This window comes from Pinus tabuliformis, chromosome 6 (genome assembly GCF_031772625.1).
Source record: "Pinus tabuliformis cultivar Carrire ecotype Pingquan chromosome 6, CPIR1, whole genome shotgun sequence".
NCBI lineage: Eukaryota > Viridiplantae > Streptophyta > Pinopsida > Pinales > Pinaceae > Pinus > Pinus tabuliformis.
The window spans coordinates 960,907,855-961,052,033 of NC_142292.1; the positions used below are offsets into that span (position 1 = coordinate 960,907,855).

General features: G+C 37.6%; 7 protein-coding genes across 8 annotated transcripts; 3 read left to right on the forward strand and 4 right to left on the reverse strand.

The window, feature by feature from the left end:
* Positions 1 to 8,797: 8,797 nt before the first annotated feature.
* On the reverse strand, positions 8,798 to 12,340 carry LOC149262137 (uncharacterized). Its single transcript, XM_089375040.1, has 2 exons — positions 9,872 to 12,340; positions 8,798 to 9,739 (listed from the first exon to the last, which is right to left on the reverse strand). The coding sequence occupies exons 1-2, from the start codon at positions 12,338 to 12,340 to the stop codon at positions 8,798 to 8,800; spliced, it is 3,411 nt and encodes a 1,136-aa protein (XP_089231166.1).
* Positions 12,341 to 12,502: 162 nt separating this feature from the next.
* Positions 12,503 to 13,123, reverse strand: LOC149262138 (uncharacterized). Its single transcript, XM_089375041.1, has one exon. The coding sequence runs from the start codon at positions 13,121 to 13,123 to the stop codon at positions 12,503 to 12,505; it is 621 nt and encodes a 206-aa protein (XP_089231167.1).
* A 777-nt stretch (positions 13,124 to 13,900) lies between these two features.
* On the reverse strand, positions 13,901 to 14,647 carry LOC149262139 (uncharacterized). The gene has a single exon (XM_089375046.1). It carries the CDS (start codon positions 14,645 to 14,647, stop codon positions 13,901 to 13,903), a length of 747 nt encoding a protein of 248 aa, XP_089231172.1.
* A 10,368-nt stretch (positions 14,648 to 25,015) lies between these two features.
* On the forward strand, positions 25,016 to 26,733 carry LOC149262140 (uncharacterized). The gene is made up of 4 exons (XM_089375052.1): positions 25,016 to 25,275; positions 25,426 to 25,912; positions 26,173 to 26,372; positions 26,454 to 26,733. The coding sequence occupies exons 1-4, from the start codon at positions 25,016 to 25,018 to the stop codon at positions 26,731 to 26,733; spliced, it is 1,227 nt and encodes a 408-aa protein (XP_089231178.1).
* An 18,526-nt stretch (positions 26,734 to 45,259) lies between these two features.
* On the reverse strand, positions 45,260 to 54,505 carry LOC149262141 (probably inactive leucine-rich repeat receptor-like protein kinase At5g48380). Of its 2 annotated transcripts, XM_089423496.1 has the most exons (3): positions 54,049 to 54,505; positions 52,966 to 53,904; positions 45,260 to 46,425 (listed from the first exon to the last, which is right to left on the reverse strand). In XM_089423496.1, exons 2-3 carry the CDS (start codon positions 53,781 to 53,783, stop codon positions 45,498 to 45,500), a joined length of 1,746 nt encoding a protein of 581 aa, XP_089279622.1. In that variant the 5' UTR covers positions 53,784 to 53,904; positions 54,049 to 54,505; the 3' UTR covers positions 45,260 to 45,497. The 2 variants fall into 2 exon arrangements, with proteins under 2 accessions (XP_089279622.1, XP_089279616.1); XM_089423490.1 differs by having other exon boundaries at positions 45,261 to 46,425; positions 52,966 to 54,494.
* Positions 54,506 to 55,257: 752 nt separating this feature from the next.
* Positions 55,258 to 117,160, forward strand: LOC149262142 (uncharacterized). Its single transcript, XM_089375068.1, has 2 exons — positions 55,258 to 55,479; positions 116,732 to 117,160. The coding sequence occupies exons 1-2, from the start codon at positions 55,258 to 55,260 to the stop codon at positions 117,158 to 117,160; spliced, it is 651 nt and encodes a 216-aa protein (XP_089231194.1).
* An 8,596-nt stretch (positions 117,161 to 125,756) lies between these two features.
* On the forward strand, positions 125,757 to 126,565 carry LOC149262143 (glutathione S-transferase L2, chloroplastic-like). Its single transcript, XM_089383441.1, has 4 exons — positions 125,757 to 125,906; positions 126,011 to 126,076; positions 126,198 to 126,258; positions 126,338 to 126,565. Exons 1-4 carry the CDS (start codon positions 125,896 to 125,898, stop codon positions 126,548 to 126,550), a joined length of 351 nt encoding a protein of 116 aa, XP_089239567.1. The 5' UTR covers positions 125,757 to 125,895; the 3' UTR covers positions 126,551 to 126,565.
* The last annotated feature ends 17,614 nt before the right edge of the window (positions 126,566 to 144,179 follow it).

A 144,179-nucleotide genomic window follows, 5' to 3' on the forward strand; every position in this document is an offset into this window, starting at 1 on the left:
CACATACGTAGCTCGAACTGAAGTGCTCCAAGAGGATAAGATAATGTTTATAGTCCAAATATTGTTAAGAGCTAATAATATTCCACTGTTCTATTTTTAGCCTGGCAGTCTAAAAATAGATTCCGCCCATATGTCTAAAAATAGAAGTCCATCTATTTTTACCAACATGACCAATCATCCACAAATAGCATCCTACAACTCATAGACCATGATCCATATGTCTAAAAATAGACATAGTCTAAAAATAGACTTTGCGCCAAAAATAGCCTGCGGGCCCACTTAGTGAAGGCGACTTCTTTTCACTAAGCTCCATCATCTTGTTGCATTTTCAACACTCCCTCTCAACAAGATATGGATTATCTGCAACCCCTATCCTGCCTCGGTGGTATTCGAATTTTCTCCTGGTGAGCGCCTTCGTCAAGATATCAGCATCCTGATCCTCCGTGGGAATGTATGAAAGTAACATGATTCTCCGCTGCACACAATCTCTGATATGATGGTACCTAATGTCAATGTGATTGTATCTATCATGAAATACTGGATTAGCCGAGAGTTTAATGCAAATCTGGCTATTACAATAAATCACAGTAGGCTCCAAGTGTGACCCGAACAACCCGACCAGGATCTTCCTCATCCATATAGCCTCGCATGCAGCCAAACTTGCTGCCATATACTCGGCCTCTGCTGAACTGAGTGCCACAGATCTCTGCTTCCTACTGTACCAAGAAACTGCTGTCGAGACGATACTGAAAATCCCTCCAGATGTGCTCTTTCTGTCCGTTGGGCTCCCTGCCCAATCTGCATTCGTGAAGCCACATAGCTTCACCTCATCCTCCTGTCTGTACCACAATCCATATCCCGATGTGCCTCTGAGATAACGCAATACATGCTTGCCTGCCTTCCAGAAGAGCTTGGTTGGCTTAACCATAGCTTGTGAAAGCTGGTTAACAGCATAGCATATATCGGGTCGTGTATTGACCAGATACATAAGCGACCCCACCAACTGTCGATAAACAGTGGCATCCACTACCTCTGCTGAAGTAGCATCCTCCTTCCTCCAACCTCCAGGAAGAGGAGTATCAACAGGCTTGCAGCCATGCATATTGAACTTCTCCAATATCTCCCGAGCATACTTACCCTGAGAAACAAATAGTCCATCATTGCGCTGCCAAATTTCCAATCCCAGGAAATAATGAAGGAGGCCCAAGTCCTTCATCTCAAACTCTCTAGCAAGATCATCCTTGCATGAAAGTATCAACAGCTCATCTCCCATCAAAATCAAATCATCTACATAAAGTACAATGATAAGCAACTTACCCTCCACCACAATCTGGTATAGGTTAGGATCCGCCTCACTCTTGGAGAATCCAAGTCCAGTGAAATAACTGTCTATCCGTGTGTACCAAGCACAAGGTGCTTGTTTCAACCCATACAGCGCTCTCTTGAGCCTACACACATGCAACTCGCTGCTGAAGATCTCGAAACCTTCGGGCTGCTCTATGTACACCTCCTCCTCAATGACTCCGTTGAGGAACGCAGTCTTCACATCCATCTGATGAATGTGCCACCCCATCTGCGCTGAGAGAGCAAGAATCGTCCATATGGAAGAATACCTTGCGACAGGTGCAAAGGTCTCCTCATAATCGATCCCCTCTATCTGCGAGAAGCCTCGAGCAACAAATCTTGCCTTGTACTTCTCCACACTCCCGTCAGCTGCTTGCTTCACTTTGTAGATCCATCTCGAACCCACCACTGATTTCCCCTTCAGTCTTGGGACAATCTCCCATGCACTGTTTTTGACAATCAGATCATACTCTTCCACCATGGCATCTACCCATGCGGGATCCTCCACAGCTTCCTCGAAAGAGGATGACTCCGTCACGACACATTTGCTCACAAGAGCCATGTATCCAGTGTACCGATCAGGTGATTGTCTCTATCTGCGTTGTCCTGTAGGTGGTCCTACAACCTTCTCTGCATCTTGAGCCAGTCGCTTAGCTTCTGTAGTGCGCTTTCACCCTCTGATGGTTGGCGCTGCATGAGTGGTCTCTTCCACTCCATGAACTTCATCTTGTGGCTGATCCACATCCTGAAGCTCATCCTTAGGAACTAATAGCTCCTCATCTGCATGCAAGTGTGGCTCCCTCTCAAGCGAACACTTCATGGCTTTCTCCTCCTGAAATTTTATATCTCGTCGCACAACAGTCTTGCGACTGTCTAGCAAATACACATGATAATTGTGGGGCGTATCAGTGTACCCCACAAATATCCCAACCTCTGCGGTCGGCTCCAGCTTCTTCCTGGCATCCTTCGTCACATGCATGTAAACGTTAGAACCAAAAATCCTCAAATGGGAAATATCAGGCCTCTTACCAGAATAAGCCTCCTCGGGTGTACTCATGCCAAGTATCCTGTGAGGACAACGGTTCTGCACATATACTGCAGTATTGCATGCCTCTGCCCACAAGTGAAGGGGTAGGCCCTGATCATGCAACATCGCTCGTGCAGCACCCACAATCATTCTATTCTTCTGCTCAACAACCCCATTCTGGTGTGGGTTATGGGGAGCTATGAGCTCTCTTCGAATCCCTTCTGTGCTACAGAATTCCTTGAACTTTCCAGAGATGAATTCACCACCATTGTCGCTCCTAAGAGCCTTCACCTTCTTCCCCGATTCCTTCTCGACCAGTGCTTTGAACTCACAGAACTTTGAGTATGTCTCGCTCTTCTTCTGCATGAAGAAGATCCAACACTTCCGAGAGAAATCATCAACAAAGATCACATAGTACCTGTGCTTTGCTGTCGAAGCTACTGAGAAAGGTCCACACACGTCTGTGTGAATTCTCTCAAGGATCGTCGTGGCGCGACTATCCTTCTCGTGAAAGGTGGCTTTCACAAATTTTCCCAAAGTAAACCCCTTGCACTGATCTGACTGCGCAAGAGTGCCTTTAGGAAGCCCAGTAGAAATCTGCTGCAGTATCTTCAAGGCTCCATGGTGAAGGTGACCCAATCTCCTGTGCCACAGCTTGCCATCATCCCGGCTCACCAATCCTTCTGCCTTGCATGCCATTTCTACGCAGCCATCTACATGCAATTGATAAAGGTTCCTGACTCGAACCCCTATCTTCCGAGTTTCTCTAGTTGTCTTACTGCGCAGGAAAGCCTTTCCCTCGTTGAAAACAACATCATATCCCTTGTCTTCTAACATCGCCACAGAGATAAGATTCTTCTTCAATCTTGGAACATGCATCACTTCCTTCAATACGAAGGGTTTACCAGACTCCCTCTCAAAGGAAATGGTACCGATACCAATCGCACTGTATCTACCATCATCGTCCATCTCGATGTGCACTCCAAGATCTTTCTCATCCAGATCAGAAAACAAATCTCAATCTCCTGTCATGTGAAAAGACGCACCACTGTCCAAGAACCATACCGATCCCATCACACTTGATACCAAGCATGCGATCAATGAAAAATCCAGCTCAAACTGCGAGGCTAAGGCCTCTCCCGCTGCAGATCCAGCAACTTGCTTATTTTTCTTCTTCTACGGACAATTTGTGGCATAATGTCCGTGCTGGTGACAGTGAAAGCACTTCACCTTGGACATGTCCTGCTTCTTGCCTTTCGCACCGGAATGAGAAGCTTTCTTGTTCTTCCCCTTCTTTGCTTTGGCAGCCAAAGCGCAATTTTCTTCATCAGATGCCTTTGATGAAGATCCGTCCCTGGTATTCCGCCTGATCTCCTCCTGCACAAGATCTGACCAAAGTCTCTCCCATCCTGGCAATTTCTCCCGACCATTGACAGAGTCCTGATAGGAATGCCAACTCTTCGGAAGACCAAGGAGAGCCAAGCTCACCAAGTCCTCATCATCGACAGTCACCCCCACACTTCCCAGCTCATCCCGGCATTGAGTGAACTTCGTGAGATACTTGGGCATACTGTCTCCTTTCTCACACTTAATGTTTCTGAGTTTATCCTTGAGCGCCAACTTCCTCTGGTCGCTCTTGCTTTGGAATAAATCTGTCAACGCTTTCCACATCAAGTATGGAGAAGCCTTTCCATGCAGGCTGGATACAATGTGATCCTTCACGCCCTCCAAGAAAATCCTTCGACACTTTGCTGTCTTCTTTTGCCAAACCTCAACGTGAGCAACATCAGTAGGCTTTGGGACCTCAGCTCCTATGAACTCCTTCAGCCCATTTTCATCTAACATCGCCTCCATCCTGTCTTTCCATGCAATATAATTCAAGCTTCCCTCAAGAGCATACTCCAATCGCAATCCGTTGAAAGACATTTCAACTTTGACACCAAGAAAACACTGCTGCAAATTCAAATTCCACCAGCTCAAAACTCAACTGCTTCTGATCTAAAATTCGTGAGAACAAAGTATTTCTCGTACAGAGATTGACTGTATGGGCTTTTACCGGATATCTCACCTTCCATCTATTTTTACCAACATGACCAATCATCCACAAATAGCATCCTGCAACTTATAGACCATGATCCATATGTGACTATGTCTAAAAATAGACTTTGCGCCAAAAATAGCCTGCGGGCCCAATTAGTGAAGGCGACTTCTTTTCACTAAGCTCCATCATCTTGTTGCATTTTCAACACATACTTGGCTGGCACAATAAATTTAATTTTTATATTGATAATTACAATTATAATGTATAAATGAAAGATGTGCGTGTGTAGGTGTGTGTGAGAAATAATGTAACAAGGGAACAAAAAGGAGAAATATAATAAATATGAAAGTTAAAATGAAATTGAAGAATGATTAACAATAAAAATTAAAGAGAAAGTTAACTAAGTGAAAACGAAGGGGGCAGACAAAAATGAGACAAACCAAAGAGAGTATTGTTGGGATAAGTGATGGATAACAAGCTTCCAAGACCGACTTAACATGTAACCATCTCCCCTATTGATTTTGTTAGGGTGTTTTTCGATTTCGAGAGCTTCGTAAATGATTCAAGGTTTATGGCATATGTCAAGATCTTAACTTGATCAAATAGGATGTTGAGTTTTGAATGAGTGCTCGAAAATAGATGAGTTAGAGATGTTATTATGGGTGGTACCAACTATGTGCTCTTTGAGGTGGGCCCAGAAGGAAAGATCAATTTGATTGATGTAGGATTTACTACAAGAGTAGGGAACCACATAAATGCAAAAAGATTGAAAGGGGTTTGATTTATCCTTGGGTGACCAGAATAAGATACCCTAGTCAACAAATCACTAACACAAATAAAAGGAAAATAAAGTCCTAACTTTGGGTTAAATACAATTTAAAGTATCAGGTACTACATACACCCATCCCTTAGAAAAATCTAATTCCAAAGTTATAGTTAAGGTGATGATGAGGCAACCTTGATGCACAAAATTTTTGTGTTTTCTCTAGTAGCACATTTCGTCCTACATTTTTGACATAAATTACTTGGAATGCATTAATAATACTAGTAGAGATGACATCCTACATCATGGGTAGATTAGGTCATAATGAGATTCAATAAGAAATTATCTTAACCTTGTCAAGTATCTCAATGACTCATAGAAACCTAGAAAGGGTTATGCATCGTCTCTAAATGGTATATGGTATCACATTCCTTTGCAGTCTCACCCATAAGAAGATCATCTCTCCTAACAAATAAATTTACTAACCCTAAGGGAATCAACATGACTTCGATGTCAATCCCTTTTCTCTTTTATACATGATCTTATTGCTAACTTAATTTCCTAACTTATAACTAATTTCAAGAATGTCTTCCCAACAACCTTATTAGTTCTTAACAAACATGTCTAATGTGCATTATGTTTTCTAGTTCAACTTTCTTTTATATCTATTAATATTGGGTGAACGACCACAATGAAATTTCAATTCATAACCCAATTTTCTTATAAGTGTAGTGCATGGATTTTGCATCCTTACACTGAAAGCCTTTCTGATACCTCCCAACATCTAAATACAAATTATTACGATTGATGTTTCTCCCTTATTTATTCTAAATTTACCTAAATATAACCCTATAAATGTCTTTTCCCATTTGATGTTTAAGAAAAGCGACCCTTTTTATTGTATTCCTAAAACATTATTTACTTTCATTCACTCCTTGGTTTGTTTTTAGCTAATACTTATCTTTTAACATTAGTGCTTAATTAGATCCCCTCGGATCAATTAAAAATATCTTTTTTGAAATTCTTAATACCTACAAAGTCATTTTAGACTTACACAGATGTCAAAAAGGATTTAATCAACACAACATATCCAAGTCTTACGAATAAACATTTATATGTCACGAGTGAATAAAAAATCTTTTTCCAATAAAAAATTCACTAATTATTTAAAGCTACAACAAAAATTTAACCTATAAATATGAAAATTGATATTAAATTCTACATGATCCTAATAAATCTCTACCAAATACCCAGGATTAAAATATAATCCCGTTCACGCAAGCACCTAAATTACATGGATGTATAGGTTATCCGTCAACTTCCTCGAAGAAAGGACTTACATTCACAATCGTGTTGCTTCCTTTGCTCAAATGCTTTCCTCCCATTCACCAAATTAAGTTTAAATCTTAGCTTTTACCATGCGAATATTCGTAGGATTCTCTCGTTCCCTACGCATCCTTTATTATCCCTGCTGCTGGTTAGTATAACGTATTCAAAAATATATTCACTTTTCAATTAATTTTTGTTTGACTAAAATTTTATAAAGAATATGTAAAGTGGACATTAGAATATATAAATATTTCTTTTTTAATTATTAAATTAAATTTATTTAATTTTTTATGAAAAGATATAAAGTATTCAAAAATATTTTTATTTTTCAATTGATTTTTGTTTAACTAAAAGTTTATAAAAAATATGTAAAATGAACATTAAAATATATAAATAATTTATTTTTTTCAATTATAAAATTAAATTTATTTAATTTTTTATGGGTGCAGAGAAGAGAGGTTCTTATTTAGTAATTACTTGAGAGTTGGCTTTATTTGGTACACCATTCTGTGAGTAGATTGCATAATTTAAAATGTGACAAATATACCTTGCAATATGCGCCAGATTTAAACGTTCTTTGTATGTTATTATCAATATGAGCGTCCTTAGCTTGCCACGCCAAATGTCCAAATAATGTCCATTTAATTATGGAACCCATCACATAGATAAGCTACTTCAGAGCGAACATGTGAGAGGATGTGCATATATGGCACTAAGATTTTAAGATTTTTTTTTTTTTTTTGTAAGCTGAGGCATGATTCTATTACTATAAAAAGAAAAAACTATGTATATAAACATGGCGTCACCCGCCCAGAAGGGAAACCGGGTGGCCTTCGAAAGTATATGACACCCATCCAAAAGAAGTAGAGTTCCAGTTTATCAAACCTGATTGAAAAACCCCCTATTCTACCTAGAAACATACTATGCATAGCTGTAAAGAGAATCGATATCAAAAATACAAAAAAGTCATATAATAACCTCCATAATCTACGGCCTCATGACAACATCAATCTTGGTATCAGGTTCTGTCTTAACTATTCCATTGTCTTTGAGCAACTGGATCAGCTGGTCCATCTTCCTATCCTGCATCATGAGAGTCATTTGAAGATTCTTCATTTCTTTTTTCAAGTTCGCTTGGGCAAGCTCCACCATTTCACCTGCGATTTGCTCCAGTGCCCTGGCAAGTAAACGTTTCATGCCCCAATACACATGTAGGGACTGCTTGTAGAGGGACATCCTCCCTCGGGTATGGCCCAGATCAGGAAGAAAAGTCTCCCAATCTGCCATTTCAGGGTCCGATTGGTCCTGCAGCGCCTCTTCTTCCAGGTGGTCTATAATCCGGCGAATATGGTGATGAGTTTCATTGACGTAAGCATCCTCAGCTTCCTGCAATTTCCGCCGCATGTCCTTCTTACCGCGCTTCCTGCCTGAAACCCCAGCACTGGAGCCTTCCTCATACTGTTCTTGGTGAGCTCGGGACTTACCATGACCCCGTGCACTACCGCGACCCCTTCTACCTCGACCGCGACCACGGCTTCCAGGAAACTCCTCATCGTCGTCATCCTCCGAACGTCCAGCATCCTCCCCAACATCATCATCTCTGGCGCCCACTGAACCAGAGCGCTTCAACCATTTTCCTACTTTTCCCCCCGAGGTCGGCCGTGGTGCCTGCTCCGCAGAATACTCCCTGCTATCTCCTTCCTGGTCTTCTGACTCATCAGAGCTGTCCAGGTAAATGGACCGCAAAGTTTCCTCAACCGTCCGTTTCCCTTTCTCCTCCAGAGCTACCCCCTGACTGCGCGTTTTCCTACCCTCATTTCGAACTGCATCCATACTCGTAGGCGGCGTAGACAGCAATTGCCGAATTCGTTTCTCAGACGGACCCAATTCCACCCTACACTGCGCCAACGTGAGCACCGAACCTCCCACTCATTGGTAGTCTTTATACAGACAGAGCCCTATTCCTCTACAAACATGCAGCATAACCCGTCCATGCAACAATATACCTCTGATCGACCACCTTCCCTTGTTATTGTTAGTTAGCTCCCAGCCCTGTTCATTATTACACGTCGCAGGACTAGGGCCCTGATGTGATAGGCTTCTTGGCGTCGTGATGCCACCGCACTCCCACCTCTGTACCCTCCCTGCATTCGGCCTTGGGATTGTCATTTCGTCCCATAACTGCATAAATGCGTTCTGCCAAATGGGAATTTTGACAGTTTCATCCATGATCCCACCGCATTGTTCATAATTGTTCCATTCTGCGCGCCTCCGAATCATTATGTAAAGGTTCCTAAGCCGTCCTGTCATGCCCGATCGCCTCATCATTATCCTGTCGTAGGATGGTGGCCAACTCAGCCCACCATGGATCCGCCTGTAACACACCCCAGCATCCATCCATCACCCGGTTGGATTCGCCACATGCCCAATTGGCTAAATAATCGGCCGCCCTATTTCCTCGCCGCAATACATGATTGAGTATAATGTAATCGATCTGCCTCATCTGGCCTTCAATATCCTGTATAATGGCAGCTATCCGCCAGCTCTTGGCAACGTGGTCCCATGTTTTACCCTGCTGTAATTTCCTGAGCATTTCAATGACCATTTGGGAATCGCCTTCTATGACGATGTTTCGGTATCCATTCCTTATAGCAATGCGGATGCCATGATAGACCCCCCAGAGCTCCGCCTCATTATTGGACATTTCCCCGCCCCATTCTGCATATACCCAACGCGAATCCCCTCGACTATCGTGAAAAATCCCGCCCCATCCTGCCTCCCCAGGATTGCCCTTTGAGGCACCGTCGAAGGACAATTTAATTTGATTATCACCTGGGAAGCGAAAATAATTAGGGCTCTGCATACTATATCTAGGACACCTATCAGTGTTGGGGTATAACATCGTAAAATCAATGTTTAGTTTGGTTATGATTCGCTGCTCTTCCACATTCAATTTCCAATCTTCCTCTCCCCAAGACTCGGAGAGGACCGTTTCTTTAATCGACCGGCAAACTACCTCCCATATTCCGGCCTCACAGCAGCTTCGATCCTTGAAAATTCGACGATTTCGTTCTTTCCACACCTCCCAAATTACAAAACCCAGCGACAGACTCCAGAGCCTCCTTACAAGTTTGCTATGAAAATGCCCCGCTCCCCATTGTATAATGGTACCCCTAAGACTGTCAGGATCCCTATTCAAGTAACCGAAGAGAGCCCGAATTTCTTCCCACAGACTCTGAATATACAGACATCGATTCAACAAATGTTCCTGTGTCTCAAATTCCTTGTTACACAAAGAACACCGGGATGGTCCAATCATGCCACGTTTCTATAGGTTATCCCACGTCAAGATCCTACCTCTACACACCAGCCATGCGAAAATTGTAACTTTAGGCCACCATTTAGCATCCCAGATCTTTTTCCAAGGCGTTGGGTCAGCGATTCTATCCTCCTTTGTTAACCAATAATAGGCTTCTTTGACCGTGAACATACCTTGCATCGCTTTACCCCAGCGTAGGATATCACTGCCTGGACGTATCTTAATTTTCCTCGAATCTAATTCTCTGATATACAATTGTTGCGTCTCCGGAGCTATTCGCGCATGCCATTCATGTGGTCGCTTCCAGACTCTCCACACTTCATTCAACTCTGCCTGGCGCCAATAATCCTTAACATACTGCATTCCTTCCTGCTGCACCTCAGCTTGAAGGTCATGTAAAATTGGATGTCTCTCCAACTTTTCCTGCTGTTGCCATCCATCCGTCCAGAACCTCGCTAAATTGCCTTCACGGATTTCCCAGAAAGCGAAGTCCCGAACCAGATCTTTGTTATTTCTTGCGAGTTCCCAGATGTGTGACCCTCTTGGAGTTTCGGCTACCCGAAGGCGTCCTGCCACTGAGCGCGGCATATTGTATTTGTGAGTCCATATTCGTTTCCAGATATCCATACCCCCCTGCACCCATCTCCACCACAACTTCACCCCTAAAACCTTATTGACAAGCTCCAGATCCCTGATACCAAGGCCACCGTCCTCTTTCCTCCTGATGACATGTTGCCATGAAACCAAGGTCCATTTTCGTTGCTGAGTTGGTCCTCCCCAGAGAAATTTACCGAAGATTTCCCTTAATTTACAGAAAACTCCCTTAGGAGCCGGCATTATTGACAGCGGGTATATAGGAATGGAGAGTAAAACGGATTTTAAAAGTACTACCCGACTTGCTAAATTCAGCACGCGAAACGACCAATTTTGCAATCTTTTTTGAATCCTATCAACTAGATTTTGCCAATTCTTTATCCGCTTTGAATTAATATCTAACTGAATGCCCAAATACCTGGTGGGAAGTTCACCCTGTCGGAAGCCTAGCACACGAGTTAAATGGGCCTTAACAGCTTCAGGTGAGTTAAAAATAAAAGTACAAGATTTATCGTTATTCACCGCCATACCTGAAGCACTCATAAAACCTTCTAAGACATGTTTGAAACCCCTTACCTCTCTGAGTGATGCTTCTCCAAACAACATCAAGTCATCAACAAACTGCTGATGTGTGATGATTAGGTTCTCTCCCCATAATCGAATTCCTTTAATCCTTCGGGCCCTGACCTCCTGCTTAATTTTTCTGCTTAATCCTTCCATAGCCAAGATGAACAGAAACGGCGAGATTGGGTCCCCCTGTCTGATACCCCTTGTGGCATTAAACGTATCTGAAGGTATCCCATTAATCAATATTGAGAAATTCGGAGTGGAGACCAGGTTAATGATCCAAGCTATCCATCTGTTATCAAAACCAAAAGCTTCAAGAACCGCTCTTAGATAATCCCAATTCAAACGATCATATGCTTTAGATAAATCCAGTTTCATGAGCATCCCTTTTTTCTTCCTCTGTTTTAAAGAATGTATCACCTCCTGGGATACCACAATGCCATCCAAAATTTGCCTACCCTCCACAAACCCAGTCTGCTCAGGCGCAATCAAAGTGGGTAGGAGTGGTTTCAACCGTTTCACAATCACTGTAGATATAATCTTATAAATGACGTTACACAGGGCTATGGGCCTGAAACCCTGTGGTTCATCAGAGGCTGCACTCTTAGGGATCAAAGTGAAGAAAGTTGAGTTAATACCTGGCCATACTTGCTGTCTGATCCTTGATTCCTCCACCGCTTCCAGGATATCTTTACCTATAAATTTCCAACTTGCCTGGAAGAATTCAATGGTATAGCCATCCGGACCCGGAGCCTTATTTTTAGGCATGGCCATCACAACTTCTTCTACCTCTTCCATAGTGACTGCTCGCATTAATGCCTTGTTTTGGTCTGCTGTAACGATTCTTGGTATGTCTCTACATATATTACTAATAGCCTCCCTTCTATCCCTTTGAGTTTCTGTGAGCACCTCCCGAAAATAATCCACTAAAGTCTTCTCAATACCAGCCTGCTCCACCTCTCGTTCTCCCGCAGCATTCTTGAGAGAAAAAATCCGATTCCGCTGCCGATGTTGAACCATAGCTTGGTGAAAAAATTTGGTATTCCGTTCACCGTCTCTTAGCCATCTTACCCTTGATTTTTGGCGCCATAAAATCTCCTCCTGTTTACGACGTTCCTCTAACTGACTGATTAGACATCCTTCCTCTCTACTTGTAGCTTCATCTCTACCGTCCAATATTATTTTTTGTTGTAGAGTCTCCATTGCTCCTTCCAACCGCTGCTTAGCCTCCAGAATATGCCCAAATTCTGTTCGATTCCAGTCTTTGATGCGCTGCTTGAGTGCCTCAAGCTTCAGTTGGACTGTATGCATGCTTCCTTTTCCTCGACTAGTACACTGACTCCACCAGGTTTCCATTTTCTGAACAAATTGGGGATCCCTCAACCAAAAAGATTCAAAGCGAAAAGGCTTTCTCCCGTTTATCTTCTTAATATCTACCTCCAACCGAATTGGCCAGTGATCTGAGCCAATGCTAGGGAGAATTGTAGCTTCTATGTAGACATCCCTATTTAAAATTTTCTATGATAACAAAAATCGATCCAGTCGAGAGGCAATTTGGCTCTGTCCTCCACGTCGGTTATTCCAGGTATGTACACCATTGGTTGTATGTATGTCTACTAATCTTAGATCCCTAATCAAATCATTAAACTCCTCCATAAGTGAATCTTCTCTCCTAACCCCTCCTCGCTTCTCTCCTAAATGCCTAATTAGATTAAAATCCCCCCCAATCATCCATGGAATGTGCGGAAGAAGATTCCTCATAGTATGGAGGTGCCTCAAGAAAGCCTGCTTGTCTCGATGATTATGAGGCCCATAAACCCCCGTGAACAAAATCCTTTCCCCCATCCCAACTAAACGAAACAGACCTGAAAGAATTCTAGGAAGAGAATACCAATGCTCAAAAATTACCTCCTCTGGATTCCACAAAACAGCCAATCCCCCTGCTGTCGCTATTGCATCTAGAGCCATAACCTCATATCCGAGTTTCATTTTCTTAACAATTTCTTCCAGCTGTTGACTTTCCATTTTCGTTTCCTGGATTACCAGAATACTTGGCTTGTCTTTCTTTACGCGTTCCTTCAAATATCGCTGCTTCCCTTGACTATTAAGTCCCCGTATATTCCAGCTTAAAACAATCATTTAAAACTTGCGAGGATTTGGTAGGAATACCTCGGAGAGAGGTATCACCTTTCCAGAGTTTACCAAATTCTCGCCCGCTACTTGAATGGATTCGTTCAGCGTTTGTCTCCCTTTTTTCCTACCAGGCTTACCTTGACTATCCCCTTCCTGAGTGTCATATACCAATCTCGATTCTAAACAGCCAGCCATCTTCTCCTTATACCGTTGAAAGGTTTCTTTAAATAATTGTTTCTCATTCTCTGGAATAAACCGTTCATCCAATTTTTTCCAATCAGTAAGTAACTTCTTCAGGATGAGTTCTTCCTCAGTACCCACTGCTTTTATAGCTTCCTGCCCCTTCTGAGTTGGAGCTATAGGTTTATCATCTCGGGCTTCGGCCTCGCCTTCCGGTTCTCGACTTGGGCTTCGACTTTTCCTCTTGCCATCCTTGATAATTTCCATCGGCGCAGTCACGGTGATCTCCTGGTCCTGTACAATTAGGTTGGTTTCCATACCCTGAGTTCCTTCATCAACCTGTGTTTGAAGAATAGTATACTGATTTTGACTTGCAGGGATTGTGTTTCGTTCCTGGGTGTGGATTTTAAGATGCCCAGGAGGAGGTCTCCTTTTCCTCTGCACCTCTTGAAACTCAGATACTTCCCCAACTATCCCCGCACGTGATCGAGTGCCATCAGGCGTATCCTTTGTCACCGGCTGTTCATTGCGTTGTGGGCAATCCCTCATCGGCTGTTCGTTACTTTGTGGGCAATCCCTTGCAAGGTGACCATAAACATGGCATCATCGACAGCGAAATGGTATATGCTCATAATCAATAGGTTGCTGCCAAATTTCATCCTGATACTCAAGCTCAATAAAGTCTGGTAAAGGGGCTGAGATATCCATATACACACAAATCCTCGCATACGATGTATATTTACCCCTCTTCGTGGTCTCAGCCACCTTGACAAAGGAGCCAATTAAATTCTCTATTCCTTCCAATATCTCTAGATCCCAAAATTCATCTGGTAACCCAAAGAGACGCACCCAGAGCGGGGCAGCCTTGATCTGTTCTGCATCCGGATTATATCTATCCTCCCAATACCGCATAAATAATCCCGCATTATTCATAAAATAGGGTCCCTCTTCAAAAACCCTGGCCTTGTCCTGTAAATTGGCAAAGATGATGGTAAAGAACCCCTTAGCACCCAATTTGAGATCAATATGGCCGCGCGGTTTCCATCTCTGTTGGATCCATGTCAATAAATCCCTTTCAGAAGGCCAAAAACCTATGAATTTACAAATCATCGCATGGTCTCGCATATAGCAACAATAATCCTCCAGTTTGTTATTCGGGATTATGTACCTTGGCTTTTTCTGTGCCCTTGGAAGGCATTTATTAATCAGCCTCGCTTGCCACTGATGCCCCATGACGGGCGTATCATCAACTTCTTCTGCCAGCCGTCCTTTCCCTCGAATGGTGCTCGGTTGACCCGCCATAACATCCCGAAAGGAGGGGATTTCACCCCTCCCCTGCCGTGCGTCCATTGCTACGCTCAAGCAGCACAGAGATCTCAACTGCGAATGACTGACCAAAAGTTGTCCGGAAAAATAGCACAAGTGTCCCCTTGTGCTGAATTGCCTCGTGCGCCTTGTGCTATTAAGATGCAGAGCAAAACTAGTTCGAAGTAATTTTTTTGATTCATGTGTATTAGATCAAAATAAATATGGCAAATTATTCCTATATATATGTCATAAGAAATATTAAAAAAAAAAAAATTCTGGTTAAAGTCGAAGTGTTTTATTTTAAATAAAAATAGTATTTTCAAAAATTGATTTTTTTACTAATAATAACAGTATACTAATTTTAACAAATAAATTAAGAAAAATAATATAATAAGTTAAAGTATTGCTAAAATGGTTTTTCTTTATTTTGTGGGTTGGTGTTGTTATTATTTCAAGTTGACTTGTTATAATAAAAAGAAGTTTAAAAAAAATCATGTTTAATATAATTATTTTTGTTTAGTTTAAAAAGTTTGGAAAATATTGGTTTTTTTCATTTTGTTTGCTAGACTTGTTTCCAAAATTGGTTTTAATGTCCAAATAATTATTGTGTTATCAATTTTTAGAAATAATATAATGTCGTAGTTGAAGTAGTTTTGGTCTTTCTTGGGATATTGGCGAAAACAATTTTGAAATTGCTGGATTTATTATTATAGGTTGCTAAATGTCTCTATTGTACAAATTATTGGTTAACTTCACTTCTGATAATAATGTATTGTTAAGTGAAAAAAACATAACCTTGAATCTTTTTATTGGTTTACTTCACCTATGGTAATAATGTATTGTGAAGTGAAAAAACATAATATGAAATCTTTTTAAAATATAAAAGATGGCTTCTTTTTTTATATTTTATTTTATTTTATTTTATTTTATTTTAAAGCGATATTCTGTATTCTTAGTGATATCATTCTTGTACATTGTTATGCGAATCGTGAATGAGTTTCTCTGGTTGTCCAATCAAAATAATTTGGTGCACTTTGTTTAGTCGTTGTAACTTGCGAAAATGTATTGGTCATTTTTTCCAATAACCAATGCTATCAAAGTGTATGTATGTAGTTAGTACAATATATCACAAAGAAAATTTCACTAGTCAAAATTCATTAATTAAACTAAGCGGCAAAAATGTATTAGTCATTTTTTCCAATAACCAATTCTATCAAAGTGTATGCATGTAGTATAATATATCACAAACAAAATTTCACTAATCAAAATTCATTAATTAAACTAAGTAGTGTATGTATGTAGTACAATATATCACAAAATTTCACTAATCAAAATTCATTAATTAAACTAAGTCGCAGGGAAGGCTAGCTATATGGCCTTTTTATTCATGCCGCAGTAGGATATTACACATTTGGAAATGCATTGACGCCAATTTATTTATTTTGTTGGATTATTTTAAATCTATTTTTCTACGGTGTAATTGGTTGTCTCAACGTTCCTTTTATTAAATCATAATGGCATGCTTGTACTCAGGTGGGTGTACTGTTGAGTCCAACATTCATAACGATGACCATGTATGTGGGACTTGACTTGATATTTAATGAAGTTGGAATTAATTCTTGGTTAGAAAATGTTATGGATTCTCAGTCCTAAGGTCCATGCTCATTTTTTTTCCTTTTGGGTCTCTTTTTTTATTTAATACAAATTCTTTGGAATGTATCCGGTAGTAGATTTTTTTTTCTTTGTTTTAAACCCGAGGTGGCACTATTATCAATGTGGAATCACTTACGATCTCACCCTAGACCTGTCCTGTCAATGAATCAATGGTTGCAATTTTCTCTGGTTGAGCGATAGGGTAACTTCCTTAGGGGTCCGTTCATGCCTTGGCTCATTTTTGCAACTCCTCATGGCGATGCTAGTTTTTGCTGGCTAGGGTTTTAGTGTTTGTTGCAACAGGAGTCTTATTTAGGTTCTGCAATGTTATATTCTTCCATACTAGAGTTTTTCCATCTCCAACCCAGCTCAAATATTCAAGGAAGCTTCCTCCCCTTTTTCTAACTAATTATCTTTTTTTTTGTTGCCCTACGACAAACAATTTTGTTTCCATTCCACTGAATTTCCTAGAAACACTTCCGGCTTTTGATTCAAGTTCCCTAAGCCCTAGTAACAGTCTCTTACCCCATCTCTTTGGTGACGGAAGAGTTTCTTCTAAAAATATCAACTACAAGGTATCGTTAGGCTCAATAGTTTTTATTATTTTCTCGTATTTGTAGCCCTAGGTGAGCGTACCTCTGTTGACTTTATGAAATTGTCTATTCCAAGGTCTATTGTAAATTTTGCAGCAGGGCACCGTCAAGAAGACTAGTTGATGACGGCTACACACAAGTTTCATAGAAATGTAATTAAATTATCTATTATTGGGGTCGATTCGCCTTGTTTGCATTTTATTTGCATTCTCTTTGAAAAATGATAGCTTAGCGAGGGAATAAACATATGGGTATTTTTCTTCTGAGTAAAAACTATTTCGTTATAGGTTGTCTATTTGTCTTGTCCACTGCAAGTTCTTTTTCCACCTCGAAAGTTATATGTGTGAGTACATGAATACCCATTGCTCCTAGTTCTTTTTTTTGCCTGCAACGCCACTCTGGTTAATAATTAGTTTTTTTCAAAATTGTTTTCCAGATTTCTAAACCTTGTCGGCTCTAATTCAATAGGAAGAAAAGCAAGATTATGGGTTGTAGTGAAAAAAAAATTGTTCCCATTTAAGAGAGCTCGGGTTCGAACTATGTAGAAAAATTTGTTAAGACAGTAAAGACCTTGTAATTTCTACTTACATGTTTCAAAGTTCCTTTGAGATAGGAAACATAACGTTAAAGGATATATGACGAGTGTAGATCATTGAACATGTTTATGGATTAAACAAGGTGGTAGTAATAAAAATAAAAATAAAATTTATCTTCGTTAACCATTATTAATTTAGAGTTCACCAATATAAATTATAAAGTTTTATGCAAAAAAAATTTAACATATTTTTAACTTTACGGAGGGAACATTCACTCCACATTTGTTATTAAAATAAATTATCTTTCTCTTTTTTATGTAAATTGTTTTGAGAGTTTAAAAATACATGGTTATTAAATATAAATTATCTTTCTCATGTAAATTACTTTGAGAGTGAAGAGCTCTATAGTGTTTAATTTGTAAAGGGGGTTTGTTGATGGATAAAAGTGAATACTAAGTTTGCCATATCCAACCTAGAAAGGCTCTCTAGTTCGTCGGCAACCCCACTCCATTGGCTTATATTGTTATATTCTAAGAGAAAAATTTAATATCATATTGTAAGATTTGAGTGGTTGAAGTAAGAGAAAAATTTAATATCAAATTGTAAAATATGAGTTGTTGAAATTATAAATGAAAGAGAGGCAAAAGACCAAAATGACAAGGAACTTTTATAGTTGGAAAGTTACCCAAGGAACTTTATAGTTTACCACCATTATCATCTAGAGCTACCTAGCTATAAAGATATTAAAATAGTTGTAGTACATGGACTTTGCACATTATCCAGAAGCGTTTTATAACTTATAACCTGAAAATTAAAAGTAATACACCCTATCCCATTCTCCTTATAGAAGCAGGTCTTTCCCCTATTGAGAGCCTAGCTATGCTTAGGTTTCTATTGTACAAGCACAAAATCAATAACATAGACGATCATAGACTTCCTAAGCTAGCTTTAAATTCTAGCCAAAACCACCTAAGGCTCAATCGAGGGTGGCATAAAGACACAAGGGCCTGGTTAAACTATTGGGAGATCAACGAAAATGATGCATTGCAAAACATAAATAACATTAAAGATATTGTTACTTCTAAGTTCAAAGAAAAAATGTGGTGTGAGAAAGATTTAGCAGCTAAAAGAAAATTAAGTTATTATAAGAAGGTCATCAACCCCACCCTAGAAGATCAAAAGTATCTCTCTATTTTAACTAGCTCAAAGAAGAAAATTAATATAGCAAAGATTAGAACGAATTCTCATGAGCTCCATAGTGAAATAGGTCGTTGGGCAGTTCCTAAAACGCCATGGATGGAAAGGATCTGCCATATATGTGAGAACAGGAACATCGAGGATGAAAACCACTTCCTCTTAGAGTGCCCCGCGTACAACCACATTAGATCTCAGTTTCACAATCTTTGTTACAATACTAACCTTCCTAGCCTTTTACAATGTCAAAATTATAGTGAGCTCGAGAGGCTTCTCTCCAAGCTTTTTGAGCATAGGAATGAAATCTTAAATCAAAATAAATAATTTGTTTCTTTAGGTCCGATAGACCATTGTTTGGTCTCAGCGGACGTTAACCATAATCATCATCATTATATCTTAATATATTTAATGTTGGGAGATCATAAGTGACTTTTGATCTTTTGTAATGATGGATGGTATGTGTTAGCCATTCTCTTAGTATTAAACTTAGGTGTAGGCGCATTTTATCTCAATTTAAGGATGTTGTTAGATATTATTTATGATTTATTAATTTATTTAATAAAAAAAAAGTTAAATTAAAATAATTTTTACAAAACGTAAATCAATATGGAATTGTGGATAAATTTGATTTTATTATTTGGGTTATGCATTTGGATAAAAAGATAAATGATCAATAGTGTGAAATCTTATGAATCATTTACTTTTAACAGCTCTTATTACATCCAATTAATCATTATCAATTCTAAGCTAAGATAATACTTGTGCACAATCATATCTTACTGGTTTGAAACCGAACCAAGAGGAAACATTTCTAGCCATATGAACTTTTGGGGTTAGAAAAAACAACTCCAATTCATAAAAAATTCACAAAAAAACACCTATAAAACTTTACAAAACCAATTAGTTTGATTGAGTAAAAATGTTGCAAAATTAACTTAGATATTTTACATGCAAAAAATAAAAAGACTGAAAAGTCATTATTTATTTCCATTAAAATATAAAAGCCAAAACACTATTACAAGTAAATGGGATATTTAAATATCATGAAATCCAACTCATTACAATAAATTTCCCATGGCTAAAAATGTCTCTATTCTATTGAGGGTTGCATCCTCATGCTACCAAATCTGCAAATGCATGAGTATACTCAAGTATGTAAATGCATGTCTTATAGATAACGTCAATACATGTCTTATAGATAATGTCTAACCCTGATCTCTCACCACTCCAATAATTTTGCTCTTATGCCATGCTAATGATAAATAAGCCAATATGTCACCACTTCAATGATTTTGCTCTTATGACTTGCTAGTGATAAATAAACCAATATGTTAAGAAAATATTGTATATATAAGTTAGCTTTGAAGCAGATAATTAGAATATGCATGTTACTTTTCGAAGATTAATAAGTGATTCCAGCACTTCCAAGGAGATGGACCTTTGGAGTGTAATTTACGTTTAAATAATCTCACAAGTCATTTATTTGAATGGAGTTGTCAACCTTCTCATTATTTATTTGTGAAAAGTATACCACATTAAAAGAAAAAGACATGAAAAATGTTCCATGCGTACTTTTCTTTATTTTTATTTTTGTTGTTTTATCCGCACGCATACTAACTTTTATTGTTTTATCCACACGCGTATCAATGATGTTTAAGCTAAGAAAATGGAAAAGTATAAGCTAAGAAAATGGAAAAGTATACCACATTAAAAGGAAAAGACCTGGAAAATGTTCCACGCATACTTTTTTTTATTCTTATTTTTATTGTTTTATCTAGGCAAGAGGTAACCAGCCTGCCATAGGGCATTAAATGCCCGTATGGAGGCCGACTCTACCATGGATGTTCATACTCGAATCCATCTCCTCATGCCCGCATCCATCGTCATGCCATCGTTTATCCGGCCGGCCGTCCGCATCGCGTCATTCCTTTTCCGGGAACGCGGGACCCACCACCCCCGAGCTGGCACCGGATCATTTTTCAAACCTGCCCTCGCGCCAAAAGAGCCATTTTCATCATTCGCGCTCCCGTTCGAAGCTGCTCTGCTCTGCCTCTGCAACCCGACGGGAGGAAACATCGCCCGCGCTCACAGTTGCACCCACCTCGCAGGCAATCCCGGGCGCTCACAGTTGCACCCACCTCGCAGGCAATCCCGGGCGTGAGGTAAATTAAAATTACAGTAACAATGGATGCGCTAGTTCATCAGCTTTAATTTACAATGTAGAGGGCACTAGCGCAGATCAAGAATGCAGATCAACTTAATTACCTGAAAGAGAACCCCTCTGCTTACAGAAAGTAACCGAATGTGCTAAAAAAATAAATTGTTTTGTGACTTGTAGTTATATATACTGCGCAAAGTTGTCATTCAAATGTCTAATAAGTATTAAAATCAGGAATCAGCTCAATATATAGCAAATGGATTTTCAATCGGATAATAATTTGCAGCTGAATTAGGTGAATTTTTCAAGCATAATGAAAGTTTTACTATAAGCAAGTCTCATATCTTATTGTACAATTTTCCTATTCTGAACAGAGTTTGAGACCATTACCTATTATAAACAGAGTTTCACATTCATTAATTTGAAATTTTGAGCCATTTCTAATGTCTTATTGTACCATTTTCCTCTTCTAAACAGGGTTTGAAACATTGATTGATCAGAAACCTTGAACTTTTGTTTAAAAGTAAAAGCATTTTCTTTATATAGGGAAAAGAGGACACTTTATTTTCCAAGATAATGTTTTTCTTAGTTTTTAATAGAAAGCTTCTTACTCATTTCAATGCTTTTTAATATTCAGCTATTTAATCATTGCAATCTAAAGGAAAATGTTAAGGCAAGTTAACCAAGTGTATGGTTGATGAATCTTACCCATGTTTTGAATTGTGTCAATGCAGCGAGGAAACTGGAGCCAAAAATTGGTTTGCAAAACAGGGGTTAGAGTTAGCAATCCCTATCAACAATATTTCAGGGGAAGTGAAAGCACAAAGCAGGTTATGATTTTGTTTCAGGACCAATATAAAATTTTATGGCTGCATATTATTTATTTTGTTCTATCTTATGAAATGCCTTTTTTCTTTGTACCAAAATTCTGGTAGAACCTGTCACATATCTGCTATTTCCCACCTGAGTAGCTTGTCCAACTTGGTTCTTTATATATTCATTCTTTCTGTCAAACTGTGGAAATAAAATAACTAAAGACTACCTTTCTTATAAATGATGTGTTTGAAAATCACCTAGATGCATAAGAGTTTACCAAAACCAGATAAAGAGCCTACTTTACATGCAGTAATGCCATGGTACACGTTTATTTTAACCGGCTCTCTGAGGCCCTCTTATAATAACAAAAAATATGTAGTGTGACCTTTGATGAACAAAGTCAAATAGATATTATATCTTATGGAGATTTAAACTGGGGAATCTATACTTACAAAGTGGAATTTCTTGATTTTGCTAAATTTGAATTATTACAAGAATCTCATGCTTCTATTTTTTCCTGCAATTCATTCATTTTAGTCCCGCTCTTATGCATTGACAATATCTATCCATTGCTTCAACCAGATGACATAACTCAATATCAACCAGCGACAGTTTGGTTGAATGTACATGTTTATATTTCTAATGTCATTATCTATTGTTTCATTTCACAATTGTGGAGTTTTGTTTTCATCATCTTGGATACTTACATTTTTCTTGATATGTATGAGTACTCTGTTTTTTTTAAAAACCAAAACTTAATCATGTCCTCTTCTGTGATATATGTATCTAAATCATTGACTTTGAACAACATTTCTTCCACTGAGATTTGGTTTTTACAAGCCATTGTACAAAAATTTAGAAAAACAAAGACAAAGCTAATATTATTGCTTCTTGGCAAAGATGATGTAGATCCATCAACAAATCCAACATATGGTTCCCTCGTAAAAAGCTTAGCATTTGTGAGGAAATTTGTTGTTGGAATCATGGTTCCAAAGGACTACATTTGCTCGGTCGATACAAACTTGTATTTAGAAGCACCTACAAGTATTCTACAAGATGCACACTCTACAGGGCTGGAAATATTTGCTGCTAATTTTTCCAAATTATAGCTATGACCCAGTAAGGGAATATCTTCAGTTTGTGGACAACAAGAATTTCACATTTAATGGCATCCTAACCGATTCCTCTGTAACAACATCAGAGGCTATAGGTATGAATTTCTTTCTACTTAACCTCCACCAATTTTTGAAATTCGTTATCCATGCCCACTTGGCCAAAGAGGTATTAGTTTATTTCTTTAAACTTGCAGACAATGCAAACATCAATCATCATAATAGTTATATCAGTGCAATATTTAGCAGCCTATGTCCAAGCCTTTTTTTATGGTGCCAATCCATTTCCGCCATCAAAACAACGATTTAAACACTCCCACAGATTTCCCCAAAATTTTCTCACAAGATTTTGTCCAGAAATTCATGGTGTGGACAAAATTTTGGGGTCATGAGACAACACCCAAAAGTTTTGAATTGCAAATTTTGGGAACATCTAGGGTGGACAGTAGCAAAGTCAAACAATTTATGTTTTGTACTGCAGATTCTGCGAACATCCAAGATGGATAGCAACCAAGCTAAACAATTTATGTTTTGGATTGCAAATTCTGCTAACATCTAGGATGGACAGCAGCAAAGTCAAACAATTTACATTTTGAATTGCAGATTCTTGAAATATCCCAGAGAAGTCAAACAATTTACATTTTGAATTGCAGATTCTGAAAACATCTAGGATGAACAACCCGGAAAGCAAAACAGTTTGTCTCTCAACATCAAAGTGCAAAGATTTACCTAGTTGCTTTCCAGATTCCCAGATATTTTAAAAATCTGCAATCCAAATATAAAATGTCCCAAAGACATCATTGGAAATTCCGAAAATATCCAAGAATTTGATAATCAGGAATGAATTGCAAATTCTGGAAATTTCCAAAAACATCCTTGGAAATTCCAAAAATATCCAAAAACTGGAAAGTCAAAAGTGAATTGCAGATTCTGGAAATGTCCTAGAATCTAATAGTGAGGAAAGAGATCAATTGTTTGACATTAACCTTTCTGCTCCACATAAATTCAGGCACACCCCAACGCTCAAATAGCTGACGAAACTCTGTTCAAAAACATTTCACTCGGGTATTTCTAAATTTAACAAAACTCTGAGTTCGAAAACATTTCACTTGGGTATTTCTAAATTTACCTGCAACGTTGATGTTCTCAACGATGTACAAAACATTATCCTCATTGATCTCTAACTAATTTGCCTATCTATGTAACTGACTTGCCTATCTTTCGGAATACACATGCATCCTAGTGGTTCACTCTCTATTGCCAGTTTAAAATTTCTGCTGTTGTGGACTCAATTTTCTGATGTGTGCATGAAATGATTTCAAGACAGAAAGTTTGTTTCTACCACCCACCAACACCTAAACAAATCCCATCATCTCTACTAACACAACATATAATAAAAGATGCATCATTACAGTAATATTTCAGTCTTGAAAACCTTGTCATGTCTGCCTAGAAGTATATTTTAAAATGGCATTTTCGAACAATAATTTCTGAACACAAGCTAGGGATACCTTTCAGTATAGCCACAACTGGAGATGTTGCAGGAGCCAATTGTTTTTCCCTCTGGTATGGAACTGCAGGATAAATGGAAATCAGTCAAAGCCATTGTGAAATCAAACATTATAACATCATCTTATAGCAGCACTAACTTTTCATACTAATATTGTGGAGTTAGGACAATTTTGACACCTTCATAAACAATACACTTCAAAAGGTAGCATATATGGGTTTGGGAACAAAAACATTTCCCATTTTCATAGGACTTTAGCGAATGCAGCCAGCTACTCCTTGGGTTCAAACAGTTATGTTGGTAAAACTCAAAACTCAGAAAAGTGCTTATGCAACATCTACTAAGTAGCTTCTGTGCAAGAAGTTCTTGTTTCAGGGATTTGGATAAAGAACAATGAGGTGGGGAATCTTTGCAGACGACTTGGAGCTAAGAGATTGAGGGTTCTGTTTTAAATTGAGATACATAGACAGAGGTTTCAGTAATAGGGTTGGGTCTTCAGAATATAAACCCATGTCATGATCCATATTTATCAAGGAGTTGTTGGATTTTCTTTGCAACAGATTTTGCATGTTATTATGTTTCTTTCAGCAATGTATTGATTATACCAAGATGAAGCATTTGAAAGTCTATAATATTGTTTTGTGCATGGGTAGGAAATATTGAACGGGGGATAGGGAATTATTCTCTAAATGTGTTTATATCTGGTGGGGTCTTGAGTGTAAATTGTACACACTACAAAAAATTGCATTTCAAGTGGTGTTCAATATTTATAGCATGAACTGTTGCTCATATGTTTAGTCAATATTCGTGTTCCCTCATTTGTATAGGGATTTGAAGAATGAAGAAGTGGGACTTGATCAATGAGTTGGAGGTTGAGGACCCAGAAGGAATGATAGAGTTTTCAGCGGAAGATTTGGCATGGACAGAAGTAGATGGAGACCAAGTCGTGATTATTCCATATTGTCGACTTGAGGATTTTATAAGTGGAGAGCAAATGAGGGAAAGTGCACCTACTCAATTTGTTGCTAAAACTCGACGAATTAAAGATGTGAAGGATATCAAGAGGACAAATTCTTCAACATATCTAGAATATGTTGTGTGAGTCTCTCTCTCTCTCTCTCTCTCTCTCTCTATATATATATATATATATATATATATATATATATCTATGTAATTTTGATTTTAAGTTCACTATGTCAAACATGCATAAATATTTTATTTAATTTTTGGTAAATTCTTGATCACCAGATATTGGTGTGCCTATGGTCCAAATCATGTACAATCCAGCAATGTAGCTGAACCTGGATCTACAACCAAAAAACATCTTCCACGTCACAGCATCAAAGTTGGTTGTCAGTGTCACTTTATTATGCGACGACTTGCTCTTAGACCAAATGATGTTGTTCTAATATATACAGCATGCAGACATATTGATGACAAAAATGTGGTTTGTCATGGTATTGAGGCAAATGACATGCCCAAGAAATTCAATTTTGCGCCGCATTTAACAGAGAATATACGAACTACTATTGAAGATTTGGTTCGTGATGGTTTTAATGCTACGATGATCTGGGAAAAATTTATCTTTGATTTAAGGTATGGATCTAGTGAGTTCTTCATAGGGGCACCTCGAGATTCTTTCATGACAAGAAAGGATGTGTCAAACATGTACAATAATATCAAGAGGCTGGAGTATGTGAAGCATGAAAATGATCTAATGAGTGTGGATTGTTGGGTTAGTGAGTGCCCAGAGAGCTTTTTCTTCTACCAACAACAAGATGTTGTTAAAAACATCCCTTTGATTATAGGCATACAAACTAAGTGGATGCTTTCAATGATGGTGAAATACTCACACAACAACATGTTATCAATGGACTCCACTTTTAGCACTAACAAATATGGGGTAAACATATTTACCAAAACTTCATTTATTCAACTTTATTTCAATGTCGTCCTCTTATATGCTTATAATCTTGTTTTCTTATTGTAATGCAGTATCAACTGTACACCATAATGGCTTTTGATGATCATCACAATGGGATTCCAGTGGCATGGGTAATATCATCACGGAATGGTACTCCTGATATTTGTAAATGGATGTCACAATTATTTGCAAATGGGAAAAAGGAAAACCCAGATTGGCATGTCCGAGCTGTCATCATAGATGATGCAGCAGCGGAAATCAAAGGATTAAGGTGAACTAGCTTTTTCTTTTTAGAAGAGATAAAAAGCAATAATGTTCAAGGATATTCTCTTATAATGTTATATTATTTCAGGACTTGCACAAACTGTACACTATTATTGTGTGTATGGCATGTCCGTAGAGCGTGGTTGAAAAATGTTGGAACTAAAGTCAGGGGAAAGGAAAATAAAGTCCGTATCTTCCATGCTCTAGGATTAATCATGCATTCGTGTGAAGATGATGCATCTGTGCAACATGAAATTCAAAGTTTCTTTGATGAATTCAAAGAAGAAACTGTGTTTTTGGATTATTTTGCAACCAACTGGTTAAACAACAACAAATTATGTAAGTTTCTTAAAGTTGCATTTTATTAGTTTATTTTGTAATTGACCATTTTCTATTGTTTCTTCGCATCTAATATATGTTTTTTTTCCAGATATGTGGGCAAAATCATATAGGGACTTCCCACATTCTAACCAGGATACTAATAATGCTATCAAATCTTATCACCGGTATCTAAAGCAAAGGTACCTTTGTGAGAAGAACAATGCGTCCCATAGAAGGGTGGATTGGTTGTTGCACCTATTATTAAAAAATGTTGAGTTGTATTAAATTTACATGCAACATCTAAAAAAAGCTGGTTTTGTCCGAGCTTCAAAAATTGAGCAACAAATAAATTTAAGTAAGTGCAAAGCAAAGAATATCCTAGATGAAGATTGTATGGCTGATGTTAAAACAAGGAAAGTGAGTATTTGGTTCGTAGCCAAACTATGGCAACTCATGATACATGGTATCATGTCATCTATAAAGGGCTATACCTAAACTTTTGTAATTGCAAATGGGCCCTAAATGGCAATATTTGTAAGCATATATTAAAAGTTGAGATGGTAGTGACTAGCAATGTTCCGGGGGGGAATGAATTGCCTAATGTCTCCAGGTCTATTACAGAAAGACCTGGATATTTACTAGATTTAAATGAATCGTTTGTATTCACCCTAGAAATTGAAATGAACCTTCCAGCTTCTCCTTCCACTGATTCAACCATTGTAAGGCCAGATAGTGCCCTAACAATCGATGAGGAAATTAAACTTGTGATGTCATCAACTCATAAGAGATTGAGGGGTTTATTAAATAACACCCACAACTTTGGAGCAGGCATATGCACTAAATCAATTGGTAAAAAATGTAAGCCAAGAGTACAATAATAAGAAATTTGATGTTGTAACTCCATCCAAGGTCACTACCAAGAGGCGACATAGTTTCTTGAGCCCAACAAAAAAAAGGGGGCAAAGTGTTCCTACGTTGAAATCAAGAAAATATGGACCACAATTTCTAAAGGTTGGACAGTGTCGTGGAAGGAAAAGAAGCATGAATGAACAATTGGAGATTTCTTCTACAAAAGAAATCAATCTGGACCACACATCTAGAAGGGTATAAGGTTCTATTTTACAAAATACTGGTATGGAAATATCAATTGATGTATCATTTTATGTGAAATTCAAAATATCATTATCTCCATTGCCTTCAATGCAATTGCATAACAATGTGTTTTTTTTTTGTTACAGCTGAAGATTCCACATCTCATAATACTTCAAGTTGTCAAGTTCGTTTATTTCATGAGAATAATGTGGATCCAAATATGGGGGGTTCATTGATTCCTTTTCCATTTGATTCACCACGTCCACCTCTCCCGTTTGATCATCGAACCCCCTGGTTGTTTCCACCAATTGCACCAAATTCATTCATTGGGCAGCCTACCTCAACCCATAACATTTCGGTTCCACACCCTAGGGTGATGCCCCTTATTGTACAACCAGTCGGATTGTATCGCTGCTTGCACTCTATACAGGAAATAGCGGGTGAAGAGAACAATCAAAGTGCCAACAATCAATGGCGAGATGACAAATATTTGAGCTGATGTTTATTCATGGATATAATATGGGCATAACCCTATAAAGGGCTCTCCTAATCCAAGAACATGTTGTTTGCATGATGGGTTGAAAATGTTTCTGGATATGTACAACATTATCTAATTTCAATTTTGTACGATTATCGTATTGAGCTATTGAAATCTTTTTGTTGAACTCAAAGCATATAAAATCTCAGTGTAAATGTTGGCTGAACTCTAACAAACTCCAGGAAAAGGTTATTTTCCTTTCCTTTTTGGATAATAGTATAGTGTATTATACATAAAGGCAAAATTGGAACTCTTATATATCAGGCTGTCTCATTATTGTAGATGTTATTTTGGCATGTTGCTTCAATACAAAATGAATTTCAGTGAAAATTGGTGAAAATTATTGACATGCTCAAAGTCAGTCCTTTGGTGTCTGGAAATGATTGAAAATTGTGGAGTTGGAACCCATCTATGCATACTCAATGCTATGTCTTTCAAGTCCAATGTGTCATGACTCATGAAGGAAGGATGGACCTAGCAGGATAAAAACATTAATTGTAGAGCTATGTTGCAGGAAATGTACCCCCTGCATACCAGCCACATTTCGGTACAAAAACTCCAAAACACGGCTGAAACATGCCTAAAATACATTTCAGTGGGGCTGAAAAAAGTATCTTATTGCTTCTTACTTTTGGAGTAAAAACTGCGTGACCAGAATTTTGGATCTGAAATAAAAAGGTATCTTTTAAATCATGAATCTATATTCTAAACCATAATGTTAAAACTGAAAATTTCACTGTTTACTAATTTGAGGGGTCACATTGCCATCACATTTCTGTTTCAAATTCAGGTTTCCATTTCCCCATATCATGTAGCTTAGTTATAGAGGTATTCCTGCTTCACCAAATTTCGTCATCCAACATTTTCCTTGGTCGTCCATGGCCACATAGTAGGTGTATTGTCTCTTCCATCTTATTTAGAGAGATCCAGTTCTGCCATTAGGAGACAGTTCACATATGGTGAAGAAGGAATCTAAACCCCTTTAGCCATTACTTCCCTTCTAAACTTATTGGCATCCTCTAATTTAAAATGACCATACTCAAAAAATTCTCTCTCTTCTTGCAAAATAGTATACCATCTAATACTTTGTTTGGAGACAGAGTTTAGTCCAATTCCTAGCCTGTCCATTTTTTGGTTGGCAATGGCTAGGAGGCCAAAAATTTTGGCTCAAACAAAGGGTGTTAGAGCTAGCAATCTACACGTTGGGATTTTATCATCTGGTAAAGAATTCATTGGTTGAGTTAATGCCTTTCTTGAAAAACCTTAAAGTTAAGACCTAGGGAGACTCGAACAGCAGCTTGCCCTCAAACTTCACAAGAGGGGACCACCACAGCTGGTGATCATTAAATGACATGCCATATCTGAGAAACTAATCCTTCTAGGAAAGAAAAATCTTAACAGCCTCACAAGCCTTCCAAATGCTCTTCAAACCACAGTTCATCTCGTTATCAGTTACCACAAGGTGAGTTTCCCCATATTTCTTTTGAATTCTTTTTCAGTTTGACCATTTTTCATCACTTCCCAGGCCTCCATAATGATATTGCTTGCTTAAACATTGGGAGTTACAGATAACAGGCCCAAGGATCCATGCTTGCTGACTTACTATTTACATTTCCATTTCTACCCATTTGCAGTTGCCCTTTTTGCTCGGTTTCCCTGCATTTTTGATGGCCTTGGAACTGTAAACTGTTAGTGTATGTGGAGATTTTGGATTAGATCAAATAGGGAATGGTGGTTCTAACTTCTAAGTTAGCTTAGAACACCATGTTCTCTGACTGCAATTTAATTCTGTTGAAGAGCATTGCCATCATCATGGGGAGGGGTTGGTGGTTCAGTTATGCCAAGTAAGTTTTCTAATCAGTTGGGTTTTTGTGCCAAAATATTTATTGGAATGAAAAGAACCTAGATGATCCTAATGGTGTTATGGCCAATAACCCAACTGCCCAAAATTCAGTGACAGTTGAAACTGATCTCGCCTTGCAAATTGTTTGAGCCATGCTAGGATTGGATAGTGCTGCTTTGAAAGATGATTTATGATTTCATGTTTGTTATTGCAACTAAAATCCTTCGTAGCCTTCCTTTCAGGGGAGGAATCAAACAATTGCCATTACCTGTTTCTTGCTATGGTTTTGTCATTTCTTTTGGTCAGTGTATTCAAAGTGTTTCATTTTGGGGTTTTATTGCTTTGCTTCCTCATGATATGACTTTTGGGTTATTCTTCAGTAGGTCTGGTTGGTTTTATAGTTGCAACAAAACACCTCTGAGGATTGCTTGCATAGTGATGTTGGCATGAAATGATCAGCTGCTCTATTAAATAGACAGGGTCTCATTGTATAGTATTAGAGACCGCAGGGATTTAATTTCAAGAGCTATGCTGGAAAGATATTGAATTTTGTGAGAGAAGAAGAGACTAGCTTACTGTGGGAAAAAATTGTGAAGTCAACCTATACACAACCTGGACACCTGCGTTTTTCAGAGGTATGCTAATCAAGCTCATTCCAAATTGTGACATTTGACCTTGATATTTTTCTGCTTTGGGATTTTTTTGTTCTTGAATTTTTGAGTTAAAGAATGCACTCAAAATTTTGAAAGTTTGCAGCTGCCCCCTAGAATTCTCAAACAACACTTAAACTCAAGCAAAGAGTACATGCTACAATATCAGTTCTCTAAATTATTTTGTGCTTCATGTTTCCAGGAACTTAATCGCCAGGCATCACCTAGCAGTTTGCATGGCAATCGACCTCAATCTTGAGCTGATTATTAATTTTTTATGGCAGAATCATCATCTCCTTGCAGTTATAGTTGTCTTTTGATGTCCATGAAAGTGAATAAAATCAGCCTTTCCAAGTTTGTTTGGAAAGCCATCTCACAGATTCTCTGATCAGGGAGTCAGCTGGTTCGTATAGCATGGTGACAAGGTGCAACAGGTGGAAGTCATAACTAATAAAGTCATGTTCACACTAAGAATATATTAGATTTGTTTTCAGATGTTTAGTCTAACCTTAGATCACTTTCCTGTAGAACGATCTGGTTATTGTTATACCTTTTCGGCTATATTATGTATCAAGAGTTATCTATTCTTCGGAACAGAGCTATAATAGCAGTTCCATGGCTATTTGTGTTGTGAGCCTCCTCCAAGTGAGACACCCATTGCTTTGGAAAGCAGAGTTAGTGATGGAGTTTTTCAAATGTCATTGTAATTTGTAGCATATTTCACTATATTTATACAAAATTGTATTCTTTTAGTATATGCTTGGGAAGATAAGGCCTGTAAAGCACCATGGTTTTTCAACGAGTTTTTTTTGTAAAGTTTGATCTGTGTAACTAGCCATACGGCTAAGCGGTTATCTTGTCTATGGAGGATATTGGCAGCTTAATGGATCCTTGTTCTTCAATCAGTGAGGAGGAGGAAAGACAATATTATTGTAAAAGTTGCAATTATTATGGACAATACATAGATAACAACCCATATACCAAAGAGGGTGCAGAAGGCATTACACTGGATTTAAATCTAATGAACAAAAGCTCTAATATCATACTAATCTGGTCTCTGGGTGCACCATAATTTAATTCATTTAGTAAATGAACTGATTTAATCTGTTATGATTGTGAAAATAGGTCCAGAAGGCATTACACTGAAACATTTTGGATTTAAAATCTAATGAATAAAATTTCTAATATCACACTAATCTGGTTTCTGGATGCACCATAATTTAGTTCATTTAGTAAATGAACTGATATAATCTGTTATGATTGTGAAAACATAGTGATGTCATATGTAAACTAGCCTTGGCTCCAAAAAACCATGAGCACAGGCCATCTCTAGGCCATTCACACAACCAATTTTACATCTCTATAGAAACATAGCTATACAATTATTCATAAGGCTTCAGGATATATGAATTAATCAAGCTGCTCACTGCTACACTCTAATTAACATATAATATAGAAATAACCTTGACACCTTGATATAAATGAAAGTGATGCTTGTGATAATAGTACATGGGCTCCATAACATAGCATTCCACCTCTTTATGCATTACACAGGATCCAAAGATGAATTATATGGTACAACGAGTAATCCTCCTTTTAGATATATTATTTGACTTGGTCGGTGAGTTATTAATCCCCATTTTAGATATATTATTTGACTTGGTCAAATGTAAAGTGATATTCATTTTAAACTTGGAAGTTTTAAGAGAGCTTCGAACTCATTGTAACGTTTCTTTGAAAACAACTCTGCTTTACTTACTAGTTTGATATGTGTAACTAGCTATACAGCTAAGCGGTTATCTTGTCTATGGAGGATATTGGCAGCTTAATGGATCCTTGTTCTTCAATCAGTGAGGAGGAGGAAAGACAGTATTATTGTAAAAGTTGCAATTATTATGGACATTACATAGATAACAACCCATATACCAAAGAGGGTGCAGAAGGCATTACACTGGATTTAAATCTAATGAACAAAAGCTCTAATATCATACTAATCTGGTCTCTGGGTGCACCATAATTTAATTCATTTAGTAAATGAACTGATTTAATCTGTTATGATTGTGAAAATAGGTCCAGAAGGCATTACACTGAAACATTCTGGATTTAAAATCTAATGAATAAAATTTCTAATATCACACTAATCTGGTTTCTGGATGCACCATAATTTAGTTCATTTAGTAAATGAACTGATATAATCTGTTATGATTGTGAAAACATAGTGATGTCATATGTAAACTAGCCTTGGCTCCAAAAAACCATGAGCACAGGCCATCTCTAGGCCATTCACACAACCAATTTTACATCTCTATAAAAACATAGCTATACAATTATTCATAAGGCTTCAGGATATATGAATTAATCAAGCTGCTCACTGCTAGACTCTAATTAACATATAATATAGAAATAACCTTGACACCTTGATATAAGTGAAAGTGATGCTTGTGATAATAGTACATGGGCTCCATAACATAGTATTCCACCTCTTTATGCATTACATAGGATCTAAAGATGAATTATATGGTACAACGAGTAATCCTCCTTTTAGATATATTATTTGACTTGGTTGGTGAGTTATTAATCCCCATTTTAGATATATTATTTGACTTGGTCAAATGTAAAGTGATATTCATTTTAAACTTGGAAGTTTTAAGAGAGCTTCGAACTCATTGTAACGTTTCTTTGGAAACGACTCTGCTTTACTTACTAGTTTGGATGTGAAAGATGCATGTACATCAGGGTAACGGAATGCTGTAAAGGTTACCTAAATTGCCATTGAGCAGGTAGTGGTGTACAAGTACTTGAGCTCTGAACAGTTTAGGGTTGTTGCTAGTTTTGGGTTGTTACAAGTGGTAACATTGATTAGTTTTGGCATGCTATTGAAGGGTTCTTGCCATATTGTGTGGATACTGAATGGAGCATTGTTCTAAATGTTTGATAACCTACTCTGTTCCATCAGGATTCTTGTAGTTGTTGTGTATATGTTAATAAGCATGGTATTTTGTTACATCTTTCTTCGTTACACTTTGATGAATATGGATGGTGATGATGTACTTCCCTGTTATGGTTTATGGCATACTTTTTATGGTCGCACATCACCGTTGATTCTGGTGTAAAGTCAATAGTGAGTGTTCTTGATTAGATGATGAGCTATGGCCATTAGCTGAGTTAGACCTGTGGTAACGAGATGGCCAATATTATGGGGCATTACGCTTTAACTTTCTAGTTGTTATTGTTGGTGTCATTCTTGCAAATTCCAAAGCCTTAGTTTTTGGTTCCGGTGCTGGAAACATGGGACACTAGACTCTAGAGCATTTCTTGTGCTTGTAAGAAAGGTGTCCTAGTTGGAAGATTAGTGTGGGTGTGATGAACAAGGGACATGTCAAGAAAAACAAATGTCAAGAAAATGCGGGATTAAGATTTTTGAAGCAGAATTTATCATTATGATTTTGACAAAGTTTAGGGACTCCATATTTTTAATCTTTTGGGTAATTTTGAAAGATGAGCGTTTCTTCACTTGTGTTCTTTATTTATTAAGATTATGGCATCTTCAAAGGCATCATGGGCATGTAGGGCTTCATTGATATATGCGTACATTGCATCATTCTAGGGCAAACCATGTACCTAAGAAAATTCACTTCATACTAGGTTAGAGTTTGTCATTATTATGCATCAATGTTCCTAGGAGGGTTTCATGGTATGAAATTCTTCATCTCAAATTAGATCACGCATCAACTATTTTCGGCTTGTCATCATATAGATATGGATATAGCTAGGGTTTGCATCAGAAATGACTTATACTTCTTAAATGTTGTGAAAACCAACAAACCAAATGTAAATAACCCTATTTTGTTACTTTCATTTATTCCCATGGCATCCATCCAGGTGGAAATCAACACTGTATTAAAGAGGTAGCATCTGAAACTTGAAAGTAAAATTAAATTCAAACGGAGCTACAATAATCTTCGCTGAACCACTAGTAGGTTAAGAATAATTAGTTCACCTCAAATATAATGTACATAATTGGACACATGAATTCAATTATAACATGATTGGACATCTAAGGTGAATGATATTACAAAACGAAAAAAAAGTACATTAACGAGTTCTTTACTGAAAGAACCACGGTATTAGAATCCCTAGAAAAATGACAACCATGGTGTATACACATAGTCGAGACCTATACTGATGATGATCAATGTCTTCCAGTGGAATGAACGATGATCCTGAATCATCTCTGGCACCTGCATCTACACTTGAGATTGCTCCAACCATTAGATCAGTAGACATTTTATGGATCTCCGCAAGGTGCTTTATTGTAAAAGAATTAAATCGAGCACTCCAGATTTTTGCCTCTCTGTAGAGGGGCTTAAAATTGTCTGCTTGAACATTGTAGATGCCTTCCATGTGATTACAGATTAAATCTGAGTTTGTCAGCACTGTTATGTTATTCACCCCATTGTGTTTTGCCTCTTTTAACCCCGCAACAAGTGTAATGTAGTATGCTTCGTTATTGGTTGTCTTTCCCTGCACTTCCCATATTCTATAAATCACATGATTTTTTGCCCCATTATGAAGGACAAATTTTAAAGATGCTCGACCCGGATTTGGGCGGCATGATACTTCAATGCACAGTGTCCACTTTTCCACCATTCCGTGAGCTTAGAAGCACTGCATAGTGACAACAACAAAATAGATTCATGTTAGAATACTTTAATATGACAAAATATCGTGATTGAAATTGATTATTTTTATGCTACCTCAAGTTTGAATGCACATCCTTGAAAAATAACAGAAAATCAAATATCAGTGATAAGACTTTGGGCATAAAGAGTTAATAATGCATGCATGCTCATGAAAATGAGGATGTAGCATGACAAGAAGAAATGAATCATTTAAGACAAACCTTGTCATGCTATCAAGGATTCTAAGGACTTCAAAATATCATCTTTTACTAAGATTGACTAAAGAAACCCTAGAAAATGGTTTTTCCTATTACATTTTCAAAAACATTGCTATATCCAGCGATTCCAATTGCAGTTCACTGTTAGTGTTTTCCAGAGCTATGGCTCACATCTTGAAAGAGGGATTGCATTGGGTGGAGGGTTCCAAATAGAGAGAACGCTCCTATGCTTATCCAGATCACCATCAACAAGATGCAATATCCAGGAAGTCAAATCATGTGTGCTAAATGTTTCCAATCTATGAAGTCAAATCATGTGTGCTAGCAGGATCTGCAATCCAAAACATAAATTGTTTAGCTTGGTTGCTGCCCATCTTGGATGTTCGCAGAATCTGCAGTACAAAACATAAAATGTTTGACTTTGCTGCTGTCCACCCTAGATGTTCCCAAAATTTGCAATTCAAAACTTTTGGGTGTTGTCTCATGACCCCAAAATTTGGTCCACACCATGAATTTCTGGACAAAATCTTGTGAGAAAATTTTGGGGAAATCCGTGGGAGTGTTTAAATCGTTGTTTTGATGGCGGAAATGGATTGGCACCATAAAAAAAAGGCTTGGACACAAGTTGCTAAATATTGCACTGATATAACTATTATGATGATTGATGTTTGCATTGTCTGCAAGTTTAAAGAAATAAACTAATACCTCTTTGGCCAAGTGGGCATGGATAAGGAATTTCAAAAATTGGTGGAGATTAAGTAGAAAGAAATTCATACCTATAGCCTCTGATGTTGTTACAGAGGAATCGGTTAGGATGCCATTAAATGTGAAATTCTTGTTGTCCGCAAACTGAAGATATTCCCTTACTGGGTCATAGCTGTAATTTGGCAAAATTAGCAGCAAATATTTCCAGCCCTGCAGAGTGTGCATCTTGTAGAATACTTGTAAGTGCTTCTAAATACAAGTTTGTATCGACCGAGCAAATGTAGTCCTTTGGAACCATGATTCCAACAACAAATTTCCTCACAAATGCTAAGCTTTTTACGAGGGAACCATATGTTGCATTTGTTGATGGATCTACATCATCTTTACCAAGAAGCAACAATATTAGCTTTGTCTTTGTTTTTCTAAATTTTTGTACAATGGCTTGTAAAAACCAAATCTCAGTGGAAGAAATGTTGTTCAAAGTCAATGATTTAGATACATATATCACAGAAGAGGACATGATTAAGTTCTGGTTTTTAAAAAAAACAGAGTACTGATACGTATCAAGAAAAATGTAAGTATCCAAGATGATGAAAACAAAACTCCACAATTGTGAAATGAAAAAATAGATATTGACATTAGAAATATAAACATGTACATTCAACCAAACTGTCGCTGGTTGATATTGAGTTATGTCATCTGGTTGAAGCAATGGATAGATATTGTCAATGCATAAGAGCGGGACTAAAATGAATGAATTGCAGGAAAAAATGGAAGCATGAGATTCTTGTAATAATTCAAATTTAGCAAAATCAAGAAATTCCACTTTGTAAGTATAGATTCCCCAGTTTAAATCTCCATAAGATATAATATCTATTTGACTTTGGTCATCAAAGGTCACACTACATATTTTTTGTTATTATAAGAGGGCCTCAGAGAGCCGGTTAAAATAAACGTGTACCATGGCATTACTGCATGTAAAGTAGGCTCTTTATCTAGTTTTGGTAAACTCTTATGCATCTAGGTGATTTTCAAACACATCATTTATAAGAAAGGTAGTCTTTAGTTATTTTATTTCCACAGCTTGACAGAAAGAATGAATATATAAAGAACCAAGTTGGACAAGCTATTCAGGTGGGAAATAACAGATATGTGACAGGTTCTACCAGAATTTTGGTACAAAGAAAAAAGGCATTTCATAAGATAGAACAAAATAGATCTGAATAGATTCAGACTAGAAATCTAAGAAGATGGAGGCGTTCCAGAGTGCTAGGGTTTCAGGAGCGAGTTTCTGCGCCGACGCGGCTCCAAGGATCTTGACTTGCAATGGATCGAATAATCGTATGGCCGCTGCATACCCTGGAACCGTTGGTTCTGTCTGGTATTGGATTGGATCTACAAAGGAGAAGGGTACCAATGGTGTGCAGCGACCGGTGTGTATTCCCTCTCGCAGGATGCAGGGAGAGCTCCTCAGGACGGCACCAGAAACCGCAGGCACGCAGATGGTTACCCCAAAACATCAGATTTTCTTATTGGTTCTACTTGATACGCCCTCTTGCGCGAATGGTTTTTACGCCTATGGGAGGAAAAATCGGTTGGCAGTCTCCATGCTCCATCTTGGAGAGATGCGGATTCGATCTGATGACATAGGGCGGTTCTTTAAGGGAAGAGCCGGAGATCAGTTATGGGACGGAACCAGTGAACGCCTCTCGTGGCGTATGGAGGCCGTTATGCACTTGGGTGCGCAGGGATGGGCTCCAACCCTCTCGCCGCTGCATGGTTCATTTCCAGGCAGCAGGGTATGGACAAATATAGTAGATCCGGGGTGGGCTTACCAGAACTGGCCAGATCAAGGCAGAAGCACAATGAAAACTTGTCAGATCCAGAAAAAATGGGATCTGATCAAGTCAAACACAGCAGAGATGAAACAAATCTTCATCAGATCTGCAGAAGGCAAGCACATTTGTGTACAGATCTGGGAACAAATGAGTGTGCTGGAGCTGAAAAGAGAGATCCAGGAAAAACTAGGAATCCCAGCTGTTCTTCAAATCCTAATTTTTGCTGGGAGATGCATGCAGGAGCAACACTCTCTACAGTACTACAAGGTTGAAAAGGATTCAACTATTATTCTCAGTCACCGATTGAGAGGTGGATCCAAGGGAGCTCCTTCAAAACCTACAGGAAACTACCGAGATGCAGCCAAAGGGAAAGAATCTTCAAAGGGGAAAGAAACCACAGATGCCAACATGCCCCCAGGACAGCATATTGTGGATCAAATGCCAGAGAGTCCCTCCATCTTGCTGGAAACTCCAGAGGTAAAGTATATTTTTACAGATCTCCAAAGAAACGCTGTTATTTGTAGATTTAATGGTTTCTGGCCCAAAACGGATGCATTGTATCAATGGATCCACACAGTATGGACCAAAGACTATCATATCCACCTCTGCTCGAAGGGTTTTTTCATAGTAACCTTCCTTGTAGCAGAAGAAAGGGAAAAAATATTCAATGAAGGACCATGGTTCTGGGGCAGTGCGGGATTGTTTGTTACCCCATGGTTCTCGGAGTTTGATGCAAATACTATGGTGGTGTCAAGGATGCCAGTATGGGTGAGGTTGCATAATCTCCCGCTACATTTTTGGCATTTCAAGACCTTAGCAGCTATAGGGAATACCCTTGGAAGAATGCTAAAGATTAACACAGAGAGGCACATAAAAGGAATTTTTACGTTCGCTAGGATATGTGTAGAGGTAGACCTTAGCCAAGGATTACCTGAAATCATTTTTCTGAACTTCAACAATATATAGTGGAAACAGCCTTTGGACTATGAGAATACAGCATTCAGATGCAGGGGATGTCAACAAACAGGCCACCTGTTCAATGCATGCAAAAATCTCAACAGGGGCAAGCCACAGCAAAGAAAACCCAAAGGATGGCAGAATATAGATGATGTAAAAAAGAAGAAAGCTGCGGAAAAGAAAGCTCCTTCGGTAACAGAAGACGAAGAAACAGAAGCAGAGGAGGATGATATCACCATAGAGGAAGATGAAATAGAAAACCAGAAGGAAAAAACAGCAGACAACAAGGCTTCACAATCTCACTCAGAACAGACAGAAACACAGCAAAATCAGGCAGAGAAGATAAACATGGATCAAAGCATGGGAGGCATCAAAAGGCAGCATCATTCGGATACTTCAGACTCAGACAAAGAAGCAAGGTCTCCGAATGAAACAACACAGATAGTCATTGCTTCGATCGAGCCTTCTCTGGGAGAATGGCGCAAGGTCGAAAAGAAAAAGGGGAGAAAAACTTGAAACATCTGCCGGTTTTCAGGTTTTTCAACCCTTTTTCTTTTTCTCTTTTCTTTTCTTCATTTTGTGCACGTTAGGTTTCTAACGTGGCGTGGGGTGCGTCTGCACTCGAGCCCTTGTGGCAATCTCATGAATGCTTCATTGCATCTGCTAGTGTAACTTTTTCATTAATTCTTTTAATAAAAGGTTACCGTTTTTTTCTTTGGAAAAAAAAAGATAGAACAAAATAAATAATATGCATCCATAAAATTTTATATTGGTCCTAAAACAAAATCATAACCTGCTCTATGCTTTCACTTCCCCTGAAATATTGTTGATAGGGATTGCTAACTCTAACCCCTATTTTGCAAACCAATTTTTGGCTCCAGTTTCCTCGCTGCATTGACACAGTTCAAAACATGGGTAAGATTCATCAACCATACACTTGGTTAACTTTCCTTAACATTTTCCTTTAGATTGAAATGATTAAATAACTGAATATTAAAAAGCATTGAAATGAGTAAGCAACTTTCTATTAAAAACTAAGAAAAACATTATCTTGGAAAATAAAGTGTCCTCTTTTCCCTGTATAAAGAAAATGCTTTTACTTTTAAACAAAAGTTCAAGGTTTCTGATCAATCAGTGTTTCAAACCCTGTTTAGAAGAGGAAAATGGTACAATAAGACATTAAAAATGGCTCAAAATTTCAAATTAATGAATGTGAAACTCTGTTTATAATAGGTAATGGTCTCAAACTCTGTTCAGAATAGGAAAATTGTACAATAAGATATGAGACTTGCTTATAGTAAAACTTTCATTATGCTTGAAAAATTCACCTAATTCAGCTGCAAATTATTATCCGATTGAAACTCCATTTGCTATATATTGAGCTGATTCCTGATTTTAATACTTATTAGACATTTGAATGACAACTTTGCGCAGTATATATAACTGCAAGTCACAAAACAATTGATTTTTTTTAGCACATTCGGTTACTTTCTGTAAGCAAAGGGGTTCTCTTTTAGGTAAATTTTCAGGTAATTAAGTTGATCTGCATTCTTGATCTGCGCTAGTGGCTCTGCATTGTAAATTAAAGCTGATGAACTAGCGCATCCATTATTACTGTAATTTTAATTTACCTCATGCCCGGGATTGCCTGCGAGGTGGGTGCAACTGTGAGCGCCAGGGATTGCCTGCGAGGTGGGTGCAACTGTGAGCGCGGGCGGTGTTTCCTTCCGTCGGGTTGCAGAGGCATATCAGAGCAGCTTCGAACGGGAGCGCGAATGATGAAAATGGCTCTTTTGGTGCGAGGGCAGGTTTGAAAAATGATCCGGTGCCAGCTTGGGGGTGGTGGGTTCGGCGTTCCCGGGAAAGGAATGACGCGATGCGGACGGCCGGCCGGATAAATGATGGCATGACGATGGATGCGGGCATGAGGCGATGGATTCGGGTATGAACATCCATGGTAGAGTCAGCCTCCATACGGGCATTTAATGCCCTATGGCAGGCTGGTTAGTTCTTGCCTTTTATCCACACGCGTGTCAATGATGTTTAAGCTCAGAAAATGGAAGGAAACTAGACGGAAAATGATCTACTATTCTCAGGTAGCTTCGACCCATCTTCGCAGCAGCTCCAAATGGGCACGATTTCTGCAAAGGACCTCCCAAGGGGCTGAGAATTGTGCTAGAATACTAGACTGTCGAATAAATAGGGATGGAAATAAAACTAGAAACTAAATTCTTTGGTATACGGTAATTATATTGAAAATAAAACCAGAGCAATAAATTCTTGGAGAATGAACAGAGATGAAAATAAAACTAGAAAATAAATTCTTTGGTATACTGTAATTATATTGAAAATAAAACCAGAACAATAAATTTGTTGGTACACTAATTCCCAGGAACCAAATTCTTATACACTTACACCGAATTCGAGATATATTTGCTTGTTGACACCTTGAAGTTAATTTAATTGTATTTATTTGTCATTGTTTTAATTAAATTATTTTAGTTTATTAATAATTATTTTTTTTCAAATTTAATTAAAAAAATTAACAATTTAAAATTCATTGAATTAATATTTCATTTGGTATGTTTTTATGGAGATGTTAGAATTAATTATTACTCACATTATTATGTGTAACAATATCTATTTTCATTAAAGTTAAAATTTTGTTCATTTTGGTAAAAAACAAAAAAATAATCTAAACAAAAAAATAATTATACAAAACATTTAAATAATCTCAACTCATAAAAAAAATTGCAGATGTAAAACTGGATCCCTCTCGCTCGTATTAGATCTATATTTAAGATGGCCTTGTAAGCTCTCTCGCATATGTATTCTATTAAGATTTAGTACTATATTTATTTAATAGGTTTTTTATTGAAAATGGGGAAGTGAAATTTAATTGCACTCACTATGACATTATTTGCAAAAGTACCACAAACCCACTAATATTTTGCATAGAATAAATTTATGTGAAAAGTCATCCAACTTTTAATAAATACCACCAATTTGGGAAGACGGGAAATAATGTTAAAATGTTTTGTAACACGTCATAGCCAACTAATTGCACCTTTCGGGACAATGCTTCATAATTTGGCCATTTAAATCTAAGCCCAAAACACACTAAAATTTGTGAAAGTCCGCATGTGAATTGATGATGCCACAAATAGTTTCAAAAGTTTTTCAAGCAAGAAATACAAGTCTCTTTAAACAATTAACTTTTTTCCATTGTCAACAAGAAGGAAAAGTAAGAAGGTGCAACGTGCTTAATGTCCTGTCAAGTTTATGATGAATGTTTTGGAAATTAATTTTTTCTAATTCAAAAATTTAAAATATTATATATTTTGTTTTATTTAGTTATTTTGTGCTTTTGATTTTTGATTTAATTATTTTGCATTTTTTAATTTATATTCAATTTGTCCACGGCGCCTTGAATGGACGGTGATTGAGTGCTCTTTTAAGGCCTTGAATGGACGGTGATTGAGTGCTCTTTTAAGGCTCTCCTTGATGTGAAGTCATCCGTTCCCGTTGGATGGGAGCAATATATTTAACATGTTGAAAATGTAATCTTGCTAAGCTTATACAAAAAAATTATATTCAATTTTAATTTTTAAAGTAATGTAATTATAAAATTACCATATAAACTATCAAATAGCATATTAAGTCATTATAAAATAATAAACTACATCATATAAAAAATAATGTCAATTAATATATATTAACTACATTTATTAATCACATTTCCTAATATATTTATACTAATTTATTATTAATCACATTTTAATTTTGATTCTAAAATCTCACTTTCAATTATACTCATTTATATTTTTCATCCGAGAATCTTTATTGCTAAATGCTTGAGATCATAGACTAACTTCAACGCTATCTTTAATTAAAGCAATTATAAATTTAGTCAACATACTTGTGGACTAGACTCAAAATCCATTGATGGAAATCCCACTAACTTGATAGAATTCCCACCAAATTGTCACAAAATGAAATATTGTGATTCAAAAGTTACAGATAGAGAAAAGAATCTTTTAAATATACCTAATTGTGGACAAAATTGCTATTATACATTATTTAAATTACATTTAAAAAAAATTCCCCAAATTCTTCTATTGAATGCAATGTTTCACTTGGAAATATATGGCAGTATGATTTAAATTATATTTTAAAGAATTTCACCAAATTGTCTTAGTGAATGAAACGTTCCACTTTGATAAATATGGAGGTAATTAAGTAATGTAATGGTTAGCTAAATTATTATTTTACATTGCTTAGCTAACATAATTTTTAATCTAGATTTTAACAATACTTTTTTCAAAGTCAAAGAGATAATGGTTAGTTAAATTATTATTTTATATTGTTTAAATGATATTTTTAATTTTTGTCAAATACTCTAGTCATTTTGAAAGGTTATAAGGTAATTAATGCAAATTTAAATTTTTTTATATCTTTTTTAGAAAACATTAGAATCTGGTGAAATTGTACTAGTCAATTATGCCTAAAATGAAATAAAAGTTAATATCTTAACATAAAAAATAATCACAATTTTATTAAAAATTATATCACCTAAAATTAATATTGTAATTGTGTCTTTATTACATAAAGCATTATAGCTTCAACATTTTCTTAATTTATTAGTTCGTTTATTGTGCTTGATAAAAATCTCTTCTTGAGTGTTCATTTCACTTGTGTAGAACATATATTTGTCGTTCATGTTTAATATATTCACTTATATTTGTGATGTTTGGATATTTGAACGTATTCTAACAAATGTAATATTGTATAAAAGTAGAATTTGATTTTATATATATATATATATATATAAAAGTTAGCCTATTTCCAATGCAACGTAACTTGGAAGTATGGCTCTAGTAATTTAGTTCCAACTTTAAGAGACTATAAGTAGGAGGTCATTAGCAGTGTTGTATGGCTATTGAAAAACACTTTGTTTATCTATTCATTCTATTCATGTATGTCTTCATTGTTTTTCACTCTCATTTAACTATACTAGCTAAGCAAGAGTATCTACAATGTAGCCCTTGCTCAAAGGTAGTCAAAATTCAATAATTAAGCTAAGTGGCTAGCTATGCGGCTTCGACCTTGTTCAATAAAATTTCAGATTGAAATTTGAAAATTTTCCTCACATGGTGAATCCATCAACCACCTTTCGAAGGAAAACTCTTCACTCAGATTCAAACTTATGTATCATTCTGGGTAAGACTATTTAATTTAACAAGTAACATCAAGTTTTGATAGAAGAAATTGGCGAAGGAAAAGTAACATCAAGTTTTGATAGAAGAAATTGGTGGGGAGGAATTGTCTGGACCATCAAAAGTGGTTGGAATTTGGGCCAAAAAGATTCAAAAAATCTTGCAATAGTAGTGTTTGAAACATGTTTTTGATGGTGGAAATATATTCATCACCATCAAAAACCTCTTGGATACCTAAAATCTTAAAATGTAATAGCTATAACTTAGATTTACAAAAATCCCTATCATATTTTATTAAAATTTTACCAAAATTTCCATAATTTCCTAAACACACGACACATTAATAATATTACCATGTGGATTTTTAGGTGATCCATTACGTTTTGTCAATACATTAAATCTAATTTAAATAATAAAATCATTCGACAACAAAAATTAATTATGTAATTTTATATTTTCAAAATCATAGTCAAAAACATTTATTAAACATTATGTCTATTTAAGACTTGTGTGTAAAACGGCCTGGAGTATGCCGTAAAACTGCTTCTACTTGGCTAAGAGCTCGTCTTCTCGGACGTAAGGAAACAGGTTAACGGCCCAAGACCCAGAGGCATCTGGCAGGAGTGAAAGCCTGCTCCCTTACGGACCACCAGCGGGTTATTACAGGTGGCGTGGTTTTCCTTGATAACGGTGATGAGTCAAACCGACATTCGCGGATAGCAGCCAGAGATGGTTGTCCTCACTGTTGGTTTGACACCTGAGTTTGATAGGTTTTGCCATCTTCGGAAAAAAAAAATAAAAAAAAAAACTTGTGTGTAAACGACAACGCCATTAACCGGATGATGCCGGATTGTATTGAAGAAGGGAGACTTCCTCGTCGTCGTCGTCTGAAATGCTACTATACCTCTCTCCAATCTTCATCAAATGCTTGTACACTTCATACATCGATGGCCTCTCTCCCGGATTAATATTAACACATTCAAATGCCACGCGGGTCACCTCTGCAACGGCTGAAATATCTTCGTCGGATAATTCCGCCATCTGATTAGCACGATACCTGTCTTTTACCCGCTCAACACAATCTTTCTCTGCAAAAAAGACGGTGTATCCAATCCTCTGATGATACATTCATCTGATTCGCGCGATAGCGTTGTATTGCCTGCTCTATACAGTCGACGCCCTCACGTACAAAAGGACCATGTATCCATTCAAGGAAAGTCATTTCATTCCTACTTTCTTCATCCATGATGGTGTCACGCGGCCTTAACCCCGTGATTATCTCTAACACAAGTATTCCGAAACTGTATACATCGCCTTTCAATGTCGCAACAGACGACTTCCTCCACGTTTCCGGAGCATCGTACCCAAATTCCTCCACAACCTCATCAGTAGTCTTCTCTCCAGAGCAAGAAATGGTAACGCAGTGACTGTCCTCGGGATTCTGAAGTCTGGCCAATCCGAATCCACTAATGCGCGGTTCGTACTCTTCATCTAGAAAGATGATTCCACTGCTTATATTGCGATGCACGACGTGGGGATCGCAGCTGTGGTGAAGCCAAGCGAGTCCTCTGGCAGTGCCTATACAGATCTTCAGCCTTGTCGCCCAGTCGAGCGTATTATGGTCACCATAAACGCCATGGAGGCAGCTGAGGAGCGTTCCCCTTGCCATATTTTTGTACACCAACAGCCTCTCTTCTTCTAGAATGCAGTAGCCCAGAAGAGGGACAAGATTTCGGTGCCTCAGATGGGCTAATGTCTTCATCTCGCACTTGAAATCTTCTGCACCCTGTGAACATGAGCGGAGCCTTTTTACTGCCAACAAAGACCCATCGGGCAGCTTGCCTTTGTAGAGGATACCTGTTCTTCCGCACAATATGATATTGTCTTCGCTAAAGTCTTGAGTGGTAGCCAGAAGATCGTCCAATCTCATTTTTCTCATTGGCTTCTCGAACAAGCGAACTTTAACAGATCTCCGAACTCGTACATATTTCTGCCAATCGCTGGGCTGTTGAAAATATAATTTCAACTGTGCAGCGATATGAACATAGCCGACAAGCGATCTCCGATATCGCATCGGCAAAATGAAGTGAAGAAATATAAAGGAGCCTTTGTGTTTGCGATAAGCGATAGCCGATATCGCATCGGCAAAGTTGAAGTGAAGGAGTTATAAGGAAGCTCTTGTATTTGCGATAAGCGATCGCCGATATCGCATCGGCACATCGCTATCGGCAATGTCATAGGGTTGAAGTCTTTGACATGAGTAAAGTTGCGATGCGATGGTGTGGACCCGATGGCTTCCCAAAACCAAATCGCATAATGTTTGAAATTCACCCGACGGCAAATATTAAATGTTGCGTGGAGTAAATCTAAGTTTTGATTGACCATACGTCTTGATGAAATGTCATAGTGGTAGGTAGAATATTAAAGTTTTACATAGAGTTGGTAAGTTTTTTTTATGAGAAGGTATGGGCGAATGTACTTATTACATAAATTCTGTATGGGATAGGTGATGTAATTTATTACTGTGTTGACTTGTGTTTTCTTGTATGGGACACGGGAGGTTTTATTGTGAGTACACAGCAGAGTAAAATTAGAGTGGTGAAGCAAAAAAACCATGTGTTGTATTGCATACACAGCAGTGTGAAAAATCTGAAGAACCAGAGGGTGAATGCACAGCAGTGCACAAATGTATTTGGAAATGTTTTGTAAGGAATTGAAAAACAGAGGAATAGCAAAAACCATGTGTGGTTTTGCATAAAGGAAATGGTGGAGCGTGAAATTTTGTAAGCCTGTGTGAATTTTGTTTTACAGCAGTAAGCTCATGTAAACGTTTGTTACAGCAGTAAGTTGTTTTTCACAGCAGTGAATATGAAAACAATTTTACAGTGGTAAATCCCTCTCAGTAAAAGAGGATGAAGTTTGTATTGATTTTAATGAATAGAATGTTTTTATAATGGTGGTGAAATACTCTGTTTCTTCATGAAATTTTTTAAAATTGTCTGAGCATAAAAATCCTGTGGAGGTAAGAAGAGCATTGCCTCTGTGTTTGAATATTTGGTTTTTGGTATTTTCCCCATTTAAAGAAAAATTACCCAACAGTGGTATCAGAGCAGGCTTAGGCTCTTGAAGGTGTTCAAGAAGCTGAAGGGAGAAGGTTGTTGCTGCAGCAAAACTTCTCAGGCAGACAGAAGACTCAGACAGCAAAGGATTCAGGTATTTCAAAAGTTTTTTTTGTGTTGCTGAAGAAGCAGTGATCTGTTTTAAATACACAGTCAAGGAATGGCCAGCACAAGCACTGGTAAGGGTTTGTTTAACACCCAGCTCCCACAGTTTAATGGGAAGAACTATGATTATTGGTCAATAACTATGACAGCCCTACTTGCCTCTCAAGATTTATGGGAAATAGTTGAAGATGGCTTTGAAGAACCAGCAGATGAAACTGAGTTCAATGCATTAACTCAGGGAGAGAAGGATCTGCTGAAGAACAATAGGAAGAAGGATTCAAAAGCCCGAGTGTTGTTGTATCTAGCAGTAGACCAGAGTATGTTTCCAAGGTTAGCAGCAGCTAAGACAGCCAATGAAGCATGGCAAACCCTTAAGACAGCCTATCAAGGCATGGAGAGAGTGAAGACAGCAAAGCTACAATTGCTGAGAAAGGATTTTGAGAACTTGAACATGAAGGAGTCAGATAACATTGACTCATTCTTCACTCATGTGATTGGTGTAATCACACAAATGAGAACTCATGGAGAAACCATTGAAGACAGAAGGATTGTGGAGAAAATATTGAGGGTCTTACCCTCAAAGTTTGATGCCATAGTCACCACCATCGAAGAGACAAAGGATCTCTCAAGCTATTCAGTTGATGAGCTACATGCATCACTGATAACACATGAGCAGAGGTTGAGTAGGAATGAAAACTCATCTCTTGAGCAAGCCTTCAAGACCCAGATGTCCTTTGGAAGAGGAAGAGGTCAAGGCAGAGGAAACAAGAGAGGAAGAGGCAGAAGCCAGAACAGAGGTGGAAGGAACAGCCCAGCAAATGCACAAGGAAGAGGCAGCAATCCAAATCAGAACCAAGGCCAAGGCAGCAGCCAACAAGGAGGACAACATCATGCTCAAGGACAAAGGTATGAAAAATCCAATGTCCAATGTTATTACTGTAAAAAGTATGGGCATTATGCTAGTGATTGTAGAAAGAAACAACATGATATGAACAGCAGACAAAATGCAAATGTTACAAGAGAAAACAGCAGTCAAGACAATGTCCTGTTAGCTTGTAACATGGCTGAAACACATAGTGAGGACATATGGTTTTTAGACTCAGGTTGCAGCAATCATATGACCGGAAATATAGCCTTCTTTTCTGCCCTAGATAAAAATGTGAAATCAGAAGTCACACTAGGAACTGATAGTAAAGTGTCTGTTATGGGAAAAGGAGAAATAAAAATACTTTCAAAGCAAGGAGAAAGGAAAACCATAGCAGATGTATACTATGTTCCCGGAATGAGATGTAATTTCTTGAGTATTGGACAGCTTGTCCATAAGGGGTACAATGTTTTCTTCAAAAATGATGTGTGCACCATCATGGATATACCACCCAGCAAAAGATGCATTGCTGAAGTGAAGATGACAAGGAACAGGATGTTCCCTCTCCGGATCAGGACTGACATGAAGAACAAAAGGGAAATGGCAGCAGTCACCCAAGAGGCCTTCCAGAGCGTGCCAAAGGATGAGAACTGGTTATGGCACCTGAGATTTGGACATCTCAATTTTGGAGGCCTAAACTTATTGAGCAGAAAAGGAATGGTAAGAGGATTACCATTGATAGAGAAACCGGACAGCCTATGTGAAGGCTGCATATTGGGAAAACAACACAGAGAAAGTTTTCCATCAGGGAAAAGCATAAGGGCAAAGACACCCTTAGAGATTATCCACTCAGATTTGTGTGGACCAATGCAAGCCCCATCATTAGCTGGCAGCCAATATTTCTTAACATTCATTGATGATTGTACAAGAAAAACTTGGATATATTTCCTTAAAAACAAAAGTGAAGTGTTTGAGAAATTCCAAAATTTCAAAGCACTTATGGAGAACCAAAGCGGGCTGCACATAAAAGTATTGAGAACTGATAGAGGAGGTGAGTATATCTCCAAGGAATTCCTAAGATTCTGTAGAGAAAATGGAATTCATAAACAGTTTACAACTCGGTACACCCCACAGCAAAATGGAGTTGCTGAAAGGAAGAACAGGACCATCATGGATATGGCAAGAAGCATGTTGAAGGCAAAGCATTTGCCAAATGAGTATTGGGCTGAAGCTGTACATTGTGCAGTTTATATATTGAACAGGTGTCCTACAAAAGCAGTGATGAACAAGGTGCCAGAAGAGGCATGGAGTGGGAGAAAGCAAGGAGTCACCCACATGAGAGTTTTTGGGTGTGTGGCCTATGCACACATACCAGATCAGCTAAGGAGGAAGTTGGACAGCAAAGGGGAGAAATGCATCTTCATTGGATACAGCGATGAATCCAAAGCCTACAGGCTGTACATTCCATCTACCAAGAAGTTCTTTGTCAGCAGGGATGTTCAATTCATTGAGGAAGAAGCTTGGGATGGAAGCATAGAGAAAACAGTGAATGTCAAGAACTGTTTGTCTCATGATGAAGATGAAGAGGAGGTGTCTGAAATGAATCCCCAAACAGCAGCGCCAACACAAGGACAACAAGGTACACCATTGAGGATAAATGAGAGTGCTTCTCCAAGCACACCACAAGGAGGAAATTCAAGTGCATCTTCAAGCACTTGCACACCAAGTGAAAGAGGTAAGAAATTTAGAAATCTAAGTGACATTTATAATGAAGGAATGAATTCCTTATTTGCCTTGTATTGTCATGTTGATGATCCTATTCATTTCGAGGATGCAATCAAAGATAGGAAATGGATAGAAGCTATGGATGAGGAGATGAATGCCATAGAGAGAAACAAAACATGGGATTTGGTTGAGTTACCAAAAGGCAAAGAAGTCATTGGTGTGAAATGGGTTTATAAGACCAAGAGCAATGCTGAAGGCAAGATAGAAAGGCATAAAGCAAGGCTGGTTGTTAAAGGCTACAAGCAGCAGTATGGAAGAGATTATGAGGAGACTTTTGCACCGGTTGCAAGAATGGAAACCGTGAGAGCAGTGCTGTCCATAGCAGCACAAAACAAATGGAAAGTCTACCAAATGGACGTGAAGTCAGCATTCCTAAATGGAGTGTTAAAGGAAGAGGTTTATGTTGAACAGCCTCTCGGATATGAGAAGAAAGGTGAAGAGCACAAAGTGTGCAAATTGAAGAAAGCTCTTTATGGGCTGAAGCAAGCGCCAAGAGCATGGTACAGCAGGATAGATTCATATCTATTGGAGAATGAATTTGACAAATGTGAAGGAGAACCCACAGTCTACATCAAGGAAAAGGATGGTAAAATTTTAATTGTTGTCTTGTATGTAGATGATGTTATTTTCACTGGAAATGATATTTATCTTATTGAGAATTTTAAATCAGTCATGAAGGATGAATTTGAAATGACTGACATGGGTTTGTTGAGATACTTCTTAGGCATAGAAGTAGAGCAAAATGAAAAAGGAATTTTTATATCTCAAGCAAGATATGTAAATCAAGTTTTGAGCAGATTTAAGATGGAAGAATGCAAGGCAGCCATCACTCCCACAGTGATGGGATTAAAGCTCAGCAGAGAGGACAGCAGCAAGGATTTTGATCCTAGCTTGTATAAAAGCATTGTTGGCAGCCTTATGTATTTAACAGCAACTAGGCCTGATTTAATGTATGCTGTTAGTTTGATTTCCAGATTCATGGAGAGGCCAAAGGAGGCACATTGGCAGGCAGCAAAGAGAATTTTGAGGTATGTCAAGGGTACCAAAATGTTTGGCATATTATATAGTGTCTCAGAAAGTTCAGATTTACTTGGTTACACAGATAGCGATTGGGCTGGAAGTGTAGATGATCGAAAGAGCACTTCCGGTTATGTTTTTCATATGGGTTCAGGAGCCATTTCATGGGCTTCTAAGAAGCAGTCCATTGTAGCATTGTCTACAGCAGAGGCTGAATATGTGGCAGCTACAGCAGCAGCTTGTCAGGCAGTGTGGATGAGAAGAATGTTGAGAAGCTTAGGCCAAGAGCAGGCAAAAGCGACAGTGATATTTTGTGACAATAACTCAGCTATTGCATTGTCAAAGAATTCAGTGTTTCATAAGAGAACGAAACACATTGATACAAGGTTTCACTACATCAGAGAATTGGTAAACAATGGAGAAATTGTCTTGGAACATTGCAGGACTCAAGAACAGGTTGCGGACATCCTGACAAAGCCACTTGATCAGAAGAGCTTTGAATTTTTGAGGAAGTGTTTGGGTATGATTGAATGCCCGACAGTTGAAATTAAAGGGGAGTGTTGAAAATATAATTTCAACTGTGCAGCGATATGAACATAGCCGACAAGCGATCTCCGATATCGCATCGGCAAAATGAAGTGAAGAAATATAAAGGAGCCTTTGTGTTTGCGATAAGCGATAGCCGATATCGCATCGGCAAAGTTGAAGTGAAGGAGTTATAAGGAAGCTCTTGTATTTGCGATAAGCGATCGCCGATATCGCATCGGCACATCGCTATCGGCAATGTCATAGGGTTGAAGTCTTTGACATGAGTAAAGTTGCGATGCGATGGTGTGGACCCGATGGCTTCCCAAAACCAAATCGCATAATGTTTGAAATTCACCCGACGGCAAATATTAAATGTTGCGTGGAGTAAATCTAAGTTTTGATTGACCATACGTCTTGATGAAATGTCATAGTGGTAGGTAGAATATTAAAGTTTTACATAGAGTTGGTAAGTTTTTTTTATGAGAAGGTATGGGCGAATGTACTTATTACATAAATTCTGTATGGGATAGGTGATGTAATTTATTACTGTGTTGACTTGTGTTTTCTTGTATGGGACACGGGAGGTTTTATTGTGAGTACACAGCAGAGTAAAATTAGAGTGGTGAAGCAAAAAAACCATGTGTTGTATTGCATACACAGCAGTGTGAAAAATCTGAAGAACCAGAGGGTGAATGCACAGCAGTGCACAAATGTATTTGGAAATGTTTTGTAAGGAATTGAAAAACAGAGGAATAGCAAAAACCATGTGTGGTTTTGCATAAAGGAAATGGTGGAGCGTGAAATTTTGTAAGCCTGTGTGAATTTTGTTTTACAGCAGTAAGCTCATGTAAACGTTTGTTACAGCAGTAAGTTGTTTTTCACAGCAGTGAATATGAAAACAATTTTACAGTGGTAAATCCCTCTCAGTAAAAGAGGATGAAGTTTGTATTGATTTTAATGAATAGAATGTTTTTATAATGGTGGTGAAATACTCTGTTTCTTCATGAAATTTTTTAAAATTGTCTGAGCATAAAAATCCTGTGGAGGTAAGAAGAGCATTGCCTCTGTGTTTGAATATTTGGTTTTTGGTATTTTCCCCATTTAAAGAAAAATTACCCAACATGGGCTCTCTGGATGTTGGGAATGGGATTTTAGCAGATCTTCTTCTTTTTGCTTCAGAAATCATCCAATGAAGACCAAGTAAAATCCAGACAATTAACACTATGCCAAACAGAAGAAAGGCCGCGACAGCCATGGGATTTACTGACCCGTTGGTCGATTCACATGCTTTCAGGGGAGGCCCACATAGCCCAGGGTTACCCTGAAAACTAGAGGCAGAAAAATTGTGAGTGAATGAAGAAGGTATATTTCCAGTTAGCTTGTTGATTGCTACATTGAACTCCTTGAGACGGTCGAGCCGTGTCAATTCCCAGGGAATTTCCCCTGTAAGTTGATTTCCATTCAGGCGGAGGACATTGAGGTATGTGCAATTATGAAGCTCATGAGGAATAGGTCCCGTAAACTTGTTGTTGGAGAGATCAATTGTTACCAGAAAAGGAAGCCATTGGCAGAGCTCCTTGGGAATGGTACCCGTAAGACTGTTTTGAGAGAGAAACAAGCCCGTCATACTCTTGCAGTACTGTACTCCAGGTGGAAACGCACCTTGAAGCTCCATACCTTGAAGCGAAATTGACAGCACTTTGTTATCATCATTATGCCAACAAGTAATTCCCAGAAAATTGCAAATAAACCCCTTGGTAGTGTTCCCGAAGTTCCAGGTGTAGAGATTCCCCTGAGGGTCCTTCAATTCGTTGAAAGTATTCTGAAGACACTGTATATCATTTCCTTGAGCAATGGGCGGCTGGGACGAAATGAGGCATATCAGTTGGAAAATCACTAGCATGACCCCCAGAAGGCCCAAGAACCCGAATTTTCTCATGGTTTCACTGATCGCCTATCCTAACAACCCAGCGTCCACTCAACAGGAATCCCGGCCCGAATCAATCAGTATTGCTACTACCCCAACAAGCATGGATTACGTCTTGATAAAATGAAAAAGCCTGAGCATGAACATAAGCATTGTTATCCCCATGTCAACCCCTTACCAAAACGTTTTTCCAGAATCAGGACCGATAATATCCACAACCCGAAAGGAAAAATCAGAAACCCATAAAATACGACGATATGGATGTTGCAGTCAGTACCTTATTATCACACACAACTTATTATCACCACCTCAGCTGGGCTTTTGGTGGGCAGCTTCCGATGGCGAATCCATGGCTGCTGCTGCAGCTCCTGTTACTTTCCTCGGTCGTGGTTGCTTTGTTTGTTTTCAGTGCGTGACAATGATTTAGTATTCGATTCTCTTCTCTGCATTGCAGTCAAACACGGCATACTCTCCTTACCCTACCCCACCCCACCTAACTCCAGCTAAATCCCAATCTCTTGCGCTTAACCTTAAGTGCCGCTAATCTGTTGCCGAATACAGCGGACTTTTATACAAACCTTCTACATGTGCGGACGCCGGAGTTGTGTTTGAATTATTGTTCCGACATGTAGTTGATCTCGCAGGGAGTAAGTGCGCTATGGATCGAAGATAGACCGTCAGATTTAGTTGACCTGTCAGGACTCGGAAGCCCAATTACTTTGGCCCATCTAGTGGGCACAGTGCCTTTTATTGCGATTGGCCGGTGCATACGGAATACGATACTTTCGTGTGTCTTTCGTCTGAAGTATAATGGAAATTTCCAAGTTTGAGTATAAAATTTCGTCTTAAATATAATGGAAATTTTCAGGTTGCGGATAAAATTGTTGAAATGGCTATCTAGAGGTTTTTCCAGTCAAACTGAAAATTAAAAAGTCTATTTGCAATTCATATTCGAGAAAAAAAAGATTGAAAAGTCTATTTGTTACATGGAGCTTGAAGATTGAAAAGTCCATTTGCAATTTTAGAACTGTGAAATATTTAATTTTTTTCATTCATTATTAAATTCCGTTAAATTATTTAATTGAAAGGACAAAATGCTATGCAATTGAAAAATCTTCAAAGTCCATTTGCAATTTTAGAACTGTGAAATATTTAATTTTTTTCATTCATTATTAAATTCCGTTAAATTATTTAATTGAAAGGACAAAATGCTATGCAATTGAAAAACACTTTAATTTACAGTCCTATACATTAAACAATTTATACGTTTTTGTCAGAGAACCTTTACTTTAAACTCTTTGAAAGAATGCAATTAGATTTTTTAGTTTTTCATTTTTACTGAAACAGCTTCATATTATAATTTTTTAAAACTATGTAAATGGATTTTTGAGCCTTCATTGTCCAAAACCTTGCACATTTCAATGTTATGTTACAAGGTTTTAGACGCACAATCTTACTTTCAATTTCCAAACAGTGTTTATAAGGAATGGATAAATTTACCTTACCTTCCGTTCCGTTTTGCAAACGGTCAATTTGGCCGCCGCTGAAAGATGTGCCGTTGAGAAAAGCTACGCCGGCCGTCCACTGCACGCACGTTCATTTGGACTTTACGCTGCAGAAACAGTCAAAAAAACGAAAGAGCCCCGGCCATTTAAATATCGGAATCTCTGTTATCGTACAGTTAGCGAATTCTAGCACTAACTCGCCTGTATAATAAATAAAAAATAATGTATTAAATTGAAGCTATCTTGTTGCATTCAATGATGAAAATTTTATTGTATGAAATTTCCAAGAAAGTTATAAATTTACTTCTAGATAACAGAGCAGTGCTTCGATGTGAGAGGCGAGGTAACTTTTGGAACCATGGGTTAAAGAAGAGTAACGGAAAGTTCCAGTTTTGTAAGTTTGTGAAAAAAGAGGGCGGCTTCGTAAGGAAAAAAGTCCAACAAAGTAATGGAGTGGGGCCAAATTGGTTTGGATGCAGCGAAAATGAACTAATTTTCTAAAGAGGAGTGCGTCAGTGATCTGACTCTTTCGAATCATGTTGATGCTGGTCAAAATGAATGCACAAAGCTGTTGTGGAATTAATCAGGAAAACTGTAAAGAAAATGTAGAAATTCCATTGGGATAGTATAGGGAAAAGGAAAGATTGAGTAAATTTTGTAAAGTATATTTAAAAGTTATACTTTAATTAAAAGTTAAACATGAATTTGACACACTTAGAAATGAAATTTTCATAAATATGGAGATTTGATGTATGCACTATTTTTCATAAATATTGAGATTTGATGTGTGTACTATTTTTTTATTTTTTTTTATTAAATAATGAAATTTTTATAAATATCGAGATTATTGAGATTATGACATAATATTTTTTTTAAATAAATTTTATTGTTGGAAAATTATATTTATAACCCCATAACATTAGTTATTTCATCTACATGAGCCAATAAGAAAATAGAAATTCGAATTTCAAAAATTATTTTTATTTTCAAAATATTTAGTTAATAATTAATTTTTTCAAAACTTTAATAGACTTTATAAAATCTTCTTAAAATTTTCAAAACTAATTAAAAGTCAAAGCATTTTGACTATAAAATGATTAAAATATAATAACAAGAGCCGCGGTAGCAATGTCACTGTCTTTGCTCACATGGATTTTGTTTTTTTTTCTTGCTAGCTGCTTTTTCTTGTCACTGAGTGTAAAATAGTTATGTATCATATTGAATATGATATATATATATATATATATATATATATTTTGAATGGCAATATCTGAAGTTCGTAGCAAAAAGGAATTTCACTTTATAAACTAAAAGCGACAAGCCAGATAAATCTACAGTTCACAAAGTGGACATTGATTTGCTTCACCAAAACAAAATATTCAATGTATGTTCAAATTAGTGAAGGACTACCAAAGTTGTGGAAATTCCTTATTTACCACATGTTTAAATAGTAGCACAAAAGTACATGATAGGATTGAAATAGATAAGAGTTGTTTATTTGTTTTTATAGACAATGTGACATCATACATAGGATGCATAATCTTTAACATGTTATTTTTATTGTTTTGTTGCAAATAAACCAACAATGTTAATGCCTTAACATAGGTATAGTACAATTTTTTTTCACAATTATATAATTTGAGAGTCAAAACCAGATAAACAAATGCAACTTTTTTGGTCGTTTTTTCATTAGATAATGCCAAACAACTATGCAGCAAGAAAATTGAAAGATAAGCGCACTAAATTGTAACAAGTACTTCACAAAATGCTCAAAATTGTTTCCATAAGCAGTTTGTGCTTTGATTCTAAGAACACTCTGCATGATCTTTTGCAAAATAAAGATCCTTGAGATGCCAAAGGAAATCAACAATCTTCAACAGTTCAACCAACAAAATCGACAATCTTCAACAGTTCAACCAACAAAAACTCATATAGAAAGCTAAATCCTACATCTAGCCATTGTATTTTGATAGTGTTGGAAATACCAGTGAGTAAAAGCTAATTAGTGCATTAACGTATAAAAAAAACTGTATTTTAAAACTCTATATTAAAATAGAAAGGGATAAAAAGTAAACCTGACAGAAAAGACTATGGATATTAAGAAACAGTGAACCATTCTTTAAAAAATGGTATTAAAATATTCTCATTACTCATGCGAAATCAAACACATATTTTTTTTCCTAAGGAAAATGTTAACTTGGCCGACTTTGTACCCCTTCTTCAACTAGTTATTAAGCGGATCCATGCATTAGTTGATTTTCCTTGCCCGACTTTGTACCCCTTCTCCAACTAGTTATTAAGTGGATCCATGCGTTGATTATTATAACTTTACTTTAATTGACTCTTTAGAAAATTTGGGAACAACCAAACCTTATATAATTAGAATCGAATGCAAATTTACAAAAGAGTTATATATATATATATATAAAATAATTGTGATAGGCATGGGTGAGTTTTAAACTACGAGATATCATCAATATGCTTACATTAAATACTTTAAATTATTTAAGTTGAAACAAAGCTTTGTTACCAATTTAGAATCGAATCCAAATTTCTAAAAAGAGCGAAATGGAATTGTATATATCTGAATACATTAAATCGTGGAAAAAATATCGGGATATGTATTTGTGAGTTTTAAATTATGAGACATTGCTAATATAGTAAATCCTTCCAATTATATAGATGTATTTTGAATTTGTTAAAAATAGAAAGAAAATGGTTTTAAAAAATGATAATAAAATATTTAACCTATAAATATATAATTTAAATTATAATTTAAAATTTTTGAATGTATCAATTTTATAGATAAATTATTCATAGATATAATTTTAATAGATGTATAAAAAAATACAAAATAATATGAAATGTTTAAGTAATATGATGGAAATAGAGAATATAAGTGTGGTAGTGGTAAATTTATGAGAATAAGATCTAAAATTATTTAAAACTAAACTAGAATAAAATTAGTATAACAATTTATTAATAGTCAAGTTATAATGATGTTAACAAAATTTATTGCCAACCATGAGTGGTTAATAACAATAGATATTGTAAAATTGTGACTAGTTGTTATTAGTGCGGTCTCCGGAAACTACACTGCACACCTGGTCGCCATGCAAAGAAACTATTATAGATTCATGCCAACACACATTTCACATTGTTTAAATTTGTGGTAACTCTAAGTTCTTGTTATTGTTCCTCAGTATGCATAGTCAGATGCAATCTAGACAGGGTTCCAATTTAATATTCCCTACCCGACATGTCTTTCAGCATTTGTTTTAAATTATAATGTCGATGTTCATGGAAACTGGTGTTACAACGCTCAAGCTCATGGCAACCAGTCTTTCCAGGACTGTGAACACTCAAGAAATGTTGTTGTTGTTGTAGCACTTGCGAGAAACTATAATGGCGAGAGTCTTGGTAATTGGACTAGCCAGGGGTTTGATTCTCTGCGATAAAAATTTTGAAATTTAGTTTTAAAGGTCCTGAGGGTGAAAATAGAAAAAGTTTCATCTCGTTGTGTTGTCGTTGAAAAATTGTTGGAACCAGAAGTCTGTATGTTTCAACTTAGGCATGAGGCTTTCGAAGCAGAAGAAGCTGCTCTAAGGGGAGAAGTGTTACATAGTATTTTGTCACACCTCTTGCACTTCCCTGTGTCATACCCCGAAGTGCAAAAACATTGACAACTATGCACTATACCCATCCTGATATGTAGACCAAATCCTCCCTAAAGAACTATTGAAAAGTTGCCTTGAGCCTGTCCTGAGAAAGATAAGCTCAAAACCCTAATTTATGGGTTAGTGTGACTATGACACTTCCCTCTCGTGCTAATGGCAGGTTACATTATAGGAGTCTCATGCTTCCAACGCGGTTTTTGCTTAGATACTCGTGTTGAACCCTTTAAGGCAAGTTTTCCCAAATTGGAGGAGAAGCTTCATGATCTATAGGTTTCCACAAAGGCGAGTTGGATGTTGTTCATTGTGGATGTGGTCAAATTCTCCCAATATTTCCCTATGATCTTATCCATATGAGCTTCCTCCTTGAGATGTGGACCTTCCTTTATCTTTGGTGACATCCTAACTCCCTCTCCATCCCTATAAATTGATCCCCCTCCATTCCCAAATGTTTGGTCTCTGATTATTTACACCCTTATGCTAAGATAGTTCCTGCATGCTACTCACTTTGGCTGGGAGAAGGAGTGCTTGGAGACCTTGAGCTTAGACTTGGACATTCACTCAAGAAGGACTACTAACATCAAGGTCTGGGTTGTCTGCTTCCTCTTTTGTTTATTAATATATACAACTATTGGTTCACTTTCCATAAATGCTCGTGTCAATGCTTCATTTACCTTAATGCTCTTGATCTGTTAAGTGGATTACATTTGATTATGCTTGTTGCACTTTTATGCTTTGTTGTGTTTTGGCCTCTTGTGCAGGTATTCAAACATTGCAAGGAGCAAGGACTAAGCCTGAGAAGAAAGTGATCAAGATATTCAACAAAGGAGCGCATTATAGCATCAGAGCGAGGTAGGTCCCCTTCCTCTTCTCTTATTTCGATTGTAATCTAGGAAAGTGTCTTGTAGATTGTCTCGTTTGTTGCTACACTTACACATTGGGCTAGAGGGATCGTCTTTGTCCGCAGAGAGGATTTACCTACACAGAAAAATGGCGGCTCCAGTAGAGAAGCTATAACTTTTCCATCCATTTCTTCAATCTGATCCTTTGATTAGTTTGACCAACCGTCGATTTCTCGGCTTATGTGAGTCTGTATAGGTCTGCACAATCACTTATTACTACCTTAGTGTGCTAAGTGTGGAGTGTTTGTGAAATCTTTTTTGTTTCTTCCCATATTCCTCGCTCAACGTGAGTTTTATCAGTGACAAACATGCTGACAACACCTTTTTTTACTTGTACAGTCACGCTGGAAACCCTGTTTTCTCGCGCTGAAAATCAACACGGTTTTTTCTATATAAAGTAGAGCTAATGACCCCAAACAACACGGGTTGTGCTATTAAAAGTAGTGTTGATGACCCTATCAACACAGGTTTTGCTATCTAAAGTAACGTTGATCCTTGAATGTGAGAATTTTTAAGGTTTCTACCTTAGAATCCAGTTTGTCTTGGCCCCTAAGGTCTTTTATCATCCTATGTGCTTAGATTTGTTAGTGTTTTTTATTGATTGTCTTCATTAATTTGCGAAATTGTCTCATTGGCTTTGAAGTGAAATTTGATTGAGTTATAGGGTTTCTAGTCAATTGGTCATCGCTTGTTGCCTGTTGGTGTCATTGAGATGCTTGTTTTGTTGATTGATTGAGTGTTGTTTTATGTGGAAATCATTGAAAGCATCGTTTTGCATTTGTTTTAGCTTGTCTTTCAAAATTTACTTTTCATGAAAATGCATTAGATTAGTTGCATTGAAAAGTTAGTTTTTTGAGATTCATAATTGAAAATAGACATTTTTCGGTGATTGAAAGTTAAAGACTTTATTAGGTGCATCAAATCATTCAAAATGAAAAGAAAACCACAACTCATATAAATGCATCTTAGTAAAGTTAAAATCATTTTGCTTTCGAAGAGTTGCATTTAGGATAGCGAAAGTGAAAATCTTTTTTACTTTTAGCATTGCATTTGGAATACGAAGGTGAAAGTTAGTGGAGGCTTGTTCTTTGATGCATTTTTTTTATGCATTATTGATTGAAATTTCTTCCCTTGATTAGTCTAGCTTTCATTGAAGTGGAAAGTTTCCTTTTCTCATATAGTTGCATCTTAGGGATTCAGGTGACATCGTTTTGAGCCTTGAAACCAAAACTTAATTGAAGATAAACTTAAAATTTACCTCAATTAACCTAAGGATCATTTGGAACTTAACACAAACAATTAGAGGTTTAGGCTAGAGACGTGTTCCGGCGTCTATAAACCTAGCAGTTTCCATTAATTGCCTGCATTACATCCTGGGGTGAAATCTCGTTCCAGTACGTAAGTATATCGAAGGTTCTCAAGTACTTTCGGGTATATAGGAGGCACTTCAGTACGGCAAGTATATCGGAATGCTCTCACCGAACGATTATGTATTAGACAGTGCTAACACAGACTTGTGCTCCTCGTATCATAGAGTATATATTGGGAGACCCCACTAGGCTGCTATCTTTTAGTCACAGGGAACCGAGTCATCCTCCTTGTAGACGTGATACACCAAACACAGCATTCAGGGACATTGGTTGTTGTACGTTAAGCCCTTAGTTTCGGTTAAGGTGTATATAGCGGTTCACGAATACTTGGTAAACCCTTTTGCCTAGTTACCCCTTTTTGATTTATTTGTTGTTAATTTCTAAAATTAATTGACAGCAGAAAAACATCCTTCCTGTGGAAATAATTCTTAGCAGATCTTAGGTTGATACCAATGGCAACATTTCCCGATTCTACCAACAAAGAAAACTTTCCTGACGGGAATTCTAGTACTTTTCCTTCTTTTGGAAATGTTGGTGCTCCCTATTTGGAAACATTTTCCCTTCCTAGAATGACCATTGGTCTGCCAATTTGGTTATTTTCAACCTCGGTGATTCCGAGTGTCCAAACTACTTTTCAACCGAGTTCTCCTCCACCTGAACAACATCAACCTCATGTTGATATTAAAATTGACCCCTCGCCTTCTTCGCCTATTTCTTCACCCCGTTCTTCCTCTTCGCTTGGTGAAAGTCTGGATTTTACTAACCATGAAGCTAAGAAGAAGAAGAAGAGGACGAAGAAGAAGAAACAAAATAAGCAAGGGGGAACCAAGCAACCATTGCTACGAATGGAATTGGTGTAGAAAAATATTCCAATCAACCCCAAAAAGTGAAATTCCCTTGCATGTTATGTAAGGGTGACCACCTTCTTCGAGAATGTCTTGGCATTCCTAAGGTCTTAGAAGTGTGGTCTACAGGTTCACATCAACCTTTGTCATCAGCCTCTGGAGATCATGTTGGTGATAAACATTCAATTAGTAATAGTAAAGCCCATAGGAAAAAAGGAAAAGTTAAATTTCCCTGTAAGTTGTGTGAAGGTAATCATCCCATTCACATTTGTCCTCTTATGGATGAAGCTTCTAATGAGTTGGAAAAACTTATTGCTTCCCAACCTCGTCTTCTAGCTGGTTATCGGAAGCTTTCCCCTGATCCTTCGCTAGTTGATCAAAATTCATCTTCGGTCAACCCCACTCTCTCTGAAAGTGAGTCTCATGAGTCCATTCTTGACCAACCATTAGTTGAGAAAATGGTAGACTTGGCTCCACCTTCAGTTAACCATAACTTTCTAGTAGAGAGTGAACCCCATACCGCTCAGGTTCTTCTGGTTTCTTCAGTTTCACCAGAACTGGATGGAAATCCTCCCGTTCTCGAGGAGCATGAGAGTTGTTCTCATGTTCCCATAGAGCAAGAGGGAAGCTCTCATGTTCCTACAACACCCCCTCCAAGTAGTTTAGTCACTTATTTTGATTAGAGTCGACTGGCCGGATATCGTCTTCCGTCTTATGTGCCTTTCCATATTACAGTACAGGCTTACCATATGGTTGTACCTAGCATAGTCATAGATGAGGGCGCATCTGTTAGAATATTGTCCTCAACTGCTTGGGAAGCTTTAGGTTCTCCTCAACTTGTCCCCGTCACCTAGAATCTATTGCCTTTTACCAAAGGAATCAATCAACCGTTAGGGATCCTTCCTAAGTTACCTATTACTTTGGGAGGAAAGAATGTTTATATAGACATGATGGTTGTCCAAGGCCCTTTATATTTTAATATACTCCTTGGCCATAACTATGTTTACGTCATGGGAACTCATTTCTCTTCCCTCTTTCGAGTGATGTGTTTCCCGCATGAAGGAAGCATTGTGATTGTCGATCAACTTATGTTCATTAGTCCTGAATCAAATCCCAATCAACCATTATCCCTAAATGGTTCTTATATGCAAGCGGTATTACACATGCCATAGGTTAATTATGTGTCCACCTGTTCCATGCCCCACTTCTACTGATGATCTAGTAGGTGATGTAGTACACCATGTACTGGGGTCATTGGAGCCCGATTTTTCCATTGGATCCCTGGACATGTATCCCTTCTAGAGTATTTCTCTCCCATATGATGATAAACTCTTGGAATCCATGGCCTCTTTTGGTTGGTGATCAAGGGTTTGGAGCAGATTTCCTTGTCTGTGTCAAGCTCGTTAAAAACTGAAACAAGGAGCTATGAGGATAGTTCTTTTACTATGTCAACCTCATTAAAAAATGAAATAGGTCTTCATGAGGATAATTCTTTTACTATGTCAACCTTGTTAAAAGATGAAATAGGTCCCATGAGGATAGTTCTTTTACCATGTCAACCTTGTTAAAAAATGAAATCGGTGGGATGGAGCAGAGTTCCTTGTCTTGTGTCAAGCTCGTTAAAAAATGAAACAAGAGTCATGATGATAGTTATTTTACTATGTCAACCTCATTAAAAAATGAAATAGGCCTTCATGAGGATAGTTCTTTTACTATGTCAACCTCATTAAAAAATGAAATAGGTCCCATGAGGATAGTTCTTTTACGATGTCAACCTCATTAAAAAATGAAATCGGTGGGATGGAGCAGAGTTCCTTTTCTTGTGTCAAGCTCATCAAAATATGAAACAAGAGCTATGAGCATGGTTCTTCTCCTGTGTCAAGCTCGTTAAAAAAGGAAACAAATCCCCTTAGAATTCGAGTCTTTGATTAGATCTCATAAAATCTCAGTCGATTCTTTCACTTGATCTCATTAGTGAACCTTCATTCCATCCAGCTGTTAGTAACCAGTAGTCTACTTAGGTACATGAAATGAAGCTTGGGGGGGCATGTACCTCAAATTAAATCTTTATGATGGGGCATGCACTCGTACCCAAGCATAGTTTGTTTCCATTTCAAGCTTGTGTAAAAATGAAACCAAACCTAAGCATAGTTTGTTTCCATTTCAAGCTTGTGTAAAAATGAAACCAAACCCAACCATAGTTTGTTTTCATTTCAAGCTTGTGAAAAATGAAACCATCTTCAAGTATACTCAAGCATAGTTTCTCATGTTTCAAGCTTGTGTAAAAATGAAACCATTTCCCACTTTACATCTCGTGATTGTCATTTTTATCAGCTTGTTTTTGCTAGATGAGCCTTGGTTTTTTCATTCCATCATCACCATCTCTCTGGTCAATCATACGCTTTCACCTAGCTGTTTTAACCTTTCCTAAGGAAAATCTGTGATGAGTGGTCTTATTAGCTAGCCTCTTGACCCTTACTTATTTTGAGAAGTTCCATCATGACCGGAACCATTTTCTATCCTTTTATACCACTCGTTCCTCCAGGGGGGGTCATCTTTCAGCTCTTTTTTTACTCTCGAAAAATGAAAAGATTGCAGAGTACTTGTCGTTTCGAACTCATAAAAGTAAATGAAATGACGTCATCTCATTATAATTTTAACCCTTTTCCAGACTGAGATAGACTATTCTACGAAAAAGGAATACCTTAGTCAAACATGGCGAAGAGGTTCTACCAAATATTGTTTTCTTCCTTTTCGGATTCGAGAGACAAATTACGAAAAGGGACCTGATGAAGTTTTTTTTCATCTCTTTTTCAAACTCTTTAAATATGAAAAAGACACCGAGTTACTCTTCCGTCGGGCTCATAAAAATTAAATGACGAAAGACTTGTCACCATGACGAGACCCATTTTCTCCTTCCTAGGACTCTTCTTACTAGGATGGATTCATTCGAAAAATGAACTTATATGGTAAGCATACGTTATCCCCTTCAAGCTTGTGATTAAAAATAATTTGGGTACTCACTAGAAATGACGGGGAAAAATTGAAAGTGAAACACCTCTTGTATAGGCAGCATGTCGCTCTTGAACATGATACTCACATGTTTCTTGTATCGAGTTTGGGGTATCCTCACTTAGTCACTTGTCCTTCTGGGTTTGGTTAATCCATTTTGCCTCTCATTTTACTATTCCACTTTGTCATCATGACCCTTGGTCCTATGTTGATTCAAATACTGCCACACTCCGAAGTCGTGCCGTCGATATGTTCATGAGAAGTCCTATTTGCAGTTTACTACCTATACTTTGTCTAACTTTTTTCCACAGTCCTAGATCATACTTATTTATTCCACTTTATTCCTTGTTTTACGTCGATGATGAGGGAATCATTATGGCATTCCTTCGATAGGGCACTTCATGTCGACTTCATCTCATTATCCAGGAAGATGATCTAGAAACTCCCTTCCAATACCTTAAAGCTTGCTTGCCTTAATGGCAAGTTCTTCCCATTCGACGACAGGTTTTCATCATTGGCCCTCAATCAAATGATTCCACGAGTGTTCGAATTCATATTCATTTTCACATTCACGGATTGTACCATCGTACCTTGAGAACCATTGTCATTATTGGTGGTTTCTCTTGTGCTTGTTAATGGTTTACATCATTGTAGAGCCACTAAATTGCACCTAATTATCTATCATTACCTACAGCTTTTCCTCACTTATCTCTCTCTTTTGCCCTATTCTCCTCATAAACCTATCCAGATCATTACATTTGATGTCTTTAAGCATGATTGGTTAACTTTGCTAATGTTTGACTGTTTGTCTAGATTTTTGACATATGCACAGATATTCCGCAGCTGTCTGGCAATTCCGCAGCCATTCAGCAATTCCGCAGCTATCTAGTCATTCCGCAGCCTTTTCATTAATCTCTATGTTCCACGTGTCATTTTGAAAAACGAATCACATGGGCACGTGGGAATGAAGGTGTTAAAGGTTCCTATGCTATTGGTTCGGTCAGCAACGCCACGCACACCTCCGGTCAACGTGGATCAAACTTCGGTCAACAAAGCCAGCTCAAACGGTGCTGCGTGAGCTGATAGGTCACGTCACTCCAGATGGCGATTCCTCCACGCTATGCAGGTTATGGGAGACAGGATCCAGCTTTGGATTCACCCTCCATGACGACAGAAGCCTCCAGATAACGCACGGACCTATTGACGTGTTGCTGTACCTTTAATTAGCATGACTGTCAGTTAATTTCTAGTTTCATGTTTTACGCAGTAGGCAGTTGTTCATACGCCTATAAAATCCAGCGTCTGCGTACGCTTAAGGATTAGTTTTTAGTTGCTTTGTTTATGTAATTGCTACAATTTTAGTGTGTACAGAAACTATGTTTTGAAGCTGCTGTTTCAGCACTTTTTACTGTAATTTCTGCATATGAGTTAACAGAAGACTGTGCTGTTTTGACTCCTTCAAGTAGCTGATCTTTCCTTGGGTTTTGTGGATGGAGGGCCCCCATTCATAACAACCTTTGTACAGTAAATTTACCTTTACGTTCTTGCCATTTCCTTCTTTTGAATTCAACAATTTTCCTTTTCTTTAATACATGTACAGTTTTGATTTACTTTCACTGTCATTTCATTTCCAGCATTTACTTTAACTGATCAGGATTGTTTTCTGCAGGTGTTAGCCCGGGATTGTGTGTCTTTGTTGTATTTGCTTTATCTCTAATGGTATTTTCAGTTGTCATATTCATAGTTGCTGCCTTTACTCTGTTTTTTCTAGCTTGATTTCTAGTTTAGTTTCTCAAGTTGTATGCTAACATATTCATGGTCTCCTTATCATAAGTTGTTCATCTTTAAGAGATCAGAATACTAATAAATCACAGCTTGCTTTGAGTAGTTTTTGACTTATATCACTAACTCTTTCTTCACTTGTTACACATTACAATGTATGTTGGAAGCAGAATGTTGGAGAGAGGCAAAGTGGTGTTATAATTTGTCATCTTAGAGCTTGATTACTTTTTAGACTTATATCTAACTACTTCTTAATCGTGTTTCACATAGTACTATATGTTGGAAGCAGAGTGTTAGGAAGAGATGAACATTATAATTGGTCTTTAAAGTGGTTTTTCTTACCTTTTTATTGCAGCAGCATGAGTAGTGACTAGTGCCATTAGAAAGTGGTTTTTATGCTTTGCTTTCAGTTTCATTTCAAGTTATTTCTTTCAAGCTCTTTCTTTGCAAGTTTAGAAGGTAGTTAGAAACCACCAGTAACACACACTCACTCATTTGGAAATCAACTTACACACACTATCACTCATCTGTTTATAAAACTTCCATTCCATCTTAGGAAGATAAATTGACCACAAACAACACCCCCAAACGACAAAAAGATCTAAGAGATTGCTTAAGTACATATAGTACACCTTCACTTCATCAGCTTACGAGCCCCGGGTTGACAATTTATGATAGCAATTTAGACAACACTAAATTGACTAAACATTTTGGCGCCGTTGCCGGGGAAGTGAAATTAAGTAGCCATATTCTTAGAAAAAAAAAACATAAAATTTCAAGAAAGGAAGTTGATAACCTATCAAAGTATGCTCTCCTCTTGCACTTCAAAGTGATCTGGAGGATCAGAAAAGAGAAAGTTATTGATTTAGTAGTTTCTTGAGTATGCTCTCTTCTTGCACCTAGAGTGACCTGGAAGATCAGAAAAAGAACTATTAACTTGACTTGAAGAAATAAAAAAATGACATGCATAGAGCTAGAGATTCCAGGGGAAGGTTTCTAGCCGGAGCTAAGAGTTCCATTTTCACAAGTCCATCTGCTTCAAGGAATAGACAAGAGACACCTCCCTCATCTCCAACCGACACTCCTAGCCCTAGAATTCCTGGAATTCAAGAGCCAAGAATTGACTCTATTCAATAGAAGGTGTGGGAGCTGCCAAAGAGTTGGTAGACCAACTCCTTCAAATGAAATGCCACTCCAGCCACAGGTATGCATCGAACCCTTTGAAAAATGGGCTCTAGATTTCGTTGGACCTATTAATCCACCATCTAAGCAAAAGAAGTATATATTGGTTTGCACTGATTATGTTACTAAGTGGGTAGAAGCCAAGGCATTGCCTTCTGCCACTGAAAATTCAGTTGTTCAATTTCTTTTTGAGGATATTTTCACTCGTTTTGGTGTCCCAAGAGAAATTGTAACAGATCAAGGAAGCCAATTTACATCTAATCTGATGGAGAAGCTGATGGAGGAATACAAGATCAAGCATAGAACATCTACTCCTTACCATCCGCAAGCAAATGGTCAAGTGGAATCTACAAATAAAGTCCTTGAGAATATCATCACCAAGACTGTTCATCTGCATAGAAGAGATTGGGCTGAAAGGCTACCTGAAGCTTTATGGGCCTATAGAACTACATGGAGGAGTACCACAGGATATTCTCCCTATGAACTTGTTTATGGGAAAGAAGTCCTGCTCCCCATTGAGTTCCAAGTCAAAACTTTCAAGATGGCAGTCCAGTTGGGGATGAATCTTTCAGAAGCCCAGAAGCACAGAATGGAGCAGTTAAATGAACTAGATGAGATAAGACAAGATGCCATTTTAAGAACCGATCTAGTTCAGCATCAAAGAAAAAAATGGCATGATAGATACATCAAGGAGAAGAAGTTTCAGAAAGGAGATTGGGCTCTATTGTTTGATTCAAAGTTTAAAGACTTCAAAGGAAAATTTCAAACTCATTGGCTTGGGCCATATGAGATTGATGAAGTCTTTAGCAATGGAGCAGTTCGAGTGAAAACTATTGATGAATTTCATACTCCTCTTATTGTGAATGGCCATCGCTTGAAGATCTACCAGAAGCCACTCTCAAAAGAGGAATTTGTCAAGTTGTTTAAAGAAGATTCTGCAATCAGGTTGGTGGAGAAGGATTCTTCTCCTCCATCAGCCTAATCTTTGGTTTTTGAAAAAAAAAAAAAAAGAAAAAAAAAAAAGAGAAAAAAGAAAAAAAAAGAAAAAAAAAAATACAAATGTATAGGCCTGAAAACCAGTCTCTGATTGGCAGTCCTATGCAGAAAATCTGAGGTGAAAATCAGGGTCACCTGACACCTCACATTTTCCAAAAAAAAAAAATCTCTCTCTCCTCCTTGTTCCATCTCATTTCGCCCACTTCATTCACCATCTCATTCATCCAATCACTCTCACTCCACCTCATTTCTTTCCATCCATCCATCCATTACATTCCATCTCACCAATAAAGTCATTGTCAGATTTATTTCACACAGCTAAAGTTGTTTTGTGCAGACAGAGGGTATCACTGCAGTTTTCACAGCTGAAGAACAATTCCGCAGCCAATATCACAATTCCGCAGCCGATACACTCTGTGCCTGCACATAAAAAATACACTCTGTTTCAAGAAGAAATCTGCAGTCAAAAAAAAATAAATCACCAGCATTATTAGAAAGCAAGGTCATGTAGCAGCAATAAACAATTAAAGGTTAGCATCATATGAGCAAAAGGAATCAAGATGCGGATACACAAGGTATGTTCTAATTTCTGACCAACAGTTATATCATTATGCATGGTTTTCGGATTATGTTTTGAGGCACCTAATGTAATGATTGCAAAATCCTTCCACTCCTCGACCGAAAATCCACGTAACCCTCATCCATAACGGTCCCTACTCATTACAGTTTCAAACCCAAACACGGCTGCTCTTTCATTAAAACTCTCGTACCAGAGTGACGTATACAACTGTACTACGGCACTCTAAGTTATAATTCCGCAGCCAGATGTACACCAATGACCGACGTCTATGGGATTTAACCGTTTTCACCCATTACTCGTAACTCTCCTACGCATGCATAATTCCATTCCCGTTGTTGATTCACTCCCTCATTTCCATTGTTCTTCACTACTCTGTCTTATTCACTATTCTGTCCACCGTAAGCACTCTCTGTTTCATTTTCTTCTCATTTCTCCACTAAAACCTTGACCACTGTTGTAAGTGCATCATGGCTATTTTGCTGTAGCCGTAAACCCACTGTCTAAACACTTTTCTCCCGTATAACTCTTTCACCAAGTGTTAAAACAGTGTTGTTAAGGCAGCCAGAGAGCTGATGGGTAAGCTATTGAGGGCAGAGCCTGAGGGCTCTAAATTTTTAGAAGGCTATCCCCAAACTAAAGACGCTTTGCAAAAGGCCAAATTGGCTCCAGTGCATCCAAAAATTCAAGGGTTACCATAGAGAGGTCACAAAGGCTTTTGCATGTTCTTTCAAAGACAACCAAGTGGAGATAGGAGATCTGAAATTTACAGTCACCGAAAGCAGTTTAGCACAGGCCACTTCACTACCACAAACTGGGGAGAGATGGTTCAAAAACCGATCAGTAGAAGACCAGCAATGGAAGCAAATTCTGAAGAATCCAGGTATGGACACTAGCATTTTTACAAAGGGAATCCCTGTTAATCTTGTCAAAGAAGAATGGACAGCTTTGCTTCTACTAGTACAAAAATTCTTTACATGTGAGGGAAGGTTTGGAATTCTATATGTTTACCATGCCAAAATTATGATGCATTTCTTAGGAGAGCATGACATTAACTTTCCATATTTTTTACTCTCAAGCCTTAGAAAAATGTGCTCAATAGTCCAAAGAAACCCAAGAAACATTGAGCCACATTTGTATCATCATGGGCTTGTCAAGATACTAGTTGAAGAACAGTTGAAAGCAAAAAGAGATACATGGGAAAGATTTCTTGTAAGGAATCATTTCCAAGAGATAGGGGAAGCCTCTGGTGGTTCACCTCAAGTGCCTAAAAAGAGTAGAAGGAGAAGAAGAGAGGAAATTACCCCAGAAATTGTTGTCCAATTAGAAACTGCTGTCCCTGAAACTGTTGTCCTTGAAACTGTCCAAGAAGAAACTGTCCAAGACCTGATTGAAGAAGAAATTGCTGCACATCATTCTGAAGAAGAAAATGACCCTGAGCCTGCTGTAGACATTGACCAAGCAACCCTGCAAGACATAGTTAAAGAGGCTGCTCAAAAGAAAAAGGAAAGTAAAAAGAAACAAAAGAAGGATAAGGGGAAGGCCATAGCTCAAGAAACTGACCTAACCCCTGAAACTCACATTACTCCTGAGAATTCCAGTGAAGAGAATACTCAGCCATTGGCAAGTAGATTGGCCCAACTTCATGAGGCTGCCCTTTCTAAGAAGATGCAAAAACAAAAGCAAAAGAAACAAAAAGGAAAACAGAGCATCACAACTGTAAGGAGGAGCAGCAGGTTACAAAGCAAAGTGGGGACCACCGAGGGTAGAGAATCACTCTTTATTGACTTGAGCACACCTGAAAAGGGTGCCACAAGACTTGATTTTGAGGAAAGCCCTCCACATGTTGAGCATGTTGAGACTAGTCCTCCACGTGAGGAAAGTCCTTTTGAGCATAAACCCAAATTTGAGCATGAGCCTAGTTCCAAGAGGTCACCAGAGATTGACCCGGACCAACAAAAAGTTTATAACTACCTGGAGACGTTAGAACAAGCTGCTGTTGGTCCAAGCACTGTTCTACCTCTTGAGCAGCAAGTTCACTCACTCAAACAGGAAATTTTTGAGCTTGAAGTTTTAAATCGCCACATCATACAAGAGAATGAAGCATTGAAGGAGCAAGCTAAAGTGGACAAGATGGTCCACAATAATACCATGCTTCATCTGGGCCTTTGGCAAAGGAAAAACAGAAAGCTAAAGAAAAAATGCAGGAAGCTAAGCAGAGCTTTGGTCAATTTAAAATTCAGATGCTTGGTGAGGAAACCAAGAGTCAATGTGGCTACACAGAGGAAGAGGAGAAGACTAGATGTCCTAGCAGAGGCATCTCAACAGGTGGATTAAACAATGTTTTCGTTGCATGAGGACATGCAACACCCTCGTAGTGGGGGTATGTAGAGCCTCTAAATTGCACCTAATTATCTATCATTACCTACAGCTTTTCCTCACTTATCTCTCTCTTTTGCCCTATTCTCCTCATAAACCTATCCAGATCATTACATTTGATGTCTTTAAGCATGATTGGTTAACTTTGCTAATGTTTGACTGTTTGTCTAGATTTTTGACATATGCACAGAGATTCCGCAGCTGTCTGGCAATTCCGCAGCCATTCAACAATTCCGCAGCTATCTAGTCATTCCGCAGCCTTTTCATTAATCTCTATGTTCCACGTGTCATTTTTGAAAAACGAATCACATGGGCACGTGGGAATGAAGGTGTTAAAGGTTCCTATGCTATTGGTTCGGTCAGCAACGCCACGCACACCTCCGGTCAACGTGGATCAAACTTCGGTCAACAAAGCCAGCTCAAACGGTGTTGCGTGAGCTGATAGGTCACGTCACTCCAGATGGCGATTCCTCCACGCTATGCAGGTTATGGGAGACAGGATCCAGCTTTGGATTCACCCTCCATGACGACAGAAGCCTCCAGATAACGCACGGACCTATTGACGTGTTACTATACCTTTAATTAGCATGACTGTCAGTTAATTTCTAGTTTCATGTTTTACGCAGTAGGCAGTTGTTCATACGCCTATAAAATCCAGCGTCTGCGTACGCTTAAGGATTAGTTTTTAGTTGCTTTGTTTATGTAATTGCTACAATTTTAGTGTGTACAGAAACTCTGTTTTGAAGCTGCTGTTTCAGCACTTTTTACTGTAATTTCTGCATATGAGTTAATAGAAGACTGTGCTGTTTTGACTCCTTCAAGTAGCTGATCTTTCCTTGGGTTTTGTGGATGGAGGGCCCCCATTCATAACAACCTTTGTACAGTAAATTTACCTTTATGTTCTTGCCATTTCCTTCTTTTGAATTCAGCAATTTTCCTTTTCTTTAATACATGTACAGTTTTGATTTACTTTCACTGTCATTTCATTTCCAGCATTTACTTTAACTGATCAGGATTGTTTTCTGCAGGTGTTAGCCTGGGATTGTGTGTCTTTGTTGTATTTGCTTTATCTCTAATGGTATTTTCAGTTGTCATATTCATAGTTGCTGCCTTTACTCTGTTTTTTCTAGCTTGATTTCTAGTTTAGTTTCTCAAGTTGTATGCTAACATATTGATGGTCTCCTTATCATAAGTTGTTCATCTTTAAGAGATCAGAATACTAATAAATCACAGCTTGCTTTGAGTAGTTTTTGACTTATATCACTAACTCTTTCTTCACTTGTTACACATTACAATGTATGTTGGAAGCAGAATGTTGGAGAGAGGCAAAGTGGTGTTATAATTTGTCATCTTAGAGCTTGATTACTTTTTAGACTTATATCTAACTACTTCTTAATCGTGTTTCACATAGTACTATATGTTGGAAGCAGAGTGTTAGGAAGAGATGAACATTATAATTGGTCTTTAAAGTGGTTTTTCTTACCTTTTTATTGCAGCAGCATGAGTAGTGACTAGTGCCATTAGAAAGTGGTTTTTATGCTTTGCTTTCAGTTTCATTTCAAGTTATTTCTTTCAAGCTCTTTCTTTGCAAGTTTAGAAGGTAGTTAGAAACCACCAGTAACACACACTCACTCATTTAGAAATCACCTTACACACACTATCACTCATCTGTTTATAAAACCTCCATTCCATCTTAGGAAGATAAATTGACCACAAACAACACCCCCAAACGACAAAAAGATCTAAGAGGTTGCTTAAGTACATATAGTACACCTTCACTTCATCAGCTTACGAGCCCCGGGTTGACAATTTATGATAGCAATTTAGACAACACTAAATTGACTAAACAATCATTGGTCGGTAATCAGGTGGTTTTCTAGCATGTTCGACTACGACACATTCATTTCTCATGTTAGAATTCTTACTTTAATCGGGTTGGGATGGAGCGCAAAACCCTAAGTTTTGTCTTATATAACTTAGGTTTCCTGTTTCCCCTATACGACTCGTTGTGACCATACCGTTGGACCTTATATCTATGATGATGATGATGATCCTTCTATATTCGAATGACTACATCGATACTGTGGATCTTAAATTTTCAAACAATCCTTTTCATTCGGATGGTTGCGACCTTACCGTGGATCTTTTCACATGGTCCTTTCTATCTGGATGGTTGTGTCCATACCGTGGATTCATGTTTTGATATATATGATAGAGGTATCATATATGTATATGTATATGTGTCCTTGATTTGTAGGTCTCTTGACGGTGTTTGTTTTAGTCCTTGCACTAGCTCGTAAATCATCTCAGCGATCACTCCTTGTTCTGCCTTCATGCTTTAGGGGGCATCTGTTACACAATATTTTATCACACCTCTTGCACTTCCCTATGTCATACCCCGGAGTGCCAAAACATTAACAACTGTGCAGTGTACCCATCTTGATATGCAAACCAAATCCTCCCTAAATAACTATTGAAAAGTTGCCTTGAGCCTTTCCTGAGAAAGAAAAACTCAAAACCCTAATTTTTGGGTCAGCGCAACCATGGCACTGTCCTCTCGTGCTAATGGCAGGTTGCATCATAGGAGCCTCGCGCTGCCAACGCCGTTTTTTCTTGAATACTCATGTTGAACCCTTTAAGGCAAGTTTTCCCAAACTGGAAGAGAAGCTTCGTGATCTAGAGGCTTCTAGAACGGTGAGTTGGATGTTGTTCGTTATGGATGTGGTTGAATTCTCCCAATATTTCCCTTTGATCTTATCCCTATGAGCTTCATCCTTGAGATGTGTACCTTCCTTTATCTTTGGTGAGATCCTAACTCTCTCTTCCTACTTATAAATTCATCCCCCTCCATTCCCAAATGGTTGGTCTCTGATTATTTGCACCCTTGCACTGAGATGGTGCCTACATGTTATTCACTTTGGTTGGGAGAAGGAGTTCTTGGAGAGCTTGAGCTTGGACTTGGAAATTCACTCACGGAGGGATACTAATATCAAGGCTTGTGTTGTATGCTTCCTCTTTTATTTATTAATATATACAACTATTGGTTCACTTTCCATAAATGCTTGTGTCAATGCTTCATTTATCTTAATGCTTATTGATCTGTTAAGCGGATTACATTTGATTATTCTTGTTGCACTTTTACGCTTTGTTGTGTTTTGGCCTCTTGTGCGGGTATTCAAACGTTGTGAGCAACAGGAACTGATCCTGAGAAGCAAGTGATCAAGATCTTCAACAAAGGAGCGCATTATAGCCTCAAAGTGAGGTAGGTCCCCTTCCTCTTCTCTTATTTCGATTGTAATCTAGAGAAGTGTCTTGTAGATTGTCTCATTTGTTGCTTGAACCACTCATTGGGCTAGAGGGATTGTCCTTGTCTGCAGAGAGGATTTACCTACACAATAAGAAGGTGGAGGTAAATTCTCATCTTCTGTTTTTCCCTTTATTTCTTCTTTCTCTATTACTTTTTATTCGAGCCAGGGTGCTTATCACTCTTAATTTTAGAAGTATAAGGTAAATTGAACGTACATATCAGTGTTGTAGCATAGAAATTTACATATTCCATAGTTAAATTAATCTATTTTTGTTACATGTTGTGGCCTTCCATCATAGGGCTTCAATTGATGCTTCTGCCATTTTCGAACCTAAAACTCTAATATAGATGTGGTGAACCAACTACCTATTCTAGACCTGGAGAACATATCGCAAAAAACTTGTGTTGTTCTGATTCTTGTGGAAATATTACCATTGTACAATGGGTTGTGGGATTTGACCTAGAGGATAGGTGGCAAAATACTTGCATTGTTTGTTGGGTTGGGCGGACCTACCTATGGTTTTGTGCATGGTTTACACACATGGTTTTGGACACGATGGTTTTCGGTCCATGGTATTGGATGCTTTGGCATGTATAAATATGTATTGTAACATTGAAAGGAATATCATGAAAAATCAAGCTGGTAGTCCCAGTTTTGGGATCCAGGGGAAAATCTCTGTCTATAGTGTTTTATGTGTTATGCTCTCACATTGTTTATTTTCTGTGTTTTTGAATTCGTAAGCAGCTAATTTTTGTATGGGGTTTAAACCTACATTTGGTATTGGATTTGTTTTGGCTTCAAGGGGACGCCTTTGTTGCTAAGGGGTTTTGCTCGGGCCTGTGGTATACCCTGTTCAGTGGGAGATCTACGGGATCGATTCTGGTGGTGAAAGAAGATGGCGAGCAGTGGAAAGATAGAGATCGAGAAATTTAATGGTCAGAGTTTTGAGTTATGGAAACTCAAGATGGAGGATTTGTTGGTGGATAAATATCAGTGGATCGCGGTAGATCCGGGTACTAAACCAACGAGAGTGTCTAATGATGAATGGAAGAAGTTGGATCGGAAGGAAAAGAGCACAATATGATTGTGTGTCTCAGATTCAGTATTGTTGAATGTATCAGGGGAAGCTAAGGCTAAGGCTTTATGGGACAAGTTAGGGACTTTGTACCAATCTAAGTCTCTAGTGAATAAAATGCTCCTATAGAAAAAGCTGTATAACTTGAGGATGAAAGATGGAGACTTGGTGACAGAGCATCTGAACACATTTAATACTGTGGTAAGTCAGTTATTATCTATTGATATTAAAATTTTAGATGAAGATAAGTGCATCAGTTTGTTGTGTTCTCTACCAGATTCATGGGATAGTCTGGTTATTGCAATAGGTAGCAATGCAACTACCTTGCAGTTTGATGAAATAATCTCATCCTTGCTGATGGAGGAGATGAGACGGAAAAATATGGAGATCCAGAATGGTGATGCCTTGTCTGTATGAGGACGGTCCCAGAACATAAACAAAAATAAGTCATCGAGTGGGAGGTCTAAATCTCCAGGAAAACCTGTAAAGGTGGTTTGCTGGAAATGCAGAAAGGAAGGGCACTACAAAAGGGACTGTAAATCTAAAGCTTTTAATAAAGGAAAGATGATGCTCCTTCTGCAAAGGCGAAAACCACCTCAGATGAAAGTGGAGATGTGTACTTGGCTTCTTCAAGTACACATGTATATCATGAGGCATGGTTGATTGACTCATGTGCATCATTTCAATTCACTCCCCATAGAGAGTGGTTCTACGAGTATGAGAAATACAATGGTGGTGATGTCTTCTTAGGCAATGATAGGAAGGCTAGAATCGTTGGTCGCGGAAAATTAAAGTTGAAGTTGCAAGGTGGAAGGGTTATAACACTTCCGGATGTTTTGCATATTCCTACATTGACCAGAAATCTGATGCATTGGCAAGCTGGATGATGCATTGGCAAGTTAGATGATGCAGGTGTAAAATAGTGTTCGAGAAGGATATCTGCAAGATGGTTCAGGGAGCACTGGTATTGATGCAGGGAGTTCGGATTGGAACTCTGTACAAGCTGCAACGTAGCATTGTTGTTGATGGGTGCAACAGTTCTATGGTTCCTGAAAGTGGAGCAGAAAATCTAGTGGTCTTTGGAGAGAATACCATGTTGTGGCATCAAGGGCTTGGACATATTAGAGAGAAGGGCCTTCAAATACATTAGGGTAAAGGTATGGTAGAAGGTATGAGTAATAGCTCTCTGGATTTTGATTTCTGTGAAAATTGTGTATATGGAGAGTAGAATCGGGTGAGTTTCCCCTCTGGTGGTAAGAGGGAGAAACAGATATTAGAGCTTGTGCAAAGTGATGTGTTTGGACCTGTGAAGGTTCCATCACTTGGTAAGTTTGTGTACTATGTATCATTCATAGATGACTTCTCAACGAATACATGGATATATTTCCTTAAGAAGAAATCTGAAGTCTTTGACAGGTTTAAAGAATTTAAGGCTCTGGTGGAAAACTAGACAGAGAAGAAAATAAAGGTGTTGAGGTCAGATAATGGTGAAGAGTTTTGCAGAAAGGAATTTGAATAATTCTGTAAGAAGTGTGTATAGCACAACAGAATACTACTCCATACACACCTGAGAAAAATGGAGTTGCAGAAAGAATGAACAAGACATTGATGGAAAGGGCAAGAAGTGTGCTCAGTGGTGTCGGGTTAGGATAGGAATTCTAGGCAAAGGCGGTGGAGACAACATGTTACATGTTCAACAGATCACCTTCATCAACATTGCAGGATAAGACTTCACAAGAGTTATGGACTGGAAAGAAACCCTCTCTTTCACATCTGAGGGTATTTAGATGTGATGCATATGTACATGTTCCAAAGGAGAAAAGAACCAAGTTGGATAATAAATCTGAAAAGTGCATCTTTATTAGGTATAAGGATGGTTTAAGGGTTATAAACTTTGGAACCCAGTAACAAGGAAGGTTGTGTACAGCCGAGATGTGGTGTTCAAAGAGGTGAAAAATGTTATTAAACATGAAGCCCCATCAAAAGAACCAAAGAATATAGAGTTTGAGCTAAAGGAGGAAGAATCAGACTCTACAGCAGAAGAGGAATCAGAAGAAGAAGAGCCACAAACTTCGGTTGTGAGAAGATCAGTTCAAGAAAGAAGGCAACCAGAAAGGTATAGTCCATTTGCTTTCTGTTCAAATTTTTCTTTATCTATTACTGATGATGATCCCAGAACTGTGAAGGAAGCAATAGATTCAAAGGATGGAAAACTCTAGAAAGAGGCCATGGTTGATGAAATGAAATCTTTGCACAAAAATGAGGCTTGGGATCTAGTGGAGTTTCCGACTGGAAGGAAACCCATTGGCAACAAATGGGTGTTCAAGAAGAAAACAAATGCAAAAGGAAAGGTGGAGAAATACAAAGCTCGGTTGGTAGCAAAATGTTATTCTCAAGTGCTGGAAATTGGTTTTGGTGATATTTTTTCTCCTGTTGCCAAGGTAGCTTCTATTAGATTACTTTTATCTGTTGTTTCTTTTTTTGATTTTGAGGTAGAAGAGATGGATGTGAAGACATCATTTCTTCACAAGGATCTGGAAGAGGAGATCTACATGAAGCAACCTAAAGGCTTTGCAGCAAAGGGTAAGAAAGAACTAGTATGCAAGTTGAAGAAGTCTCTGTATGGGTTAAAACAGTCACCAAGGATGTGGTGTCAGAAATTTGATACATTTATACGGGGACTTGGCTTCACTAGAAGCAAGGTAGATCACTGTCTGTATTTTAAATTAATTGGTGACCATGTTATTTATCTATTCTTGTATGTGGATGATATGTTGCTGGCTGGAAATGACAAAGAAATTATCTAGGATTTGAAGACCCAATTGTCCTCCAAATTCGACATGAAAGATCTTGGTACTGCAAACTATATTTTGGGCATGGAAATTAAAAGAGACTGGGCAAAGAGGAAGCTCTGGTTAAACCAGAGGATGTATGTCAAGACAATACTGCAGAGGTTTAATATGCAGGATAGTAAACCGGTAAAGGTTCCTATTCCTATAGGTGTAAAGTTATCTGCTGAACAGTGTCCCAAGACACGAGAAGAGGAAGAGGATATGTCTAGTGTTCCATATGCAAGTGCAGTCAGTAGCTTGATGTATGCAATGGTTTGTACTAGACCAAACATTGCACATGCAGTGGGAGTATTGAGCAGGTTTATGTCAAAACCAGGGAAGGAGCATTGGACAACAGTGAAGCGGGTTTTCAGGTATTTGTGTGGAACTAGTGATTATGGTTTGTGCTACCAAGGAAGACCAGAATTGGACAAAGTTTTGGATATCCGTGGCTTTGTTGATGCGGTCTGGGTTGGAGATCTGGATCAGAGAAGATCTACAAGTGGGTGTGTTTTTAACCTATTTGGAGGTGCAGTGAGTTGGATTAGTAAGAAACAATCTGTAGTGGCATTATCAACTACAGAGGCAGAATACATGGCAGCCACTCATGCAAGCAACGAAGCAGTTTGGTTGCAAAGATTGTGTTCAAGAATGGGGTTAGTACAGGAAGCTATAAGGATAGACTGTGACAACCAAAGTGCAATTTTCTTGGCAAAGAACCTTGCTTACCATTCAAAGACAAAGCACATTGATTTTCAATATCACTTTGTGAGGGATATGATAGAAGACAAAAAGGTGTTGCTAGTAAAGGTGGACACTTTGAAGAATACTGCAGATACATTGACAAAATCTGTGAGCTTTGAGAAGTTCTCTTGGTGTAGAGAAACAATGGGCATTGCGGGGCTAGATAAGTGACTAAGATCTCCTGTGGCCCCTTGTGGAAAGAAAACAACAAGTGGGAGAATGTTGGGTTGTGTTATATTCTTTCCACGACTAGCCCATGTAGTTAACCGGGGGGTTAGAGGGGGGGCGTAGCCCCCCCTTCGTTGCACCGATTGCACAGCGGGGGGGTCACAAGGGGTTTGAGGGGGGCGGGTAGCCCCCCTTCTACAGGGTTTGGGGCAACAACCGAAGGAAAAAAAAATTTGGACCCTATATTAGGTTGGGCAAACCTACCTATGGTTTTGTGCATGGTTTATGCACATGGTTTTGGACGCGATGGTTTTTGGTCCATGGTATTGGATGCTTCAGCATGTATAAATATGTATTGTAACATTGAAAGGAACATAATGAAAAATCAAGCTAGTAGTCCCAGTTTTGGGATCCAGGGAAAAATATCTGTGTATATGTGTTTTATGTGTTATTCTCTCACATTGTTTATTTTCTGTGTTTTAGAATTCGTATGCAGGTAATTTTTGTACGGGGTTGAAACCTACATTGTTTTGATTTTTAGGAAATTTTATCACTGTACAAATGGTTGTGAATCATTTAGGATAGATGGAAAAAACTCGCATTTATTTGATTTTGAAGAAAAAGTTTCACTATACAAATGGTCTCTAGATTTCAGAACATTTGCAAGGGTTTCGAGGCTTCTCGATTGGGAGAAACAAGATCTGACTTAGTTTGGGGGGCTTACGAGAGTCGTGAGATCCTGACATAACCATCAATGAAAGTTGAAGTGCCTCGACTCCCTGGCAGGTCCCTGAACTTTCTAGAATTGTAAAATCACATTTTGAATATTGTACCAAATTGGGCATGGTGTGAGGGTAGATGCGACTATCGGTTTCAATAATCCCACTGCTCACCAGATGGCATCTATCTTTGTCACTGGTTTGACTGGATTCTTCAACTTAAATAACTAGATTACTCAAGTTGAAAGGTTCTTCTGATAACGAATTCAAAGATAAATGAATCGAGGAATTTTCATGAGCAAGCTGATTTGAAGAGTTGTCTTCATGCAATGATGAGGGATGAGAAGAGTACTCAATGGTTTTCTTGTTTTCATTTGCATCATGGATAAACTCACCAACTTGTGTCAATTGAGAATTTAACTCATCGGATAATGGACTTGAAGAACATGGAGTACCCCTATCGCAAGTAGATGTAGTGCAGATGATAGAGTACAAGGGATAATGAGATGAAGACGAAGTTTCATAAGCACATATTCTTTATCTGAATTGGATTCTGCATCCAAATTAGAATCTTTGTGAGAGACCAAAATATCAGCTGATGTACTTGGGGATTTGTGATTTTATGCATTAATAAAATCAACATCATTGGAATGGTTGTTGTCTGAGGCTACGGATTGATTGAAATAATTGATTTCATTTGATTCACTACCTAGATTAGAATATTGAAAATAACCCAAGAACGGAAGCGCATAACCTTGAGACAAAGGATCTTGACAAATATAAGAAATATTGAGACAATCTTCACCTTCCTTCTCCTCTGCCTATGTAAAGTCAGTGCCTTGTACCTTATCGTAATTTGAACAAGCAACACAAAAAACAAGAGAGTGTGAAAGACTAACTAGTGGAGCAGATTGATCGGGAGGATCACAGCATAAAGATTTAAGGCCTGTAGATGAGAGAGGATAACAAGAATTCAGACTAGAGTTATGAATAATGAGATCCTCTTGGGGAATGGAGGAGTTAGTCTTCACCATAGGCTTCATGAGCCATTATGGAATTTCCTCCATTGAATCTGAATCATAAATAGAAGAAGACTGAGACACGCACATCGGGACTGGAAAAGGAGGAGGAAAAGGCACAAAAAGGAGTAGTATATTCCTCCTCCAGAATCATAGGTTTTCCATGATTCATAAGAGTTGGGGGACTAGAAAAATCAAGGGGTTTAGGTTCACAGTGTAAAGAGATAAGAACCAAGTTATCAAACTCTTGTTTCAAGAAATCCTGATTCATTTCTTCTTTAGGAATTTCACAACAATGGTGAAGGAATCAATCAGAAAAATCCTCAACTGATTCATTAGGCTTCATTCTTAAGAGATTGATTCTTTTACAAACATCTCGATAATTAGCCATGTCAAAGGCTTGATGGAGCTACTTGAGGAACTGATGAAGGGAATGGATGGAAGCAGGTGGTAGGGTATGGCACCATCGATTAACACGACCTTCAAGGGTGAGGAAAAAACACACAAGAAAACTCGTCATCGTCGATTTCATAAAATTCACAAAATTTAAGAAAATCATAAATGTGCACGGTTATGGGTGTTCCATCCTCACTGTCAAACTTTAACTAGGACAAGTGATCAATAGGCTCATCGGGGATTGAAATTTGATAAATGGAAAAATTAGAGAAACACCTTGGGAGTAAGATTTTTGTATAAGCCATTTTAGATAAGAGGTTAAAACCATATTCAACGGGCTTAGCTTGTCATCTGGCCCTCCTTCTAGCGCCAATGTTGACAGTACTGGAAATTCGTCAAGTAAAGGGTTTCCTCGATGTGAAGTCCCAATTAGACCTCACATCATTTAGTTTAGGAGCTCCATTTAGAATATCATCCCGATTGCCACATATCTCAAAGATATGACTTGGCTGTAACTGTCAACATGAGAGAGGGATGCAATGGTGTCTTCGAAAAGTGAGGAGGTGTGCCTAGTGAGTGTTCAGTATTAAATGTGTCAAGGTTCTTGATCTACTGCGAAGAGGGGAGAAAATTTAGCCTCTAAGTGAGAGGTAGTAGTACCACCCAAGAAGATACACACATGAACCAGAAGGATCTGTCTAATATCTACCAGAATAGTCCACAAAGGATGTGACAGTCATTAAAACCAACAAATGAAGAAAGATATATCTAATATCCGGCAGAATATGCCACAAGGATGGGACAACAATAACATCCATTACTTACCATTTTTCTTTGGAATAAACACCAAATGAGAGACCCACTCAATGTTGGAGATAGGGTAAATGAATCCTACATCTAGTAGCTTTTGCAATTCTTCTTTGACTATATCTTTGAGAGCTGGATTCATCCTCCTTTGGGGTTGTCGGACTGGTTTGCAACCTTCTTTGATATAAATGTGGTGAGTACACACTGAGGGGTGCACTCCCTTCATTTATTTGTAACTCCAAGCAAAGGCATCCAGGTGTTCCTTTAGCATGTTGCACAACTTTTCTTCTTGGTGAACAAAAAGAGATGGGTTGATTTTCAAAGTTCTCTCAAGGCCGAATTCTATGGTTTTGACACAGATAGGGTTGGAATCGGCTAAGCATAGATCAATATGATGGTTGTTCTGGGTTTCCTTTACTACTTCTTCTAAGGACAATGTACCGAGAGTTGGACTTTGGAGTATGTGTTCAATCAAATCATCTTCATCCAGTTGTCACCCTCCCATGGTTGTTTCTAAGGTATAAAGTTGGGAAAAATAAACTTCATCTTCTTCCTCCTCTTCCAACCATAAAGTTAAGTCATGTTCTAGAAATGGCTGAGCAGGAGGATATAGGAATAATTGCTTGGACATATTCCCATTCTTGATAGTCATATTTCTAGCCCTGCAGCTAATGTAGGCATCGACAGTGGCTAGCCAGGGCCTCCCAAGGATGAGAGGGTAACCAGTAAGCTTGGTCTTAGGCTGGAGAACTAGGAAATCTGCAGGGTATTCCCAAGAGTCAATGGAGACCATCAAATCCTCCACAATCCCCTCGGGGGTCACTGTGGAGCGATCTGCAAGTTGTAGGACTATTGTGGTCTTTCTCAATGAACCCTGGAGGTTGAGCTTAAGCATGGTGTCCTTGATCATCACATTAATGTAGCCCCATGATCAATCAAAGTGTGTGGAACAATGGTGCCATTGGTGTGCACATCTACTACAGGGCTTCTAGAGTCCAAATACTTTCGATAGATTATCTGCCCCAGCATTAAGTCAGACAGCTGTCCAATGACATTAATGGTAGGGGTATCTCTTCTTCATCTCCCTGGATTCTTGAAGCACTTATCCTTGATCAACTTTTTGTAAATAGGCACATATTTTAACGTTTGGAGAAGTGGAATTTTGACACAGATTTTTCAATTCTCCCAGAAGTTCAGTCTCTTCTGGGGTAGGCTCGAGTGGTTGGGTTAATATCTCAGGAAAGAGTAGTGGATTTAATTTAGGCATGCTTTCCTCTCTTTCTTCCTTGACCTCCCTAAGTGGAGGGAGAGGTTGGTTGTCCGGGAGCACTCTCCCAAATCTCAGGTTGATTTCTTGAAGTTCCACAACATAAGCTAGATAGGATGTCTCTCCACTGTATACTGGTTGTGCCTGTCTATTGTTCGGGTTTGGATTTGGTTAGGCAAGCCTCTAGGGTTGTTTAGGTGGAGCAGAATGTAATATTTGTGGTTGAGCAAGTGGTGAAGGTAATAAAGATGGAACATTGTTGTTTGCGGGCCTCCACCCCTGGGGCGGTGCATTCCACTGAGGTTGTGGTGAAGCATATGGTTGAAATGACTGGCTGGTCGAATGGGAATGATACTGAGGTGCAAAGGACCAAGGAGGAGGTGTAGACCAGGAAGGATGAGCAGGGGGTCCCCAAGAGGGAATGGATGTGGTCTGGTTGGGGTTGTAATATGCATGGGATGACCCTTGCATGCCCTGCTAGTATGGCCTAGGCCCATGGGGTCTCCTTTGGTTTATGTAGCAGAGTTGTTCAGTTACCCCTTTAGCTCCTTGATATACAAATTTTAGTCCAGGTAGAGAAGGGCACTTGTTTGTGGAGTGGTTTTCTTCACAGACTGAGCAAATTTCAATCAAATTCAATGGACATTCATTCCTAGGGTGCCTCCTAGTGCATCTAGGGCAGAAAATGGCTAAGGCTCTCTTTACTTCCTCCTATTTCTCTTACTGTGCATAGTGTCCATCTGTGGGGCGAGGGTTTGCAGCATCTCTCTCTTGAAATCCTCCAACATGTTTCCAATTTCACCCTTGATGGATGCATTGGAAGAGGATGGACTGACCATAGGTTGACTACCCCTACCCTTTTTCCTAGCTGCCCTAGAATGGTTTCTAAAGACAGTCTTGATATCCTTATAGGGTAACTAGTAGATGTCCCCTCCTGCTAACAAGTTTAGGGTATCCATGAGATCTTCCCTTACTCCTCTAAGCAGGACTAGATTCAGTGACTCGGGGTCAAGTGCGCACCTAGCCCTTTTGTAGCTAAGATGGAATCTTTCTTCATAATCCTCTAGGGATTCATCATGCCCTAAGGTCATCCTAAAAATTTCCTCTTTAGTGTCTTTAGACCTACAGTAGTCTCGATACTTGTTTTTGAAGGCTTGCTGCATCTGAGCCCAAGTGGTGATGCTATCCCTAGGAAAACCCATGAACCAGCGCAAAGCTACATCCTTGAGAGGGTATGGAAATAGTTTCAACTTATGCTCATCATTGGTGTAGTCATAGGTTTGGCATATGACAACAAATTCAAATAAGAAAGTGTCTGGATCTTCTGTGGTCAGGCCATGGAAATGAGGAAGGGCAGAGGGGCTTATATTCTTCATCTTAGTATCCCCGTTAGTTTCCCTGATGGGGAAGGCACCCTTAACTCTTTCTCTATTTCCTTTGTCATTTCTATTTTCAGCCATTGGATCAGAAGGAATGGGGTCTTCTTCTTCTTCTTCCCCTGTAGGTTCTTCAAATATTTCAGGTTTCTCACTTAAGGGTTCCTCCAATTCACATCCACCGAAGAAGAGGGAAGGTTGGCTATTTGAAGCAGTGGGGGTATTTGGCAAAAATTTCCCTAAGTTATCCCTATTCCTACGAGGCATGAAAAAATTGTTTTTGTTTTGTTTTGAGTTTTTTTTTCAAACCTTGAAAGTGATTGCAAAATTGAAATTGGAGATTGAATGAAAATTAACTAACTAAATGAAAACTAACTATTTGAATGGAATCTTACTTGCAAAATGGAAAAGAAAGCAACTAAATTACTCTTGCAGAAATGAAACTAATAACAGGATATCGGAAACAAGAAATGGAAGAAAGAAAGTAGTAATCACATATTACTTAGACACCTCCCCGACAACGATGCCAAAAAGTGATGAGCACCAGTATTGCAACAAGATGTTGCAACTCCTGGGGCTACCAGCTTTACTTTATCAACTTGGGTTTTGTACAAAATTGGAGGTGACAGTGTTGTATACACAAGTAAAAGTGATGGTTCTGCCCTTTTGTCACTGTTCAGCTGGCGAGAGACCACTAGGTTTTTTCAAGCCAGACTTCTATGGATTCAGAAGAAGCTTGATTACTGATGAGGGAAAGAGAAATCTACTCTAAGAGAAAGCTTGTCTACTGCAATAAGGAAAAAGACTGAAATCCAATGCTAAAATCACACCATTTTCTAACTAACTACTAAGAGACTATGCTTCAGAAATAATGCTAAGTTAACATGTATGAAATTCTACTATCCTAAGCATGTAAGTTCAAAACATCAAACATTACTACTATGCATGTAAATGACTAGAATAAATCTGTTTTTCTTTTTATCTTTTTTTATGGAAGAGTGTGAAAGCTAATCTCTTTTGGCGATGTGGCAGGTGGCTTAGGAATGCTGGTGGATGGTTGGAAGGTTTGGGAGACCCTTAGGTGACCTTGTCTAGCTTCCTAGAGGCTTTTCCCTCAATTCGGCCTCAAAACAGGCCACTATAGGAAAACCTACAAGATGTCCTAAAAACCTACAGGATTCCCTGTATTTCTACAGGATACAGCCGAGAGAAAAATGATGGGTGCTGAAGGTGATGGAAGGCTTAGGGAAGGTGGTTGGTGGATGGAATGAAGCAAGAAAATTCCTAGGATCACTCAGAACTCAAAACCAAGGTTGGGAGATGGTTGGATTTGCTCAACATGCTTGGAGAAGTTTCCTTGTAAAATGATGAAATTGGTGAGGGTCTTAGTGAAAGAAAGGAATGATCATGGATGGATGAAGTTTGAAGGAGGTTGTTGGCTATGAGATCTCTCTTTACTTCTGAAACACCTTCACTGCATCAAACATTGATATTTGCCCAAAAATCATGTAAACAAGGAGAATTTCAATAAGCTAGGAAAATAGAGTTTAATGAGCTAGATGTCTACTTCATGCATGAGGAAAACTTGCAGAATAAGATGGAATCATTGATGAGATCTATTGTAAGGCTGAAGATGGAAGAAATGATGACTAGGTCCTACTCTTGCAACTTGATCAAATGTTGGCTTAAGTACAGAAAACTCTAAATTCTATGAGAAAGTAGAATTCTATCTTTTTGGGGCTACATAGGAGTCCTTTCCTCAAATCATGATCCCTGAAGGGAGAAGTGAGGCCAAAACACCTATTGACAGCTTTTTGATGGTTCTTTATCTCTTCTAAACTACTACTGAAGTAAATCACAAATGGAAGCAAACTAATAAACAAACTAATCAAATCTACACTACTTGCAATGAAATTATTCTAAGGACAATTTAACCATGAATCTATGAAATCAATCTAAGCATACAGATACAAGAAGAGGAGCCTTTGCTGCTAGGGTTGGGCCCTAACCCAAGAGCTTCAGCCCTCTAAGTTAACTCAGTACTAGATCAAGAAGAAGCTCATTCTCATTATCAAAATAGAAAATTACATAGCAATGTCTTCCACAAGTCTGGAGCTAAAAAATAACTAGTGTTTTTACAAAAAATAAAAATAAAAAATAAAAATAAAATAAATAAAAAATAAAATAAAATTAATTAATTAAAATAAATAAATAAATAAATAAATAATAAATAAATAATAATAAATAATAAATAAAAAAAAATAAAAAAAAATAATAAATAATAAATAATAAATAAATATAAATAAATTAAAATAAAAAATAAAAATAAAATTAAAAATAAAAAAATTTCGAATCCTAATGAGGCTCTAGGCCTCTTTATTTATACCACTGGAGTCTCCAACGACTTCCTTAAATCTAGGGAGGCTCGGCTCCCAAACTCGAGATAAACTAACTCTTTGATTGTCACTTGCTCGGTTGCCTTTTGATCTTCATGACTTGGCTTCTTGTACTCCGAGCTAGTGTGATTGATGGAGGAATATTTGAATGAGGGAGGAGTAAATGAGGAGGATTTACCTCCTACAATCTCTCTTCCTTGTCCCATTCGAGTTTCAGCCTTTAATCTTGCCAAAATTCTCTGATTTTCTCTCACAAACCTGCATTCAATGCACATTAATCCACTAGGCATAATATCTCACTTTGACTCATCTCATTAAACAAAATATAATCAAAACATGTAATAAATTGTGAGAAGAGATGATTTGACTAATCTAGGAGGCGAATTAAGGTCCATATAGTTACCCAATTTTTAGGCTCATCAATGATCGTCCTTCTATATCTAGATGGTTGCGTCCATACCGTGGATCTTAAATTTTCAGATGATCCTTTTCATTTTGATGGCTGCACCCATACCGTGGATCTTTTCACATGATCCTTTCTATCCAAATGGTTACATGAATACCATGGATTCATGTTTTGATATATATTATAGAGGTACCATATATGTATATGTATATGCATCCTTGATTTGCAGATCTCCTGGCGGTGTTTATTCTAGTCCTTGCACTGGCTTGTAAAGCATCTCAGCCACCACTCCTTGTGTTGCCTTCATGCTTTAGGGGGCATCTATTACACAGTATTTTGTCACACCTCTTGCACTTCCCTATGTCATACCCTGGAGTGCCAAAACATTGAAACTATGCAGTGTACCGAGCCTGATATGCAGACCAAATCCTCCCTAAAGAACTATTGAAAAGTTGCCTTGAGCCTTTCTTGAGAAATACAAGCTCAAAACCCTAATTTTTGGGTCAGCGCAACTGTGACACTGCCCTCTCGTGTTGATGGCAAGTTGCATTATAGGAGCCTCATGCTGCCAGTGTGCTTTTTTCTTGGATACTCATTTTGAACCCTTTAAGGCAAGTTTTCCCAAACTGGAAGAGAAGCTTCGTGATCTACAGGCTTCTAGAACGACGAGATGGATGTTGTTCATTGTGGAAGTGGTATAATTCTCCCAATATTTCCCTTTGATCTTATCCCTATGAGCTTCCTCCTTGAGATGTTGACCTTCCTCTACCTTTGGTGAGATCCTAACTCCCTCTACATGCTTATAAATTCATCCCCCTCCATTCCCAAATGGTTGGTCTCTGATTATTTTCACCGGCTGAGATGGTGCCTACATGCTATTCACTTTTGGCTGGGAGAAGGAGTTCTTGAAGAGCTTGAGCTTGGGCTTGGACATTCACTCAAATAGGGCTACTAATATCAAGGCCTAGGTTGTATGCTTCCTCTTTTGTTTATTAATATGTAAAACTGTTGGTTCACTTTCCATACATGCTCGTGTCAATGCTTCATTCATCTTAATTCTCCTTGATATGTTAAGTGGATTACATTTGATTATGATTATTGCACCTTTATGCTTTGTTGTGTTTTGGCCTCTTGTGAAGGTATTCAAACACTTTGAGTAGCAAGAACTACGCCTGAGAAGCAAGGTATGAAGATCTTCAACAAAGGAGCGCATTATAGCATCAGAGTGAGGTAGGTCCCTGTCCTCTTCCCTTATTTTGATTGTAGTCTAGGAAAGTGTCTTGTAGATTGTCTCGTTTGATGCTAGACCCACTCATTGGGCTAGAGGTATCGTCTCTGTCTGTGGAGAGGAGTTACCTACACAACAAGAAGGTGGAGGTAAATTCTCATCTTCTGTTTTTCCCTTTAGTTCATCTTTCTCTATTAATTTTTATTCAAGCCAGGGTGCTTATCACTCTTAATTTCAGCAAGTATAAGGTAAATTGAAAGTACATAGCAGTGTTGTAGCATAGAAATTTGTATATTACATAGTTAAATTAATCTATTTGTTGGGTTGTGTTATATTCTTTCCACGACTAGCCCACGTAGTTAACCGGGGGGTTAGAGGGGGGCGGATCCCCCCCCTTCGTTGCGCTAATTACGTAGCAGGGGGGTCACAGGGGGTTTGAGGGGTGTAGGTAACCCCACTTTATGGGGTCCGGGGCAGCGCCCTGGAAAATTTTGGTTTTGGAACCTATGTTAGGTTGGGTGGACCCACCTATGGTTTTGTGCATGATTTTCGTACATGTTTTTTGGAAGCGATGGTTTTCGGTCCATAGTATTGGATGCTTTGGCATGTATAAATATGTATTGTAACATTGAAAGGAACATAATGAAAATCAAGCTAGTAGTCCCAGTTTTGAAATCTAGGGGAAAATCTTTGTGTATATGTGTTTTATGTGTTATGCTCTCGCATTTTTATTTTATGTGTTTTAGAATTCGTATGCAGGTAATTTCTATACGAGGTTAAAACCTACATTTGGTATCGGAGCTGTTTTGGCTTCAAGGAGACGCCTTTTTTGCTGAGGGGTTTCGCTCGGGCCTGTGGTAGACCCTGTTCAGTGGGAGATCTGCGAGATCGATTCTAGTGGTGAAAGAAGATGGCAAGCAGTGGAAAGATAGAGATCGAGAAATTTAATGGTCAGAGTTTTGAGTTGTGGAAACTCAAGATGGAGGATCTGTTGGTGGATAAAGATCAGTGGATCACGGTAGATCTGGGTACTAAACCAACGGGAGTGTCCGATGAAGAATGGAAGAAGTTTGATTGGAAGGCAAAGAGCACAATATGATTGTGTGTCTCAGATTTAGTATTGCTGAATGTATCAGGGGAAGCTACGACGAAGGCTTTGTGGGACAAGTTAGGGACTTTGTACCAATCTAAGTCTCTGGTGAATAAACTGTTCCTGTGGAAAAAGCTGTATAACCTGAGGATGAAAGATGGAGACTCAGTGACAGAGCATCTGAACGCATTTAATACTGTAGTAAGTCAGTTAGCATCTGTTGATATTAAAATTACAGATGAAGATAAGTGCATCAGTTTGTTGTGTTCTCTACCATATTCGTGGGACAGTTTGGTTATTGCAATAAGTAGCAATGCAACTGCCTTGCAATTTGATGAAATAGTCTCATCCTTGCTGATGGAGGAGATGAGACGGAAAAATATGGAGAGCCAAAATGGTGATGCCTTGTCTGTATGAGGACGGTCCTAGAACGGAAACAAAAATAAGTCATCGAGTGGGAGATCTAAATCTAGAGGGAGATCTAAATCTCCAGGAAAACCTGTAAAGGTGGTGTGCTAGAAATGCAGAAAGGAAGGGCACTACAAAAGGGATTGTAAATCTAAAGCTCCTGATAAAGGAAAGGGATCTGATGATGCTTCTTCTGTAGAGGTGAAAACCACCTCAGATGAAGGTGGGGATGTGTACTTGGATTCTTCAAGTACACATGTAGATCATGAGGCATGGTTGATTGACTCAGGTGCATCCTTTCACTTCACTCCCCATAGAGAGTGGTTCTGCGAGTATGAGAAATATGATGGTGGTGATGTCTTCTTAGGGGATGATAGGAAGGCTAGAATTGTTGGTCGCAGAAAAGTAAAGTTGAAGTTGCAAGGTGGAAGGGTTAGAACACTTTCGGGTGTTCTACATATTCCTGCATTGGCCAAAAATCTGATTTCTGTAAGCAAGTTGGATGATGCAGGTGTAAAAACAGTGTTCGAGAAGGATACCTGCAAGATGGTTCAGGGAGCACTAGTATTGATGTGGGGAGTTCGGATTGGAACTCTGTACAAGCTGCAAGGTAGCACGGTTGTTGATGGGTGCAACAGTTCTGTGGTTCCTGAAAGTGGAGTAGAAAATCTAGTGGTCTCTGGAGAGAAGACCATGTTGTGGCATCAAAGGCTTGAACATATTGGAGAGAAGGGCCTTCAAATATTTCATGGTGAAGGTATGGTAGAAGGTATGAGTAATAGCTCTCTAGATTTTGATTTCTGTGAAAATTGTGTATATGGGAAGCAGAATCGGGTGAGTTTCCCCTCTGGTGGTAAGAGGGAAAAACATATATTAGAGCTTGTGCATAGTGATGTGTTTGGACCTGTGAAGGTTCCATCACTGGGTAAGTCTGTGTACTATGTATCATTTATAGATGACTTCTCAAGGAATACATGGATATATTTTCTTAAGAATAAATCTGAAGTATTTGACAAGTTTAAAGAATTCAAGGCTCTGGTGGAAAACCAAACAGAGAAGAAGATAAAGGTGCTGAGGACAGATAACGGTGGAGAGTTTTGCAGTAAGGAATTTGAAGAATTCTGTAAGAAGTGTGGTATAGCACGGCATAAGACTACTCCATATACACCTCAGCAAAATGGAGTTGCAGAAAGAATGAACAAGACGTTGATGGAAAGGGAAAGAAGCATGCTCAGTGGTGCCAGGTTAGGACATGAATTCTGGGTAGAGGCGGTGGAGACAACATGTTACCTGGTCAACAGATCACCTTCATCAGCGTTGGAGGATAAAACTCCACAAGAGGTATGGACTGGTAAGAAACCCTCTCTTTCACATCTGAGGGTATTTGGATGTGATGCATATGTACATGTTCCAAAGGAGAAACGAACCAAGTTGGATAGTAAATCTGAAAAGTGCATCTTTATTGGGTATAAGGATGGTTTAAAGGGTTATAAGCTTTGGAACCCAGTAACAAGGAAGGTTGTGTACAGCTGAGATGTGGTGTTCAGAGAGGTGAAAGATGTTATTAAACATGAAGTCCAACCAAAGGAACCTAAGAAGATAGAGTTTGAGCTAAAGGAGGAAGAATCAAACTCTACAGCAAAGGAGGAATCAGAAGATGAAGAGCCACAAACTCTGAGTGTGAGAAGATCAGTTCAAGAAAGAAGGCAGCCAGAAAGGTATAGTCCATCTGCTTTCTGTTCAAATTTTGCTTTATCTATTACTGATGATGATCCCAGAACTGTGAAGGAAGCAGTAGATTCAAAGGATGGAAAACTCTGGAAAGAGGCCATGGTTGATGAAATGGCATCTTTGCACAAAAATGAGGCTTGGGATCTGGTGGAGTTGCCGGCTGGAAGGAAACCCATTGGCAGCAAATGGGTGTTCAAGAAGAAGACAAATGCAGAAGGAAAGGTGGAGAAATACAAAGCTCGGTTGGTAGCAAAAGGTTATTCCCAAGTGCCGGGAATTGATTTTGGTGATATTTTTTCTCCTGTTGCCAAGGAAACTTCTATTAGATTACTTTTATCTGTTGTTGTTGCTTTTGATTTTGAGGTAGAACAGATGGATATGAAGACAACATTTCTTCATGGGGATCTGGAAGAGGAAATCTACATGAAGCAACCTGAAGGCTTTGCGGTGAAGGGTAAGAAAAAACTGGTATGCAAGTTAAAGAAGTCTCTGTATGGGTTAAAACAATCACCAAGGATGTGGTATCAGAAATTTGATACATTTACACGGGGACTTGGCATCACCAGGAGCAAAGCAGATCGCTGTGTGTATTTTAAACTAATTGGTGATCGTATTATTTATCTAGTCTTGTATGTTGATGATATGTTGCTAGTTGGAAATGACAAAGAAATTATCCAGGATTTGAAGACACATTTGTCCTCCAAATTTGACATGAAAGATCTTGGTGCTGCAAACTATATTTTGGGATTGGAAATTAAAAGAGATCGAGCAAAGAGGAAGCTCTGGTTAAACCAGAGGAAGTATGTCGAGACAATATTGCAGAGATTTAATATGCAGGATAGTAAACCGGTGAAGGTTCCTATTCCTGTAGGTGTAAAGTTATCTGCTGAACAGTGTCCCAAGACACAAGAAGAGGAAAAGGACATGTCCCGTGTTCCATATGCAAGTGCAGTCGGTAGCCTGATGTATGAAATGGTCTGTACTAGACCAGACATTGCACATGCAGTGGGAGTATTGAGCAGGTTTATGTTAAAACCAAGAAAGGAGCATTGGACAACAATGAAGCGGGTTTGTGGCACTAGTGATTATGGTTTGTGCTACCAAGGAAGACCAATATTGGACAGACTGTTGGATATTCGTGGCTTTGTTGATGCAGACTGGGCTGGAGATCTGGATCAGAGAAGATCTACAAGTGGGTATGTGTTTAACCTATTTGGAGGTGCAGTCAGTTGGATGAGTAAGAAACAATCTGTAGTGGCACTATCAACTACAGAGACAGAATACATGGCAGCCACTCATGCAAGCAAGGAAGCAGTTTGGTTGCAAAGATTATGTTCAAGTATGAGGTTAGTATAGGGAGCTATAAGGATAGACTGTGACAGCCAAAGTGCAATTTTCTTGGCAAAGAACCCTGCATATCATTCAAAGACAAAGCACATTGATGTTCAGTATCACTTTGTGAGGGATATGATAGAAGACAAAAAGGTGTTTCTGGTAAAGGTGGACACTTTGAAGAATATTGTAGATGCATTGACAAAATCTATGAGCTCTGAGAAGTTCTCTTGGTGTAGAGAAACAATGGGTGTTGCAGGGCTGGATAAATGACTAAGCTCTCTTGTGGCCCCCTGTGGAAAGAAAACAACAAGTGGGAGAATGTTGGGTTGTGTTATATTCTTTCCATGACTAGCCCACGTAGTTAATTGGGGGGTTAGAGGGGGGCGGAGCCCCCCCCTTCATTGTGCTGATTGCGTAGCGAGGGGGTCACAAGGGGTTTGAGGGGTGCAGGTAACCCCACTTTATGGGGTCTGGGGCAGCGCCCCGGAAAATTTTGGTTTTGGAATCTATGTTAAGTTGGGCGGACCCACCTATGGTTTTGTGCATGATTTTCACACATGTTTTTTGAATGCGATGATTTTCGATCCATAGTATTGGACATGATGATTTTCGGTCCATGGTATTAGATGCTTCGGCATGTATAAATATGTATTGTAACATTGAAAGGAACATAATGAAAAATCAAGCTGGTAGTCCCATTTTTGGGATCCAGGGGAAAATCTCTGTGTATATGTGTTTTATGTGTTATGCTCTCGCATTGTTTATTTTATGTGTTTTAGAATTCGTATGCAGGTAATTTCTGTACGGGGTTAAAACCTACACTATTTGTGTTACATGTTGTGGCCTTCCATTGTAGGGCTTCAATTGATGCTTCTACTATTTTCGAACCTAAAACCCTAATATAGATGTGGTGAACCAACTACCTATTCTAGACCTGGAGAACATGTGGGAAAAAACTTGCGTTGTTCTAATTCTTGTGGAAATATTACCATTGTACAATGGGTTGTGGGATTTGACCTAGAGGATAGGTGGCAAAATACTTGCATTGTTTTGATTTTTAGAAAATTTTATCACTAGACAAATTGTTGTGAGTCATGTAGGATAGATGCAAAAAAACTCACATTGTTTTGATTTTGAGGAAAAATTTTCACTGTACAAATGGTCTCTGGATTTCAGAACGTTTGCAAGGGTTTCGAGGGTTCTTGATTGGGAGCAACAAGATCTGACTTAGTTTGGGAGGCTTACGATCCTGACATAACCATCAACGAAAGTTGAAGTGCCTCGACTCCCTGGCAGGTCCCCGAACTTTCTAGAATTTTAAAATCACATTTTGAAGATTGTACCAGATTTTGCATGGTGTGAGGGTAGATGCTACTATCGGTTTCAATAAGCCCACTTCTCATCAAATGGAAGCCATCTTTTTCACTGGTTTGACTAGATTCCTCAACTTCATTAACCAGATTACTCAAGTCGAAAGGTTCTTCTGATCGCAAATTCAAAGATAAATGAATCGAGGAATTTTCATGAGCAAGCTATTTTGAAGAGTTGTCTTCATGCAAGTGGAGAGATGATGAGGGTTGGGAAGAGTACTCAATGATTTTCTTGTTTTCATTTGCATCATGGATAATCTCACCAAATTGTGCCAATTGAGAAGTTAACTCATCGAATAATGGGCTTGAAGAACATGGAGTAACCCTATCGCAAGTAGATGTATCACAGATGGTAGAGCACAAGGGATAGTGAGATGAAGAGGAAGTTTCATTAAGCACATATTATTTATCTGAATTGGATTCTGGATCCAAAGTAGAATCTTCGTGAGAGACCAAAATATCAGCTGATGCACCTGGGCATTCGTGATTGCATGCATCAATAAAATCAACATCATTGGAATGGTTGTTGATCGAGGCTATGGATTGATTGAAATAATTGATTGCATCTGATTCACTACCAATATTATCATATTGACAATCACCCAAGAACGGAAGTGCATAACCTTGACACGGAGGATCTTGACAAAAACAAGAAATATTTAGAGCATCTTCACCTTCCTTCTCCTCTTCCTGTGTAAAGTGAGTTCCTTGTACCTAATCGCAATTTGAACCAGCAACGCGAAAATCAAGAGAGTGTGAAAGACCCACTGGTGGAGCCAATTGATCAGGAGGATAACACGAATTCATACTAGAGTTATGAACAATGAGATCATCTTGTGGAATGGAGGAGTTAGTCTTCACCATAGGCTTCATGAGCCATTATGGAATTTCCTCCATTGAATATGAATCATAAATAGAAGAAGAATGAGAAGGTGAATTAGGAATTTTATTTGCGGATTTTTTAACTTTAATGTTATCACACAAAGATACCCACATCGGGACTGGAAAAGGAGGAGGACAAGGCACAAAAGGAGTAATAGATTCCTCCTCCGGAATCAAAGGTTTCTCATGATTCATAAGAGTTGGGGGAGTAGAAAAATCAAGGGGTTTAGGTTCACAGTGTAAAGAGATAAGAACCAAGTTCTCAAACTCGTGTTTCAAGAAATCTTGATTCATGACTTCTTCAGAAATTTCACAACAAAGATGAAGGAATTGATCAGAAAAATCCTCAAATAATTCATTAGGCTTCATTCTTAAGAGATTGATTCTTTTACAAACATCTCGGTAATTATACATGTCAAAGGCTTGATGGAGCTCCCCGAGGAACTGATGAAGGGAATGGATGGAATCAGGTGGTAGTGTATGGCACCATCGATTAAGACGACCTTCAAGGGTGAGGAAGAAAAGCACACAAGCAAATTCGTCATCATCAATTTTGTAAAATTCACAAAATTTAAGAAAATCATAAATGTGCTCGGTTATGGGTGTTCCATCCTCACCGTCAAACTTTAACTGGGACAAGTGATCGAGAGGCTCATCGGGGATTGAAAATTGATAAAGGGAAAAATTGGAGAAACACCTTGGGAGTAATATTTGTGTATAAGCCATTTTAGATAAGAGCTTCAAACCAGATTCAACAAGCTCAGCTTGTCATCTGGCCCACCTTCTAGCGCCAATGTTGACGGTGCTGGAAATCCATCAACCAAGGGGTATCCTTGATGTGAAGTCCCAATTAGACCTCACACCATTTGGTGTAGGAGCCCCATCCAGAATATCATCCCAGTTGCCACATATCTTAAAGATATGCATTGGCTCTAACTGTCTGCATGAGAGAGGGATGTAATGGTGTCTTTGAAAAGTGAGGAGGTGTGCCTTGTGAGTGTTCAGTATTAAATGTGTCAAGTTTCTTGATCTACTGTGGAGAGGGGAGAAAAGTGAGCCTCGAAGTGAGAGGTAGTAGTACCACCCAAGAAGAGACACACATGAACTGAAAGGATCCGCCTAACATCTAGCGGAATAGTCCACAGAGGATGCGATGGTCATTACAACCAAAAAATGAAGAAACATCTATCTAATCTCCTACAGAATAGTCCACATGGATGGGACAACAATAACAACCATTACAACATATTATAAATAAGTTAAGTACGAAAACAAATGAAATAGTTCAACTATCCTATCACATGTGAAAGCAAACATGAAATACGAACATTCACATAATAGTATTACAAACATTCATAATCCATACATGAAGAATGTGTTGGCCTTGAAGGCTTCTATCATTAAGTAAAAGTTTCAAGACACATGTTTACAATGTACATCACTAGCTCCAGTAGTGGAACATTGGAACCACTCCTTTCTCCTCAGAGAACTAGCTTATTTGTCTAATTCCTAGCGGGAGGAGCCGAGGTGAAAGGTCCTTTTCTCATACAATGTGGGAGTATACATAACCAAGGGTTGATGCTTCCCATCCTTGTGACTCTTTGACTACCCTCATGATTGTTTGAATTCCTATGACTTTTCATCTTACACGACTCTCCATATTACATATCTGTCCTTTGGACTTCCACTTTACAATGAATACAATATACATTTTCCACAATGATGATGTGGCATATGACAACTCATGACAAGACATGACATGGCACTACTGATATGAACTGCTTGAATGATGTGGCAATGTCAAGCCATTGTTGCTGTTGTGAATGATGTTTTCTTGAGAATGCTCTTGTCTTCCACCTCCTCATGGCTTAGTGATAGGAATCTTCAATGGTCTCAAGTCTTTGAGTTGTGGTCGCGAGTTGGTGTCCCTTTGCTTTTCCATGGTAGTCTATCAGCTTTCATGCTTAGCTACATGAATGTATTTTGCATGTCCTCCTCCTTCATCCCCTTCTCCATCATCCCTCCATCATGTGATAAGATACATGTATCTGCGCTTCATTCATGATGAGACGACATCAGCCTAAAAAAAACCCCTAGTCTAAGATGATGCATTCTGATCCATCAATTGAGCCCGGTACAAGTGACAAGCTAGGGAGAGGGGTTCAGTGACTATGCATTGCATAGTTCCAGTAGTCAAGGGGGAGAGATTGAACTCTGAGACTGTCCAGTGCACCGATCAGGGAGGCTTGAAGGACAATACTGTGCAGCTTCTAGAGAGCATGGGGTATAGTTAAGGGAATAGACAGTGGGAAATAAATATGCACAATTTTTGATGTCAAGGGAGGTTGGGATTCTACGCATTGCGCAGTTCTAGCAGCTAGGGTAGAGGCTTAAGGCATAAAATTGCGCAATGCGTAGTTCAAGCTGGGATGAGGGACAAATATGCGCAGTTTTTTCAGCCAGTGGGACAGGTTGAAGGAATGGTCACTGTACACAGTTCTGAGAGGTAAGGGAGGTTGTTCCACTGAGATATTGCACATTTCATAGGCTCGAGGAGATAACTTGGGGCTTGGGTTTTTGCAATGCACAGTTAAGGCTAGGATATCTAAGAGGATTGCACAATTCTTGATGTGGAGGCTAGGTCTTGGGCTCAGGAATTTCTTAGTGCAGCAATCCTGAGAGGCAGGATCTATGCATTACACAGAACCAAAAGTCAAGGTCATAGCTAGAGGACTAGAACCGCATAATGCGTAGTCCGAGCAGGTCAGGTGAGATCAAGTTATTGGGTCGAGAAGCCTCTTCAGAAATGGTTAAGTGTTAGACCAGTGAGACTGATTTGTGAATTAGATAAAGCTTCGATTGTGATATAACACTTAAAAAAGTTGGCGAATCAATAACATAGATCACCCATGACACATAAAAAATACATTTTACTGTGTGTGACTGCTCTATGACCAGTTACGACAAGTGCGACACCATAGATACACTTTATGATGACCGTTATGACACATGTAAGGCAGTGCTCAAAAATTTGTGAACGAGTGTGACATATGTTTATATGGTTAGGAAAACTTATAAAAACAAAGATAGACCCTTGAAACCACCAGAATGAGCTTTTACACTTGATGCGACAACCCACATACAAAATACGACATTTTTCCTAAGTAACAAACGGGACCAAAACACTCCAGAAAGATACATGAAATGAGTCTTAGTGTTTGCGACAACAATGTATAGGACCAAGGAAGGCTCTGAAATTAATCATAGGCCAAAATTTGGAGGGTGTTGCAACTACTACAACAAGTAGGAATTGTAGTTTGGTCCCAAGAACGAATGGTGTTCTTTGTACAAGCCCATGCATTCTTTGTACAAACCTTAGACTACTTATAGTAATCAAGGTAGGTGTGAGCAACAATGGTTTTAAAACAAATCTATGATGTATTAGCAACACTCGGCCAAGATTATCCTAGGTATAACTTCCCCTAGGTACTTAAAATATAGAAATTTCAATCTACACAACAAACGTGAATAGTTTATTAGTTTTGTAATATGTGTTACTTCCATATTATCATTTATCCATGATCTGGAGAATGAATCCATAGGTGCTCAAAGCAGTACCTTCTCTCGGTTAGCAAACATGCCCGGTAATAATGATTAGGTAGTTTCTTTCTTATTTTATTTTTATTTAGATGAAAGTTTAAAGTGTATCTAACAAAACTCAATCCATCCTTGTTTAAACTATATCCAACAGAAATTAATCCATCCTTGCCTGACTCAATTAACTAGTGTCATTTTTCTTTCTGAAAGGCATCTAGAGACAAGAATTTCAAAGACCCTCAACAGGGAATGCTCACTCTAGAAGGTCTTCAAGCCATGAAAGAATATTAAGGCTTGAGCAAGCAAGATGTATGAAGTTTGTTACTATTGTTTTTGATTCCGTCTCTCTCTCTATCTCGTTGGTGATGAGAGTTTTCCGTTCCACCTAAATTTCTATCACGGTTCTCACCATGTCTTGGGAGGTCATTTTTTTCCTGCCTCCAAAAATTATAATTTACTGATAAAAGAGAAAAATTACATTGAGCAGAGGTTTCTCATGCATTCTTATAGCCTTTCACAGCTCCAATGAAAAGACATAATAATGTCCATAGATTCAACATCAAAATATTTAGAAGACTATTTCCATCATGATAACATGTGACCTTGACGTAATAATAGTCCCTTTGTACAATCTTGCATATGTGTTTTATAAAAAACGTAAGCAGAATGGATAATTTCTATTAAAATTGGAAATTATAAATGGCAATAGAAATATCAAAGAAAAGTTTTATGAGAATAATCTAAAAGTTGTCCACCCTTATCTTTAGGCACCAAGCATATCCAAACAACCAGTTGATTCCTTTCTTGGAATATGTAGGAGAGAGTAACCTATATGAAACCCTCCTAAATTCTCCAATTCTCCAATTTTCCTCAAAAATAGGTTGTTGGGTGAAATTTCTCAGCTAAAAACATTGTTAAGCCAATTTATTATTAGCCTTGAATCTTATAATATTTTTAAATTGTGTAAGTTATATTCATATGTGATGGTAATGTTTAACCTCGAGAGGTTCCTATAAATATATTTGGCTATCCTTGCTTATCTACTTCCATCCTTGCCTATCAATATAAAATAGCTATCCAATCCTTTATAGGTCCTTTATCCTTTACAGGTGTGTCTTTAAAGGACTATATAGGAGAGCCTTATAGTGGTATCTCTCCTTATTTAACTAGAGCATATGCATGTCTTATCCTAAGAGGGGAATTCACTAGACACCATATCTCACCAAAGGTATTTTACCTCATATGTTTTTGTAGTTTTTCCATAGTATTTTGGAGTTCCAACATTTATCTATGTGTCTTTGTGGGCACTTCTCTCAGTTCATGTGAACTCTTCAATTACCTCTAGGTGTGAGTTCTGGTAAATTATGTGTATGTATCATCCTTTATTTTTATAACTTTGAGCATGTCTTCCAATCCTTCTTGTTGTGATCCAAACATTCCCAGGTATCTTGGGCTTTGTTGCGCTGCGTCGACAATGATATCCTCAATCCCATTCAAGGACATAATTGGCCTCACAATATTTAGAAGAGTTGATTATATCGGCTTGTAATAAAGAATGGACATCATTGGATAGTTGTCCTCTATCATCAACAAAGCATCGATTCATTCCTCTAGACCATCTCTGAATGGTGGTTGTTGAAGTACAAAGTCCATAACATCAGTGGAAGACTGTAATATAGCATTAAGCATTTAACCCAACTACACTAAGGCTCTTCTTATTTCAAGTTTGTAACTTGCATTGATTTGAGCAGGTCAGATAACACTTTTGTGTGCATAAGTGCTTTGTGCTCTCAGGATTATCATGTTGAAAATCTGCTTAATGTATGTATGTGGGGAGGGTTTTACCATGGTGACTCAACACGTATGGAAGTTAACAATGCGACATCTAAGGCTATTTTAATGTTTCCTTGACTATCAATGACAAATATGACAAGTGGAACATAACACTAAATGGAAAGGAATGAAGTTACAGTGTGAAAGTGAAAACGGATAAGAAAAATAGTTGTACTTTTGATTATGTGATGAGGGATTTTTGACATGCAGATATGAGTAGTTACAAATAAAAAAGAAAGGTAGTCCACCTATTCTTTACATATGCCAAGAGATGCTAGAATAAAGATATGACTTTGCATGCTGACATGATAATCCACAACAATTGAAATAGAATCTTTGTAAATTAAAGATATAAGACCAAAAACTATTCTATTCTATGTGTATCAAATATTAGCAGTTGTGTTACTACATATTTGGAGATAAGTTCTATTCTATCTCCAAAAAATATCCGAAGACCAAATTCAAAATTTAGTATTCTTTCCATGCAATCCTTGTTTTCCATATAAAATTCACAACTTTTGAAGGTTCCATATTGCATAACATACATAATAGCCATGTAAAGTAATGAGAGAGTTGAAGGAAGCCAACTTCCTCTAGCAACAATGGTTCAAGATGCATAGAGTTAGAAAAGTTCAGTAAAACACACAAAATAATGTCAAGTCTATAAGCGTACCCTTCTACTATATTGCAATAATCTGTAAATACACAGATATGATGGTAATGACATGTAGATTATAAATTGTAATCATGGCCAATCATGTTTATGTCTGAGGCTTTTTGTACCTTCAAGACATGAACAAACAAGCATCTAGCTAGCTTTAGGAATGTATACATTTATATTTATTTGATTAGAGGTAAAGATGACCTTTACATAATGGAGACAATTCATACCTAAGTACTGATAGGTCACAAGTTGCATTTCACAAGCCAAAATTAATTTCCCACAAGATCACCGAACTAGTTGCTTCCATTCACTGACTTTTTCATAGAATTTAAGTGATACCTAGATATTCAATCTATTTGTCATCTAATACTAATGTTGATTTAGAAGTTCTTTCAAAATCTAATTTGTTGCTAATTTTAGCCACTGTTAGCTTATTTATTTTTCATATTGATTCTTAATTGGATCTTTCCTTATAGGTTTCCAAAATGACCTAACCTTCTATAATTGTAATGTCTACACCTTTCAAAGCAAGCTTACTAATATTGATTTAGAAATGGACTCCAAATGTCAAAAGCCTTTTTTTCCATAATGTTAGGACTTGAACCATCTTTTGGGAAAGCATATGTCTAGTTTTTGGGGCTTTCCATTCCTCTAATAAATTTTGTGAAATTCTATCCTTCATAGGGGAAAAAATCCAATCTGTAAAGGAGGGATTAGGCTTTGAAATGGTGCTTGTGTGCTTAGCTCCATGGCCAATTTTATCTCTTTATAATTTATGAAGTTTCAAGCGTCAAAACCTTAATTTCACATCTTCATACTTGTAAACCTCCAAATTAGATTTGGGATTTGTGATGAGTTCACATTTTCAAAAACCCTTAGGAGGCCTAATTTGGATATCAAGAATTCATCTTGGTTGAGACCAAAAATTTTACATGAAGGAATTTTTTAAATTAAATTCCACACCCCATTCGAAATAATGCTCTACCCTAATTGAATTATGTTCACTCATTTAACATATTTATTGCATAAGCATTCAATACATTGATTGAAACTAGTATGATTCATCAAAAAATGAGAGGTTTTAATCCATGAAAATAGCATACTAATATCAAGAGCCCCCACTACCCAACACAGGGTGGAAGTGGAAATTACAATTGATAGGGCCAAAAGCTATAGGTGGTCTAACTACCTAATTCAAAATGATGCCTTTGTTCTCGATATTAGGATTGTAGTAAATGTTATCACGCATCAATTGAGAAATCAAGTTAGGCTTAGACTAGTGATCTCCATTGCTAACAAGTCTAAGTCTCAATATCCTAATCTCCTAAGTCTAATGTCATTGACCTAGATTGTTTTCAAAGTAAGGTAACTCCACTAAGAGGCCTGCAATTGAATGACATGCACACAATATCCCTTAAAATTTTGAAGGAGAAGTCAGATCAATGTGGTTGAGGATAAACATGGGATAAACAATGTGCTGGATTTTGGTGCTTAAAATTTTGTGTTTCAGTTGCAATACTTTCCATGGTAGTTTCAGCAATATCTTCAACATGCACACATCTTATTATTTCCCAATTCGTATGATCCTTTGTATCTGGATCTTTCTCTCTCTTATGGAATATAGGAGCATTTTCCCTCACGGATTCCCAGTCAATTATTGGCTTCTTATTATTTGGGTGATTTTCAATATTTTCTCTAGCAATTCCATTGATTTTCCTGGTGTATATTTTAGGAGCCTTGGATTTCCCATCCTTCAAGGAAGATTTGGGGACGTCTAGTCCCAAATTTCTTAATTTTTTATGATCTTCTTGGGTGGAACTTTGAGCCAAATATGATGCCTTTGTTGGTTGATCTTAGGGTGGATCCAAGCATTCTGGATTCAAATTTGAATTCCTGTGTGATAAGGACCAGAGAGTAGTTGCAACATTTATACTAGCTTTTGTTAAGGAACTATTTTGAGTGCAAGAAAGTTATCATAATTTTTTTCAGGGCCTCTTCCAAGGAAATCAATCATATGATCTTCTCCAGGTTGAGTGACACCCTTTACTTTTACTTTGAATAGTTTCATACTCTCTCCTGATATTCCTGCAATATTTTTCCCTGCAACAAAGTGTTTTAGATCATCTAAATGTACTCCCTTATCCTGAGGAATATTTCCTATTTTATCTTTTCCTAGCCCGACAGTCTCTGGTTCCAATTTTAGAGGCCTCTCTAGTAAAGGTGTAGCAACATTATGAATCCCTCCATTTTCTTGATTTTGTGAAAACTCACTAGTACCTACCCTGATAGCAGAATTTTTGTTGACTATCCAGTTAGAATTGCAACTCTGCAAATTAAATTTCAACAATCAATATCACGGGTTTTTTTGGACATATTAACTTGTTGTTGGGAAATTATTTTATTCTAGTTAGATGTATTTAGATTCCATCTAGTAGATCTAGAAACTTAATTTCAATGGCTTTAAAAAATTGTAGTCATTTTTAGAGTTTCAATCCTCTTATCTTAACCAACTGAACCATATATCTCAGAGGAATAGTTGGTTCCCCTTCTATCTAGTGCTATGTCATGGGCATTCTTTGGTAGATACATGTCTTCCAAATGAATCAAGAAACATGTTTGATATAGTTATAGGTTTTGTGGAAGGCTTTGCAAAATTGCATCAAATGTGTATAATTTATTTATTTACTGGTATTCACAGTTCTATTTATTTACTGTTATTCACAATTCTATTTATTTATTGTTATTCATAGTAATATTCTATTTATTTACTGTCATTCATAGTAATATTCTTTGCATTCAAAAATCATATGATAATGATACTGTGTCTTCAGATTTTTATGTACAAGTGCATCCAGTGTCGAAGATACAAAAATACTTTATACTTCAAGCAATTCCAATGATGGTAATTTTATAAAAATTTAATTATTATGTCAATATTGTCCAAACAAAACACAGAACTAGTCCAAACGTCCAAAAACTCATTTTATAATTGTTATTATAATTATTTACTATTTACGGACAAAACTGGTCCAAACATCCAACAAAAAATCGTTTTATAATTGTTACCATAATTATTACTATTTACTGAAATAGTATTTAAAGTCAATACGGCAGGGACTGCCGCTACGCTGTTGCCTTGTTAAAATTGTAATAATCTTTTCCATTTTCACGAGCTCAATAAATTGTAATAATCTTTTCCATTTTCACGAGCATCTAAATTTTCGCTCTCTCTCTCAGAAATATTTAGTATTGAACATCGTAGTGAACACGGCATGCTTGACTCCTCTGGCCGCCTCAGAAATATTTAGTATTGAATGGATGTGATTTAGTACAACGACGTTGGCTGAAATACGTCGACATCCATTGAACATAAAGTGAATGTGAAAATGACAGCCGATCTTAATCGTAATCGTAATGGATTCAATTTGTCAAAAGTTGGATTTACCATGGAAGTAGAATAATCCTTTTGAGATGGTGACAATTACAATTATATTAAAATATATTATGCTAAAAATAATTACATTTCTTTTGTATATATAGCAATGAGGATAATTATTATTAGAGGTAGTTTAATGAAAATTAAAGATATATGTGGTTGAAATATGTTTTTAAATTTTTTTCCAGACTTAATTTAACTAATATATGAAATGATGTTTTTTTCTTTGGAGGCAAATTAAAAAATTTAAATTTGAAGTTTTTAAAAATCTTTATCATATTTTATATTTTGATTAAAATTGACTATATAAAAAGTCATTTTGTTTATTAATTATATTAAGCATTTTTTTAAAATAATTAGAATATCTATTATAATTCAATTTTCAAATTGCTAATGAGATAGTTATTATTAATTATTATTATTCAAGTGTGTTATCATTGTTATTTAAAAGCCACCCTAATTGAAATTATTCATTGATGAATATAACAAGTATTGTGTGCACAAGTAAGGTTTTCATTGCAGGTTTCAGCGGATCTGTCGCTATGAACCTGGAGAAATGGCTACCGATGACGGGGAAGTCTCTCACCCCTCCAGAGTCCTTTGCCTGTGGCCTGGGTATGGTGGATTATGCGGAGATTAGCAGCCTATGTGGAGGAGCTTGCATTGATGTGATCATAGGAATTCTTGTTATAGGTTTGGTTAGGCTACCTTCGTTTGGTCTTAGTGGGAATCTGAGGGTTGAGGAGGCTCAAGGCTTCAATGCTTTCTTTCCATCTTGCCCGATTTTTAGAGAGCCTTATAAGATTCTGAGTGCACCTGGACAAATCAAACGTATAGGCAACATGGTTTCCTGCAATATGATTGTCAAAATTTCTAGAAAGGATTCTCTTTGCAAATTATGGATAGCATGTGGAGGTTTAAATATATTGCTTCTGCCAGTTATTGACATATTCCTTCTTAGGCTTGTTATGGCTGGATTGTTGTGTAAATCTTAGAGCCAAATCTTCACAAAGACAAGTCAATTTGGAGTTTGGTCAAGTTTGCAATCTGTTTAAAGAAAACCTCCAACCAGAGAGTTGGTCAATGGGTGTGGGAGCATTCAAACTCCTCTTCGAAGGGAGGATGTTGAAGATGGAAATTCTAAGAGGAAGTGCCATGGGTGGCGATGCCTCTTCTTATTCATGGACCATGAATTTTAAAGAAGCCCTGAAGTCAATCCCAAATCCTCAAATTACAAAGGAACTTTCTAGTCATGATTTTGTGGTGGAACATTCATTGAATATCCCAACATTACAAGTGAACGAGAGCATTCATAAGAGAATAAAAACATATTTCGAAATTCAAGGCATTATATGACGTTTTAATGGCTTCTAGCCTTCGTCATCTGCCCTCAGAGAATGGGTTTACCAGAACTAGGATCAAATTGTAGACATGTTTTTTTGCTTGAAGGGGTACTTCAAGGTTTTCTTCAAATATTTGGAGGATCGAAAGAAGATCTTCAATTAGGGGCCTTGGTTTTGGGGCCCGACACATCTTTCCATTCAACGATGGTTCCCAAATTTTAATCCTCTAACCATGAATTCCTTGACTGTTTCAATTTGGGTTAGGCTCCCAAACCTGCCTCTTCATTGGATCACGCCAAAGATCCTAGAGGGTATTGGTGACTCTATTGGTAGTTATATCAAAATATACAGTGATAGATTGGTGAAGGGTTTTCTAAGTTATTTCCATACATGTGTGGAAGTGGACCTTAGCGAGGGTTTAACAGACAAAACCATCCTAATGTAGGAGGGAAAGGATTATATTCTACCATTGGATTACAATAATATTGCCTTCAGATGCAAAATCTTCCAAAAACTTGGGCACCTCCAAAACATGTTTCCCTCCTCAAAAGGGGTTTTCTGCAATAAGGAATCGTAGAGAAGCTACCACGGCTATAGAGATCTGAAGTTAGCAGTAGAGTCCAAGACACTTGGAGGTCAAAAGAAGTACAAATATCATAATCAACAACCATCTTCCAACCACTCAACCTCTTAGGATATTAGGCAATTCTAGTTGCATTGACGTAACCCCCAACAGAGGAAATTATTTCAACAAAGGACAACGAGAAAACTTTAGCCATATTTGTTCCGACCATCTGTGGGAAAAAGCGCAATCATGATTCTGATAATTCTAATAGCGAAAAAGACATGCCAAGTTATACTGGATTGTATGCACTGGTAATCTCTAAAAAATTTGAAGAAGAAACATTATTCTCCGTTGTGCCAAATGGCCTCGGTAAGTGAATTGTTGTTCGTAAGAGGAAGTGTAAAAAAAAGCCCACAAATCATCCTAGTTTTTAAATCAAAATCTATAGAAGATGTAATTTGGAGTAATTAATTTCACGATGTAATATGGTTTTTTGAAATTAATTGATTTAAATTTAGAACGAAAAAAAATCTAAATTTTCACTCCCACCGCATCTCTATATCTTAGATAATTAAAATGTTTTATTTTTTTAATTTATAATTTTAAAATTATTAAATTAATTGTTTAATTTAAATATGCGATGAAGTGTAGGAAAGTTGAAGTAAAGTAATATTGGATGTAGATTTCAATGTCTATATAGAGCTTTATCTTTAAGTTACATTCGAGTTCCAATCTGGGATAGCGTTTTACATTATGTGTGATGTTAACTCTTTTTTGTGGGGCTCACTACTATGTTTCTGCTTTTGATTTGTCTTGTTTGTCATTTTAGTGGAATCCACATGTCCTTTTCTTAGTTACATTTGGAGTCATTTTTTGGGTCTGAAAAAATGGCTTCTTTTCTTACAAACTATTTTTCCTCATCAAGATTTTTAAGGTTGTTTTCCACTTCGTTCTATTTGGTTGGTTAATGTTTTCATATAATTTATAATTACAATTTATTGATTCTTTTAATTGGGTTTTATGTCTTTTTGTTTAGTTTTCTATATTAGTATTTTTTTTAGCTATTAATAAAATGACATTTCTAATGTTTTAATACAAAAAGAGTGGGCTATATAAATAGTCACTAATAATGCTATCACATGGAAATAAAAACCAAAAAATGTATTCGCAAAAGCTAAAACACCTGCGAATGAAGAACCATAGTGTCACATATCCATCTTCTTTTATTGCCATGGTGAGGGAGTAGAGCACTATTCTTTGTATTTTCCCTTTTGTTTTCCACTAGTTTAGACCCCTTTGGATCCCTTGCTACATCTCCCCCTTCGAACGACCTTACCCCTTCTCTCTCTCTTTTCCACTTAGAGGTTAAATCACCCCTTTATAGTTTGGTCTACAATCCTTTTTCTTTCCATCTATGACCCACCTATAAGCACATGGAAAGCCATACCTTTTAGTGAATAGGAGCCCTTCAGATTTTTTGGGAAATGACCACCTTGTTGAAGTAAATTTTGAGCTACTGCAAGTATTTAGAATGGGAAATAGTTGGACTTGAACCTAAGACTTCTCAAGGTCACAAAGCATCCAAAAGAGGGTGGTTTGACCAACTCACCTTAGGCCTAAGTGTAACATTACCTTAATGTATTTGAAATATTTTATACACATAATTCCATTGACCCTTTCTCAACAAACTCATCCAACCTTATTTGAAGATCACTTTGACCAATAGTTTCAAGGGTAGACCTATTAAGTTTGTTTAAAATAACACCCCTTGAGAGGCCTCATTAGACCATAAAACCTCTTTGAAGGGACATTTTTTGAAAGGCCCTAATGGACCATTGAGCTTCTTTAAAAGATCTAACCTCTTTGCAAACATTCCCCCAATAGTAAAGCCGATAGGGCTCTCTAAAAGATCATATGCCCTTTCAAGAAAAATGTCATTGAACCCTTTTGAAAGAACAACCCAACCTCAAAAGTCATGTCTATTGGGCTACTTTGAAGGATCTTGTTTTGAAAGGATCCAATAGACCATTAAGCCTCCTTAAAAAAAAATCTTTCAAAAGGCACTAATAGACCATCGGACCTCGTCGAAAGAGCATCTTTCAAAAGGCCCCAATATAGATTGTATGACTCATAAAATTTCATGGATATTCCACTAGACAATTCATCGCAAAAAATTTAATCAAAATATGTTGAAATCCAAAATCTATAAAATGCGAGTGAATTTTCCTTACATTTTCTAGATTTATTAAATTATTAATTTTTTGCTTATGCATGCAATATATAAAATGTGGAAAATAAAGAACATGTAAAATAATTGCTCACAAACAAAATAACACCAAGATATGACCTAGAAAACCCTTTCAATAGAAAACCTAGCTGCAAGATGAGGCTGCTTTGCTCTCCCTTTCTCTTAATGGAAATGGTGCAAATACAAAGGAGTGATACCTATGACCCGCGAGTTACTAAATAAAACAAAACCTCTATGTTATTCCCTCTCTCAATTCCCTCTCAACTACTCTTCTCTACTATGGAAAAAAAATGCACAGGAATAGAATTGAACCCTTTTCCTCCTAGTGGCTTGGTTATAACAGAACATGATATCTAACTGGGGTTAAGTTTGACTCGTGCAACTCTTAACTAGAGTTACAATATTGAACCTTATAGAATTTTCTTGATCATATTCACGTGGCTAGCGATTTTCCATGAGTAATGGAGTTGACATGACATCCTCTCGAATCATGGTGGTCATAATAGGAAGGTCAACTTCTAGATGGCATAACATTTGCATACAAACTCTGTTTGAGGTCATTCTTGTGTCATTGAAAAGGTAACTCGGGTTAAAAAAAATTCAAGGGGTCTTAAACAAGGGATATTTTTTGGACCCGAAAAAACTTAGGGAATGCCTCACACTGCCTTTGGAATGTTTAAGCCCCCAAATTGCCAAAATAAGACCCACTAGTAAACATGGTCCTATGAGCTTATTCCTCAGATTTTTCCACTCTGAAAGAATCGATATGAATGTAAAATAATACATTGATACAATCCATATCATCCAAATAGTATAGCCATTGGGGCTCTTCGAAATATCATATTCCCTTTCAAAAAATCTTTCCACTGGACCCTTTTGACAGAATATGCTGACCTCAAGAGTCATGGCCATTGGGCTCCTTTGGAGGGTGTTGTTTTAAAAGGCCCCAATAAACGATTGGTCCTCTTCAAAATAACATATTTCATTGTATAACCTCCTTCAAAATATTGGATCTTTTTGAAATATTTACTCATTGGCAAAGCCATCAAGCCTCTTAGAAAAATCAAACTCCCTTTCAAAATAATAACTCCAAGCTTGAAAATAATGGCCATGAGGGTCCTTAAAAATATTATCTTTCAAATGACCCCAATAGCCCATCAATCCTTTTCAAATGAACATCTTTTAAAAGGCCTTGATAGACCATCAAGAATCATCAAAAGATCGAATTTACTTTGAAAAAAATCCATTAGATATCTTTCAAGGTATATTTTTTGAAAGGCTACAATAGACCTTTGGGGCCTCCTAAAAAATATAACTTTCAAAAGGTCTTAGTAGATCATCAAACCTCTTCAAAATATTTATTACCATTCAAAAGGTAGAAATGAGCCCATAATACTCTTCCACAGAAGACTTCAACTAACTTAATTCAATGTAAAAATACTTTGGTCTATCCAAAACCATTTCAAACCAATGTAGAATGGCCAATTAAAAGGATCTTCCTTTTATTACATGGGACCCATTAAGTTATTGTGAAGGAACCTCTTTTGAAATAAAAACAACAATGGTCGATCACCAATTAAAGCTATCATTTTGAACTTGGTAATGGGTCTAAACATTGGATAATAAAAAAGACTTCAAGCTTCAAATGTCCTTCAAACTCTAAGGCTTAAATATTTCAAAGGTAGCATCAATGATTTCATTTGGCTTGTAGCCACATCATCATATATAATTTATCCATACCTTTGACAACCTAATTCGAATGCATAAGTATATTCAAAGCCAAAATACGCCCAAGGAATTTCAAATTTTACCAAGAAAACAATTAAGTAATGAAGTATCCCAAGCATGGAAAACTAAGTATGAAAACATCATACAACCATGTATTCCATCCCAAGTAACACATAAACAAATTAATACAAGCTTAGTTTCAAAATTCTAATAGGAATTCAAATATAGATATGAAACGTTTATCACTAAAAAAGTTGGTCCTAGGGAACTACTTTTCGATCATAAATTTCCCACTCAACCATAAGCAATACTATGTAGTTGTCAGCTCTAAGATGAGGTCAATAGGAATTGGTAATAAGTGTAATACACTCAGGTCACTCATACAACCCAATTGTGTTTTCAAGTTAATCCAAAGTATTAAACATAGAATTCTCTAGATAACCTTCCAACCATCATAGCCATGGCACTCCCTTCCTCCACACAACTCAAAGGAAATATTTCCCTTCTCTACTGAGTGGACGCTTTAGAATATTCTCCATTATAATACTCTTAAATGTGTGTATAGGGAGTCCAATATGTTGTCTACCTTTGAATATCAACCCTTATATCTTGGCTCTTGATCTCTCAATGAGAAACTATCTATAGGGAATGTTGATTGTTTCCTATCCTAGTCTCTTTACTCATTTTCATCCCTACATCTCTCTTCTTAGATTCACCATTCCTTCTTCTCTAGCCCTCCTTGGTCTCTTATCAGTTTGAAGTTGAATGGGCATGAGTGTAGCATGGAAAAGCATGAGTAAATGGAATAGAATGGTTGAAGTGATGAATTGAATAAGCCTACTAGGAAAGGTCAACTTGAATTTTCATGAAGAAAGTGAGCATAGAAAAAGATATTGTTCAAATTCCTATGGGGATGGAATACCTTCTACTCTCAAAGACTTGTACTAAACCCCCATGTTCTCATAATTATGAAAGGTACAATTTCCAACAAACCATTGAATACATTGAATGATTGTTGGTCGGGGTTTTTAATAAGGAAGATGATGAAATGATGATTGTTTTGAGACATAGGAAAGTTAAGAAACTAAGGTTATTTTCCATCCCTTTGGGTTTCCCTTTCCTATTCTCCTTTAGTGGACTCGTATATCCTCTCGTGCTCATTCACAACTATTATTGCACCTTTATATTGATTTTTAAATGATATTTACATGTCCTAAAATTTCTTTGTCAAATCTACCTCATGGTTGATAAAAAGCATAATTACAGGCGTTGACATTCATGAGTCAACCCTTTCCCTTGAGCTTCACACTAGGAATCCATATGAGGTATTTACATGATTTATACATGGAGTCATTTTATATGAGTTGAATCCCATCATTATATTCACTTAATTTGTTTCAAAATATCCAAAGGGTCAAAACTGAGTGATTACATTGCCCCTAGGATTGCACTTTCCTCTTGTTATCATAATTAAAATGGATATGTCTCTCACATGTTATTAGTTTAAAACGTATCTAGACACGAACATGTGCTTAGCTCCATGGCCAATTTTATCTCTTTATAATTTGTGAAGTTTCAAGTGTCAAAACCTTAATTTCACATCTTCATACATGTAAACCCCCAAATTAGATTTGGCATTTGTGATGAGTTCACATTTTCAAAAACCCTTAGGAGGCCTAATTTGGATATCAAGAACTCATCTTGGTTGAGACCAAAAATTTTACATGAAGGAATTTTTTTGATTAAGTTCCACGCCCCATTCGAAATAATGCTCTACCCTAATTGAATTATGTTCACTCATTTAACATATTTGTTGCATAAGCATACAATACATTGATTGAAACTAGTATGATTCAAGTTTTAATCCATGAAAATAGCAAACTAATATCAAGAGCCCCCACTACCCAACACTGGGTGGAAGTGGAAATTACAATTGATAGGGCCAAAAGCTACAGGCGGTCTAACTACCTAATTCAAAATGATGCCTTTGTTCTCGACATTAGGATTGTAGTAAATGCTATCATGCATCAATTGAGAAATCAAGTTAGGCTTAGACTAGTGATCTCCATTGCTAACAAGTCTAAGTCTCAATATCCTAATCTCCCAAGTCTAATGTCATTGACCTAAATTGTTTTCAAATTAAGGTAACTCCACTAAGAGGCCTGCAATTGAATGACATGCACACAATATCCCTTAAAATTTTGAAGGAGAAGTCAGATCAATGTGGTTGAGGATAAACGTGGGAGAAACAATGTGCTGGATCTTTGTGCTTAAAATTTTTTGTTTCAGTTGCAATACTTTCCATTGTAGTTTCAGCAATATCTTCAACATGCGCACATCTTATTATTTCCCAATTCATATCATCCTTTGTATCAGGATCTTTCTCTCTCTTATGGAATATAGGAGCATTTTCCCTCATGGATTCCTAGTCAATCATTGGCTTCTTATTATTTTGGGTCATTTACAATATTTTCTCTAGCAATTCCATTGAGTTTCCTGGTGTATATTTTAGGAGCCTTGGATTTCCCATCCTTCAAGGAAGTTTTGGAGACCTCTAGTCCCAAATTTCTTGATTTTTTATGATCTTCTTGGGTGGAACTTTGAGCCAAATATGATGCCTTTGTTGGTTGATCTTGGGGTGGATCCAAGCATAGTGGATTCAAATTTGAATTCCTATGTGCTAAGGACCAGAGCGTAGTTGCAACATTTATACTAGCTTTTGTTAAGGAACTATTTTGAGTGCAAGAAAGTTATCATAATTTTTTTAGGGCCTCTTCCAAGGAAATCAATCATATGACCTTCTCCAGGTTGAGTGACACCCTTTACTTTTACTTTGAATAGTTTCATAGTCTCTCCTGATATTCCTGCAATATTTTTCCCTATAACAAAGTGTTTTAGATCGTCTAAATGCACTCCCTTATCCTGAGGAATATTTCCTATTTTATCTTTTCCTAGCCCGACAGTCTCTGGTTCCAATTTTAGAGGCCTCTCTAGTAAAGGTGTAGCAACATTATGAATCCCTCCATTTTCTTGATTTTGTGAAAAACTCACTAGTACCTACCCTGATAGCAGAATTTTGGTTGACTATCCAGTTAGAATTGCAACTCTACAAATTAAAGTTCAACAATCAATATCACGGGTTTTTTTGGACATATTAACTTGTTGCTGGGAAATTATTTTATTCTAGTTAGATGTATTTAGATTCCATCTAGTAGATCTAGAAACTTAATTGCAATGGCTTTAAAAAATTGTAGTCATTTTTAGAGTTTCAATCCTCTTATCTTAACCAACTGAACCATATATCTCAGATGAATACTTGGTTCCCCATCTATCTAGTGCTATGTCATGGGCATTCTTTGGTAGATACATGTCTTCCAAATGAATCAAGAAACATTTCCATGATCAACACACAAAACATAACGATGGGCCCATGTTCATCAACACACAAAACATAACCCATGGGACCGAAAGACAGGACTGATTCGTATCGCTTCATCGTCAACGCACGAAACAATTTTCTACAAATGTCAGAAACCCATTGCATCTAAATTTTCGCTCTCTCTCTCTCTACTAAAAATGATGCAACCCCTCATAAATTCTGGTCGGAATCCTGAAGAAATAGATTGAGACCGTGTCACTTCAAAGTTTCGATCAAAATCTACAGGAGATGAAAATTTCCACCTATTTTGTGGGCTGAACAAGTTTGTACTCCAGGCAACTTCGCCGGCAGCCCTTGAGTTTTTTTTGTGTCCTTTCCGGGTAAGTTGTATGTTATTTGGTATATCGTGAAAAAGATAAAGAAAGATTTAGCTAGTATGCAATTATTCTTGGGTCCTCTCACGACATGATGGACTCCTCTGGTCGCCTCACAGACTCGATAAGAAACCTGGATGGCTGTGATTTAGTACAACGACGTTGGTTGAAATATGTCGACATCCATTGAACATAAAGTGAATGTGAAAATGACAGCGGATCTTAATCGTAATCGTAATGGATCCAATTTGTCAAAAGGTGGATTTGCCATGGAAGTAGAATAATCCTTTTGAGATGGTTACAATTACGATTATATTTAAAAATATTATGCTAAAAATAATTAGATTTGTTTTACGTAAATTTTTATGAAATATATATATAGCAATGAGGATAATGATTATTGACTACAGAAGCAGTTTAAGGAAAATTAAAGATATATGTGGTTGAAATATGTTTTTAATTTTTTTTCTCAGATTTAATTTAACTAATACATGAAACGATGTTTTTTCTTTTGAGGTAAATTAAATAACTTAAATTTGAAGTTTTGAAAAATCTTTATCATATTTTATATTTTGATTAAATTGACTATATAAAAAGTTATTTTGTTTATTAATTATATTAAGGTTTTTTTTTTTTTAAATAATTAGAATATCTATTATAATTCAATTTTCAAATTGCTAATGAGATAGCTATTATTAATTATTATTATTCAAGTGTGTCATCATTGTTATTTAAAAAAACACCCTAATTGAAATTATTCATTGAGGAATATAACTAGCATTTGCACCTAATGTTGCAAAGGAAACGCCGTAAGGCATAGTGTGTGGAAGAATATTGAAATGTGAATAGGCTTTTGGGAAGGAAGGAAGATGAGATTGAACAAGGTAATTGGTGTTTCAAGTGGGGAACAAGACTTTCAAGCTCCAAAGCCATTAAGTGATATTCTGAAGAAAAAACGGAAAGTGACTCAAGAAAATCGTGACAATGAAGGAAATATACCTACAGAAGGGTAGGGTCAAGCCATTCAGAGTTTCAATTTGAGCAAGGGAAATGATGGCTTGCCACCACCTGAAAAAGATGTTGAAGAGGGAGAACTTCCAGTTGGTGACAGTGATACATTTGAACTGCCCACTTTTACTCCTGGGGTGGATGACACTGAGGCATCCAATGACGTGGATACTCTTGTAGAAGACAAACCATCAGCCTTTTCAAATAGAGCAAAGCCTGTTGTAGTGGATGACCAGGAAGATGCAGTAATGAATGATGCTGTTCACAGCAATGAAGATGAAGATGTTGACCATGAAGAGTATGATTTGGAACATGCAGAGAATGAGGACAATGAAGAGTGGGAAAGGAATGAAGATGAGCAAGAAGATGAAGACTTTCTAGAAGATGATGATGACAACGACTTTGCTAGGAAGCTTGGTGGCATCTTCTCTTGATTTGTGACTTGTATTAGAAGATCTATTGAAAGTTGTTTGCAAATCTGTGCATGTATTGACAAGCACAATGATGGTTTTCTGTTGTAGTTTTTCTTGGAATGTCAGTGTTCATGTGTTGCTTGACATGATTTTCTCGCAGCTATTCTCTACTGAATCTTGTTAATGATGATACAGATCCTATTTGTTTAATATTATAGAGGAGCCTATGCAGAAGCAAATATCATAACTTAATTTTAGAACATATTATGCTTCTCAGCAGAGGGATCAATGATGCCTTTGAATCAATTACCTCATTGGCATTTGCAGCTACTAGCATTTGAATAATGTAGACTTTGGTAAATATTCTTAATTATATGAAGACGATAACACTTTGCAGCTACAACTGTGAACAATAGGTGATTCCTCCTGTAATCTGCAGAATTTTAAGGCATTGAGTATTAAATAACTGGCAGATGATTGTTTTTTAGTTTTCATATTGTCATTGTAATGCGAACAGTTTGTCTTGGAAATTTTTACAGTTGCTTCTGATCATTCCAAAATTTCAATAATATTTGAATTACATGAAAGTATTTTTCTATTCGAGTAACACCATGGGTTAATTATTTTGATGTCTCCATAGCTGAAGATACCTTGGTATTTTTTTTTTTTAATATATTTATTAATTTGTGGTGGATATAAAATGGGTATATACTATATAGTATTGGGATATTTATGGTTTTTCATGTTCTGTAAAAGAAATTGTTGCATTTGAAGTTGTTCGTGAAGTATCCTTACAATTCCTCTATTAAATAAATTATATTATTATAATACGTTGGTTGTCTGGCCAGTTGAATGAACATGACATCTCCAAATAAAATTTATGCAGCTTTGTGAGATTCTATGCCGAAATGTGCCCACTAAAAAGATTCATTATTTTATCATTAAAAAAACCTAATTCATTATTTTATTGTGTAAATGCCATCATTTCCATTAAAAATGGGACAATCATCCACTGAATAACTGGGAATTATAAGCTTTTGTTCAATTCTATTTTTTGGGAGCTCCAGAAAGTGGCGGCGTTGCTGCAACTGTATGTAGAATTGATGCAATATTTTCTTATTCAAAGGTTGAAACAACCCTTTTTCACAGAAAGTAGAGTAGATCTATGGACAGTGTTGTAATTGGTGTACACTTGGCTAAAATATATATTGGGATGGATTTTGGAAGACGCATCTAGCACATTTTTTACTGTACTAGGGAATTTCATTAATAATATAAATATGCACAAAAATATTTACAGAAACCTTGGCAAAATCTGTTAGCTTGAGACTTTCAAGACAGTTTGATCGAACAATGTTAGGTTGAGAGACTTTGAGGACATTTTTGATAATTCAACGTTCATGTAAACCTAGAAAATGGTTTTGAAAAGAGCAAATGCTTAAGTTGCGATCAATTTTGCATTTTAGAGAAAACAATTGTATATACCTGTGTTGTATTTGTAACATTTTCTTTTAGCAGTAATGGTTATGTTTTGCATGAGGAGACGGTTGTAGTTGAACTAGTCAGTGGTGTAATACAAACACGGATCGCAGCCTTCACATAAAATAGTCATAGCCAGTTTCAAGCTATTCTGCTCTGGTCGATTCTACATATCAAGCAGGTATACTTTCTTTGTATAATTTTTGTTTAATCTATTTATGACACTAACTTGTGTATCTGTGTTTCTGTTTCAGCCACTAGATGGCTTGTCAGGAGGACCAACACCAGCAATAGTGCCACCATCGTCCTCAGCATCGTTACTGGCATCTGGCACAGCAAACAAACCGAAAGTTCCCTGCTAATTTTTCCAGCAGGGATATTGTGTAAAGGGTGATAAGTGCCATTTTGTGCATGGTCCATTTTCAGGAGCTAATCTAACTTCTCAAAAGACAACAAAACCAAGTCCAGCAGTTACAGAGCCTCAAGCAAGTGGGAAACAAACAGTCAATGAAACTGAAAGCAACAAAGATGGAAAACATCCATTTGATTTAAGCTTTCCCAAGGCAGTACAACCACTTGATCCTAATGCAGTGTAGTTAAGCAACCCCATGACATTGAAGTCAAACAACTTTCAGGAAGTGCAGTCAAGAAACCCTGTGCTAGCAAAGGAAAATAACTTCAAGGCATCACAGTCAAGTAACCTTGTTGCATTGCAGTCCAATAACTTCCAAGCAGGGCATTTGGGCAATCCTTTAACGCTGCAGTCAAATAATGTCAAGGAAACCCAGTTGCAAACACAAGCTAGACATGTCTCTCAATCAAGATCTCAGCCTAACTATATAAAGGGAAGTCCACATGAAGTTGAAATTTTTTTGCCAAAGATTGAACCTACAAGACAAAGGATACATGATTCTTGAAGAAACAGGTCTCGGATACGCCCGTCTCATCCTCCAGAAGAGAGACTACAAAATGGATTAGAATCGGAGGATTTGCTGGGTGGATCATCGCCAGGATTTGATGTACTTGTGGATGATGGACCTGACCAGCTAAGCCATCGGGAGGAGGCTCATTACTATAAACATGATATGGAATCTGGAAGAGATGCAATCAATGGTCGAGAAAGAAATATGCACAACAAACGAGAGCTTGTCCGAACTGGCTACTATGATGCTGAATTTCAGTATGACCATGGAGCTTATGAACCATATAAAAACAGGGGATATGAGTGTGGTGGCCGAAAGCAGTCTAATGATTTTGATGACTGGGTTCTGGAGAGATCGATTGTGCGAGAAAGGAGGTCCTTGTCTAGTGAAGATGATCCTGAACGGAACAATATGGAGGATCTCTGCCACCGGATTTCAAAACATAGGAGGGCTGTTGAGGCTAAAGTAGTGGATAGCCCCTAAAAGAGACAGCATGTGGATAGTCGACATGGTGAATTTCACCGTGGCTCTAGGCAACAAGATGATGACCGTAGACAGCAAGATATATACAGGGACCAGTTAAGGCAAGGTATGAATCACAGTAGTAGGTGATTGCAGGGTAGGATTCAAATAGAGGCTAGTGGCTTCAAAAGAGAGCCATCTAACAATATAGAATCTGATCAATAAGGCAAGTTAGAGAGGGCTTGTTCCAGAAGGTCACCAAGCAGATGGGGCTTAAACAAGGACTTACGCTTGCTAACTGCAATGAAAACTTGTGATATTTTTACAACAGTGGGGTCTCAAGCCACCAATCGAAAAATCAACAAAGATATGGATGAAGGGTTATCATAAGGGGTATTGGGGCCATATATTTGAGAAATTGGAAACGCTTCTAGCAATCATTTGAAATCCACACCAGGCGCAAGTGCTCCCGCCCCTACCACCTATAGGGAAATATTCCCTATGTTTGGCAACAAAGCTACCTTCGTGTAGTGGGGATGAGAGAATATCAACTTCTGGTTGTCAACATTAGACCCGAAATCCATACTAAGAACTAGGCAATTCAATGAGGCCCATTATAATCCACAACCTATGCCTTTCTCCTTCATGAGTTTCTTCTCATCACCGACTTTTTGTCACCAGGTTGTGGAGGATTTTCAGCTCCCTAAAAAGACAATTTCTTTGTTTCAATTTGAAACAACCACAATGGATTATTTGGATGCCTACCCCTGTGGTCCTAACTAAAACTATCAATTTATTTTTGTGGACCTTGCTGAAAGAATAGATGAGTTGAAGTTAAGGTTGCTTTTAAGGAGTCTTACTTTCACTTTTGGTGTGAAAAATAAAATTAAAAAAAACCAAGTTCAAATCTATATTTCCCTGCAAGATCACCCAACAGTGCAAGACGGAATGGAATACCCTTTTTACAGAGTTTAAATAAACTTTGTGTGTGAGCAATGTGTGTGTAATATGTGATGGTGAACATACAAAGTGTGTGTGCAACAAGGATGGATATCTCTTGATCCGTTAGAATTCCTACCTAATTACGCTAAGTATGTTTTACCCCACATAAAGGAAAATATATGTGTATAAAGGGTTGCTTATTCCTCCTAGTTTAAACTATGTGAGATTATAGGGAGGTGGAAGTCAACATAAATAAATAAATAAAAAATAGATATAGAAACATATGTAATGAACAGACTGTGGGGTCTTGATACCAGAAACCAAAAACAAATTATGCTGAATACTATCTATTAATTGCGCTGACAATAGAAAAGGCTCGAGAGAATATTGACGTAATTTCCATACACCAAGGTTGGAAAGAAATGTCCCTTACACAAAGGTTGGAAAGAAATGTCCCTCCTTTGGTTGAATTTCCCAAATGATTCAAAACAAAGAAAAGGAGTTTTCTTTCAATGTTGTTGTGTAAAACTCTTGTAATTTTTTTTAACAAAAGGAACTTGAATATAATAGCTGGTTAAATGAGAAATAAGGATATACATCTTATTTCTGAATGACGAGTGTGTAGTGTAAAATGTTATCATCTGCAATGATGGAAATTAAAGCTTTCAAGCCCTTACAGATCTCTTTAATAAAGAATTCAATAATGTGAAATTTTTCCAGCAAGTATCGTGAAAAGGAGAGGGGCAGAATGCCTGCAGATGGTTCTATATCATCAGAATCCAGGGTACCTAGAGGTCAAAGTTTTAGGAACACTGAAACAAGGACAAATGCCATAAATTTTGCTGGGCCTAAGACTCTTGCACAAATCAAACAAGAAAAGAATCGTGAGAGTAGTGAAGAACCTTCTACCGCACAATCAACAGAGCATGGATCCTCACAGAATCCCTCTATGAAGAGTCCAGACAAACAAAGACAAAATCTTCCTTGGGAAGGAAGGAAGATGAGATTGGGCAAGGTAATTAATGATTCAAGTGGGGAACAAGACTTTCAGGCTCTAAAGCCACTAAGTGATATTCTGAAGAAAAAACGGAAAGTGACTCAAGAAAATGGTGACAATGAAGGAAATATACCTACAGAAGGGCAGGGTCAGGCCATTCAGAGTTTCAATTTGAGCAAGGGAAATGATGGCTTGCCACCACCTGAAAAAGATGTTGAAGAGGGAGAACTTCCAGCTGGTGACAGTTACACATCTGAACTGCCCACTTTTACTCCTGGGGTGGATGACACTGAGGCATCCAATGACGTGGATACTCTTGTAGAAGACAAACCATCAGCCTTTTCAAATGGAGCAAAGCCTGTTGTAGTGGATGACTAGGAAGAGCCAGTAATGAATGATGTTGTTCATAGAAATGAAGATGTTGACCATGAAGAGTATGATTTGGAACATGCAGAGAATGAGGACAATGAAGAGTGGGAAAGGAATGAAGATGAGCAAGAAGATTGAAGACTTTCTAGAAGATGATGATGACGACGACTTTTCTAGGAAGCTTGGTGGCATCTTCTCTTGATTAGTGACTTGTATTAGAAGATCTGTTGAAAGATGTTTGAAAATCTGTGCATGTATTGGCAAGCACAATGGTGGTTTTTTGTTGTAGTTTTGCTTGGAATGTCAGTGTAAAATGCCGATTTCATGTGTTGCTTGACGTGATGTTCTCGCAACTATTCAAGATAATTGTTTCTTTTGTCTGCACTGAATCTTGTTAATGATGATATAGATCCTATTTGTAACATTTTTTTTGTAGCATTTTTTTAGCAGTAATGGTTATGTTTTGCATTAGCAAAGGGTTGTAGTTGAATTGGTCAGTGGTGTAATACAAACACAGACCGCAGCCTTCACATAAATTAGTCATAGCCAGTTTCAAGCTATTCTGCTCTGGTCGATTCTACATATCAAGCAGGTATACTTTCTTTGTATAATTTTTTTTAATCTATTTATGACACTAACTTGTGTATCTGTGTTTCTGTTTCAGCCACTAGATGGCTTGTCAGGAGCACCAACACCATCAATAGTGCCACCATCGTCCTCAGCATCGTTACCGGCATCTAGCACTGCAAACAAACCGAAAGTTACCTGCTATTTTTTCAGCAGGGATATTGTGTAAAGGGTGATAAGTTCCCTTTTGTGCATGGTCCGTTTTCAGGAGCTAATCTAACTTCTCAAAAGACAACAAAACCAAGTCCAGCAGTTACAGAGCCTCAGGCAAGTGGGAAACAAACATTCAATGAAACTGAAAGCAACAAAGATGGAAAACATCCATCTGATTTAAGCTTTCCCAAGGCAGTGCAATCAATTCATCCTAATGCAGTGCAGTCAAGCAACCCCATGACATTGAAGTGGGAAACAAATAGTCAATGAAACTGAAAGCAACAAAGATGGAAACATCCATCTGATTTAAGCTTTCCCAAGGCAGTGCAATCAATTGATCCTAATGTAGTGCAGTCAAGCAACCCCATGACATTGAAGTCAAACAACTTGCAGGAAGTGCAGTCAAGAAACCCTATGCTAGCAAAGGCAAATAACTTCAAGGCGTCACAGTCAAGTAACCCTATTGCATTGCAGTCTAATAACTTCCAAGCAGGGCATTTGGGAAATCCTTTAACACTGCAGTCAAATAATGTCAAGGAAGCCCAGTTGCAACCAGAAGCTAGACATGTCTCTCAATCAAGATCTCAGCCTACCTATATAAAGGGAAGTCCACATGAAGTCGAACAATTTTTGCCAAAGATTGAACCTACAAGACAAAGGATACATGATGCTTCAAGAAACAGGTCTCGGATATGCCCGTCTCATCCTCCAGAAGAGAGACTACAAAATGGATTGGAATTGGAGGATTTGCTGGGTGGATCATCGCCAGGATTTGATGTACTTGTGGATGATGGACCTGACCAGCTAAGCCACCGGGAGGATGCTCATTACTATAAACATGATATGGAATCTGGAAGAGATGCAATCAATGGTTGAGAAAGAAATATGCACAACAAACGAGAGCTTGTCCGAACTGGCTACTATGACGTTGAATTTCAGTATGACCATGGAGCTTATGAACCATATAAAAACAGGGGATATGAGCGCGGTGGCCAAAAGCAGTCTAATGCTTTTGATGACAGGGTTCTGGAGAGACCGATTGTGCGAGAAAGGAGGTCTTTGTCTAGTGAAGATGATCATGAACGGAACAATATGGAGGATCTCCGCCACCGGATTTCAAAACATAGGAGGGCTGGTGAGGCTAAAGTAGTGGATAGCCCCTAAAAGAGACAGCATGTGGATAGTCGACATGGTGAATTTCACCGTGGCTCTAGGCAACAAGATGATGACCGTAGACAACAAGATATATACAGGGACCAGTTAAGGCAAGGTATGAATCACAGTAGTAGGCGATTGCAGGGTAGGATTCAAGTAGAGGCTAGTGGCTTCAAAAGAGAGCCATCTGACAATATAGACGCTGATCAAGAAGGCAAGTTAGAGAGGGCTTGGTCCAGAAGCTCACCAAGCAGACGGGGCTTAAATGATCATTTCAGAAGCAAGTATCGTGAAAAGGAGAGGGGCAGAATGCCTGCAGATGGTTCTATATCATCAGAATCTAGGGTACCTAGAGGTCAAACTTTTAGGAACACTGAAATAAGGACAAATGCCATAAATTTTGCTGGGCCTAAGACCCTTGCACAAATCAAACAAGAAAAGAATCCTGAGAGCAGTGAAGAACCTTTTACTGCACAATCAACAGAGCATGGATCCTCACAGAATCCCTCTATGAAGAGTCCAGACAAACACAGAAGAATTAACCGCTGAATTGTTCTACCGTGATCAATTCAGAGCAGAAATTTAAAAAGGCTTTTTGCAGATCCGAAAAATGTGGGTAAAGGGTTAGTTAATGCCAACCTGGTGGATAACAGATAGGTCGAATTCCGCCCTGAGAACTTGAAATGCCCTACAAACAGCGGTGGAAAGCTCTGATAAAACCTTTGAACAGAAAATTAGTGAGTGAGAACCTGAGATTGGGCGAATGAAACGGAGCGTAAAAATGACGAACTTAACGAATAATAAACTAAGCAGCTCGCAAGGGCAGAAGGAATATCTAGCTGGTTCATGGGGAACAGATTTTGGATTTTTCTCTGCCACTAAAAAAGAGTTGCGTGCTGCAGCCCTAGCTCGCATACCTCCAGAGGAAACATCCCGAACAATAACTCTGAAGACAGAGAGGCCATTGGGTTGGGAGACAAAAAGTCAGTGTGAAGATCAACGATCAATCTTCATTCAATCGTCTAACACAACAAATCCATGGTCAATAATAGGACACGTCATCAGCTAAGGTAATTCATTTCAAAGGGAAACGCCTTACGGCGTAAAAATCCATGGTCAATAATAGGACACGTCATCAGCTAAGGTAATTCATTTCAAAGGGAAACGCCTTACGGCGTAATTATTTTTAGGTGTTTTGACTATTGCTAAGACATAAATTCCTAATATATTTAGATTAAAAACTGTTTTATATATTTTTAAGTGTTATAGTGGTAGCCTCTAGTTTCAAATACAACCTTAACATCTTTAGCGGATTGGAATAAGACTTAAGAAATAGACTTTCAATAAATAAATTTTCGTAATGATAAAACTAAAGAAATAAGCTCTAACATCCTGCCTCAACTCTTACTAAATCATAAATTAAATTCCTAGATATACTCTGTAGCTTGAACATTCGTTTAACGATTCACCCTGATATAAAAAAAATATCGGGCTAATACTGTTCGGTGGCACTTGTATATCCAGCCATCCGTATGGGTGATTGAGAATGTGTATGGTTCGTATAAATTCTTCAACCGATAATAGTAGAGTAAGCTTTTGGTATTTGTTTTGCAGAAATACTTATATAGCAGCAATTCTACCAGATTAGCATGGCAGCACCGTAAGCAATCGCTGTTTGATCTTTACATAATTTTTTTCGTCTATCCAAGCTTGTGCCAGAATTTACCAAAATGTATTCTATGGCATCATGTTGTTTGATTGCAGCCATTCAATTCTCCCCGTTCTCAATTCTAAATCAGAGCCTCCGCCATTGTTTGATGGAACCCCGAGGTGTATATCTTAATTCTAATGATTTCTGCATTTTACTATTAGTTATCACATTCTACTGGAATACGAATTGTATGATAAGTTGCTTAGGTATTCATTACTAAATTTGATTCGGATTTTACAGACTGTATGTCAGTTTGACATGCCCATATGCCCAGCGCGTTTGGATTGCCAGAAACTACAAGGTATTTATCTCGCTGATTCCCCTTCTCCTTGTTGGTAGGTTTTGTATTGCATTGATAGAGCTGTGAAAATAAAATGCAGGGCCTCGATCAGATCCAGATAGTTCCGATTGATTTGCAGGACAGACCTGCGTGGTACAAGCAGAAAGTTTATCCAGCTAACAAGGTAGACTCATATTCTTCTTATTTGTCTCAATATCCTTTTATATTTATCCTTAATTGCCTGTTTCAGGTGCATGTGACATACGCAGATGCCTCCCTAGGCTCTCTCGGTACCAGCAACAAACTTTTTTAATAGAGTGCTATGAGACTATCAACAACTTCATGACAGCAATAGCATTCAAAAACAACTGTATTATTTAGTAATTACATTATAAACAAATAAACATGGATGCACAACAATTAAGGATTGCTCATCAAGGATTCACCCACAAGCATGGATGATCAAATGAGAACATCATCATTCTCATCCACATGGTTTATTAACGGGCATGATTCGTACAATAACATTTGTGTTTGTATTTGTAGATTCACAGTGTTGTTCCTCGACATGTTCTTGGCTAGGAAACAATGCACTTTGCACATAAATAACCATATTTAAATCTTTAGACCAATGCCTTTTCAATTTAAATATTTAAAACAATGCCTTTTGATTGGGCATCTTTATCCGACATTGTAGAAACATAAATTGATCGCATGGAATAGACAGAAGGTCGTCGGGCACGCACAAGTATCTTCAAGCACCACTGCAAATGGAAGTCTTTGGTACTTAAAGAGTCTACAGAAATATTAGAAATACTAATGAAGGGTGGAGATATCTAACATTTGGTGATATGAAAATAAAATGTACTGAGCATTAGCAAATGAATCCAGCAGTTCAAGTTTGTTCCTAAGGCCTCTAGACCAGCTTCAGATATATTCAAAACATGAAAAAAATCCATCTCGTAACACAAAATGGTAGTAACTATCAAGGACTACACTTTGCTCAGAATTCTTTAGTCATACTAATAACTTCATGCAAGTATTCATCTCACAGAATTCTTTAGTCATACTAATAACTTCATTCAAGTATTCATCTCACAAATGCAGAGTAATAATAAATATCAGAGATTGCATAGAAATATTTTGAATCCCATAAAAAGTTTGCAACCATAGAAGGAAATTTGTACCACAAAATTGCTTTCTAATAACTGTAAATACAAGAATGTCTGCCCAATAGGCTGCAACGATAATAGGCTGCAACGATAAACAGAGAGAAAAGAGTTGTTAAAAGAAAAGAAATAAATATACAAAAATTGATAAAAGAGATTCTGTAAAGAAAGTGGCAAATCCATCAGGTAGGTACCCTGGTATTTAGAACATAAAATGGCCCACAAAGCTCCTAATAGAGATCCTTGTATTCAGTGCCAAAAATTCCAACCTGCGCAAAGTACCCAATGCTACCATTTTATCCTTCCTTGACTGCTGAGTTCCTGCCTCTTTTTGTGTAACTGTATTCTCAAAATAGGATGGAAATGAAGTGGCTGGAGGTTCAGAAAATTAGATATACGGTTGAACTAACTCACAAAATAGAAAAAACAATATTGTCTTCATGGGACAGCCGGAGGAGGTTTTGCTGCATAAAGTTTTGAGAAGCTATTCTGCTCTGGTCGATTCTACATATCAAGCAGGTATACTTTCTTTGTATAATTTTTTTTTAATCTATTTATGACACTAACTTGTGTATCTGTGTTTCCGTTTCAGCCACTAGATGGCTTGTCAGGAGCACCAACACCATCAATAGTGCCACCATCGTCCTCAGCATCGTTACCGACATCTAGCACTGCAAACAAATCGAAAGTTACCTACTATTTTTTCAGCAGGGATATTGTGTAAAGGGTGATAAGTGCCCTTTTGTGCATGGTCCGTTTTCAGGAGCTAATCTAACTTCTCAAAAGACAACAAAACCAAGTCCAGCAGTTACAGAGCCTCAGGCAAGTGGGAAACAAACATTCAATGAAACTGAAAGCAACAAAGATGGAAAACATCCATCTGATTTAAGCTTTCCCGTGGGCATTGAAGCGTAGAAGGGCGCAGATGCATTGGTGAAGAGAGAGGAAGTGGAAAGAGCGGCGAGGGAATTAATGGAAGGAGAGGGGGAATGGAAATGAAGAAGGGGATGGCAAAATTGAGGGGAAGGCCCATCATTGAGTGACAACTGTCTTAAGGATGGAAAACATCACGAAAACGGTTTCTAAAAAGCGCAATATTCTCAACTGCCTACGACATTCCAATAATCTGAACCGCCTACAACATTTTTCACCGACGATCTAATGGCTGGAGTTTATTCCATCATCTAAAAATCGATCTAAGGGCCCATAACGAGACACCGCGGCATGGAGGGGGAGTTCCTTTCAGAGGGAACGCCTTACGGCGTAACAAGAATTGTGTGCGCAAGTAAGGTTTTCATTGCAGGGTTCAGCGGATCTGTCACTATGAACCTGGAGAAATGGCTACTGATGAGGGGGAAGTCTCTCACCCCTCCAGAGTCCTTTGCCTGTGGCCTGGATATGGTGGATTATGCGGAGATTAGCAGCCTATTTGTAGGATCTTGCATTGATGTGATCATAGGAATTCTTGTTATAGGTTTGGTTAGGCTGCCTTCGTTTGGTCGTAGTGGGAATCTGAGGCTTGAGGAGGTTCAAGGCTTCAATGCTTTCTTTCCATCTTGCCCGCTTTTTAGAGAGCCTTATAAGATTCTGAGTGCACTTGGACAAATCAAACGTATAGGCAAGATGGTTTCCTGCAATATGATTGTCAAAATTTCTGGAAGGGATTCTCTTTGCAAATTATGGATAGCATGTGGAGGTTTAAATATATTGCTTCTGCCAGTTATTGACATATTCCTTCTTAGGCCTATTATGGCTGGATTGTTATGTAAATCTTAGAGCCAAATCTTCACAAAGACAAGTCAATTTGGAGTTTGGTCAAGTTTGCAATCTATTTGATGAAAACCTCCAACCAGAGAGTTCGTCAAGGGGTGTGGGGGCCGAGGACCTTCAAATCCTCTCCATCTTTGTTAGATCTCTGACCGGAGATTTCCAGTGTTTCAAGGTAAAAGAGGAGGATTTGGTATCTTGTATAGTCGTCTTCATTCAACAATATATAGGTATACCTGTGGGAGCATTCAAACTCCTCTTCGAAGGGAGGATGTTGAAGATGGAAAGTCTAAGAGGAAGTGCCATGGGTGGCGATGCCTCTTCTTATTCATGGTCCATGACTTTTAAAGAAGCCCTGAAGTCAATCACAAATCCTCAAATTACAAAGGAACTTTGTAGTCATGATTTTGTGGTGGAATATTCATTGAATATCCCAACATTACAAGTGAATGAGAGCATTCATAAGAGAAGAAAAACATATTTTGAAATTCAAGGCATTATATGACGTTTTAATGGCTTCTAGCCTTCGTCATATTCCCTCAGAGAATGGGTTTACCAGAACTGGACTCAAAATGTAGACATGTTTTTTTGCTTGAAGGGGTACTTCAAGGTTTTCTTTAAATATTTGGAGGATTGAAAGAAGATCTTCAATTAGGGGCCTTGGTTTTGGGATCAGGCACATCTTTCCATTCAACCATGGTTCCCAAATTTTAATCCTCTAACCATGAAGTCCTTGATTGTTTCAGTTTGGGTTAGGCTCCCAAACTTGCCTCTTCATTGGATCACGCCAAAGATCCTAGAGGGTATTGGTGACTCTATTGATAGTTATATCAAAGTATACAGTGAAAGATTGGTGAAGGGTTTTCTAAGTTATTTCCATAAATGCGTGGAAGTGGAATTTAGCGAGGGTTTAGCAAACAAAACCATCCTAATGTAGGAGGGAAAGGATTATATTCAACCACTGGATTACAATAATATTGCCTTCAGATGCAAAATCTTCCAAAATCTTGGGCACCTCCAAAATGTGTGCCCCTCCTGAAAAGGGGTTTTCTGCAATAAGGAATCATAGAGAAGCCACCACGTCTATAGAGATCTGAAGTTACCAGTAGATTACAAGACACTTGGAGGTCAAAAGAAGAACAAATCTCAAAATCAACAACCATCTCTCAACCACTCAGCCTCTCAAGATATTAGGCAATTCTAGTTGCATTGACGCAACCCCCAACAGAGCAAATTATTTCAACAAAGGACAACGAGAAAACTTTAGCCATATTTGTTTCGATCATCTGTGGGCAAAAGCGCAATCATGATTCTGATAATTCTAATAGCGAAAAAGACATTCCAAATTATACTGGATTGTATGCACTAGTAATCTCTAAAAAATTTGAAGAAGCAACATTATTCTCCATTGTGCCAAATGGCCTCGGTCAGTGAATTGATGTTTGTTAGAGGAAGTGTAAAAAAAAACCCCACAAACATCCTAGTTTTTAAATCAACATCTATAGAAGATGTAATTTGGAGTAATTGATTTCACGACGTAATATGGTTTTCTAAAATTAATTGATTTAAATTTAGAAATAAATAAATAAATTCTAAATTTTCACTCCCACGGCATATCTCTATACCTTAGATGATAAAAATAAATAAATAAATAAATAAAAATTCTAAATTTTCACTCCCACCACATATCTCTATACCTTAGTTTATTAAAATGTTTTTTTTTTAAATCAAATATGTGTTGAAGTGTAGGAAAGTTGAAGTAAAGTAATATTGGATGTAGATTTCAATGTCCATATAGAGCTTTATCTTTAAGTTGCGATCGAGTTCCAAGCTCGGATCACATTTTACATTATGTTTGATGTTAACTCTTTTTTGTGGGGCTCACTACTATGTTTTTGCTTTTGATTTGTCTTGTTTGTCATTTTAGTGGAATCCACATGTCCTTTTCTTAGTTACATTTGGAGTCATTTTTTGGGTCTAAAAAAAGGGCTTCTTTTCCTACAAACTATTTTTACTCATCAAGATTTTTAAGGTTGTTTTCCACTTCGTTCTATTTGGTTGCTTAATGTTTTCAGATAATTTATAATTACAATTTATTGATTTTTTTAATTAGGTTTTATGTCTTTTTGTTTAGTTTTCTATATTAGTGTTTTTTTTAGCTATTAATAAAATAACATTTGTAATGTTTTAATACAAAAAGAGTGGGCTATATAAATAGTCACTAATAACGCTATCACACGGAAATAAAACCTAAAAAATGTATTCGCAAAAACTAAAACACCTGAGAATGAAGAACCATAGTGTCACATATTCATCTTCTTTTATTGCCATGGTGAGGGAATAGGGCACTATTCTTTGTATTTTCCCTTTTGTTTTCCTAGTTTGTACCACTTTGGATCCCTTGCTACATTTCCCCCTTCGAATGACCTTACCTCTTCTCTCTTTCTTTTCCACTTAGAGGTTAAATCACCCCTTTATAGTTTGGTCTACAATCCTTTTTCTTTCCATCTATGACCCACCTATAAGCACATGGGAAGCCATACCTTTTAGTGAATATGGAGCCCTTCAGCTTTTTTGGGAAATGACCACCTTGTTGAAGTAAACTTTGAGCTAGTGCAAGTATTTAGAATGGGAAATAGTTGGACTTGAACCTAAGACTTCTCAAGGTCACAAAGCATCCAAAAGAGGGTGGTTTGACCAACTCACCTTAGGCCTAAGCGCAACATTACCTTAACGTATTTGAAATATTTTATACACATAATTCCATTGACCCTTTCTCAACAAACTCATCCAACCTTATTTGAAGATCAGTTTGACCAATAGTTTCAAGGGTAGACCTAGTAAGTTTATTTAAAAGAACACCCCTTGAAAGGCCTCATTAGACCATAAAACCTCTTTGAAGGAACATTTTTTGAAAGGCCCTAATGGACCATTGAGCTTCTTTAAAAGATCTAACCTCTTTGCAAACATTCTCCCACTAGTAAAGCCGATAGGGCTCTCTAAAATATCATATGCCCTTTCAAAAAAAATGTCATTGAACCCTTTTGAAAGAATAACCCAACCTCAAAAGTCATGTCTATTGGCCTACTTTGAAGGATCTTGTTTTGAAAGGATCCAATAGACCATTAAGCCTCCTTAAAAAAAAAAAAAAAATCAAAAGGCCCTAATAGACCATTGGACCTCGTCGAAAGAACATCTTTCAAAAGGCCCCAGTAGATTGTATGGCTCGTAAAATTTCATGGATATTCCACTAGACAATTCATCGCAACAAATTTAATCAAAATATGTGGAAATCCAAAATCTATAAAATGCGAGTTAATTTTCCTTACATTTTCTAGATTTATTAAATTATTAATTTTTGCTTATGTATGCAATATATAAAATGTGGAAAATAAAGAACATGTAAAACAATAACTCACAAACAAAATAACACCAAGATATGACCTAGAAAACCCTTTCAAGAGAAAACCCAGCTGGAAGATGAGGCTGCTTTGCTCTCCCTTTCTCTTAATGGAAATGGTGCAAATACAAAGGAGTGATACCTATTACCCGTGAGTTACTAAATAAAACAAAACCTCTATGTTATTCCCTCTCTCAATTCCCTCTCAACTACTCTTCTCTACTATGGAAAAAAAATGCACTAGAATAGAATTGAACCCTTTTCCTCCTAGTGGCTTGGTTATAACAGAGCATGATATCTAACTGGGGTTAAGTTTGACTCATGCAACTCTTAACTAGAATATTGAACCTTATAGAATTTTCTTGATCATATTCACGTGGTTAGCGATTTTCCATGAGTAATGGAGTTGACATGACATCCTCTCGAATCATGGTGGTCATAATAGGAAGGTCAACTTCTAGCTGGCATAACATTTGCATACAAATTCTGTTTGAGGTCATTCTTGTGTCATTGAAAAGGTAACTCGGGTTAAAAAAAATTCAAGGGGTCTTAAAGAAGGGATATTTTTTGGACCCCAAAAAAATTTAGGGAATTCCTCACACTGCCTCTGGAATGTTTAAACCCCCAAATTGCCAAAATAAGATCCACTAGTAAACATGGTCCTATGAGTTTATTCCTCGAATTTTTCCACTCTGAAAGAATCAATATGAATGTAAAATAATACATTGATACAATCCATATCATCCAAATAGTATAGCCATCGGGGATCTTCGAAATATTATATGCCCTTTCAAAAAATCTTTCCACTAGACCCTTTTGACAAAATATGCTGACCTCAAGAGTCATGGCCATTGGGCTCCTTTGGAGGGTGTTGTTTTAAAAGGCCCTAATAGAACATTGATACTTTTTGAAAAAAAATGTTTCTAAAGGCCCCAATAGACCATTGGTCCTCTTCAAAACAACATATTTCATTGTATAACCTCCTTCAAAATATTGGATCTTTTTGAAATATTTACTCATTGGCAAAGCCATCAAGCCTCTTAGAAAAACCAAAATCCCTTTCAAAATAATAACTCCAAGCTTGAAAATAATGGTCATGAGGGTCCTTCAAAATATTATTTTTCAAATGACCCCAATAGCCTATCAATCCTTTTCAAAAGAACATCTTTTAAAAGGCCTTGATAGACCCTCAATAATCATCAAAAGATCGAATTTACTTTGAAAAAAACCCATTAGATATCTTTCAAGGTATATTTTTTGAAAGGCTGCAATAGACCTTTAGGGCCACCTAAAAAATATAACTTTCAAAAGGTCTTAGTAGACCATCGAACCTCTTCAAAATATTGATTACCATTCAAAAGGTAGAAATGAGCCCATAAATACTCTTCCACAGAAGACTTCGACTAACTTAATTCAATGTAAAAATACTTTGGTCTATCCAAAACCATTTCAAACCAATATAGAATGGCAAATTAAAAGGATCTTCTTTTTATTACATGGGACCCATTGAGTTATTGTGAAGGAACCTCTTTTGAAATAAAAACAACAATGGTCGATCACCAATTAAAGCTATCACTTTGAACTTGGTAATGGGTCTAAAAATTGGATAATAAAAAATATTTCAAGCTTCAAATGTCTTTCAAACTCTAAGGCTTAAATATTTCAAAGGTAGCATCAATGATTTCATTTGGCTTGTAGCCACATCATCATATATAATTTTTCCATATCTTTGACAACCAAATTCGAATGCATAAGTATATTCAAAGCCAAAATACGCCCAAGGCATTTCGAATTTTACCAAGTAAACAATTAAGTAATGAAGTATCCCAAGCATGGAAAACTAAGTATGAAAACATCATGCAACCATGTATTCCATCCCAAGTAACACATAAACAAATTAATACAAGCTTAGTTTCAAAATTCTAATAGGAATTCAAATATAGATATGAAGTGTTTATCACTAAACAAGTTGGTCCTAGGAAACTACTTTTTCATCATAAATTTTCCACTCAACCATAAGAAATACTATGTAGTTATCAGCTCTAAGATGAGGTCAATAGGCAATGGTAACAAGTGTAATACACTCAGGTCACTCATCCAACCCAATTGTGTTTTCAAGTTAATCCAAAGTATTAAACATAGAATTCTCTAGATAACCTTCCAACCATCATAGCCATGGCACTCCCTTCCTCCACAAAACTCAAAGGAAATATTTCCCTTCTCTACTGAGTGGACCCTTTAGAATATTCTCCATTATAATACTCTTGAATGTGTGTATAAGGAGTCCAATATGTTGTCTACCTTTGAATCTCAACCCAAAAAAATTATATCTTGGCTCTTGATCTCTCAATGAGAAACTATCTATAGGGAATGTTGATTGTTTCCTATCCTAGTCTCTTTACTCATTTTCATCCCTACATCTCTCTTCTTAGCTTCACCATTCCGTCTTCTCTAGACCTCCTTGGTCTCTTATAGGTTTGAAGTTGAATGGGCATGAGTGTAGCATGGAAAAGCATGAGTAAATGGAATAGAATGGTTGAAGTGATGAATTGAATAATCCTACTCGGAAAGGTCAACTTGAATTTTCATGAAGAAAGTGAGCATAGAAAAAGATATTGTTCAAATTCCTATGGGGATGGAATATCTTCTACTCTAAAAGACTTGTACTAAACCCAAATGTTCTCATAATTATGAAAGGTACAATTTCCAACAAACCATTGAATACATTGAATGATTGTTGGTCGGGGTTTTTAATAAGGAAGATGATGAAATGATGATTGTTGAGAGACATAAGAAGGTTAAGAAGCTAAGGTTATTTTCCATCCCTTTGGATTTCCCTTTCCTATTCTCCTTTAGTGGACTTGTATATCCTCTCATGCTCGTTCGCAACTATTATTGCACCTTTATATTGATTTTTAAATGATATTTACATGTCCTAAAATTTCTATGTCAAATCTACCTCATGGTTGGTAAAAAGCATAATTACATGCCTTGACATTCATGAGTCAACCCTTTCCCTTGAGCTTCACACTAGGAATCCATATGAGGTATTTACATGATTTATACATGGAGTCATTTTATATGAGTTGAATCCCATCATTATATTCACTTAATTTGTTCCAAAATATCCAAAGGGTCAAAACTGAGTGATTACATTGCCCCTAGGATTGCATTTTCCTCTTGTTATCATAATTAAAATGGATATGTCTCTCACATGTTCATGTCTAGATCCATTGTAGCTTCATCAAGACTAAGGTTATTCCTTTGAAACTCTACCTTCCCAATGGCTTGGTTCTAGAGAAATGTTACTTTCTTGTCGAGTATCCACAAGGGATTTTCTTGGAACTTTCCTTTTGGTTCCACCAAATTTCAACCCAATAAATCACATGTTTAGGATCACATACATTTTTTTAGACAAAGAAACATAGAAAATTTCATGATCTTTGATGTTTGTAGGAAATGCAAGTATATATGCAGCTAGTCTTGTCCTATCTAGGATCTCAAATGGCCCACAATATGGAGTTTCCAACTTGGCACAACTTCATGTTATAAGCCACCTTTTAAATTCTATCTAAACCTTGCAACCTATTGTTCCATTTACTTAAGTGTTTATAAACTGTGTATCAATATATTCACTATATTATCACAACTTAATGTATTATTGCATAATTTGTTGTATAGTGCCTCAAAAGGGGCCATCTTCAATGATACATTATATCGGTTCTTAATCCAAACTCCACAAGGTGTAGATAGTCCTGCCAATTGGATGGTTCCTCCATCAAATAAATGCAAATCATATCTTCAATAACTTGATTTACTCTTTCAATTTACATATGTATTTGCAAATGGTAGGCAATATTGAAATTCAATCATTACCTAAGCCTTCATAAACCCTTTTCTCAAAGTTAAAAGTAAACTTTCAATCCCTATCAAATACAATTGTGGTGGTCAATACATGCATATAAAAATTGGTCTGATGAAAATTTCTACAATACATTTCCTTATGAGTACACTTCATGGAAATGAAGTGAGAAACCTTTCTCAATTTATCAAACAAAACCATGATTGCATCATGCTACTTCACTATCTTTGGCAGTCCATTATTGTGTGACTATTGTAACCTCCCCTTTCCATTTTGGAAGTAGAAAAGTTTGCGGCAAGTCAATTGTATGTTGATGTTTGCCATTGACATATTGACATTCCATACATCTTGTAATGTATTTAGTGACATATTTTTTCATTTTGTAACAAAAATATTTCTTCCTTGTGGAAAATAGCAATTTTTTGGTGGCTTGGATGTCCAAGATATGGTCTCTTATGCATCTCATCCATGACGATCATTCTCAAGTCTACCAAAACTTTGGGAATGTGCATTCTAGCTTTATACATAAGAATTCCAACATCAGATAATTGACATCTTTCAAGATTATTTTATGATTTCTCTTTTTGCAGTCCATCCCTCACTTGAAAAAATTGTGCATCAAAATAAATGGATTCTATCACTATTCTACCAATTAGATCTCCAAATGTTGATAGTTACATGCACTTTGCAACCTTGTTTTCTCTCCAATTTACATTCTCGATCTCAAAATCAAACTCACAAAGGAATTACATCCATCTTGCTTGCTCATAATTCAAGTTTGGATGGTGAGATATATCATCCAATCCATTATGATTTGTCATTAACACCAACTTCTTACACATTAAAAAGTAGTCTCCACATCTTCAATGTATGTACTACAACACCAAGGTAGATCATGGGTAACATAATTTCTCTCATGATCCTTAAATTTCATTGACTTGTAACACAACAAAATCTTTGTCTGCATCTGCAGTCCTTACAATTGACACACTAGTTGGAAGATTTTTCAATTTTTGAAGGCCTTCCTCACATTTTTGGGACTACTTGGAATTCATTCATTCTTAAACAAAGAGTTATGCCCCCTTTGGAACAATGTTGTAACATATCATAGACACTTTAATTAGAAAAATTTTGAGGTAAAAAATGGGCCTCAAAACAAAAATGTACAACAAAAATCAACTGTATAAGAACCAATAGGATTCAATATGATGATGTCAACCAAGGGAAATGATTCACCATTTTTAGAGTAAAAGGTAAAAATATAAATAAAAAAATGAATAAAAACTATTTTTCAACTCATATTTTCAACATATCTCCTTATGATTTTACTTTAATTTCATGCGGGAACACTCATTAGATGAAAAATTTAATTTTGCATCCAAGGAGTACCTATGTTGCATACTTTTGATGGACCCTACTGCATGAAAAATGAGAAATACTTGAAAAAACATGATTGCAATCACGTTTTTTCACGCATTTCACATTTTTCTTGTAGTAGGGTCCATCGAAAATATGCAACATGGGTACTCCTTAGATACAAAATTAAATTCCACGTCCAATGATGCTCTTGCTCGAAATTTGAGGAAAATCATAGGGAGATAAGTTAAAAATACAATTTCAAAAAGTAGTTTTTTCTTTTTTCCCTCCAAAACTTGATAAGGTAATCTAATCTTATTTTATAATATTTTTTAGGAGACCCATTTTAGACCTCAAATTTTCTCTAACGCTCATTCTCAATCCTTTTCTCATAATATCCACAAGTGCTAGAACTTGATTTAATACCACTCTATCACATACCCAAAACCCTCTACAATCTTAGCGAGAGTGTGACACTTTTCTTGACATCATTTTCCATTAGCTTGGACCCTTGTGGATACCTCACTCATTTTTCCCTTCAAATATCACCTTAACCCCTCACATGAAGGTTAGAACCATTAGGTATCTTTCAAAGAATGCCCTTTGAAAGGACCTCATAGACAATCAAGTCCCTTTGAAGAAACATCTTTCAAAATTCTCCATTGCCCATCAAGCCTCTTCAAAGGATCAAACCTATTTTAAAAGGTTTATCCAATGAAAAATCCATTGGGCCTTTTCAAAATACTATGCATCATTTCAAATGTTTTACTAATGTAAAATTCATCGATCCCCTTTGAAAGAAAAATCCTAACCCTAGTAAAGGTGTAATAAATTGTGAGAAGAGATGATTTGACTAATCTAGGAGGTGAATTAAGGTCCATATAGTTACCCAATTTTGAGGCTCATCAATGATCGTCCTTCTATATCTGGATGGTTGCGTCCATACCGTGGATCTTAAATTTTCAGATGATCCTTTTCATTCTGATGGCTGCACCCATACCGTGGATCTTTTCACATGATCCTTTCTATCCAAATGGTTACATGAATACCATGGATTCATGTTTTGATATATATTATAGAGGTATCAGATATGTATATGTATATGCATCCTTGATTTGCAGATCTCCTGGCAGTGTTTATTCTAGTCCTTGCACTGGCTTGTAAAGCATCTCAGCGACCACTCCTTGTGTTGCATTCATGCTTTAGGGGGCATCTATTACACAGTATTTTGTCACACCTCTTGCACTTCCCTATGTCATACCCTGGAGTGCCAAAACATTGAAACTATGCAGTGTACCGAGCTTGATATGCAGACCAAATCCTCCCTAAAGAACTATTGAAAAGTTGCCTTGAGCCTTTCTTGAGAAATACAAGCTCAAAACCCTAATTTTTGGGTCAGCGCAACTGTGACACTGCCCTCTCGTGCTGATGGCAAGTTGCATTATAGGAGCCTCGCGCTGCCAGTGTGCTTTTTTCTTAGATACTCATTTTGAACCCTTTAAGGCAAGTTTTCCCAAACTGGAAGAGAAGCTTCGTGATCTACAGGCTTCTAGAACGACGAGATGGATGTTGTTCGTTGTGGAAGTGGTATAATTCTCCCAATATTTCCCTTTGATCTTATCCCTATGAGCTTCCTCCTTGAGATGTTGACCTTCCTCTATCTTTGGTGAGATCCTAACTCCCTCTACATGCTTATAAATTCATCCCCCTCCATTCCCAAATGGTTGGTCTCTGATTATTTTCACCGGCTGAGATGGTGCCTACATGCTATTCACTTTTGGCTGGGAGAAGGAGTTCTTGAAGATCTTGAGCTTGGACTTGGACATTCACTCAAATAGGGCTACTAATATCAAGACCTAGGTTGTATGCTTCCTCTTTTGTTTATTAATATATAAAATTGTTGGTTCACTTTCCATACATGCTTGTGTCAATGCTTCATTTATCTTAATTCTCCTCGATATGTTAAGTGGATTACATTTGATTATGATTATTGCACCTTTATGCTTTGTTGTGTTTTGGCCTCTTGTGAAGGTATTCAAACACTTTGAGTAGCAAGAACTAAGCCTGAGAAGCAAGGTATGAAGATCTTCAACAAAGGAGCGCATTATAGCATCAGAGTGAGGTAGGTCCCTGTCCTCTTCCCTTATTTTGATTGTAGTCTAGGAAAGTGTCTTGTAGATTGTCTCGTTTGATGCTAGACCCACTCATTGGGCTAGAGGTATCGTCTCTATCTGTGGAGAGGAGTTACCTACACAACAAGAAGTTGGAGGTAAATTCTCATCTTTTGTTTTTCCCTTTAGTTCATCTTTCTCTATTAATTTTTATTCAAGCCAGGGTGCTTATCACTCTTAATTTCAGCAAGTATAAGGTAAATTGAAAGTACATAGCAGTGTTGTAGCATAGAAATTTGTATATTACATAATTAAATTAATCTATTTGTTGGGTTGTGTTATATTCTTTCCACGACTAACCCACGTAGTTAACCGGGGGGTTAGAGGGGGGCGGATCCCCCCCCTTCGTTGCGCTGATTACGTAGCAGGGGGGTCACAGGGGGTTTGAGGGGTGTAGGTAACCCCACTTTATGGGGTCCGGGGCAGCGCCCTGGAAAATTTTGGTTTTGGAACCTATGTTAGGTTGGGTGGACCCACCTATGGTTTTGTGCATGATTTTCGTACATGTTTTTTGGAAGCGATGGTTTTCGGTCCATGGTATTGGATGCTTTGGCATGTATAAATATGTATTGTAACATTGAAAGGAACATAATGAAAATCAAGCTGGTAGTCCCAATTTTGAAATCCAGGGGAAAATCTTTGTGTATATGTGTTTTATGTGTTATGCTCTCGCATTTTTATTTTATGTGTTTTAGAATTCGTATGCAGGTAATTTCTGTACGAGGCTAAAACCTACATTTGGTATCGGAGCTATTTTGGCTTCAAGGAGATGCCTATGTTGCTGAGGGGTTTCGCTCTGGCCTGTGGTAGACCCTGTTCAGTGGGAGATCTGCGAGATTGATTCTAGTGGTGAAAGAAGATGGCAAGCAGTGGAAAGATAGAGATCGAGAAATTTAATGGTCAGTGTTTTGAGTTTTGGAAACTCAAGATGGAGGATCTGTTGGTGGATAAAGATCAGTGGATCACGGTGGATCTGGGTACTAAACCAACGAGAGTGTCTGATGAAGAATGGTAGAAGTTTGATTGGAAGGCAAAGAGCACAATATGATTGTGTGTCTCAGATTTAGTATTGCTGAATGTATCAAGGGAAGCTACGAGGAAGGCTTTGTGGGACAAGTTAGGGACTTTGTACCAATCTAAGTCTCTGGTGAATAAACTGTTCCTGTGGAAAAAGTTGTATAACCTGAGGATGAAAGATGGAGACTCGGTGACAGAGCATCTGAATGCATTTAATACTGTAGTAAGTCAGTTAGCATCTGTTGATATTAAAATTACAGATGAAGATAAGTGCATCAGTTTGTTGTGTTGTCTACCATATTCGTGGGACAGTTTGGTTATTGCAATAAGTAGCAATGCAACTGCCTTGCAATTTGATGAAATAGTCTCATCCTTGCTGATGGAGGAGATGAGACGGAAAAATATGGAGAGCCAAAATGGTGATGCCTTGTCTGTATGAGGACAGTCCTAGAACGGAAACAAAAATAAGTCATCGAGTGGGAGATCTAAATCTAGAGGGAGATCTAAATCTCCAGGAAAACCTGTAAAGGTGGTGTGCTAGAAATGTAGAAAGGAAGGGCACTACAAAATGGATTGTAAATCTAAAGCTCCTGATAAAGGAAAGGGATCTGATGATGCTTCTTCTGTAGAGGCGAAAACCACCTCAGATGAAGGTGGGGATGTGTACTTGGATTCTTCAAGTACACATGTAGATCATGAGGCATGGTTGATTGACTCAGGTGCATCCTTTCACTTCACTCCCCATAGAGAGTGGTTCTGCGAGTATGAGAAATATGATGGTGGTGATGTCTTCTTAGGGGATGATAGGAAGGCTAGAATTGTTGGTCACAGAAAAGTAAAGTTGAATTTGCAAGGTGGAAGGGTTAGAACACTTTCGGGTGTTCTACATATTCCTGCATTGGCCAGAAATCTGATTTCTGTAAGCAAGTTGGATGATGCGGGTGTAAAAATTGTGTTCGAGAATGATACCTACAAGATGGTTCAGGGAGCACTAGTATTGATGTGGGGAGTTCAGATTGGAACTCTGTACACGCTGCAAGGTAGCACGGTTGTTGATGGGTGCAACAGTTCTGTGGTTCCTGAAAGTGGAGCAGAAAATCTAGTGGTCTCTGGAGAGAAGACCATGTTGTGGCATCAAACGCTTGAACATATTGGAGAGAAGGGCCTTCAAATATTTCATGGTTAAGGTATGGTAGAAGGTATGAGTAATAGCTCTCTAGATTTTGATTTCTGTGAAAATTGTGTATATGGGAAGCAGAATCGGGTGAGTTTCCCCTCTGGTGGTAAGAGGGCAAAACATATATTAGAGCTTGTGCATAGTGATGTGTTTGGACTTGTGAAGGTTCCATCACTGGGTAAGTCTGTGTACTATGTATCATTTATAGATGACTTCTCAAGGAATACATGGATATATTTTCTTAAGAATAAATCTGAAGTATTTGACAAGTTTAAAGAATTCAAGGCTCTGGTGGAAAACCAAACAGAGAAGAAGATAAAGGTGCTGAGGACAGATAGCGATGGAGAGTTTTGCAGTAAGGAATTTGAAGAATCCTGTAAGAAGTGTGGTATAGCACGGCATAAGACTACTCCATATACACCTCAGCAAAATGGAGTTGCAGAAAGAATGAACAAGACATTGATGGAAAGGGAAAGAAGCATGCTCAGTGGTGCCAAGTTAGGACATGAATTCTGGGTAGAGGCGGTGGAGACAACATGTTACCTGGTCAACAGATCACCTTCATCAGCGTTGGAGGATAAAAATCCACAAGAGGTATGGACTGGTAAGAAACCCTCTGTTTCACATCAGAGAGTATTTGGATGTGATGCATATGTACATGTTCCAAACGAGAAACGAACCAAGTTGGATAGTAAATCTGAAAAGTGCATCTTTATTGGGTATAAGGATGGTTTAAAGGGTTATAAGCTTTGGAACCCAATAACAAGGAAGGTTGTGTACAGCTGAGATGTGGTGTTCAGAGAGGTGAAAGATGTTATTAAACATGAAGTCCAACCAAAGGAACCTAAGAAGATAGAGTTCGAGCTAAAGGAGGAAGAATCAAACTCTACAACAAATGAGGAATCAGAAGATGAAGAGCCACAAACTCTGAGTGTGAGAAGATCAGTTCGAGAAAGAAGGCAGCCAGAAAGGTATAGTCCATCTGCTTTCTGTTCAAATTTTGCCTTATCTATTACTTAAGATGATCCCAGAACTGTGAAGGAAGCAGTAGATTCAAAGGATGGAAAACTCTGGAAAGAGGCCATGGTTGATGAAATGGCATCTTTGCACAAAAATGAGGCTTGGGATCTGGTGGAGTTGCCGGCTGGAAGGAAACCCATTGGCAGCAAATGGGTGTTCAAGAAGAAGACAAATGCAGAAGGAAAGGTGGAGAAATACAAAGCTCGGTTGGTAGCAAAAGGTTATTCCCAAGTGCCGGGAATTGATTTTGGTAATATTTTTTCTCCTGTTGCCAAGGAAACTTCTATTAGATTACTTTTATCTGTTGCTGTTGCTTTTGATTTTGAGGTAGAACAGATGGATATGAAGACAACATTTCTTCATGGGGATCTGGAAGAGGAAATCTACATGAAGCAACCTGAAGGCTTTGCGGTGAAGGGTAAGAAAAAACTGGTATGCAAGTTAAAGAAGTCTCTGTATGGGTTAAAACAGTCACCAAGGATGTGGTATCAGAAATTTGATACATTTACACGGGGACTTGGCATCACCAGGAGCAAAGCAGATCGTTGTGTGGATTTTAAACTAATTGGTGATCACATTATTTATCTAGTCTTGTATGTTGATGATATGTTGCTAGTTGGAAATGACAAAGAAATTATCAAGGATTTGAAGACACAATTTTCCTCCAAATTTGACATGAAAGATCTTGGTGCTGCAAACTATATTTTGGGCTTGGAAATTAAAAGAGATCAAGCAAAGAGGAAGCTCTGGTTAAACCAAAGGAAGTATGTCGAGACAATATTGCAGAGATTTAATATGCAGGATAGTAAACCGGTGAAGGTTCCTATTCCTGTAGGTGTAAAGTTATCTGCTGAACAGTGTCCCACGACACAACAAGAGGAAGAGGACATGTCCCGTGTTCCATATGCAAGTGTAGTCGGTAGCCTGATGTATGCAATGGTCTGTACTAGACCAGACATTGCACATGCAATGGGAGTATTGAGCAGGTTTATGTTAAAACCAA

What these genes read in the sequence shown, in the direction of transcription:
- LOC149262142 (XM_089375068.1), top strand. Translation starts at nt 55,258, where the DNA reads ATGGATAAATTTACCTTACCTTCCGTTCCGTTTTGCAAACGGTCAATT. An exon ending in ATTCTAGCACTAACTCGCCT is followed by an intron (nt 55,480 to 116,731) that starts GTATAATAAATA and finishes ACAGAAGGGTAG; the next exon opens with GGTCAAGCCATTCAGAGTTT.
- LOC149262141 (XM_089423496.1), bottom strand. Translation starts at nt 53,783, where the DNA reads ATGAGAAAATTCGGGTTCTTGGGCCTTCTGGGGGTCATGCTAGTGATT. An exon ending in CCAACATCCAGAGAGCCCAT is followed by an intron (nt 46,426 to 52,965) that starts GTTGGGTAATTT and finishes TCAACAGCCCAG; the next exon opens with CGATTGGCAGAAATATGTAC.
- LOC149262138 (XM_089375041.1), bottom strand. Translation starts at nt 13,123, where the DNA reads ATGATTGTTTTAAGCTGGAATATACGGGGACTTAATAGTCAAGGGAAG.
- LOC149262139 (XM_089375046.1), bottom strand. Translation starts at nt 14,647, where the DNA reads ATGGACGCACGGCAGGGGAGGGGTGAAATCCCCTCCTTTCGGGATGTT.
- LOC149262137 (XM_089375040.1), bottom strand. Translation starts at nt 12,340, where the DNA reads ATGGAAACCTGGTGGAGTCAGTGTACTAGTCGAGGAAAAGGAAGCATG. An exon ending in TTACAATTTTCGCATGGCTG is followed by an intron (nt 9,740 to 9,871) that starts GTGTGTAGAGGT and finishes CTGTATATTCAG; the next exon opens with AGTCTGTGGGAAGAAATTCG.
- LOC149262143 (XM_089383441.1), top strand. An exon ending in TTGTTTGATGGAACCCCGAG is followed by an intron (nt 126,077 to 126,197) that starts GTGTATATCTTA and finishes CGGATTTTACAG; the next exon opens with ACTGTATGTCAGTTTGACAT. An exon ending in GGATTGCCAGAAACTACAAG is followed by an intron (nt 126,259 to 126,337) that starts GTATTTATCTCG and finishes AATAAAATGCAG; the next exon opens with GGCCTCGATCAGATCCAGAT.
- LOC149262140 (XM_089375052.1), top strand. Translation starts at nt 25,016, where the DNA reads ATGAAGAAGTGGGACTTGATCAATGAGTTGGAGGTTGAGGACCCAGAA. An exon ending in TAATGAGTGTGGATTGTTGG is followed by an intron (nt 25,913 to 26,172) that starts GTTAGTGAGTGC and finishes ATTGTAATGCAG; the next exon opens with TATCAACTGTACACCATAAT. An exon ending in GCGGAAATCAAAGGATTAAG is followed by an intron (nt 26,373 to 26,453) that starts GTGAACTAGCTT and finishes ATATTATTTCAG; the next exon opens with GACTTGCACAAACTGTACAC.